We start from the raw sequence: 112,293 nt of genomic DNA on the forward strand, positions 1-112,293 counted from the left end.
TGATGAAGATTGTTGGACGCTGTTGAAAGATCCAGAAAAAGTTAGTAAGTGAACTTTAATTTGAGATAATTTTGCCAAACAATCCAGAAAAAGGTTTCTTAGTTACATCAAATCAATCACAATCATCAACCATTTAATTTGGAATATAATTGGAAATATATTTGTCAAAAAAAAAAAAAAAAAACACGTCCTCTCCTCTAAAGTGAGTGAAAGAGGGACAAAAAGCCTCAACTTGCTCGTTATCAACAGCAGATGGAGCTCGAGATCTCAGATGGGGAACAGCAGGCTGCTGTTGTCATGGTTTCAGGTATCCTGGAGACACAATACTGGATGCTAATTGGTAGAACGAAAAGGAGGGAGAGAGGTAGAGGTTGTTGCTGCCTCTCTTCATTTTCTGTTTATATGTGCATCTCTATATTTAGTCCGACATGTAGAAGAATTGCCACCATTTACTGCACAAATGCAAACGACACGGGTGGAAAGAGTCGGACATACTCTGATAATAACAATGAAACTTTAAAATATGAACATGAGATATGACACTGGAAGGTATAGAAGTGCAGCATGTGCCCTATAATGTAATATTAGGTTTCCCCTGCCTTTTTCTGTGTTGATTTCTGTGTCTAATGTCATATAATATTTTAAAAGTTTTTTGTTTTTTTTTATCAATGCCTGTAAAATACATTCATATTAGAATGAACTGCTATACTGAGCAGGCACTCTGTATGTAGCCCAAACTAATACTAAACTGTCATCTGCGTCTTTATATCTGTGCGTGTCTGTCTGCTTGTCATGCAGAGCGTAATCGTCACACGCCTTGCCGAGGCACCGCTAATCTAATTTCACGTACGCCTGATAAACTACGTCGTAAGTCGTTGTGATTGTTTCGGAGGATGCATATTGTCTTCCTGTCCCACCGTCTGTCTCCGTCTGTCACATCAAACACAAACACGTATCTGTGATGGCGTTGTTTACGGGAGGGTTCGGACATCCCGATAGCCTGGCACCGGCATCCAACGCGCGGCCTGCATCTGCTCGCCTGGAATTAAAAGGGCATTTATCCAAAACCTCCTTGGCACACGCAGAGTATTTAAATTTAGATGTTGGACGGCAGCAGCAGCAGCAACAGCAGCAGCAGCAGCAGCAGGTACCCTACTGGCTTTTATGGCCAAACGAGAACGAGAACAGAGACCATAAGGCCCTCCTGATGAATTGCAGCCGTTTGATTGGTGTGGCGATAACGGAGTCGTGTATCCTGCTGTATCCTTAATGGCATGTCGGGAGCTCACGCCGGCTCCATCCGAGAGCTGGATTAACCTCTTGTATTGTGTTGCCTTGCCTTTTTGTCTCGTACCTCTCTATGCAGTAGTGGTCAACGTGTCATCGCTTCTATAACGCTTCTATATCTGGCTCTAATATGTCATTGCTCGAGACGTGAACGGGGTTGGTTAAAGCTCAACAACGCAGGCTAAAACGATTGTGAAATCCACCTGTTAAAATATAGTTTTCTTTGATTCAGCTTTTTTTTTTTACGTTTTGCAAAAGTGAGCTGCCATACTGAAGGTGTTGCACTCTGCAAAGGGACTCGTGTGTTTCTATTACTCATTGGGAAGAATCTAAAAAAAAAAAGTCTCAGACTAAATAAACTTGCTGTCTTTGACAGACTTTAAGCTAAAAAAAAAAAAAAAAAAAACTCCCAAAGAGATGAACTGAATACAGACAGACTGCTCACATCGGGAGGGGGGGGGGGGGGGACGAGCCACCCCGGTGGGCCAGGTTGGACGCATGCCCAAGTTCGCTGGCCGCAACAATCAAACAGCCAGGATTAGCCTGTTGAGAAATTGATCGATGAAATGTTAATGTGGAAAACAACGATCCACAGAACGCTTGTCATGATCTAAAATAGGCTGCAGGGTCACAGACATGAGACTTGATCATGTGGAGGCTTTTCGCGAGTTAAGTGGATGTTGAAATATCATTATACAAACATGATTAAAGATGCATGTTTTTGTGAGGGTGATCTGAAATTCAAGTCTTGTACTGTTTATCTTCATCCAGAAGGAGTTGCTGGTTAGGTTTTTTTTTTTTTAATTATTATTATTATTTCAAGAATGCAGCTGAAGCCTTTTGTCTCCTTTCCTTGCAAAGCAGAAAATGTAAAAAAAAAAAATTGTATTATTATTATTATTGTGCACTTGCAAGCAGATTTCCAATTTTAAGGAGCGCGCTCTCGAAGCAGCAGTGTTCGGTTCTGCTCGGCAAATTTTAATCTGCTTTTTAATAAAGGACTTCTTGAGAGATGCGGCATTTACGGCACACAGCCATCCTCTGCGGTACTGTACAAAAAGAACTGATTTCTTTCTCTGAAATAAAACAACCCCAAAAAAATGTCCACTTTGATTTTAGAGGGATATATTCCCCCTCGCTGATGCTGACGAGTGGGTACGATGATTACGACTGTAATCTCTAGGGGAAATTGTAATTGCAACTAAACCTTTTTTTGAATGTATTTTCGATTTATTGACCTGATGTTTGATGTTTAAAATGATCATAAAAGCACTTTTTTTTTTGGTGTGTGTGTGTGAGCGGCAGAGCTTTTCATCGCCTTCCACAAAGGAACCTAACAGCTTTAATTTAAGATACAATGATTGTTAATTGACGCGACGCTTGTCAGCGGACGGCCCTGAAAGATGGAGCCGATTGAGCCTTTGATGGCCGTTATTGTTTGACGCGTGGGTTTGCATTTTGAACGGTTGGTGCCAAACTGACCACAGCAGGGTCCGTGCCGAGATTTCAGTCGCACAACATGTAACACGCTGACACAAAGACTCAGGTTAATACTGCAATGTTGCCACGGAGAGGAGGCTGTCAGACCAGAAACCCAACAGATCTTTATAGAAAAGGCAAAACACAATGATGCGATCGTGCGGATAGCCGATCGCAGGTGAACGTGTCCCGAAGCTCCTTACTGGACCGCTGAGGCTGAAAGGGATAAATCGACACGTCGTGACGTAACTGGTGAAAGATCAATAACTGACGAGGGCGCACATGACATGACAACGGACCTGCAGTTGCAGAGTCTGTGTGTTGTTGTTGTTGTTGTTTTTTTCTTCTCTTTTCGCCCTCACACTGTAAAATGTGCAAATTACTGCAAGAGCTCATGGACTTTTGGAGAAAAAAAAAAAACCCAAAAAAGCTGCAGTGACAGTTTGACATTTTGGGACAACAGTGAGTGAGATGAGAAGATCAATACCTCTTTTATATCTGTTAGATATGAAAATAGCCACAGCCTGTTGGCTAACCATGAAGTCCAGAAACAGCTGCTGGCCCAGCTCTGTTCTTAGCACCCCTACAGCTCACAAATTAACACAATCTTTTTTTTTTTTTTTTTTTTTTGTTCCTCACCACCAGCAGTCGCCAGAGATATCTTAGTAGGTTGTCCGTCTGCCCTATTCTGGTGAACGCGATATCTCAAGAACGCCTCGATGGAATTCCTTCAAATTTGGCACAAACGTTCGCTTGGTCCCGAAGAGTGAACGGAATAAATCCAAGGTCAAAAGTCAAGGTCGCGGTGACTTTACACGCTCCGGTCCTCAGCGACGCTAAATCTCAGTAAGACCTCGAAGGGGATTTCGTGAAAAAATCGGTCCATGTGTTTTACTAAGGTGGACAAAGATTTTGGTAGTCAAAAGGTCAAAGGTCAACTGACACCTCGCGTCTAACCGACGAACCGTGAGCTACGTACTTCAGAGACACACTGAGGAAACTTCTTCAAATGTGGCACAAATGTTTACTTCGGTTCAGACTTTCTTGGCCAATTGCATCTACTTCCTGAAGTTGTGTACCTCACTTCCCCACCCCACCCCCACCGGCGAGGCTACCCGTTTCCCCACTGACTCCATGCCACATATCATCTGTGATCGGAAACACGTAAAAGCAGCGCACAGGTGTATTTAGACCGCAGCTCACTGAGATAGAGGGCAAAACATTTTCTTCAAAGAACATGCTGCAGCTGCGATATCGCCTCCGCCGTGTACTGTTCGGCGTACATTACGGATTGTTAAGACAAGAGAAACGGATTGGGGCAGTATTTTGAACTCCTTCTGAGGAGTTTGACAGAAACACAAGGTTATTACAGAATCAAAATCTGAGGTTTGAGTAAATGTCTTGCACTGTAAAAAAATAAAGGAAAACTGCTCACAAAGCATTACGTGTTCTCTAAAGCTCTGTTAAATATTTGACAAGGCTGTTCTGCACGGAGCATCCACGTGAAGTTATATTAGTTTGTTATGATGTCAATTTAACTGGGTTTTAAAGATGTTATCTATACAGTAAAATCTCTTGAAATGCAAGGCTGTTTCATATTTGAAGAAACACCCACTTTGGAGATTTGGCACTATGGGCTACCTTAGTAGGATCATTTACTAATTTTGGTTATAGCCTGGAAAAATGATAAAAAACCCTGTTAAGTGGTGACTGGTTTAACTATATCCATAACAGAATGGCTGAAATATATGAAGACAAAGATGGCCTTTAATGTTGTTTCCTCAATGTGGCCTTCATGTAAAACACTGACGTCATGGCCACACCATAAAATTCACAACATGCTTCCAGGGTGTGATGATGTGTTCTCACTAGTGTGTGTGTGTGTGTGTGTGTTGGTAACTTCTCTATTAAACGGTGGGCCAATAAAACCGCAGAGGAAGCAGCACAGTGAGCCAATGACCGAGCTGCCGTCATCGGTCTCCGGTTGTTATTTGACTCAGCCGGCGCTCCGCTGCGCAGCCAAGCTAGACACACTGAACCAGTGGGACCGGAAGTTAGGTGACTCCGACAGACAGGCAATTTTTCAACCACAAAAACAACCTCCGGTGTGGCTGCTATAAACGTCTCCTTACATTAAAAAAAAAAAAAATGAAATATAATACTTTTTATTATTTCTTTCTAATTAAAGGAAACAATCCCTTTACAAACATAATTCATCTAATCAAGGTTTTATAGCATGTTTTATCATTTGGTACACTGAGATAACCTTTTTTTTTTTGTTTGTTTTACAGATATTCAAAATATCTGCTGAACAATGACAGTTCCTCACGATCATAAACTTGATGTAGCCGAGACTGAAAATTCAGTGCCAATATTCACCAATCATATTTGGGAAAAGCTAAAGAGAGATAGAAACATACATTTCTACAGCAATGGATCCCTTGACACGCCAACATTTTAACAAGGGTTACCATTGAAGGCACAGAGGTCAACTTCAGGGATTTTGTGTGGTTATATTTTTAAAAACCTATTCCCACGTACAAATTGTCATTGAAGGAAAATGGTTACAGGTACCATATATTAGCATTAATTTAACCATTAATTTGAGGTGTCTTTCTTTGCTTTCCATACACTTCTTTACATTAAATAGACTCTTAGACACGTTTAACAAATGTGCGAAATAGAGCCAAAATAGAAAGAAATGATACAACCAGGCCAAATTAAAAAAAAAAAAATCCATTAAAGCAAACAAATACAAAACTAAACATAGAGTACTAAATAAACCCTTGTGTTTACATTCGCACAAGATTTAAAAAAAAAAAAAAAGGTTTATCACTTAATTAGATTTAGACTTTATTAACGGGGTGGAAATTTCTGGGGAAATTTAATCATCACAGCAGCATAGAAACATAAATTTTTTTTTTTTTTTTTTTTTTTTTACAATTTGTTTTGGTGTCTCTCGTCAGCGTTCATGCTTTTATTTCGAAGGTCACAACCGGATGTGCTTGTGACAAGAAGTCCTTTCCGGGGCGGCTCGCCGACTGACGTCTCTCCCTCCTTCAGCTTCGAGCATAGCGATCCGGCAGCCGGAGGAACAAGCGTCTGTTCAACGAGAGAGCAGCTCGTCTGTCAACTCCGGCGGGTGGGGGAGAAAAAAAAGAGAGAGACCGGGAAACAAAGAGACTCCTGAAACAAACAAAAAAACAGCTAAACGTGTCGGCAAAGCTACAACAGCGGCGACCCCACCCTCCCCTCCTCCTCCCCCTCCAAAAACAAACAAACAAACAAACAACCGCCATGGACGAAAAGGCGTTTACGAAAGAGCTGGACCTGTGGATCGAGCAGCTCAACGAGTGCAAGCAGCTGTCTGAGGGACAAGTGAAATCGCTCTGCGAAAAGGTGAGACATTTTTTTTTTTTTTTTTTTAAACTTTCAACTGCCTTCTTCTCCACCCACCACCACCACCACCTCCTCCTCCTCCTCCTCCACCACCGCCGCCGCCGCCGCCTTTCCAGACATTCTTAAAATGGCGTCCGTAGTGTACATTTTCATTTGCGCGGTGCGCGTATTTGACAAGTCAGCCACTTCTTCCCAAACACAGATGAGCGACTGCTTGTTGTCTTAAAAAAAAAATGTCGGCAAACAAGTGAATTACAGACACTTGTTTGAGTTTTTTGTTGTTGTTTTTTTTAAAGCAGCCGGGCGGGAGGACGAAAACCATTTTTACTGGGAATTCAGCGGGGCTGCAGCGTCTCTCCGTCGGGAGTCGGCTCCATCGCTTCAGCCGCATTATGCCTCGTTATACTCGAGGGGAAAATACGGGTGAAAATTTGGGAACACTTTTGGGAAGATAACCTCGAAGCTATTGAATGCGCCAAATCCTCCTGCAACAACAACAAAAAAATCCTCCTCCCTTCACGAAAAAAGTTTCAAGTCGAGTTTTTTGTTCTTCAAAAAGTGTTGAGTCAACTCTGTGGTCATTTCCGGAGGCCAGAAGTTTGTGTAACTGTACTGCGTTAATGCTGACTGGTGTTTCTATTATTTTGTCCTTTTTATATATATATAAATAAGGGGGTAGGCTGAACGACACGACAGAAGAAATGGCTGCAATAAATTGTTCCTTTTCATTTTTGACCCAATTAATCAATTAGGTTGTTGGTCTTTTTTTTTTAAATGTCTGAAAGTGGTGAAAAATGGCAGCCAGTGCTGTCAAAAAGCGTTTTGTTTTGTCCCAATCAAGTCCAAAACCAAAAGTTTAGTTGTTTTTTTTTTATCAAGGAAGATTAAAAAAAAAAAAAAAAAACAGAAAATATTCACATCTAAGAAGCTGAAATCAGAATTTTCAGCATTTTTTTTTTTTCCATTTTTTTTTCAAAAGGATTAATCGATTGCCAGAATAGTTGTTCCGATGAATTGTTGTATAATCCACGACGGTTCAACAGCAACATGCGCCACAGCTTCCAAAAAAAACAACAACAACCATCAACACTTTTCTAAGACACTCACCAGAAAAAAAAAAACCTCTCCATTAAGGGAGGATTTATTTCAGGACTGTTAGACTTAACATATTTCAGCGTGCTAATAAACCGCCAGCTCAGCCTACGTTGCAGATTAATCTTCGCAGGTAGTCCGGAGAGTTGCAATTTATCGGCGACCTCTGACCCTCATCTAGCTTCTCATTTACCCCTGAGGTCAATAAGTAGTGAGGGCGACCCGTTTACCGGGCAGCTTGAGTGGTCCGTTTTCAAACTACGACATGACTTAGCGGGTGTGAAATGCATCGTGCGAGTGGCGCATCGCACTTCTAGTCGCTCATTAGTCATCTGCTCTAAGTTTCTTGTCGACTTCTTCGGGACATTAAGTGGACGTCGCGTCACTTTTGCACCCGTCCGGGGAAATGTCGGCGGCCACGGTGCGAGCGAATAACACGGAGACCGAAAATGAACTGAAGGGTTGTTTGGTGTTAATTTCCTCCCCCTGACGCTGCCGTTGCGGTGGCCACAGACATGTTGTCAGCACAAGTGTAACTTTGACCGTTTCAGTCGGTTAACTGCTATAATTATCGTACGTCCCGCTGAGTGCGCAACGTGGACATTTACTTCTGCTGCGGCTGACAACGGGCCAGCTGATTGTCAACACGTCGGTGGTCTGAGCTGCAGCTTAACCTCAATCCTCTCCCCGACATCCTCTGTGCGGATTTCCAGCTCTAGATGTCTGGGGCTGAAAGGACCATTTCACCCTCAGACTTCAAAACAGTTTTGATTTTTTTTTTATCTAATTGAGAATTCAAGTTTTCCAGGAAGTTCACCAACCCTCACCCCAAAGCGTCTGTTGCCGTCGCCCTGCGGCCCGCTCCGTTTTCATGCCCGCCCAGTTGGAGAATTGACATCTCTGTTTCTGATTGCAGGGTGTTATTAGTGTCTGAAATCCTTACTGAAACCAAAACTTCACACCAGATTATGGTACTTTTAGTTTTCTGGTATTCTTTTTTTTTTTTTTTCTTCTTCTTTTAAAATTCAGATTTGCTGTTTGGCTCAGCCCTCATAATGGAGGCTAAATTTGGACAGATGTTCTTCATTGCCATTTAGCGGATCTGAGCAGCTGTATCCCTCTCAGCTCTTTAAAAGGACAGAAACGCGCTCCTCTCCACCATGTTTGGAGAGCTGTGTGGACTGAAGGTTAAGGGGCGCAATATTCTCCGGTGGCTTGTTGGCATTTGTTTTCCTTTTTGTTCGGCTCTGATGCGGTCAGTCCCAGTAGTTGTAAATGCATTATTTATCCGAGGTACACAGCGGGTCAAGATCCTAACATGGGACTGGATGTTCTCTGTAGGAGTGTGGGGTGGTGGTGGTCCATAATGCATAAGGATGACCTTTTTTGTTGTTTTTGTTTTCCTTTGGAGTTGAACTTACATTTCTGACCTCTTCAGCTACTATGCTTTTGACAAATCGCTGCAGTGGTGACCCTTTGAACTTTTTTTTTTTTTTTTTTTTATAGACATCTGTTCAAGGAACTTGTAGAAGAAACAAGAACTTCACAAATAAAGTTGTGTTTCTATTTCCCGTTTCCTCACTGACGCTGCAAGGACGCCATAAGAGTAGCCGAGGGGGGGGGGGGGAAGGAAAACTCCAGTCCCCGGTACTATTGACACAGCTGCTCCACCCATCCACCCACCCACCCATCCATCCATCCATCCATCCCCCCTGTTTCTGTTAATATCCTCAGCAGAATGCACCCACACAACACCCTCCCCCATGTAAAAATAGCACAGGATATGACTGCTCGCGAGGTTGCATCACTACCACTATGAAAGCCTTTGTTGCTAAGAGTGTGTGACTCAGGATAAAAGTGTTCGCTGTGACTCAGAGGGCGGCCATCTCTGTTTGGGGATGGTATGGGGGGTGCGGAGGAATGAGATGTGCAGCGTAATCGGTCCTCTTGTCTTTTCGCGTCTGCTTTCCAGCGCTCTCCGAGAGAGGCTGAACACAGCGCAGGTTCTCTCCGGCGTCAAGTGGGCAGGGAGGAGGCAGCCGGCAGCGCTTCGTCTTGTTTATCACAATCAGTGCCGATTTTTCACTTTCCAGCACTGCAGTTGTCTCCATTTTTTTTTTGTTTTTTTTTTGTTCGAGGCCTCGGTTGCGTTTTCCAAATACCGTTGACGGGATCGCGACTTCGTCCCTGAGCTTTTAATGTCGTTTAAATGAAGCGACTCCAGACGACGTCAGGTTGACTGGAAATGAGCTTCATGTTCCTGTCAATTACAGAGAAAATGTAATTAAGTGTGTAACGTGCTTCAGGCAGAGACTCATCCCTTTCGTGACCTTTTTTTAAAAAAAATTATTATCCCCCCCCCCCCCTGTTCAAAAATAAACCTATTGTGCGTTACATAACCCTTCAGACATGGTTTTTGCCTTGAAGGTTATTTCCCCGTGATGTTTACACCTTATCTTTCCCTGACGAGGCCCGGTACGTAGACAATTCGGACTTCTTGGTTCCCCGTCAAACACTCATTTCACATGACGCCACCTTAAAATGCGTCAGAATGGTGTAATAATTTTCATCATGTGGTGACTTTAGCGTGACCTTTTTTTTTGTTTGTCTGGAACCAGTTTGATGCAGCGAGGCAGGGCAGCAAGTGGAGCTTTGTTTGCCAGCTGAGGTCACAGTTTCAGTCAGGAGATCTGCTCCGAAGGGCGGTTTTGTTTTCCTCCTATTGTGAATTCATTACGTAACGGGTCCAATATTAAACTCGCGTCCGAGCGACCGATCCTGCGCAACAGGTTGTCAAAACGCGTCTCGGGCAATTCGGAGTCCGCCGCGGACGAAACGCTGACAAAAATCCGACGCGGTCTGCCGTCGCCCGGCCGGTGTCGATTTCCACAGCGGTTATTATTGTGCTGATGTCGGCAGAATGACGCGCGGTTGTAAAGTTTTGCCCAGGCGTCTGCGGGGGGAACCTTTTGGCCGCGTTTAACTCCCTTTAATGGGATTATATTGCGGCAGCTGAGAAAACGCTGACTACCTTTCTCGACACCCGGGCGGAGCTGCAACCGGGAGGCCGAGGTTCCCCCCGCCGGAGCCTCCCCCGAGGCACGCGGGCGCGGTCCGGACTTCGGGCCGAGGTGATTACGGAGGCTCTGATGTCATCCTTTACAACTCGCAGCAGCCGGGACCGGCGTCCTCGGCGTGCGCCGCTCCCCGCCGTCTCCGGGACAAACGGCTCCCTCGCACACTACCGTTTGGTGCTTCTCGCTAAATCCGAGCTTAAATAGCGAGTTCTGAAAAAAAAAAAAAAAAGCTATCTTGGTGCCGGGAGCAGCAGGTCACATCGTTGTTGGTTCACTTCCAACAGTTTTATGTAATATTTGATCAAGAGAGAACCTAATCCCGCGGGGTGTTTATTGCTTTCTGCCGCATTTTTGTTGTTGTTGTTGTTACGTGGCACCGATTACATCAGCATAAAATGACATCTTGTAAAGGATATAGACTTTCTTTTTCCTTTTTTTTTCTGGAGGATGAGGTGATGCCGACGGTGAATGTTTTGTCGGGTATCAAGGACAACAACGAAGGTCCACCTCGAAGAGGTTTCACTGAAGATTGAACGTTTGAAGCGAGAGAAATAAAATCGGACGTTCGGTGCGACGCCGAACAGAAAACGCAAGCGCTGCCTGTCACGCCGATCTCGCACAAAGTGCACGTTAAGTTCATCGGGGGTGTTCCTTCAGCAGGTTTCGGGAGGCGGAGGTGATATCCGATGCATCGCCGAACATCATATTACTCATACGGCGTAGCGTACGGTTACAGAGCTGAAGGCCGTAGATTGATTCACCCGTGGAGAATGTCCTGCTGAATTGCGGGTAAAAGGAAAAGCACTTAAAGATATTGTCTTTTAGATGAATTAGGTTGTCGTCTTATGTTTGAACCCGGTGTCCGGTATCTTTTTTTTTCCCCCTCTTATGGTCTAAATATAAGATAAAAGTAGGTTAGGACTTTTCCAGCAGGAGCATTAGAGGTTTTGTTTGGAACAGGGCAGGAACCGAATCGTCCCGTTTTGTCAGTGGAAGGGCCGTAACAAACGTTTCTACTATTTCAAATGTATTATCTACCCTATTATTACATTTGTTATCATTCAAAGTACTGTAAAGTGGCAGTAAGTACCTTTTACTACCATTTTATTTTTGTCTTCTTTTCCATCATTGCCATATCCGTTTTCCAGATAACGATCAGTCATTTTAGTTATTTCGAATTTATAAAGTGTATTAAATGGATGGTGCATTTAAGGACACTGGTACTGTAGCTAAAGGGAAAGAAAAGGTTGAGAGGATCCCAGACAGATGGACCCGACCCTCTTAAAGCGCACCTTTTTTTGTTGTTGTTGTTTTTTTTACCGACTCATCTCGCCGTTGTTTACTTTCTATTTCTTTTCATCTCAAAGTAATGGGACTCGGCAGAAACGGGGGAGGGAAATCGACTGCGCTGCGGCTCCACTTTCGATAAAGGCATCGAGAATATTCTCCCCGGCCGAGCGGACTCGGTTGCTTTGGCGGCAGAAGCCCCGGTCAATCAATCTGTCGCGCAGTGACCGAAAGGCCTCCCGCCACATGGCAGCGTGGGCACGTGGCGGGGGTGCATAATATAGGTCAGCGTTGTGCAGCGCTGCAGGCCCCGTCCCGGTCGCAGCCGGGCCCGTCTCTCTCTCTCTCTCTGCCTCTCTCTCTCTCTCTGCGTCCCCCCCATCTGCTGGTGACGGGCCAGCTCCACCTCCAGCCACACTTTTTTTTTCTCCCTGGGGGGCCCCGTTGTTAAAAGGGAACAGCACACGGTGGGCTGCTCGAAACGGGCCGCCGACAAAATCCCAGGCGTTTTTCGACGGGAGGAGGCGTGCGCGAAACCGACGGAACGCAACGACTCCGGGTCTTCAGCCTTCGGTCATGGATGATATTCTAACTCGTACACGTGGTTGTTTACACCCTCGCCTCAATCGCTCCCTTTATTTATTTTTGCTTTCATAACCCTTCTTCCATGTCTGGTGGTCATCTGGCTCAAAACATAGGGCTCGGATTTGTTTGCTCCAAAGCTTCTTAAAAGCGCTCACCCAGCCAACCGACCCCCGGATCAGACCGGCCAGACTGGCTCCAGGAATAGACCTTGTTGTGGGTCTCTGGATTTAGTCTTCGTACTGTGTCAAGCCTAAACTACTACTAAAGGCTGCGTATATATATATTATATATATATATAAATAATAAGGCACCTGCTGAGTGCAATTTATTGAAAGATTGTTCACTTAAAAAGATGCTCCTCTTGAAGCCGACCACACAGTTAAAACTCCCCTAAACGTATAACGCACGCGTAAAATGAGAGCATCGCACCGTGCGACTTCCCCCGGTTTGCGTTGAATGAGACGGCAGTAACCCAAGCGGTTCCTCTGGAAGCACCAGCTGCGGGCCACACACACCGAGTCACACTGCCTCACCGGGAATTCTGGGTAAAATAATGAGCCGCGTCCAAAAGGAAAAACGGTTCTCCCGGTTCTACTTTTGAGCGGAGCGGCCGACCGACTGTCGTGTTGCCACGGCGGCGACAGTTTTGTCCAAAAAAAAAAAAAAAAACCCCCCCAAAAAACCACGAGGCACCACTCTGCGATCTGTTTTTGGCTTCGGGAGCGTCACGCTAATAGGTTTTTGGGAAATCAGAGCTGCCCTCCCCGACCAGACCCACAGGAAACTGAAGACGCACACACACACACACACACACACACACACACACACACACACACACACACACACACACACGGGGTCGAGGCTCATATCTTTGGATAGGTTAGGGTGTTGGGGTTGGGGGGGGGGGTGTTAAGCCCATTTTGGTTCGTCTCACCTCCAGTTTTGGTATTTCTCACTTTACACATTTTGAAGCCCTTAAACAGCAGCTAAATTACCATTATTATTATTATTTTTTTTTTTTTTTTAAATTTTGTTTCTCTCCAGGCGAAGGAGATCCTGACGAAGGAGTCCAACGTTCAGGAGGTGAGATGTCCGGTGACGGTGTGCGGCGACGTGCACGGCCAGTTCCACGACCTCATGGAGCTGTTCAAGATCGGAGGGAAATCTCCAGACACAAACTACTTGTTCATGGGGGACTACGTGGACAGAGGCTACTACTCCGTAGAGACCGTCAGTTTACTAGTTGCACTTAAGGTGAGTCACGATTTACAAAGTCTTTTGTGTCTTTTAAATCGTTTTTTTTTTTTTTTTTTAAAAAGCGTGATTTTAACCCTCGTTTTGAGAAGGGGTGAAAAAAACAACAACAACAACCGAAATGAACACACCGATACGTTTCTCTGCTGGTGTTTCAGGTACGCTTCCGGGAGCGCATCACAATCCTCCGAGGGAACCACGAGAGCAGGCAGATCACGCAAGTGTACGGCTTCTACGACGAGTGCCTAAGGAAGTACGGAAACGCCAACGTCTGGAAGTATTTCACCGACCTGTTCGATTACCTCCCCCTCACCGCCCTGGTGGACTCTCAGGTGAGAACGGTGCACCCCCCCCCCCCCCCCCCGCGAAATGAAACGAAGAACATTTATCAGGAAAGGAAATCTTGTTTTGGTGTGAACGATTCAGAAGCTGTGGTACCGTACTCAGATTTCCCTCTCTCTCTCTCTCTCTCTCTCTCTCCACCCCCCCCCCCCCCCGCCCCCTCCCTCCCCCCCAGATTTTCTGCCTTCACGGAGGCCTGTCACCGTCCATAGACACATTGGATCACATTCGGGCTCTGGACCGTTTGCAGGAAGTGCCGCACGAGGTAAGGGCGGCGTTTCGACGCGCCTGTCGTCCTTCGGAAAGCAAAGTTACTCGCGGCCCCGTGGTCGGGAACAACAACTTTGGCACATCGGGGGGGGGGGGAACCGAACGTTTGAAAAAATAACCGTCGGCGGGAGTAACTTGATCGCGACTTTTAAACACCCGGACGTTTCTCCGCCACCGAGCGCACTCGCAGCTGAAACGTGCCGGCGGCCGTTCACCGATTTTGACCTCCTCTTCGCCCCCTCTCCCTCCCTCCCTCCCTCCCTCCCTTAACCCCCCCTCCTCCCGCAGGGTCCCATGTGCGACCTGCTGTGGTCCGACCCCGACGACCGCGGCGGCTGGGGCATCTCTCCCCGAGGAGCCGGCTACACGTTCGGTCAGGACATCTCCGAGACGTTCAACCACGCCAACCGCCTGACGCTGGTGTCTCGCGCCCACCAGCTGGTTATGGAGGTGCGTGTGTGTGTGTGTGTGTGTGCGTGTGTGCGCGTGTGTTTATCTACGCAGGCGACCTAATCTGCACGCATAATTGTACGTCTGCTGCCGAGGGAGGTTTTAAGCCCGGAAAGAAAACTCGGGTGTACGTCAGTCGGCCACAACTGCAGATTACACAATCCGCAAGTTAAATACAGCAAAAGCGGCTCTGAACGATTGCTGGTTCAGGACCAACTGTTGCATCACCAGCACTTTCATTCTGAGTTCAAGAGGAGGTTACGTTTTTAGATTTTCAGTGCGGTAGCACATTTATTTATTTAAAATTTTTTTTTTTTGTGTGTGTTTGTTTTTGTTTCATGAATTATACATGTGCAGTGAATAATGCGTCTGCTTTTTCCCCTGCAGGGTTACAACTGGTGCCACGAGAGGAACGTGGTGACAATATTTAGCGCTCCCAACTACTGCTACCGCTGCGGCAACCAGGCGGCCATCATGGAACTGGACGACACCCTCAAATACTCCTTGTAAGCACGCAAAATGGGCTCCGCTCCCAAATTATGCGCAGAATATTTGCTTAACCGGGATGAGCATTTATGACTTCTTCTTTTCTTTTTCTTTTCCTACTCTTTTTCTTTGCCAGCTTGCAGTTCGACCCGGCGCCTCGCAGAGGGGAGCCTCACGTCACCCGCCGCACCCCCGACTACTTCCTGTAAACTCTGACCTTTGACCCCTTGTACAGTCAAGTCCAGCATTGCCATGATATACGACCTTCAACTGACATGAGAGAGGAACGGGAGGGTGGGAGGCTGTGGTGGGGGGGCGGGGGGGGGGGCGCTACACAGCAGTGCACATTGTATATCCACACAAGACCTATTTAAAGCATTTAACAAAAAAAACAACAACGTCTGTGTCTATGAATGGACCAAAAAAAGAAAAAGAAAAAGGTGTGTGCCATAATCATTACAATATTCATTGCTGAGGACTTGTATTGAGAATCTCCCCCTCTATATAAAAAAACAACAGTGCTGTTTCAATTCCTTATCCTTGTACCCGTGTAGCTGGACTGACGGCAACAAAAGGCCCAAGACTGAATTTTTTTGCCATTTCAAAACGCGGCTGTTCGAGTCCCACATGCCATGGCTTAACATCCACGAGATCCCAACGCGATCTCTTTGCACTTTTGTAAATTTAAAGAAATGTAACATATGTCAAAAGATGAAAAAGATTTCACACTACAGATGGTTTGGGGTTGTTCTTTTTTCTTTCTTTCTTTTTTTTTTGTTGTTGATTTTTCAGATTTTTTTTTTTTTTTTTTAAGTTACACATAAAGCCCCCATCAGGCAAGTTTTACACAAAGTTTCTTTGTTCTGTGTAACTTTTGAGGAAAACCCTTCTTTATGCAGTCACCCTGCTTGGTTGTATATGATGGGACAGATGATGGTGTTCATCCACGTCAACTCACTGACTCCCTCTGAACTACAGAGTCTGTATTAACCAAATAATTTGAATAATAAAGATGACGGTGGCTTATTGATTCGAATGTGCCGTTTTCCTTCTTTCGGGTTTCTGCTGCCGGAGGTTTCGCCTCGACGGATGACAGGAAGTGTCAAGTGTAAGTTTTGTGTTCCTCACCAAGCAGTGTCAACGTTTGCTTTGAAGTGATACCAGAAGTTCTGTAAACGATGAGGGACACAAATGGGGAAAAAAAAACAACAACAACCCTAAAGAATAAAAGATGTGTTGGTGGTTTGTTTGCACAAAACTCTCACAGGATTATGGCACAATTGATATCACAGGGAGTTTACTGAAGACTTAATTAATAGTCCTTTTGTGTTTTTCCAGCTGGAATTAACAGATTCTCCAAAAGTATTGTAAAACATTTGAGGAATGTTACCAGAAAATATCCGTCTATTGCTTTAAAGCAAAAAAAATACTAACATTCAAAGAAGTTCTACTTAAAACATTTTTAAGAGTCATGATCTGAAAAACATTTAAAAGAATGGAAACGCAAAACATTTTTAAAACGTTTGTCGAGAACGCTGTTCTACGTCTGAGAAGAACGTTACGGGAACAGCGACAACAAAAATTCCTACTGAAAACGTCACGAGAGATTTTAGAACAATGATATCAGTTATTGGTCACAAACAAAGACATGCAAAATTTGAAGTCATTACGCGTGTGCCTACTATTCTGTAAACATCCTAAAGCAATTTGCTGCTTCACATCTAAACAAACATTTTGGAACATTTATTTGTGACAAAAAAACAAAAAAACAAAAAAGCATGAAGCAATACTTAGAAATGAATGAAGTGTATATATATTCAATCAAGGCTTATAATAAGGAGCACGTCAACGTACCGAAGAAACAGTTTATAAAAGGGAAGACAGCGCCGCTCAGTGGCAACTTAGATTACTACATTAGAGAGTTCCGTTTCAGACGTACTTTAAACACCATAAAAATAACAAGACAAAGTTAAGGTAGGTAGGTAGGTAGGTAGGTATTTACTTTATTAATCCCCGAAGGGAATTTTTTTTTCGCTACAGCAGCATACAGAAGCAATAAGATAATAATAGAAATAATAGAATAAAATAATAGAATAGAATAGAATAGAATAATAGAAAAGCAATAAAATAGCAGTAAAAAAATACAAATATAAAATATAAAATGCACAGTATATACAGTACATTATATATCTATATATATTATATACAAACAAACCAAGAAACACAGTCAACATATATATATATATATATATATACAGTACAGTATATATCTATATATATTATATACAACAGTGTTATTTGTACTGTGATGGATTTTGCCAGAGGTGAGTTATTGTACAGTCTTATTGCAGTGGGCAGGAATGATCTCCTGTATCTGTCCTTAAGACAAAGTTCATAGAAATGATCCGAAATGCCTTTTTTTTTTTTTTTTTTTTTTTTGCACAAGAACTCACTTAATAAAAAAATAAAAAAAAAAAAAAAAATAAATTTTTTTTTTTTTTTTACATAATATAAATGATTGTGGCGAAAATAATGAATACTATTTAAAAAAAAAAAAAATTTAATTAAAAAAAAAAAAACATTTAAAATTTTATTGAATAACCCCGCCCCAAAAATTGAGACGCTGATATTAAAAAAAATAAAAAAAATAAAATAAAAAATAATTTTTTTTTTTTTTACATAATATAAATGATTGTGGCGAAAATAATGAATACTATTTTTTTTTAAAAAAATTTAATTTAAAAAAAAACAAAACATTTAAAATTTTATTGAATAACCCCGCCCCAAAAATTGAGACGCTGATATTAAAAAAAATAAAAAAAATAAAATAAAAAATAATATTTTTTTTTTTAACATAATATAAATGATTGTGGCGAAAATAATGAATACTATTTTTTAAAAAAAAAATTTAATTTAAAAAAAAACAAAACATTTAAAATTTTATTGAATAACCCCGCCCCAAAAATTGAGACGCTGATATTAAAAAAAATAAAAAAAATAAAATAAAAAATAATTTTTTTTTTTTTACATAATATAAATGATTGTGGCGAAAATAATGAATACTATTTTTTTAAAAAAAAATTTAATTTAAAAAAAAACAAAACATTTAAAATTTTATTGAATAACCCCGCCCCAAAAATTGAGACGCTGATATTAAAATAAATAAATAAAATAAAATAAAAAAATAAAAAAATAAAATAAATGGAGACCGGGGTTAGATAAACAGAGCCTCCCACCCTCCTCCTCCTCCTCCTCCTCCCCCCACCTACGTCACCCTCCTACGTCACCCTCCTACGTCAGCCGCCTCGTCCACAGACTTCCAGCCGCCGTCGGACCCTCCGCGTCTTGTCGAGGCCTGCAGAGGAAACTCAACCTCTGGATCCGCGTTTAAACAAACAACAACAAAAAAACAAACACAATTGACGGTGCGTAGCCTTCCGAAAGCAGTTTTTATTATTTCTTTATATATTTATATTTAGATCCTGTGCTGAAGAATTTAAAAGCTTTTTCTCATTTAGTATCCATGTTGTTTGTTTTTTTTTGTTTCTCGATGTCGGTTGCTAAGAGGCCTCGCTGCTAAAGCTAAGCTAAGATGCTAGCATTGTGCACGGTAATGCTAGCCGTCTGCTTTTAGCATCCTATGTAAATAAACACACACAAGCCATCTTTTTTTTTTTATTATATATAATGCGTTTTATGTATTCAAACCCCCTCCTCCGCCCTCCTCCACCCTCCTCCGCCCTTTTGTCAGTTATCAACGGTATTTAACGGCGAGCCAGCTAGCGCGGTTAGCATCGGGGTTGCTAACGTTAGCTCCGGGGTTGCTAACGTTAGCTCCGGGAGTTGTACAAGAAAAATAAATAAAACAACAACGTGAATTGAAGTTTTACATTTTACAAACTCGCCGTTTCTTCCCGACTATTATTATTATTATTATTATTATTTATTGTTCTTATTATCATCGCGTTTGTGCGGTTTTAGCTGCTCGTCTGCTCTCTGACGTAGAACGAGAAGCGCTAAAGTTCGCTAACCGGGAGGTTTTAATCCAACAACTCGCGACGTTTTGTTCATAATCTGTGTTTCCTCCTCCTCCACCTCCTCCTCCACCTCCTCCTCCTCCACAGATAATGCCGACGATAAAACTACAGAGCTCCGATGGGGAAATCTTCGAGGTGGATGTTGAGATCGCCAAACAGTCTGTCACCATCAAGACCATGTTGGAGGGTAACAACTCCTTCAAACCATCACCAACCTGTTCAACCACATCTTTATATTCATATATATATTCATATTATTGGTTTTATGGCCGACAGGGCTTTTTTGTTTTGTTTTATACACCTCGTTATATATATATAGTTCAAAATGTGGAAAAAAAAAAAAAAAAAAAAACTACCACACACACACACACACAAAGACACACACAAAGACACACACACACACACACACACACACACACACACACACTGCAGACTGATCTGCTATCGGTTGATTCCTCCCACAGATTTGGGAATGGACGATGAAGGAGACGACGACCCGGTTCCCCTCCCGAATGTGAATGCTGCTATCCTCAAGAAGGTACACAAGACACACACACACACACACACACACACACACACACACACACACACACACACACACACACACCTGCGATGGTTTTGTTGGAAAGAAAAAGATTTTGTGAGTGTGGCGTAGAAGACTCGCATTTTATTTTTTTTTTAATCTATTTTATTTGTAATAGTCCCGAAGTCGGAGCCCAAAAACAACAACTGGATTGTATTTCTTGGTTTGTGTCTGTATTGTAAGATTTTTACAAGTTTCATGCTCGTGCTACACCCCCACCTCCCCCACCTCCCCCCCCAACAGTTATTAAAAACAAGATCTCGTCTGCTCCGGGGACTCGGTCGGAAACCTTGAACCTAAAATCCACTTTTTTTTTTTTTCTTTTTAAGAGTTTTATAAAAACGGGTTGCAGGGCAGCCATTTTAATAAGGCGCTTAAACCTCAGAGCACATTCAAGTCACCCTCGGTTGACCTCAGGTGTCCTCCCCCTCTCTCTCTCTCTCTCGCTCTCTCTCCCCGTCAGGTGATTCAGTGGTGCACTCATCACAAAGACGACCCCCCTCCCCCCGAGGACGACGAGAACAAGGAGAAGAGGACGGACGACATTCCCGTGTGGGACCAGGAGTTCCTCAAAGTGGACCAAGGCACCTTGTTTGAACTCATCCTGGTAAATACCGTCTGCGCCGACGTCTCGTTTCACTTTCGGCTCTCGCCTCGATTGCTTCCTTAAAAGGTCGACGCTCATCTTAAATAAACCGTTTCGACATCAAACCCCCCCCCCCCCCCCCCCCCCCCCCGCTCCCCTTCAACTTCAACCACGACCGTATATTGTAAACGGTTCACGTTTAGATACGCGAGGCTTTTTTATTTACTTCTTTCTAGAATGGAACACACACACACACACACACACACACACACACACACACACACACACACACACACACATAAAGACGCTCCTCCTTTCATTTTGAGCGCGTCCTTTTTTAAAACCGGCTCTCGTAGATGTTATTTTCCAGATGTTCATTTCTTCTGCAGCCCGAATTGTGTTTTTTTTTTTTTTTTTTGGCGGCCGAACCGAAACCCCTCGCGCGCTCCCTCTCCGTCTCTCTCCGGATGCCGATCCGAAGTCAAACCCGTCGGCGCGTACCCACGAGGAGTCGCCGGCTCGGGTCGCAGACGCCGAAAACGGTTTTGGCGTCCCACAGTTAAGATTTGTTGACGCTCGCTCGCTCGCTCGCTCGGGACTCTTCTGTCGCCCTCATCGGCCGCGAATGTTTCCCCCGCCGGCCCTCCCCGTCCCGCCGTCTTTGTTTTTCTTTCACCGAGCGGCTCGATTGGGTTCGACTGAGAAACACGTGTTGCTTAGCAACAGCCGGGAGACTGGGTGAGAGGCTCTGGAACCGCTGCTGTAAAAAAAACAAAAACAAAAAAACCCCCAAAAAACTGGGACCGTTTTAGTTTTAACTGTTCAAAATCAGGCTGTTTGTTTGTATTTACTGCGAAGCGCCCTCTAACATCGCCGCGTCGTCTTTCCTCCGTTCAGGCCGCCAACTACTTGGACATCAAAGGCCTGCTAGACGTCACCTGCAAGACGGTGGCCAACATGATCAAGGGCAAAACCCCGGAGGAGATCAGGAAGACTTTCAACATCAAAAACGATTTCACAGAGGAGGAGGAAGCCCAGGTAAGAGACTCCGTCCGCGTCAAGTTTTTTTTTTTTGAACGTTTAAAACAACAACAACAACAACAACAACGATGTCGCGTCGTCCGCAGGTACGCAAAGAGAACCAGTGGTGCGAAGAGAAGTGAAGAGGAGGATCCCGCCAACACTACACCACCGACAAGGATCGTCCCCGGCTAACTGGTTGCACTGGCGTTGTTCATACTTGTTAATATTTACATTTAGTATATTTAAAGCCACGTTTCCCCCCGCCCCCCTCACCCCCCCCCCCCCCACCTTTCTGTATACCAGTAATAGCATGCCCACGTTAACCCGCCTGTGTGGTGTCCTTAATTTAAAGCTAAGTAGCTTTTTTTTTTTTTTTTTTTCTCCAGTTTCCACACACTCATGTTGTGTATTGACATAAAGATAAATAATCCTGGTTTCATGGCTTTGTACCCTTTTTAAAGATTCAAAGACAGTCCTTTTGGATTTATTCTCCCCTCTCCTTCCCCCCCCCCCCCCCCCCCCCCCCTCACCAATCGCTCTGGTTGTCTTTTTTACTGGACCCGTTTTCTTTTAGTTCAATTGATGAAATAAAAAAATGGCTTTTTGACAATGGAAATACAAGGTTGAATATTTTATTTTTTTTTTTTTTGCTCTGTAAATGCGTCCGTTTTGTGAAACCGTGTTTTAAGAGGAGTTGTTTAAAAGGAAGAAGAAGAAGAAGAAAGAGCCCAGGTTTGAGGTGCAAAGATGTTTTCTGCATATAACGGCCTCTGGACTGGAAGAGCGCGCGTCGTCGCGCCGCGTCGGGTAACTCGTTCCTCATTCATGTTGTATTGAATTGGAACCTCTTCTCGTGAGCTCCGATGCTGGTTTTTAGGATGGTCAAAAATTTGAAGGAGTAAATAAATCATTAAATGGATGGCGTCTCTGTCATTTTTTTTTTGTCTTGACACTGCCAGCTGCTGAGGACAACTGATTTTTTTTTTTTTTTTTAATGAGGCAAATTGATCCATTTTAATCTTTTTTTTTTTTTAACAACTTTTGTCACAATTCTTGAAATCCCGTGTTCACTTTACAGCCACAGCAGGCACGGACAAGATATTCAAAACACTTTATTACATCAAAACAAAAACAAAAGAACACGATTCATACATCAGAGGCGGGTTTTTTTTTTTTTTTTTTTTTTTCATTTTTTTTTTTTTTTTAAAATACAAAAGACATCTTTCGAGGTGTTTTCCGCTACTGACCTGAACATCCTCGGGGGGGGGGGGGGGTTAAAACGAGCTATTTCTAGCACAACAGCGCTCTCTGCTGGAGGAAACCGGTTTTGCTGTACAAAAAGCTCGGCCTTGCAGTTTGGCCACAAAGAGTCGTAAGCTGCGAGCAGAACAGTAAAAAATAAAATTAAAGCTTTATTTATTTTCTTGACTGAAAAAAAAAAGAAAAAAAAAAGTCTTCTCGTTACGTTAAAATTGGAACATGCACAGATTGAGAATACAAGATAGAGCCTGAAGGCTGCTGCAGTAACACGACCCAAAACAAAACAAAAAGTAAAACTCTTCACAAACACAAAATGTATTGCTTTAAGACATGGTAGAAACTAAAAGAATCTTTTCTTTTTTTTTTAGTTATGCAACTTTTTTTTTTCTTTCTTTTTTTTTTTTACATAAAAACATATAAAAGTTTAATTATAATATAAAACTTTACAACACAATGCAATATAATAGTACCCATTTGGTCTCAGATTAGTTTGCGGAGCTGCAAAAAATGTTCAGTCAAAAAGGAAAAACAGCCAAGAGACTTATTAATTAAAAAAAAAAAAGGAAACAACACTTTTTGTGACGGTTTTGCCACCAGCAAAACATCTGACCTTAAAAATCACACGAGATTTCATACAAAAATAACAAAACTTAGGAGAAAACACAACAACAACAAAAAAATATATATATAACGGTTGATGAAGCCAGAGTCTGACAGCCTGAAAGTGCCTAAAAGAAGTCGTGTAACTTGAAGTTGGGAATTCTCTTTTTTTACCTGCTGCAAAATATATATCTTTTTATGTCAAAGGAGCTTCACGGGTAGGAATAAAAACGATTAAAAATTCAGTGGAACAGAAGTCGGGACTGTTTGTAAAATGACGGCTTAAAAAAAAAAAAAAAAAAAAAAGTGAAATCTGAGGTTGTGCTGCTTCGGCCCGGTGGTCGTCACGGCGACGGCTGTGATGGCGACGCGTCAGCGGTGTGTCTCTACGGGACGATTAAAAGCTGGACGAAAGTGTCTGGAAGTCAGATCTGTGCCTCGGTTTTATTTTTTTTGTTTGTTTTAGGTCTGCTTTTAGGTTCATTTGATGATTGTCGTAAAGGTCGAAACAACAGGTCAGTTTTTGGGAGAGAAAGGGGAGAAGGGGAGGGAGGGGGGGGGAGAAAAAAACAACAACAACAACAACAAACAAACAAAACAACCACCACACGGCTCCAGAGTTATTTATGTAAAAAAAAAAAAAAGAGATTCTCAGAGGTCAAACTAATTGCTTTGGTCGAGTTTAACCCGCAGCAGACGGGGAGACAAAGAATTTTGTTTTCTCGGCTGCGCGTGGATTTCCACGCGTCCCGTTGTTTTGGCGTAGAAATGCGGACTCTCGGGAGAATCCCGCCTCTCGCCCGGGTGCCGTTGTGCGACGAAGGTGGTCTCCGCGGCTCCGGAGGAAGCTGGGATGGGGGAGAAAGGGGGGAGGAGGTGGGGTTGGGGAGCGGGAGAGGGGAGGGGAGGGGGAGTCGAATCACTGAGTCTCTGTTAGCACTTTGAGAGAAAGTCCCGCCGCCTTGGCGGCCGACAGCGCCGCGGAGCTGTGCGTCTGCTTGCCGGACAGTCCCGGGTGTGTGGTGGTGGTGGTGGTGGCGGTGGTGGTGGGGGTGGGGGTGCGTGTTTGGTCGGCTGGCGGAGGTCGCCGCGTCTGCCGCAGCCGCCGCCGCCGCCTGCGCGCGAGGGGAGGCGGGCGGCGGGGGAGGCGGGCGGCGGGGAGCAGCCCGGGGAGGCGGGGCGCCGGTGCTGGTAGAGGCGGTGGTGGAGGGCGGGGGACGGGGAGGGGGGCGAGTCTATGGCACTTAAATCTGAAGAAGCTGGGCTGGGGCAGCCTCCTCCTTGAAGGTAGCGAATGCACTTCTTTTTCCTCCTAGGAACAGTCAGAGAGAGTTATCTGTGAATAGAGTGTGGATGGTAAACGTCAGCAGGCGTCAAGTGAAGATGCATCATTCACACCGAGCTCCACGGACGGGACAGGACAGGCAGGGGACGGGGATGGTGGTGGTGGTGGTGGTGGTGAGTGAGGGGGGGTGGGGGGGGGAGTATTAGTGTCCCGGGTGAGGTCATTTTCCACCACGGATCCGTCCACGCGCCTGCGCGCGAAGGCTTTTTTTTTTTTTTTTTTAGTTTGAGGGCACTTTTTTCTGAGTCGGAAAAAAAAAAAAAAAAAAAAAAAAAGGAAAATTGAAAGTTGCTTTCTTTTATGCGGTAATCGGGGGTGTCGCCGAAATCAAATAAATCAATAAATACAAATATTAGATCGCTTTTCGAAAGAAAACGCGTTTGCGAAAAATCGGGAAAGACGGAAAAACGGTCGAACGCGTTCGGCTCATTGTTTGAACCCGCCTGCAGTCCAGACGCTAAGCTCAGCTGAACTAAACTCCTGGTTCTGGTTCTACAGCTCAAACAGAGACTTAGGTTTTTTTTTTTTTTTTTTTTTTCCCCCCTAAAAATGTGAAACTCTTCCATTAATATAAAGACATTTTGATATATATATATATATATATTTCCCTTTTAACGCACATTGACATCGATAAGGAATTGAACGTTTGAGAGAGATTTCTGGAGGGGCCGACCGGTGAAGCTCGCGAAGCGTTGTGCGCGTCTCCGCGCTGCATCAAAGCGGCGAACGGGATCCCGCGATCATCACCAGAATCACGATATGAGTCACCAGGTGTAACCGCGGAGGGAAAGGCGCTCGGGCCATATTTAGAGAGGGAGCGAGGGGGCGGGGGGGTGGTGGAGGGGGGGGGGGGGGGGGGGGAGGGAGGAGGAGAGCGCGATAGAAAGTGATTTCGAAATGTCAGAGTTCACCATCAAAAGGCGCCGGTTACCACATCGCATGAATGGAGAAAGTTGAAAGCAGATGGGCATGAGAACGCCGTCAAAATGCAACGCTGCAGGGAGTTTGAGTGTGTGTGTGTGTGTGTGTGTGTGTGTGTGGAGCTGTGGTGATAAGGATTTGCTCTAACCACATTCAGCCCCCTTTGTTCTCTCAAACCGAAACACACACACACACACACACACACACACACACACACACACACACACACACACACACACACACACGGTCAGATTTCCATGACGTGACGGTGGGGGAAGACGACGGGGTTGCAGCTTGCTGCAGGAAGAAGAAGAAGAAGAAGCTTCTTCTTTTTTTTTTTTTTTGGTGTCTTTTCTGCAGAACCGCACGGATCCCTGACGCCTGCAGTGACGCCGTCGACGGGGCGTCTGCCGTAAATCCCCGCCGCTTCTCACGGTTTACATCGCACCGTCGGCCGCCGCTGACGGGGCGGGTGGAGGAGGAGGGGGGGGGGGGGAACGGAGACTGTCGTAATGACTGTTTGCGATTTTTATGAAAAGGTCATTAAAAGAAAAAAAAAAAACCCAAACAGAAGCCATTCGGGGTCGTTGCAGCAGCTTTGCAGCGGTAAAATGAGCCGTAGGTGTTGGAAGTTCAATCAGACTTTAAAAAAAAAAAAAAAAAAACGAGTTGGAGTACTTTTTGTCGGAAGTTTTACGAACCGGTTGCAGAAAAAAAATAATAAATAAATAAATAATACCCTCCAAAAAAGTTGCACAAACTTCTGGTGAAATCTCTCTTCGAGTCTTCAGGTTTGCGCGGTATTGATTTAAAATTCTTCGACTTAAGAAAAAAAAAAAAAAAAAACAAGATCGGTAGGTTTACCAGCTCACCGCTCTGCACCGGCCGAGCGTGTTTTTTTTTAAATTTTATTTTATTTTATTGAGTGGGTTCTCCCTCTGACGTATTGACTGCTTTACGAAGTGCAGAAGAAACGCGGCGCTGAACCGAAACCACCTCCGAGCTCTGGAGGTGGAAAAGAAAAAAAAAGAAAAAAAAGAAAAAGATGACGACGCGGCGGAACTGTAGTTTTTAAGTGAGATAGCTCAAAATACAGTTTTGGACCTTTTGACCTTTGACCTCGGAGGAGGAAGCCCTTTCATAATCGACCGGCTGCAGGCCGTGCGGCAGATGTAGTATGTTTTCAAATTCCTTTTTTTTTTTTCTTTTCCCCCTCGCCGATGAAAATGCGCCTCTTGAATTTTATTCGGACCGACGTGACCGAATACGCTTCCGTCCGCAGGAGGTCCGGTTTTGACGCCGGCAGAACGGGTCGCTTCGACTTCCCTCTCTTCGCGTATCGAGAGCGCATTTTCCCTCCTCGGATTCGCGGTTGCGTTTCGTTTTTGTTTTTTGCTGTGAAAACAAGCATTTCTGGCGACGAAGCAGCAGGTTAGTGACAGACAGCGTGCGGAGCCCAGGCCGGATTACCCAACACTCCCGGGAGGCGGAGCTCGTCTCGGGGCGGGGGGCGGGGCGTTAGCGGGACCGCCTCCGAGGAATGAAGCGATGGGACAGAAGTGATGCGACAAGAGGGGTTAAAATGGGATGCGGGGGGGTGGGGGGGGGGGGGGTAGGAGGATGCGGGGCGAGTCGGCTGGACAGGGGCGGAGCGGCGCCGTGGGGGTGGGGGGGGGTGGGGGGTGGGAGGCGGGAGGCGGGAGGCGGACGTTGGTTCGGTACACACCTGCAAGGGCCGCACCAGTCCGTTTGTTGGTTGAGGCCGAAGCGAGCCCGGCATTTCTTAGGAGAGCCCGGGTCTGAGCAACGAGGCGCGGCATGCACAACGACAGGAGGAGGGAGGAAAAGCCCCCCCCCCACAAAAAAAAAAAGAAAGAAAGAAAATAAGAGAGGAGCAGAAGGAGGAGGACAAAAAAAGGGTTAGAAGGGTGAGGAGGACACGCGCGAGAAGACATGAAGACAAGAAGAAGAAGAAGAAGAAGAAGAAGAAGAAGAAGAAGAAGAAGAAGAAGAAGAAGAGATTATGAGAGGAAGAAAAAGAAAAAGCGCCGGTCGGAGCTTCAGAGAGGAGCCGTCAAGTAAAACTGTTAGTAGACGTTTTACAGCACAACAATGCAACATCAGCGAACCGGCGGGAGGAACCGGCCCGACACGGGAGGTGGGTTGGGGAGGAGGAGGGTTGGGGAGAAGCAGCCGTGCCGTGACACCCTTTGTTAGTACGGGATTTAAAAACAAAAAAAGCTCTTCAAAGCTCCCCGCTTCCACGTCGAGAGACGTCAGCGCTCCACGGACGCACGCTTTCACGGCTTCCCCGCCGGAGGCCGACGCTCCAGATCAACATCCAGTTACCGCATTCTTTTGTTTGTTTGTTTGTTTGTTTGTTTGTTTTTAACTCGGGCTGTTCACTTTTGAAATGAATTACGGCGTTTTGTCCGGGTCAAGCCGAAGCAGCTTTTTTTTTTTAAAGTCATATTTCTCCGTCGCGCGCTCCTTAATCTGAAAAAAAAAAAGAAAGACTCCAGACGTCCACGTTCCTCTTTAAAATGCGCATAATAATAAGATTCAAAACTGTTACGGCTTCTCGTTTTTCTACCTCGACGCAGCGATCCCGGCCCGATCGTCACTTGGAACGGGTCGAGAGTCGGTTCGACTCGTTTTCGTTTTCCCCCTTTCAGTAACGGCGCAGGAAAAGACGGAGAGGAAAAAAACAAAAAAAAAAACACCCAAAACAAAACAACAACAACAACAACAAAAAAAAAAACCACCCGCGGCGTCTGACGGGGAGTTTTTTTTTTTTTTTTTTTAATCTCGGAAGAGCTTTGATGAGAACACGCAAAAGTGATGCGCGCCGGGATTAAAAAAAAAAAACCCAAAAACGCTCTCATCGGTCGGGTCGGGTGGAAACCAGAGTGGGCGGGTTGGGGTTTGACGTTTTTTTTTTTTTAGAGACACATCCTGCCGTCGGAGACGAGCGCCGACGCAAGTTCGAGCTCGGCTCGACGCCTCTGGGACACACGGGAGGAGTCGACGCCGGCCGTTCGGTTTCTCACTCCGAGGGGGGACGGGGGACGGGACGGGGGGGGACGGGGGAAAGAACAAAAAAAAAAGAGGTGCGTGTGTTTACCTGTGTTGGAGTCCTGCTGCTTCTCCCTTTTTCTTCTCTTCTTTTTGCCCTGTGGGAGAACACAAACAAACAACCCCCCAATGAAATGAGACAACCGTTGAGATGACTGACGGACTGAATATTCATCAATCGGGGGGGGGGGAGGGAGGGAGGGGCTGGAGGTGAGCGGCAGCAGCAGGTCTCTCCCCCCCCTCCCTCCCTCCCTCCCTCCCTCCCTCCCCAAGTTAATTTGTTTTGTCTTAAAAGCAGATTACACACCCAGATTAGCTATATCGTCGTGAGACGTCGATCGTAATGAAACGAGAGTCCCCAAAATAAAAAAAAAAATAAAAAAAAAAATCTTGAGATGTTGCAAAAAATAATAATAATAAAAAAAATAACAATAAAATAAAAATAAAAAAATAAAAAAATCAGTTTTAAAAGATTTCTTGTACGTTTATTTTTGGCTGCGTCTCCAGGCGGATCGCGATGTGTGCGACTGTTGAGGTGAACATCAGAGTTGTTCACGCAGATCCGGTGATGGTGAAGTGAGGCCTCATATTTGGGCGAGATGAAGGATGTGGGTACAGAGATCTACCGCCTACGCTTCAGTGTCTGCCCTCCTCGGCTCGCTGTCAGCATTGTCTATGTGGTTTCACAAACTCCTCAACAACAACTGCAGCTTTGTGAAGCTTTGTCTTTTTCTGTGGCCGTGTATATATATATATATATATGCATATATACGCATGTGTGTGTGTGTGTGTGTGTATATTTTGTGACTCGGGAGGAGAAACCCTCCACAGGTGCGGGGGCGATACGTGGAGCTTCTCTTCCTGTTTCGCGAGCAGGTCCAGTTGTATTTTTTTTTTTTTAAGGCGAGGAGAGAGAGCGAGGAGGGCGACGGGGAGGGAGGGGGGTGGGGTGTGTGCGTGTTACAGACGAGACAGTATTCGAAGCCGCGAATGCGTGCACACGTCGGCATCAGAGGAGTCGTCGTCGTCTCTTCACGCTCCCGCGTTTGAGGCGGTGGACGTCGGTGTCAGAGTTCATCGAACGGCTGCAGAACGACCGACGGGTTTAAGCGCAACGCGTCGCGTGGCGTCAATTAAAACAAAAACAAAAAAAAGAAAGAAAGAAAGAAAGAAAGAAAAAAATGGAAAAAAAAAAAAAAAAAAAATGGGACTGTGTTATGACTTGGGTGACATGCTTTAATAAAGTTACCTGCCCAATACCGCTCGAGTTTAATCACAGAGCTCAAGAGTCATCATCGCGCGTGTCCACACGAACCGAACACAGTGCTCAACGCCTTCCTGAGCTGCTTGGAAAAAGGCTCGAAGCCCCATGCAGGCAGCTCCTACTACACCCATGATCACAGTTCAGCAGAGATCTGGTTTATAACACGTTCAGGAGGTCACCGACTCGCAAATGAGACTTTTATTTTGAAACGTCGGCTCGTTATCCGGCACGGTCGGTAAGACAAATGAGGGGACGACATTTGGAGGCGAGTCAGCGTGCACGTTTGCGATACGAATCGCCCGTTTTGAAGGTGTTATAAACCACAGTCCCAGTAAAGTGTCACCATAAACTGCTTTTGCCATGCCTGTCCTACATGTCCTACAGAGCTCAGTCACATATAGAGAAGCAAGACAGCGCAGCAGAGAGAAGCGTAAACGTGTTACCGCTCAAACGTGTGTCTAACGGGGCGGGCTAAAACAGCAGCTTCTATTACAACCATTAAAAAAAAAAAAAAAAAAAACTTATTAGGGGGGGCAGCTCTCCTGAACATTTTTCTCACACTCATTTATTTTGGACATATTAAGGATTTGTTTTTAGAGAGTGCTCGTGTCAAAAGGTTGGTTTCAGTGTCTCCTCCGCATTAGGGGGGAGGGGGGGGGTCACAGTTGTCTAATGTGAAAATGAAGGTGCTGCGTTTTAACAGGGATGTCCAGTAAATGAATAGATAAGTAAACTAAGGCAGCGAGGCCAGCCATGCGGCCCTGCTCTCTGTTAGTGGAGCAAAACAGGCTGATTTATACCTCTGTGTGATTCAGTTTACAGGTTAACAGACGGCTGGTTATATAGCTGTGGGAAAGTGCAAGACTTTTTGTGCTGTTGGTTTGTGAAGCTGGTGTGGGTGGGTGGGTGGGTGGGTGGGTGGGTGTCTGTGTGTGCGCGAGTTGTTAAGATTTTTGGAAGGCGCATGCAGACTCTGCACAGGAATACCCACAACCCTTTTCATGCAGCTACTTTTTTTTTTTTTTTTTTTTTTTTTTTTTTTTTAAGGTTCCACCACAGAGGTATAAATCCACCGTAAGACGTGTCCCTACCCAATCAGCTTTACTCTTTTCCCCTGCGACCCCGCTAAGGCCCGCCTCCTGCAAGAGTTCAACAGCAAACTGAGAGGTCAGAGGCACACAGCAGCCCAGATCCAGCACATCCCCAAAACATTCAACTAAACACGCATGCACCACACTCCTTTCATTTTCTCCTCTATCTTTTATGAGTTCTGACTGACTGACTGACTGACTGACTGACTGACAGGCCTGCGAGTCTATAATCAGGCTGCTTTTTGACGTGGTAGCCTCTGAGGTGAGGAAGACAAATATTAGCGAACTCTGATTCACCCAGTTCTGGTTTATTAAATTAGTCCTGTTCTGTTTTTTTTTTTTTTTTTTGTAATCTTTCTTTTATTTACAGGGAATCACACCAAGAGAACAAAGAGGTCAAGTTGGTTGGAACAGTTGTTGATGTTTAATGTTCTGTACTTTTTTTTGTTTGTTTTTGACATGTTGTCAAATACGTCTGAGAAGCTGATTAAATCAAACTCGGCACTATTAATGTAATAAATAGTGGATCATTCGATCACTTGTCAAAGCATAAATAGCTCTCGTTTATTTCTCAATCTTATGTTAATACACCTGCTGGTGTTGTGTTTCAATCGACTGAAAAACTACAAAAAAATAAGGTCTGACAAATCTGTAAAAGATGACTCCGAGTAAACATTTGATTTGAGAAAATACTATTTGCAGCACAAACACTGGAGTTCAAAATCTTATTGTGTGTTCTTCATTCTTATTTTATTTTGACATTTTCTTTCAAATGTTCTTCTTCAGACACTTTAATTTGAAAGATTTTTGGAGTTGTGCTCCACCTGGTTTACTGTAAACTGTGGTGAATCAGTATAAAAAAAAAAAAAAAAAAAAAAATTAAAAAAAAAAAAGTTCTTTAAGCAAAGTGCAACATCCCCTGACATATAATTCAATAACAATAAAGAAAATTAATTCTAAGTTGTTTTTTTTGTAAAGTAACAATAACGTAACACATCATCAATGGATCCACACAAATGTTAAAAATGTGTATTTTTTTTTTTTTTTAAACTATCTTATCCTGCTTTACTACATTTCTCTTTGCTGCAAGCTCAATGTAACCATAGCAACCAAATGACTCCTTCCTTTACTCTAGAGATCGTTCCCACAACAGCCCGGATATAATATGTATGACTTTTCCACAATTTTGCATAACAAAAGTTGGAAAGATTTTTTTTTTTTTTAAACATTTTTTCTGGTCATGTTTTTGTTAATCATCATCAGGAATACCCTCATGGGGGTTTCATTACAAATTGTGGGGGGGGGGGGCAGTCAGTGTGGAGGAAGAGGAGCAAACAGGGGGAGGAAGAAGGGAATGTGCTTACGTAGTTGTCCCTAGCAGACCAGGTCGGGTAGAGCTGCATGTGCAGTTGTCTTTCCTTCCGGGCCAACTCATAGTACTTGGCCTGTTCCTCCCGGGTCAGTGCGTGCCACTGGACGGACACACACACACACACACACACACACACACACACACACACACACACACACACACACAAGAAACTGTAAGTATTTGTATTTATCTGCTTGAAACAGTCTCTGGTGGGTCAAGTTATCAAGTTAACAAAAGTTTTCTTCAATGTTGGGAGAAAAAAAAAATACGAGAACATCAAAGTAAAAGATAAATTATTAACACTTAGAGAAGAAACTTTCCTCTCGACTTTACATGGCGAGGGCTCTAATTACGATAATATCAATAAAACATATATAGTCACTTTATTTGTGAGACCAAAATAAAGTATTTGTGATTGTATCAAAGTAATACCAAATAAATGAAAATGATAATAAACAAAACGATATTTCCAGGAGATATGAAACCTCACAAGTCATTTCAAATAGTCCCTCTGGCTGATGTTTAAAAGAAAACGCTGAAGATGAGCTAGTTTGAGTACGATCAGAGGTGAGCAGCAGTATATGAGAGGAACAGAGTTCACGTTACCACAATCCTCTCATGTTTCTCATGTGTGAAATTACAGACTGACCTGGAAACAGGATTAGTCTGAGCTTCATTGTGTGTGTGTGTGTGTGTGTGTGTGTGTGTGTGTGTGTGTGTGTGTGCGCATCCCTCACCCTCCGTCCCAGAATCTGATTGATGGCGGCGCTCTCCTTTAACGTGCACTCGGCGATGACCTTCGCCCTCATCTCCTTCATGTAAAGCATGAAAGCGTTCAGGGGTTTCTTGATGACCGGTTTCTTGGGCTCCTTCTCCCGCTTGGCCTCCACGTGCTGCTTCCTGAGGAAGGAGGAAGAAGAAGAAGAGGAGGGGGTCGGGGTGAAGATGGCTGAAGGGATTTGAGAATCTATTTTTGTGTTTGTCTTTTGATTTTTGTCAACAAGGAATTCGACTTGGTTTATTGCTCTCACAAGGCAGCAAATATCTGTTACGCAATTTCACCCTGCTAAGGGATAATCTGACCTTTAGCCCTCTGTAGCACCACAACCTGTTTTTTTTTTATAGTCTGCTGTTCCTTACACATTAAACAAACGGGATATATTGCGTTGATTAATAAGATTGGATTTTTCGACGCTGCGGTTGGAGTCAGGTTTCGCCGTTTCCCCCGTTTTCAGTCTTTATGCTGAGCTTAACGAGCTTTCTTCTGCATCAATATTCACATTGAACTCTCGACAAGAAAATGAATACGTACTTTTCACAAAATGTCAAAATTATTAAAGGGGAAGTAAAAGTGGGAAAACTGGATGTTTGGGTAAATCAACATTCTGAACATACCCGTCGATGTTGTAAAAGTTCCTGAATTCATGTCAAATCTTTTAGATGTCCTTTGGGTCAAAATCATTTCCATTTTTAAATTAAAAAATATCGGACAAAGGACTTAAGACTGAATCAGCATGAAAATATTAATATTTAAACGGATCAAATATTTATATTAAATAAAAATCATGGTCCCTGAGTTTGAATGAAGGAAGGGAAACTTGTAAAGCGTGGACAATACTTACACGTACATGCCCCTGTCATACTGATCGTGTTCCTGTTTGCCTGAAGGGGGCACTATGGCTGGGTGGGGGATCCCTGTGGGATGCATGCTCGACGGTCCGAGCATCAGAGAGTGAGGGAACCTGGTAAAGGGAGTGGAGGGGGGGTGGGTGGAGGGAGAGGAGGGTGGAGAACGGTCAGCGAGACGCAGCGAGTCGGAGGCTGAGAGGACGGCGAGCGTCGAAGCACAAGCAAGAGTTGAGGGGAAGCAACGGGCCGACAAGCGCGGAAAGCCTCTCTTGGTGGATCATCTCAGGGCTGAAAGGTTTGTGTGGTATCGTCTTAAAACTTCCAACAGCGGTTTGACTGAGGAAATACAGGCTGTATAGACCGATAAGAAGCTCTTTAAAAGCGTAAAATCTTAAAAAGTTGGTGTTCATAGCAATCACTGAGGTCAAACTGTGCGAGTTGCTTCTATATTTTTTTTGGGACGCAGCAGTGATGTTAATATCTGTCACCACTAGAGGGCGTTCAAGCATTACTGAGACAGGGGCTGGGAGATGATGCGGAAGAGGAGGAAGATACCTTTTTCCATCTCAGACCTTGACTTGTTTGAAGCCTTTTATTCAGTTAGAGCACTAATGAGCGCGTCTTAATTGTCCAAAAGTAATTTCACCAACCACCACATGTTCCAAGTCTATTAATTCGAGGACAGTGAGAGTATTTTGCTTCATTTTTCCAGAAGTTTCTCACATTAAGCAAAAAAAAAAACAGATGCTTTATGTTTTGGCACTTTTACAGAAGGAAAAAAAAAATTAAGCAGCAATAAGCATCAGCTGCTGGTAGCTTGAAGCAGCTAAGTGTGTGTTCGGGTAAAAAAAATAAAATAAATCAAAATGTATTCGTATTGTCTGTTTTTAACCTTCATCTTTCAGGAGCTATTAAGTGGGGTTTACTGCACCTGACAAGTTCAGGTACTGGCAACATTGTGGGTTCTTAAACAACCAGTGGCATTAGACCATCATGGTGAAGAAACCCCACCTGTCTGCAATAACACAGGTCTCCAACAAACAACATAAAAGGTTGGTTTACTCTGCGTGGCCGTGGCCTCGTGTTCGTGGCCAAGCGAAGACGCAGCATCTGTGTGCTGCAAGCAGAGACTTTCATTTTGTGTGCGAGATCCTAAACAATCATTCAAAAGAGTCACATTTGCCTTGTAAAGCATGCTGAGAAAAAAAACCCCCAAAAACACTGCAACTCAAACTGAGAGCGGAGTCACACTCGTATTATTAATGTTCTTAATGTTAAATTTAGTTATATTTCTAAGTGTGATAGATCAGGCGCACACAAATAACAAAAAGCAGAAAAGAGCTTAAAAGTAGCGATAAAGGAAGCAGTTGTCCTAATGGTGGAGTGTGTTTCTATGTGTGTGTGTGTGTGTGTGTGTGTGCGTGTGGCCTTTCTGAACCAGCAGCAGCGATTAGCTTGGCTCGGCTCAGTTTGCCTGGACTCAGCGTGTTTTGGCGAAACGTTGAACTGGTCCTGTTTACAGCACACTGGTTCCACTGACTTTTTACAGCAGCCGTCCAATGAAATGTGACGAAAGGGCCCGGACACGAGTTTGCCATGATGAATGGAAAACTCCTGCTCAGGCATTTTAAATGTGCTATAAACGGGAGTTGATGATGCAGAGCATTGCCTTTATGTTTTTTTTTTTTTTTGTTTTTCCGGCCGGGCTCGGCTCTGTCGGGCCGGCCGGCCGGCCGGCTACGGTACCTGCAGTAGGGCGAGGCGCTGGGGAGATTGGAGGAGTAGGACGGCCTGAATCCACAGGGGGACAGGCCAGGATAGACTGGCTGGCTCTGCCTGCCACGGCACAGCAGAGGGGAGAGACGGTAGCAGTTGGTGCCATTTAGCTTTACAGGTACAAGGTTTTTGTTTGTTGTTTTTTAGCCCTTTAAATCTACCAATATCTTAAACCAAAAGCAATTTCATGATTAAATTTGATGAAATTTGGAATCAAGACAAATGACTCTATTGTAATACAGAAACTTTGGAAAACATCCTGCACAAACACTTTCCAGCTCCGGTGTTGATGATTAGGCAGCTGGAATGAGAAATAATAGTAAATTTTCTGAAGATGATTTATTACCCGTGAGCTGCTTTTTACAGCCCTCATTACTTAATATTAACATAAACTGTCTATCATTCTTTTAGCAACATATTCAGAAATGTTTTCAACAAACCTTCAGTTTTCAAACTCTGCCTTTGTTTTGTTTTTTTCTATTTGTACTCTTGTGCGTTGAGGCTTAAATATGTTAAATGTATGTATGTGTATTAATGTGCAAACATTACAAACAAAGTAATATATAAACTTCAGGACCTGTGTGTCACTTGATCATTCTTATATAAAGTTAATTCACGAGGCTTAATGCCTCTCGTGATGCTCTGATGCACGACAATCCCCCGTGGAAAGACTGCATCAGCACTGTTGACAGCTGTGTGTCAATAGTTGGCTCACTGGGAGCACAAACACTCACGCACACTTACACTCACTCACACTCACACACACACACACACACACACACACACACACCGTGGGAGGTCGAGGGTGGGGATGGGGTGCAGGGAAGAGCCTTTGATATGTAGAAAAACCACACTTCAACCTCCTGAGAGCCAATACAACCATCCCCCCCTTTCCACTGATTCATGCCTGTGTTTCAACATATGCGCGCGCGCACGCACACACACACACACACGCACACACACACACACACACACACACACACACACACACACACACACACACACACACTCTCCAATCCACATCCACCATTTAAACCACCTTTACAATCATCATCCATCACATGAGCTGATCTCCTTCTTCTTCTTAACTGTATCTATTCTTTAGCCCCAGAAGGCAGCGCTGCACGTACAGTAAAGCCCAGCAGCAGAGGCCCCGAGCTGGGAAGAGATCCAGAGATTACTGGGCTCAGCTCCTGGAGGACCGCTCGCGCTGTAATCCTGTTTTAACCGAGGTCACGCACTCCAACTCGGGTCAGGTGTTGTTCAGAGAGAGGCAGCTCAAACTAAATGGCCACGCACACACACCGAAATCTCACAAGCTAATAAACAAACAATCCATCAATCAGTATTGTTTATTTTTTCGCTCCGTGGTTTCAACATCGATCCTCACGCAGACCTTCTGCACACACAGACACACACACACACACACGCACGCACGCACACACACACACAAGAGACTCGGTGCAAACAGCAGCTCCTGAGTGACGGCACAAAAATACCTCGTGTGAAAGGCATGGCTGGACAGAGGTATGCTGGGAATGAAATGACAAGCTACACAACCTGCACCGCTGTGCCGCTTAGCGCCATGTTGTCGCTCGTAGTCAAAACGTGGGACCGAGAAGACTGCTAAGTGATAGCTGCAGTCAAAAAGGGCAGAGTTTGAAAATGTCAGCAAAAAAGGAAAAAGCTTTTCGATGGATCCAACAAGACCTCTCACTGATAAAAGGAGCAGTAGTCCGTACAATGTTACTTCCTTAAAGTAAACAGCGAGCATAAAATGGGAATTGGGGCTTTTATTTTCCGACTCAAACTCCCCAAACTTCAACCACGCCGCACTTTGGATATTGAAGATTAAAAAGATATTTCGGCAACACAGGCGGAACATTTTGCTCCTTAAATCTCCAATTCCTGCAGTAAATTGCCTTTTTAAATGCAATCTTTTTGCCGAGTTCCATGTTATAATGGCCAAAGTTGAAAAATGTGTCACTTCAAGCTATGATCTTTGGTCCATAGGAGATAAAGAGGCTTCTGTAACACACCGTATTTAATACTGCGAGGAATCCACGCAACCACAGCGGTCGCCCCCTGCTAAACTGCATCACTACAAAACAACAGAACACATCTCAGATAATTCCTGACACCCTCCTGGTCTGAGGTTACTGACCAAGAGGGGGAGGGCGTGGGAGGAGGGGGGGGGGGTGTGGAGGTGGTCAGGGAGGGACAGGAGTCGAGACCAGGCTAAAAACACATCCCAACAACAAAAAACAACAGTTTGACATTTTATCCGCTCATTCTCCGTGCTCTCCCCTCCTCCTCTTCCTCCTCCTCTTCCTCCTCTTCAACAAAGAAGCCCACTACGAGGGGCCAAAACAAGCAGATAATCTGGGTTAAAGGAGATTAGCTGTTAATAACACTTGTGAAATTCCATCGTGAAGTGCTCTCGTCCGAAAAAGATAATACGCCTGTAAATCACAGACTTGGGAGAAATGTCTGGGGGACGGACAGCTCGTCTTACAGAAACATGAAAAACTGACATAAACACACACATGTAAGCAAACGCACACGCAAACTTTTTCCAGCTTTCATCCCAAATCTCCATGACATTTGATGTAAGCCTTTAACTATTCCTGCAGGGGATTTGCGCAGGCACAGATACTGTAGGTTGTAATAAATGGATTTGTGCTGATCCATAAATCAATGGGAGCCTGACATTATAAGTTCACAATCAGCCAGCGTGACATCGAGAGCTCACAATCAGCTCTCGAATTGACGGAAACCTGAAATGAAACGACATCAATGTGGAACAGATGTGGCCTGTTTCAGGCGTCCCATCCGGCACAGCTTTCTACACCGCCGCCGCCGCCGCGACCCTCCACCAGACTATTATGAAAATCAAATCACAGCGTCGGGGATGAAAGCCAAAAAACACACGCACACATTTTGATTTATAGTTCGGGGGTCTTTGAGCGCTTATTAGAGGCTGGGATCAACATGAAAGTGCCAACATTTCCCAGAATCCTCCACATCCTGAGACACACAGCTGAGCTGCATATTTAGATGTGAAGGTACTATTGTGCTCACTGCTGCATCTTTTTTTTTTTTTTTTTCCCCCTCCGAGATGTCATCTTGGCAACATCGTCCAATTTTAAATCACATCAAGTCTCTTTATTGAAAATCTGATTTCGGTCAGGGAACAAAACAAAACAAACACGCCCTCTGAGGACTCTCTTGTGACCGCACGGATGTAGTCGCAGAGTTTTGTGTCCATGTCACAACAGCACCACTGCGGTTGACATTTCAGTGCGATTTTTTTTTTTTGTGCAGTCGTCCGCATTCCTTCTGTTTTGACCAGAAGCCACCAGAGGAGTTAATAATCCAAAACAAACGGGATCAAAGAAAGGGGTTTCCATGACAACGTGACCTTGGGTTAGCTACTCTTGACACCAGGTGAGCCGGTGATGTATGTACCATTGGCCGAGGTCAGAGGGCGTATGTGTAAGCAATGCTGTGAAATGATGATGATGATGATGATGATGGAGTTTGAGAAGACGAGCTGATAACTTTTCTTTAATCAATTTGAAAAGTGAGTATTTGTGGGTTAGCATTAGTTACAGGTTACCTCGGATACAGAAAAAAAACGTTCGGACTAAAGAGCAGAAGCATATTTGTCCGGCCGTGACGAGCAATACATTTAATTGTCAATTATTTTTGCAGGCAAAATGTTTCAAGAAGTATTAAAAACAGTGAAAAATGTCCTTCGCAATTCCCTAAAATTAAATGACATTCATATTCCTTGTTTGTTCTGACTGACAGTCCCAAAAAAAAAAAAAAAAAAGAAGATATTCATTCACTAATGTGAAAAATATTCACATTTTAGAAGCTGCAACGAGTGAGTACATCCACAGCGCAGCGCTCAGTTCTCAGAGCGTTTTTTATTGCCCCTCTTATGTCCTCATGTTTAACATTTTGTTACTCAGTTATTAACACCAAAAACACATAGAATCGGTTTAGGGTTGTAATTAATGTTTTATTTTCAATACTGGTTAATCTGTGAATGATTTTTAGATAATTGTTTGGTCTCTAAAATGTCATAAAAAGTGAAAAAAGTCAGAAGTTACTCGTTCAAAGGGCTCGTCGGGTCTGATCAACAAAACCAGAGTCGAGTCAGCGATTTTGCTTAAAAAAAAAAAAAAAAAAAATGACGCAAATGATTCATGTGTTTGTGTGTGTTTGTGTGTGTTTGTGAGAGAAACCCACCAGCTCATGGAAGGAGTGATCTGTCCGACGCCGCCTGGAGGGAGGGAGTAATACCCTGAGAGGTCCTGGGACTGGTGCCTGTGAACGCCTGGACACACACACACACACACACACACACACACACACACACACACACACACACACACACACACAATTTTAATCACAGTTTCTTTTTTTACTTTACGTCATAAGACAGCACAACCTTAATAAATGTTGTGACTTGCTCTGTGTTTGTGTTTAGAGACACACAGTTGTTAGGTGAGGTCAGCGGCCCCTGGCCTCAGTCTGACGGGCTATTAGTGCTATTAGCAGCCTGGGAACCTGGAATTAAATGCAGGGATGGCCTTAACACAGGTCACACGCTCCAGCCTTGCCACACTGTGTGTCTGTGTGTGTGTGTGTGTGTGTGTGTGTGTGTGTGTGCGTGTGCGTGTGAGCGTGGGACTCTCCACCGGGAACCGACGCTGCCATTTGGCGTCACCGGTTTATTCAACACGAGTCCGGGGCTGCGGTCAAAGTGCCCACATTTTCAAACACGCAGACAAACAAGACAGTTTCACAACTCTACTTTCAGCACGAAAAAAAATGAAAAATATGTTTCCGACAAAAGCAACACAGACATGTCGACTCTCTGCCCTCGCACACTAGATATCCAGCCTCCCCCCTCTGACTGTCTCCCTCTTTGTGCCCTTTCAAAGGAAGTAATTTGTCAACAGGCAGCACCTAGCACTTAGCGCGGCCCGGCTGCTAACCTGTGTTTGCAGCAGAGGAATGCTCTAGATGACTGTAATTTGGCCGCGGCTCCGGGCCTGTTTCAGGACCCTGAGCTGCCATAAATCTGGATGACAGGAATGCGACTGAGTCAGTCGACCTGTCTCACCACTCCGATCCGACCTCCCATCCCTCCGTCTGTCCCGCCACACCCTTCCTCCCCGTCTCCTCCCCTCGTCCCTTTTTCTTGCTGCCCTCCACCCGTCCGCTGGCCAGACTCTCCTCGTTCCTGCCCTCCGTCTCACCCCTCCTTTACCTTTTGCCTCTCTTTTCCCTCCCCTTGCTACAACCCTCAGCTTCTCTCCCTCCTTCATTACAGACCTCGGCTCTTTTCTTTCCTCTCTCATCCTTTTCTTTGTCCGTTCCCACAATTCATCCGTCCTTAACGTCCCACCTTCATCTGTTCCGCTTGTTTCCATTTTTGTGCATTTATCATCAGAAGTTTTCAGAAGATTATGTTTCCAAAAAAAAAATTACTGTTTCAATTATGCAGGTTGTGTGAACAAATAAGCTTCACGTTTCAGTCCTCTGAAAAACCTCAAGTTGAAGCTTTGGAAGACTTCATTTTTAAATGAAACACTCGTCACGTAGCGAGCTAACTGAGCCAAACAATTAACATCTAAAATGTTTTTTTTGCGAGCACATGAATCAAACTTGTTTACAGCAATACAAGCGACTTAACAAGCGTTTAAATAGTTAAGATGTGATCTAAGCCAAAGTCACCGACAGCATATGGATCAGACAGACACAAGCAGCTGAAGGCGCCGGTGAGTTACACTACAGACGTGTGGTACAAGTATTGTAAGAAGGGATAACAAACTATTAAAACAGGTAGAATGGACTTTCATCATCATCATCATTAGATACTCAAAGTTCAACATATTAAAAAGGTGTTTATCAGGGTGAATTCCATTTATTGGAAGCACACAAAAACAACAACCAAACAAATGGACATCCGATTACAACGACGCACAGCCAGGCGCTAGAACATTTGGCGAGTTGTGTCTGCAGAGTTGCAAAGTGGAACATTTATTTTTAATATTGTGTGATTCATGTTTGGGGGCCCCCAGTATAGTTCGGACGGACATGAAGCTGTCCTGGTTGAATCCTCAACACAAAAGATCGACGACCGTGTCAGAAAATACGAAGGTCAAGGTACGAGTCTGCGTACATACAGACTTTGATCCTTTACTAACATTCCCAACGTGCATTTCGGCACAAAATATCCAACCATCGAGCCGTAAACCCGCGCTAGGAGTGCCGCTAAACAACTATGCTGCAAAGAGAAGAATTTACTTTTAGATTCTGGTTCGATTTGAGATGAATTCCGCATTTCCGGCGCCGCTTTTTAGTCTGAAGAGCAGCTGCAAAGGCTTTCGAACTCTCTGCCTCTCCGAGGCCAACAGTGGCCGAGGCGAACGGGTGTTGGGAGTGGCAAGCTGACAAACGAAAGAATTCTCAGAAATGCATCCGAAATAATTACATCTGTTGGACACGACGGACATTATCCAGGACGTATTTAGTCTCTCCTCCAGACACTTTGTAGCGTGCAGGATTGTGGAGCTTTAGTTTAACTAAAGGTGAAAAAATTTTCATTTTGAGAACGCAAGTTTGTTGTACGGTCCTGTCTCAGAGATGAAATATAAAAAGCTGTTTACATCTTCCTTTAACCTGAGCTTCATCTTCTCACCGGCATCACCAACACGGGCAATTTTGTTTTTTGCCAGAGGGCGAATGTCAGCCTGAATGTGCCCGTAGGCAAATATCAATACTGCATAAGGTTAGAAGAGAACTGTAACATTTCTTGGAATCAAATCTGATGGACAGAAGAGACTGCCATATTAAAACTACCCATGACACATATTAACTGCTAAAGAGTACTGATAAATATTAGCATTAATAACAAGGAATACTTCTCGAGATATTGAGATGGTTAACTCCACATCCGTTTTCGAAATTACCCATGTTCCCTAAAATGACTGTATGGCAAACATCAAAACAAAAGTCCTAAACGCAATGCACACAAGTTTCGTTTCTGCGGTTAATCGTCATGGAAACATAATGCCAGGTTTCTGTAAGTCACGTTTTCGCCTCGGCTTCGACGCTGTCCGCCCTGTCGGCTGTTGGGAAACCTGAAGGGGAAAATTAGCAGCAGTAATGGGGCAGTTTTCTTTGGAATGCCCCTTTTAAAGCAGCCGCCTAATAACAACGACGGCAACTATCTCACGGTCTCCATGTCAGCGTCGGGAAACACTTCAAAGGGAAAGCATTTGAGTCAAACTGTCTCGGCGCGGACTCGGTATCAGAATGTGTGCGTATTGAACCGAGAGTCGTGGAGATGAAAATAGTATTCCTGCACTGATAACGTGCTGTGGTGGTGCTAACCACTGAGAGTGAAAGCACTGCAGCATCTGAGCCTTTAAATGACTTGACAATCAGCCTGTGTGGTGTACATAAAAGGGCCAAAGACCAGCAGAAACTCGGTAGTGTTTTGTTACAGTAAGAGAGGCGACAAATTTAACTCAAGTACTGGAACAATTCTTTTTTTTTTTTTTTTAAGATCAAACGTCGAGTAATAGTAAAAAATTTTTTTTTTTTTTTATAATGTAAAACTGCACGTGATAAAAGTCATATCTCGTGACTGTTTTTATTTGTCGTATTATTCATCACATCTCATTTCCAATACAGTTCCCTTTTCTCATGTTGCCTGAGTGACTCACTCAGGCTGTCAACTCAAAAATGAAAATGTAAAAAGTTAACACGAGCACAAACAGACAGTCAGGACCCAATCTGTAATATTTTACAATGTTAGATCTCTAATTTAGATAAGATAACTTATCCGTTTTAACTTGTGTATGCCAATATTAATTTTTGCCTTTATATTTTGTATTCATGTGTGTTTTAGAACATTTACAGTAATTTCCCTTTAGATCAAATAGAATATCATCCTAAACGTCGTGTAAACAAATATTTTTTTCACTCAAATACTTCGAAAGCAAAAAAATTACTTTCATAGATATGTTCTCCAGTAACGGCAAGAAATTTTGTCATAAGCACCGAAAGGATTTAAAATAAAACTGTAAAAACTGAAACTTTTAAAACTAAACTTATGTAAGAGAAATAAAATAAGATAAGCTCATAAAAATCTGGACAAATAAAAAATAAAACAGTTAGTATTGTTAATTATTATTAGTATTGTTAATCTGACAAAGCTTTTAGCTATTTTTTTTTTTTTTTTAAATGTCGGAACATTTCTTGAAATAAGCGGGTACTTTAAGTATTTACTTAAAGAGTAATATTTATTACTCTTAACGAGAATAAAAAATGTTGGGGACTATTTTCATCTTCGGATTAATACACATGGCGCCGTAGCAGCGCGTCCGGAGAGCAGCAGGACGGTGTGTGTGGAATTAACTCAAAATTGTAGCTCATTTATTTGTTTTTCATTTTTTTTGAACATCGGTGGAGCTCTACGGCACAGAGAAATTGGAAATATCAGCCTTCGGCTGCATAAAAAAAAAAATACTTGTCAGAAGGATCAATTTATTGGATTATCGTTTTTGGTAAATTCGTGGGCTTTATTGATAAGAGAAATATAGTACGTCCCTGAAGCGGCAGTAGAATAGCACCCTAAACTAAAGCATGCTACATGCAACGAGTCAGTCACACTCCTGTTCGTGTGTACAGTAAAACCATGAGTCATCCAACACTGTACAGTCAGTGTCGATCCTGCACATGACGGCGTGGCCGTGTGCAGACACGTTTCACTTCTGCTTATCCACCTTCATATTTTATAATCTGTTGACCGAGCCAACAGTCATATCTGACAGAAACATTCAGAGCAAATGTGACGGCGCTCCGATCGACTGGGCACGAGTCCGCTTCTCGACCACGTGTGGCGTCACGGCTGAATAAAGAAGCGACTGAACTGACCAGCGCAACGTCAAACGCAAGCAGACAGAAGGGTGCACTGCAGCCTCAGACGCGCCTGCATTCGCCATCATTAAATTGTCTGCTATTTCTTTTTCTAATATGGATTATTATAATTTGTGATCAGTCAAATCTGCGTGACAACCCGCCATTAATTGATGGAAAACATAAAACGTAGTGCGGCAAAGAATTACGAGTGTTTTAAACAACTTTTGTCTGAGAAAATGTCTAAATAAAACAACACAACATAGTCTGCAAATAGATGTATATTTCCTGGTGAATATGTAATGAGAAAATAAGATGCCGTTCACTTTTGTTTCACCAAAACCTTGAAATTATGATTCTTTCATCTGTCAGACAAATTGACAATGTCTTATATAATTACAAGACAGTTTATCACTCAGCCGAGGTCCAACTATTTTGTGTCCATGGGAACAGAAAAAAAAACAGGAGTTTAAAAAACAACAACGAAGTTTTGCCAACAGGCTCTTTGGTTACCTCGGAAACTGGTACCTTCGCATTCCTGTCATTGTCACTACACGTCTGTAATTTTAAGACTCCGGCTGCATTGGTGCGAGGGGGATGACATAAAGCGGGGTTTAGGTGTGACAGCGTCTGCAACTCCGCTGCCACGTTAACGCGAAACTGCACCGCAGCTAAATTTAGACCTGGGATTAGGAAGATCTTTATGTCACCATAAATGTCTGCAGATACTTTATATTCTAAGAGGGCTGGACCGTTCTGCTGCTCCTGATGCCAGAGAGCTTTAACCCCCTCGAGCCGCTGCAGTCTGCTGCGCACTTCAAGAGCCAATTTTAAGTGAATGAAGATACTTTTAGTGTCTGAGAGGGGGAATGATGCAACATACAGACAAGAGTGCACATCGGTGAAGTTGAAATCTTACTAGATTTAAAATTGCGTTTTTAGGCGGCGGGTGAAGAGAGATGGTGGGTAGGTTGATGGAAACAACACAGGAAGTAAAACATGCAGTGAGAATAAGTGAGAGCTGTGAGATGAATATACAATAAAGGTAAAGGGAGGAAGAGTGTCAACTTCAAGCAGCAATATGACTCCCACTGTTCACAAACCCTCTCCCCCCCCCCCCAAAAAGAAAAAGCAACATTATAATAGCACCACTGTTACAGTGGATGATAAATGTAAAGGGAGAAGTTTATCATCAGAGAGTACGATGGCAGCTCCCACTTTTATATTCGAGGTAAAGTTGTTCATGCTGGTGTTATTTGTCTCCACCAGCTATGAATGTGAAATATTGGAGTAATCGGATAGTAACACCGCTGAGTGAGCTGACGTGGGTTAGGAATAAAGGTCTAGAGACTTTCTGCTGTTTTAACGCAGGTGAAACAATTCGGATGGATGACGCTGAGCGGACGGGCCGAAGCCCGATTAATGCTCCTTGTAACGACAAACACGGCGGAGGAGTGTTAGTGGTCAACAGCCGGATTCAGAAGCATCGACAATGAAAACCTGCGTACAAATAATGCGCACAAAAAACACAGAACAAACTGATAACACAGACTTTGGTGACCCTGAACTATTCCCTGGTGTTACATATCGACATTTGATGTGTTGCACGGCGATTTTTACACTCTAAAAGAAATGAAGCAGTGACATGTACCTGACCAAGACTGATCACAGGTGAAGAAAAACCGCCGAGACTAGAAAGAAATTAAGTTTTGCACACCGGCAGTGTCAAACAATGAAAAAGAAGTGTTTTTATTGAAGTAAATGAAATGTTTGGCCTGTTCTCAGACTCGATCCCTTCTCGTCACCTTACACGCTCTTTCACAGGAAAATTCAAGCACAACTCTGTATCTAGCAAGGAAAATCCCTCTTTTGGTTAAGCTGGTCACGACAGGTAGACACATGCAGTGGATGTGTCATGAAGTGGGGAGTTTGGGAACTGGTGATCTAAACTTGCAAAATCATGAAATATTTCTATGAAACCTGTTTTTGGGTCGTGTAATTTCAGCTCTTTTACAGCTTTTGATTGCGTCACTGAACAGTGAATTCATCGAAACGCCTCAGATCGTCTCTCAGTACTTAAGAGTTAATCTTCGAAATTTCTGTCAACGAGTTCCGGAAATATTTTGATCCACGTTAATCCACTGACAGGAAAACGTAGGTGTGGCGAATGATGACATCGCTGATGAGGTAACCCGTACCTGTGACCAGCTGATGAACGATAGGAGTGAGGCCAGGCGTGTGTGTGTGTGTGTGTGTGTGTGTGTGCGTGTGTGTGTGCGTGTGTATGTAAAGGTAGTTATATATTCAGGTGAAATGGTCTGAGAGAGGTTGTATGCAGCAGCCAGGTGTTGGCGGTGTGTGTGTTTGAAGCAGGTGGCTCAGTCTGTCATTAAGGGCTGAGTCACACAGTCATGGAGAGACACACAACACAACACAACACGACACGACACGACACACACACACACACACACACACTAGACCAGACAAGGAGAGTGTGTTTGTAGAGAAAAAGGGGGATTTCCAGAATGAGCAAGCAAGAGATTGCCTGAGGTCACACTCTGTCTAATATCTAATCAGTGGTGCTAAAAAGACTTTTGTTCCATCTCTTGTTTCTGTTTTGTTTTTTCTTCTTCTTCTTCTCTTTTCTCCCGTTTCTATTTCTGGACCCACTGTGTTGTCGTCATCGCCGTCAAAATCCTTCAGTTATCTCATCCGGACTCTGAAACTTCAGAGAGTTTTTAAACGCGGTCGATTTCATGCTCAGCTCTATTTGAACTTCGACCTTTGTGACATAACAGGATAACCCAACTGCCGACCTCTGCATGCACTCTCATATATTTTGAATATTTAACGGTTTTTTTTCTTATGAAGAAAGTTGTTGCGAGTTGAATTAAATCCTCATCATCATTAGGTACGCTCCATAATCTGAGTTTATAATTATTTTGTTCACTGAGGAGCAACGTTTGATTATAAATCCATCAACAGATTTGGTCTGTGAGGCTGCAGGGAGCATTTCTCTACACTTTACAAGCACAACACAAAAACAATTAACAGTTTCCTATAGCCTTTCACACACGCGCGCACACACACACACACACACGTGTTGAACCCATTCATATCAGGCTCTTGTTGTTACTGTTAACAGAAACTCAAGTCTGCAGTTTAGGTTATACACTTTATATACAGAAACCACAAAATTACATCAACTAATTAATAAATAAAAGTTATCTTAGTTTAGTTTCTATGCAAGACACACACATGCACGCACGCACGCACACACACACACACACACACACACACACACACACACACACCCTCAATCACTCGCTTGCTGCTATGGGTTCACTTTCCATTTCTCATTTCTCTTGTGCTCTCTTTGTCTCTTGTTCCCTGCCTCTCTTGTGTTCTTTGTCTTATTTTCATTTTATATATATATATATATATATATATATATATATATATTTCTGCATGATATGATTCTCCTTTGCTCTCACCTTGACATACTTCCACACACACTCGTGTTGTGAAGCTCATACTGTGACAGATCCCTGCTCTTTAAATAAAACAAGGCGCCCACTCACACCTGACTGTGATTGAAAACACTTGACTTTAATTTAACCTCTAAATGAAGTGCCCATCCTTGAGGTTTACATACTCTTTCCGTCCATACAACCGTAATATGGGATCCTTTTCCAAAATAATTAAATGACCAAGTGTAATATTTTTGTCTTGTTTGAATAATTGGGTTCTCTTTATCTAGTTTTAGGAGTTGTGTGCAAATCTGATGATGTCTTAGGTCATATTCATGCAGAAATATAGCAAATATCAATATCTTAAGGGTACAAAAACTTTCAAGCACCACACTATCAAACCCTTTTAGCCTTTGGGCATCATGAATACATTCAAAAGTGAAATGGCCAATAGCTGAGATGTCTTGAGGACCAAACAACCCTGCCACCGTTTAGGCTCCGCCTCCAACAGGGCAAAAAAACCCTCCTACAGTGTTTAAATGTCAGGGTGTGTTTGTTTGTGACTTCCAAACAGAGTTCAATGTTTGTATGTGCAGCGCTTGCTAAGGAGAACCTTGTGTGTGCTGCTGCGATGGTTTGTGCGATTGTCACCCTAATTGTTTCCATCTTTTTGTGTGTGTGTGTGTGTGTGTGTGTGTGTGTGTGTGTGTGTGTGTGTGTGTGTCTGTATGTGTGTGTGTGTGGCTGGCGGTCCCTTCAGAGGAGTAGGCCACTTCAGAGCAGCCGTGGGACCGCCACAGGCTGATGGAGCCGGTGCTGCCACTTCACACACTGTGTGCGTGCCTGACTGTGTGTGTGTGTGTGTGTGTGTGTGTGTGTGTGTGTGTGTGTGTGTGTGTGTGTGTGTGTGTGTGTGCGCGTCTCCATGTGTGAGGGGAGAGGAAGAGAGATCAACAAATATTGCATGTGTGTATATGAAAGAGAGAGGGGACAAGAGTATGAATATATTCCATTTGTTATATTTCTTGTGTGTGTGTGTGTGTGTGTGTGTGTGTGTGTGTGTGTGTGTGTGTGTGTGTGTGTTTCTGGTAAATTGACACAACACTCGTGTGTGTCTGTGCTGCATCTGTGTAGCCGTGATGAATGATGTGTCGACAGCACAAACGGATCACACTGTGTCTGGATGAGGATTTCAGCAACAATTCAGCAGCTGTCTGGATTATGTCTGAGTTTGTTAGTGCATGTAGATGTGCGTGTGTGTATGTGTGTGCGTCTGTGTCACCTCTTAAATCTGTCCACCTCGTTTAAAAAAAAAAAGAAAAAAGAATTTAGCATCAGGAACGACAGCTTGTGTGTCTCCATGTGCATGCCTACAGTGCCTGTGTGTACGCAAAGTCTCTTGTGTGTAGTCAGGTATATAGTGTGTGTGTGTGTGTGTGTGTGTGTGTGTGTGTGTGTGTGTGTGTGTGTGTGTGCGCGCGCGTGTGTTCCCACCTGTCTTCTGGCTCATGTCTGTGGGCAGGTGTGGAGGACTCGGGCTGAAGTGGTCGTTGCCGTAGGGCAGGAGGGACGTCAGCGGGTGCATCCCGTGAGACTGCTGTACCACCGAGACTTTGTTGGACTGTTGGCAAAACACAACGACACAAAAAGAATGACTTTAAACAGGAATGATTTTGTTTGATTGTCCGAATTAATACGGAATTAGTGAGACACAGGGGTGGCTTGAGGTGAAGCCCAAACATGAGCAGAAAGTCCTCGGTTTAAACATGAAATGCAGCTTCAGGCGGCACCTTCGTGTTTGTTTTTTTTTTTTTTTTTACACCCGCTCGTTACCGTCACGTGTTGCAGTGTAGAAACGACAATCCAAAATACGGGTTCAATTTGAACACCCAAGCGGCGACCAACAGTGATGTCACCCGTCGGTTTGTGAACTGCCGTTATGAAGCTTCGAGATCAAATAAGCTTCAAAAAGCCATGTTTTTGGGAGGGGGTGGGGGGTGTCTGTTTGATTGACAGGCCTGTGGTCCAGTCAGGTGTCTGTTCTTCATCCAACTCACTGATAGCAGAAAAATGACTACGACAGGCCTGTCAATCAAAAACACAGCTTTTGGAAGCTTATTTTTGAATTCATGACGGGATTATTTTCAGATGGACTGCCAGAAAACTAATAAGAAGTAGGGACCTTCTAGTGGCACTCGGTGGTATTGCAGTTTAAAGCACTTCTGCATTGGCACAATTTTTCAGACCCGGAAGCTACGTCCACTTTTAAATATCATTTTGAAGTTCACCTTCAGAGGAACCCATTTCTTAGCAACTATGAAAAAAGAAAGAAAGAAAACAAAAAAAGAGTAGAAATAATGGTTAAAACTCTGAAAATATGACCCAGGTTGAGATAATCCAGTATGCTGAACTGAAACTTTTGTATTCGTATCATTTTTGTCTTATTACATTGTAAGGAGACTATTCAGGATGCCAGTCTTATTGTCATAAGTTGTGCAGCAAGGCTGTATCATTGTAATTATGAATAATATTTGGCAACTACATGTCACAATTTCAAGATTCAGCATCAGACGGCTGAACACGATCAAAGAACATCACAATTATGCGTGTTTTCCTTTTCATTCATCTGCTAACAAGAAATTACAAGATGCATCCAACCAGGCACAGATATGAAAAGACACACACACACACACACACACACACACACACAAAAATCTCTTTTCTGTTCTTAATAGCTGAAGATTACACAGATGCACAAAAGGTGCACAAGTTTGCATTTACGTACACACTTATGGGGACATTTGCATTTGCTTGCTGATACAAAACCTCACCAGAACACACACACACACACACACACACACACACACACACACACACACTGAAAGAAAGCTGGACATTTTGAACACGGTTTGGAACAAAACAGATGGGCTGTACTTTCCTCCCATTGGTTTGCAGTGGAGCAGGGAGGAGAGGATGAGGATGAGGAGGAGGAGGAGGAGGGCCATTTGATCGATAAGCCTTTGATGATCAAGTGAGGCTGCGTGCGAGCTTGTTTGCTTTCATGTTTCTGTTTACAAATGGCTTTCAATAACTTACGTGAAATCCAGTTATTGCTAATGCTCTCAGCATGCTGGCTGACATACGATATGTCACAGTGGTCTGTGGAGTTGGATTCAGCTAAGCAGGCCGTCTTGGACAGAGCTACACTGCATATGTTTGAAGCAGGCCAGGAGTGTGTGTGTGTGTGTGTGTGTGTGTGTGTGTGTGTGCGCGTGTGTGTGTGTGTGGACTGGGCGCTGTAACTGCTTTTGCAGGAGTATGAATATGCGTCTTTCTGTGCGAGTGTGAATGTGTGGTTCGTGAGCGGGTGGGTGCGTGTGAATGGATACATCTTTGTGTGTGTGTGTGTGTGTGTGTGTGTGTGTGTGTGTGTGTGTGTGTGTGTGTGTGCACGTGTGCGAAGTCTCTGAAAGATTTGACGAGACGTTGATTTTCAGGTTTCAAAATAATTTTTTGAAAAGTTTTTAGGGAGGTTTTATTTCGTACATTTTGTGTGTGTGTGTGTGTGTGTGTGCGTGTGTGCGTGCGTGTGTGAAGTGTGTAATATCAACGCTGCAGACGGGCAGATCTGGTCCTACATGCCGGGGCCTCCCGCTGCGTTACAAAGTGAATACCTTATCACTTAGAGGCAGAGCTTCCACCGTGCTACACTCCACATTAACACGCGCACGTACACACACTTTCAACAGCTCCTTTCCTATCCATCAGCATCTTGAAATCTCTCTTCTCACTGACCAAACAGGCGCCCACACGGAGGGGGAGAAGAAAAAAAGAAAGAAAAAAAAAAACGGACCCTCGTGTATGCTACATGAACGGCGGCGGAGCTCAGATCAAACTGCTAACCCGCCTTTTAATGTCGAAACGCACTAAAACAAAACGCAGCGCCTCTGTACTGAAGAGCAGGAGGGTGGGAGGTGCGAGGGCGGGGGGAGGAGGAGGAGGAGGAGGAGGAGGGGTGTGTGTGTGTGTGTGTGAGATTTTGACGAGGTGGTCTGCGTTGGCAATGATCTGAAGAATCGGCGAGAGATGGAGGAGAAGCCTCGCGGTTTGAGAGGAGATGCAAAGGTCATTTCCTCGTTGGAATGAGAACAGGCGCAACGAAATGTCTTCGGTTCGACGCGTGTCGTCACGGCGACGCCTTCTGAAACGCCGAGCGGGTTTTGAGGCGACGCCTTGTGCGACAAACTTTTACTTTACCCGAGACAACAGGTGCAGGAGTCGCACCTGGTCCGTCGGGGTGTTTCCGTCGTCGCGATTAAGACGACAAAACAATCTTCACTTCGAAAATGATCACGATGTTTGCATGAAAAATGACAGAATGCATGTGGGTCTTACGAGAGTTATATATAATACCACCAGTGTAAATCAATTCAAATAAAGGCATCCATGTTTGTTTAGTTTTACAGCAGCAGGTTGGATGCTTTGGAAGTTTCTCTATAAAGCGGGGAATGGATGTTAAACGGTATTCGACAGGTACCCCAGACATGACGTGTACAGGTACGGTCGCAGAAAATAAGCTTGAAATGATGCACAACATTGAAGGTTTTTAAAAAAAAAAAAATGATGCCTTCTATTGAAAATGTTACGTTAATTTGACCGATGTTTACAAAAAGGTACAAATCTCCTTCGACGTCTCATCAATTAATGCCAAAAATCACTAACTGGCCAATCTGCCACTTTTCTATGCTGCGGTACACCTCACCGGCGTCACATTTTGCCGACCGGCAAACCACTGCTGCTTTTACAGCATTTCAACTTTTCATTAGATCTCCCTAGTCATCTTCATCACCACCAGATTTAAATACAAATCATATGAAAAAAAAAAAAAACCTCGTTTTAAACACGAGAGTCAAAACCGCAATCAAAGCAAAGGACGGTCACGTGCAAACGAGAGTCGAGAAATATCCAAAATGAATCGTCGAGATACATAAAAAAAGACTGATCGGAGGAAAAAAAAAAAAAAATGGAGCTTCAAAAACATTCGCGTCCAAGTGTGAATTTTACACACAAATCACACTCGTATACATACAGTTCATGTACACACACTTTCTGCTTCTCGACATATTCTGCACATATGGACGCAAACACACACACACACACACACACACACACACACACACACACACACGCATACATCTGCGCAGGGCTGCTCGGAGCCTTCAGAAGTAGCTGTGGCTCCGTTTCACGTGCTGAGGTTGATTTAGCCATTTTGCTGTAACATTATAGCCGCAAAATCGTCCATTTATGTTTCCTCTCTTCCTCGGGGTAATTAGCCCGCCTTGAAGTGGCTTTCGCTGCGCCTTCCTTTTTTTACACACACTCAGGGAGGCTGACTGAGAGCACTCATTTAACCCATAATTATCAACCCCTCTGTGTTTAAAAAAAAAAAAAAAAAAAATCCCCCCCCCACCCGCACACACACACACACACACACATAATTACCTGTGCTGAAACAGACGAGTGTGTACATGCACCCGTGGGACACACACAGACACACAAAATATTGAATGACACTTAGGACATCTTTGAATTGAAAACCTACAGCTATGCTTTCGGTGAAAAAGAAACACATATGTTTAGGTACACACACACACACACACACACACACACACACACACACACACACACATACACACACGCGAGCAGATGAGGGAAAAATTCACTCGCCCTTTAATTTACAGGAGTGGAGTTACCCACTCTTGCAGGCTGACATAAATCGTATTAATTCATGGTACGAATCAATAGTTAACTTTGGCCAACTGAGCCTTGGACTTTCTTTTCTTTAGTAGGCAAATAACGTGCATGAGGTCCCACCGTCCTTTTGGGAAACACTGGGTGAAGCTCAAAAAGGGTAAGAATGTCTTTTCAGATGCTCAGACAAACAATCTGAGTCGCCAGACAATAGCGCTCTCGGGCCACGCCCACTTTCTGAGAAGGTTAGTCTAAGTGGCGACGCCTGTAAAAGGGCGGGGCTTCAGGCCCTGCGGTCCTCTACAGTCCTGCCTCTGCCGTATTCATTGTTGATGCAGTTTACTCGGTTACACTTCAATGTTTCTAAAGTCTCACTTTCAAATCATTTTCACTTTTAGTCAAACTAGTAGAGGTGTGAAAGGACAAAGGGGCTTTCTAACCAATCATTTGTGTAAACAGACGAAAGCACGGTGGACGTTATCGTTGATGTACTTGCCGATGTACTTTGAGTCAAATATAGTTCAAGTCTAAGACGCTCAAAGTGCAAGAGTCAAAACAAGAAGCGTCCCGTTATGCGAATTTTGGTTCAAGGACCAGAAATATCAATGTATCATGGCGCGCCACGATGTCTTCGGTGCCACTCGGGAGGGATTACAATACGTTCATGAAACGCTCTTAAGTTATCGCTGCAGTGATGCTTTGGTTGAACCGACGGACGATTTTGGACGAGGTCGCCCGATTTCCACGCGCACCAATCGTGCTGTCGGCCACGCACATGAAGAAACCTGCATTTGTTGATTACATCAAAGATGCAATTACTTCAAAGAGGCGATTACTTTAAAAATGACAATTAGACATCAACACCGTTTTAAGTGCGTCAGGAAATCGTAAATGTAGCCCTCCGTGTCTCTGTAGTCTCCTTTCACTTGAAAGGCCTTTGATTTATCAGCATATTGTTGCCTCCTTTTATCTTCACTCTATTTGAAACGAAATCTGCGGCTGAATACAAGAGTTAATGGGATCTCAGACATCACTTGTTTGTAATGACAGCCCTCCAACATGACCCTTGTGCACGCACACGCGCACACACACACACACACACACACAGGCACGCACACGTATGCATTTCACATACACGTGCGTGCAAAGAAACGTTGTTCCCTGCTTATGAGTGCGCGCACGCGCACACACACACACACACACACACACACACACACACACACGTTCAGAGGACCTTATGCTTATAAAACACCACTAATGTATTCTTTAGTTTGCAGATGACACACGAAGTAGATCCGTCTCTTTTTATATTTCAAGCGGAAATTAAAGCGTCCACTCTCTTGCCCCCTCCCCACACACACACACACACACACACACACACACACACACACACACACACACACACACCTTCAGACTGCCTTTGAGTCTAATGTCTTTAATCTCACATTTCACGGAGATGGCACATTAAAAACACTCATTCACTGTTTCTTTCATGACCATCCTCGCCCCTGGCATGGCAAGAAAAACAACAAAAACCAGTAAGGACAGTCGCAGGGAATTAATGGTTGATTCACCTTGGCTCTCTGCAGTCCTTTTAAGTGGCTGCAATCAAACTGTTTTGCAGGGAAGAGCTTTCTCACAAAGAGATCTGAGCACGCTGGTGTCATCAAATGAATCCAGATTGAACTTAATAAAGCTTCCGTCAAAGACAAATGGAAACTGCCATTTACAAATCGTGTATCAGTGGGTAAATGAAACCACATCTCTGAATCAACCATAATAAAAGGTGCCAGTTGAGAAAGAAGAAACTTCACAGTCTTCACATTGAGTTATTTGTGTATTTCAATAAAACAAAAAAAGAATTGTCACCGGAAAAGGCCTCATGTTCTCAATTTCCTTGTGGATTGCAATAAATTATAAAAGCGAAAGCAAATAGTGACTCAGAAGACCCTTTAGAGATGTAATTGTAATGAGATCAGTGTGCAGTTGAGATGTGACAAATGTTCTCAGTAAATACATGATTGTACAACGGGTTTGTCACCAGAGTGACAAAGTTCGATGAGCTGATTCTACCTATTTTTAACGCGTCATGCCGTAACGTAAGAACAAATTAAGACGAGAAGTTTGGATTTCTTTCGATCGAAAACCTCTAACCGAGTCCAGTCGATGCCGTTTTTAGAGAAGCAGCACTCCTCTGCGCCACAACGTTGGATGCCAGTTGGTATTCGGTGGAGAGAAGTGTCTGATTATTTCACACCACGCAGGTGGATTCTCTTTTGTCAAAATAGTGAGTAACAAATGTCAAGGTGGTTGGAGGTGGATTCTGTTTGCGCCTCCTCGGTGAATTCATGAAGACATAAACGCTTTGCTGGATCGGGTCAGCTTCTCGAATGCTGAAACACCGCACGCACACACACACACACACACACACACACACACACACACACACACACACACACACACACACACACACACACACACACACACATTATATGAAAAGGTCTTTGGGTTTGCGGGTGAACAGGCGAGAAAAAGTGCGGGAAAATTCCCCACACCTGCATGCAGAGAGAAAGTGCAAAAGACTAAACGAAAGACAAGAGAAAGTGAAAGAAGAAAATGTGAGCTAGAGGGGCACATGAGGTGGCTACAGCTCCTCACTAGAGACCTGACAATTTGTGTTTGTTTGATTCCACAGAAAGTCCTTCCCCGGATCGCTCCTATAGCGGATTAGATTGTATAAGATTCCACTTTATTTGATTTTATCGACTCCCAAAAGGCAGGTTTGTGCACATACAGTAAAAAAACACACGGCCGCATGAACTACCTGAACTGCTTGACGTCGGGTGGAACAATTTTGAAACTGTCTTGTATGACTAAGAAAAGGTTGTTATGATTAATATGATTTTTGTAAAGAAAAGGTTTCCGTCTATGCTGAGAGGAAAAGGCTGAAAAGAGTTTTTCAAATTTGCCAAAGAAAATGTCTTTGAGAGACAGCTCAAACACAGTTTTATGGAAAAGCTACAAAAAAAAAAAAAAAAAAAAAAAAAAAAAAATAGAGATTTTTTTTAAATTTTCCATCATCTTACATCGGAAACATTTCAAATCTGCTATTTACCTGCATATTTTCCTTTCGGTTATTGTCAAATATTTCCACATGTTTAAGAGAACCTTTATATGTTTTCTAATCTTGTCCTCCAGTGCTGCTTATTTAAAGTTTCCTTTTAATAAACAATATATACAATCATTTCTGCTGTGACAAAAGTCTAGCAGAAATTGTTGGACCTGTATTCGTGTCTTTAAACATTACAGTCACGTAAAACTAGTCTGCATTAGTAGAGATGTTTTGTAAGAAATGCATCGCAAATTGAACACATCTGCAAACTGTTCGCTGCCAACAAGTTCGAGGAGCCCAAACCAAACATCACATGCAGACCCAGGTCTCTGGTGTCCATGCTGTGGCCTCCATAGATTCACATTTACGCTTTTCCAACACACCCGCCACTGTTGCACTCACACTGTCACCTTGTGTACCTTCGGGGTGGGGGGTGCCCTGCTCTGCCCCTCGTGACGTGACCCCCCCCGCCCCTCCAACCCCAACCCACCACCACCACCAGTCTCAGCCCTCAGTAGCAAGAAGGTCCCCCAATCTGGAAGTCATTGCCTTCTCCAGAGTCAGGAGCCGAAAATGAGAGCCTCTCTTAGTTGGAGGTTTGGGCAACATCAAAGCCCCGGCAACCATAACAACGCAGCTATGTTTAAAAAAGGACCAAACACCCCCCCCAACAAGCCCGCCCACTCCCCAATTACACACACACACACACACGCACACGCACACGCACACACACGCACACACACACACACACAAGTGCTCATATACATGCATTCATGCATGTATGCAAGGACACGCCCAGTGGTGTGCACACACGCAAGTACGCAAGTACACACACACACACACACACACACACACACACACACACACACACAAACACTTGCGCACATTACACACCACCGTCCACTGCTGCCACACACCACTGGAACATCTGGGCCGAGGCCATGATGAATCAGTAACCACGGCTTGTAACCAACACACAGAAATGCTTTGCGCGTGTGTGTGCGCGTGCGCGCGTGTGTGTGTGTGTGTGTGTGTGTGTGTGTGTGTGTGTGCGCATAAGTATTACTATGCATGCTGCACCGAAATGCGATGTTCACAGAAAATGCTGATTCCAGTTTTTTGTTTTTTTTTTACTCAGAAGGACCAAACGGGAAGAAGAGCTCGAGCTTTCTTAAGTGCTTTTTTTTGTTTTGTTTTGATGGAGAACATGTTTTAAATTGAATAGAGGTGCAGGTCAAACTGTTCTCCACTGACAACCAACGCTTTCATTATTCTCGAGACACTTTTTCTTCTTAAACCTTTCCTCAGATTTCGGCTTCCATTGCGGCCACCGTTTCTGTGCAACTTCGAGCTCGTTCACCCTCCACAGTTATTAAGAATGTTTTGTGCCGTCGGCCGTACCGAAACCTTGGACTTCAATACTAGTTCCTGAACAATCTTCTTTTTTTTTTAAACCAAATTCAATAAAATCAACTTCAACAAATACAAAGTAGGAATCTTCAGTTCAGAGGGGTGTAACCAAGGTCGCTTCTGGTAGCTACAATAAACAGACGTCCACCAAACGCCTCACAGGCAAGTTATCGCTAAATACAAAAATTGACCGGCGTTTCCCCGAAATGCCTAAAACACAAAGAGAAGCTTCCCGTTATTGCAGCGCACGCACCTCGAGACACGTGCGCGAGCAATGATTTGGTTGAGTAAAGTTAAATAAGGCGAGTTTCCTTTAATTTGAAACCGAGTAACTTTATCTAAGCGGGTGCGCCGACCCGAGTGGAGACGAAAAGTAAACGCTGTGGCGGAGTGACGCCGATGAGATTGACGTGGAGAAGTCCTGACGAAGACGCGTACGCGCGGGCGTAGCCTCAGGATGAACAAACTGTCTGCGAGCTCGGATCAACTCTTTTTGCTTGCACGTGCGGGACCATCGAGTTCCCTCTCGAGCGCGGTGAAAGGAACTCTTGGGAGTTCTTCTTGAACGCTTTTCAGGCGTCGGCCTTGAAATCTCTGGGAGTTGAAACCCGACTCCCACGAAGAGTCAAATTTGACTTTAACCTTGAGTTGTTTGAACGTGAACCTCTTTCACGACGTTAACGGTCAACACTTTAAAAGCGTGAATTATTGAACAACGACGGAGTTCAAATTTGACACCGACGACATGATAACGACATGTTCATCACAAATTTGTATTTAACAAAATATATGCAGTGTGATCATAAGCAGTGCGCAACATGAACAAACTAACCAGTGATTTACTGTGACTGTGATTGGTATATATATATAGAGGCGATGACCTCTATCGCCTGACCTGCAGCCGGCCCCCGGTGGATCTCAGCGGTACTGCACTTTAAGGCACTTCTTACTTACAGTCGACGTGACGCCGCCCTCTAGTGGCCGGACGGTGAGTTACTCCTTGATTCTCCTGCAGGTGGAGCTACTCCAACTTCCTGCTTTTAAAACTCTTGAGTTTACGCTAATATATATATATTAGATTTAATTTGGTCGCTTTATTCTCGAACGTTACCAAGAAATAACTCGGGCGTGCTGGGAAATGCTAATACGGCGACAAAGCTGCGCAGTAAACAGCGTGTTGAACGATGCTCCTCAAAACTCAGCAAATGAACCCCAGAATATCTCTCCGTCAGAGAGTCACACCGAACACCGGGTGGAGAAACTCCCCAAAATCCTTAAACTCTTTTGTTTAACTTCCAGGATATTCCCCTCCAGAAATCTGACCTGTACGTGTCGTACCAGGTAACGACATTTTCTTTCTCAACAGTCGATCGTTCAGGAGCGGTTTGAGGACATCTTTGGAAACGGATGTTTGAATCTTTACGTCGTTCAGAATTTATTTTCCGGTGCGCCGGTGCAGTCGCAGCCGGTACCGGGAGAAGGAAAAAAAAAATGATGGCGGCGGTAGCAGAGGGAGCCGAAGATGTGACCAAAGTTGACAAAGAGCGCAGAGAAAGTCACTTTTCATGCTTAATCTGACATCACGGCTCAGAGTCGGCGTGGTGAGAGAGAGAGAAAAAAAAAAAGAAGCTCCGAGCTCCTCATTAGAGACGACGCTGTGCTGAGATCCGCCGCCGCCGCCGCCGCTGGCTCCGGGCCGCGGATGTGACAACTCTAACCGGCACGCTGGCATTTAGAGATGAGTTATCACCCTCCTAATGAGTGGACGGAGACAGACTGGCAGGCAACTTTCTCTCCTCGACTGCGGTGGCAGTTTCGCTCTGCAGAAAATGACTTCTAATGATTGGTCCTACAGAGAGCTAATTAATGGTGTACTTGTTTATTTCTATCGGAGCGCTCCGCAATTAACAACTTGTTTGTGACATCCGGGGCAATCGTTCGCAAACAAAAAAATATTGACGCATTGGGAGTCGTCGGGAAATGAGGCGACCGCGCCGGGGCATAAATCCTCAGCGAGGCTCGCTTCCTCCGGGGTTCGGTTTTGCGCGAGAACAATGGATGCGACGACGACTCCGGGCCGCAGCCGTATTGGTCGGTCTTGTGGGAGCAAATAAAAAAAAAAAAAAAAAAAAATGTCATGGTTCGATAACGGCATTGTCAGCGGGGAGGGGGGGGGGGGGGGCACACCGAGGGCTCGCCGTGGCAGAGAAAGGCGTCTGCGTTTATTCTCAGACAGATTGTTTCCAGGGCAAGATGTCAGACTGTGTTTATCTGACCTGATTTATCTGCTGGCTGCGGTCGGGGATGAAAACTTTAACCAATCATTACCATGTAAAAAAAAAAAACAACAACAGAAAAAAACCCATCAATTCAACTTTATTTATATAGCGCCAAATCACGACATAGGTTATTTTGTGGCACTTAACACATTAAAGTCCTTGCAGCAAGACTTTACAATATTATACACAGAAACCCAACAATTCAACAATTCCCACATAAGCTAGGAGGGAGGGGAAAAAAAAAAAGTGACCTTTTGGTAAATCTTCTTCTACCTACTGTTACTGTATGTGGGGAGGCAACGCCAGGCCTTAAGAGCTTACTGGTTTTTTTTTTATTCTCAAAGATCCCCAGTGTGATTGCGATCCAGTCCGCAGGTTATGTGGTCTCGCTCGCCCCCCCCCCCACCGAGATGACTGAGCTCGTCTGTCACTCACTCATTGTGAAACCTTTCCATGGCTGCCGAGGACAGCTTTCACTCACCAGCTCAGCCTAAATACCAAACCGTGTGCCGAAACGGGAAATACCGTCACACATGAAAAACACAAAAAAAAAAACCCTGAAGTGACGCGTTTCCTGTGTGCCAGTATCTATTTATTACACAAATATGGCAACCGAATACCACAAGAAAAGAAACAGGCAGGTCACAGTGAAAGTACTTTTTTTTTTTTCTTCTCTTCTTTTGAAATGAACGCATATATATTAGAGACTCTTAAAGCGGTTTATTGTGCATCCACTTGTAATACAGAAAATCCAAACATAAACGCATTTATGTAAATCAAATTGTCCATCACAAGGATACAAATGCACTGAAATACAAATTTAAACGTGGGCGTTAAACCCTGCGAACTCTGAATTTTCTGATGCCAAATGTAGATTCCAGTTTCAAAAAAATGGGAGAATTTGCTTGCCTTTGTGTTTTTAAATATAATTTTCACTCGAGTTATACTTTAGATTACCGTTACGTCCACAAATCTTCACGAAGAGCTAAGGTCTGTCACACCCCTCTCTGAGTATTTGCATCACCCAGGCCTGAACTCCATTGGATCGTCAGTGCAGCTGAACATCAGCCGGCTCAGAACCAGTCGGCTGCTTTAGGCCATTGTTGAGATTAAAGCTGTTTTCGCTCACTCACTGTCAAAACAAGACATTTTGAAAATAAAAAATGTCAGGCTCCCAGAGTTTGTGCTGGACATTTTTGATCTTTTTGTAGACTTTTCAAATGTTTAGCAACTGATCTTTCAATCTAAAAAAAAAGAAGAGATTTTATCAGATCAATAATAAAAGGTTAGTTGCAGCTCTAAAACTATTTGCCAGAAACAAAATAAGAAAAGATGAGATCAGTTACGTTTCAGCGCTTCGGTGCACGTGAACGTTCACCGCAACGGTTTTGGTGTCTGCTGACAACGAGGCGAAATCAGTTCGAACAAAGTAAATGAAACGTAAAAGTAACATGGTGGATGTGTGTGGTTTTTTTTTTTAGTATGATTTTTATCTCTTTATGCGTTCGTGTAGATTTGCTCTTAAATTTTTACTCCACCAAGCAAACGCCCGCGTGCTTCTGGCAATCAGGGCGTCGGCGAGTCCGTCGTACACGGCCGACTCCGCAGGCTAACTGGATTTGAGTCAAGTTTTATTGAAGCAGACAACTCAATCAGCTTCTATGCTTTCTGCCCTCTGGGTCACCGGTTCACTTCACGTGCACGGTGCTTTCTGTCTGATCGGCTTCTTTGATGTTTGTATCCAAATAATCTCATCCCTGGGTGTTTGTGTTCACCGAAGTATTGAAGGCCATGCAAAAGCAATAACTCGGGGGCAGAGTGTGCTGAATGGCCTTAACATCCCCAAACAGAAATACTTCTGGATATTTTCTATTTGCATGCACACATACTGTATGCTCTTTGGTGCTCTAATAAATATGAAAGGATATGTGCTTTAAAAAAAAAAAAGTAAGATGGTTTTGCACAAATTTACATTCAATTTGTATAAATTCCAACAAACTGGAAGTGTTCTCTCAAACTTTAAAATATTTTCATGTTGCATCTTTTCTTAAGAAAAATGAAAATCGAAGTTGTAAAACTGGGACATCTAATAAAAAAAACAACAAAAAAAAGCCTTCAGAATTCCCTGCAGGTTATGAGATTAAAAAGTTCCACACTGTTTTCAGTGGTACTTGCAAATAGAGGTGTAAAATTGGAATAAAAGTTGTGCTTGTGAAGATAATCTATTTCTTTTTGAATACAGTTCAGGTGCAAAAAAAAACCAACCCAAAAATATTCCATTTCCAATGATATAAAATGGAGAAAAGCAGCAAATTCTCATGTTCAAAAGTTCAAATCAGAAAATAACAATCAATCAAAAGAAGTACAGATTGATTTTTTTTCCGCTGTTGGGTTTGATTACTTGTTGCAGTTGCAGGCTCTACAGCTCTTTACAATTTACAAAAGAAAATATGTCATGTGACTGAAGCTACGAGACAATTTAAGAGGAAAGGAAGGAGGGAAAGACGCTGAACTCAAACCCAGCCAGAAAACACACAAACCAACACATTGCGACTGAGGCGACTCACAAACAGATGACATCAGGGGCGAACCGGAGCCCCGAGGCCGCTGTCCAATCAGCGCACTCCTTTCATCGTCTCTCAGAGAGATCAAGCAGTCTGACCGAGAACCATTTAAAGAACCATCTCTCACCAAAGATTACAGTCATTGCCACAAACACTTCTGACTAACCGACTATTTATGAGCGCCAGTGACCGGCGTCGGCACTGAAGGCCGATACTAAACACTTGAAAAAGATATTCTCACAAGGCTCAATGGCAATGTATTCCTCAACTTAAAAGGGCAGGAAAGAGCCAAAGTGGAAACCTTTGACCTGTGAAGACTTCAAACTGGCTAAAGACCAAAATAAAGGAAAAGCAAAACCGAGTGTTTTCTGGTTTGATAAAGTTTTTTTTTTTATATAGTGTATTGAGAGCGGTAAACACGTCATTCTATTTTCATTCGTTGTTTACAAAACAGTGACTATTGTTCTCAAAATGACTGAAAATGTTACTAAAGTAGGAAATCAAGTTTTGGTGATTGAAGTTCCATTGAAAAAAAAAAGTGGCAGCCTCCACGATCAGTAGAAGTCTTTCACTGATTAATACATTTTTCAAGAATTTTTTTTTCAGCTGTGACTGCTGGTTCTTTAAAAACACCGTGCTGTTTTTTTTTTTTTTTTTTTACTTTTGCGAATAAAATAAAGATTCTTCCTGCCAAAGAAGCACATTTCGATCTTCAGTGGAGGAGTGGATCGCTAGAAATAGTAGATGTAGATGCAAAAGACACAAAAGAAAGGAAAGAATGACAGAAGCTGAAGAAAAATACTGTCAATTTATGTTATTGTCAGAAGTTTGGTTGATAACTTTCGGTTTGTTCTTGATTGTTTCAGTTCTACACTGAAGAACAATATGAGACGAGAAGAAGACGTAGATAGATGGAGAGATGGATGCAGAAAAAAAACCGGTGTGTGTATATATATGAGAAAGTATGGAGTGATAGGTAGATGGATAGAAGTGCAGAGGAAGGGGTGGATACTGCTCTGTCTCTTCCCCTCTCTCCTTTCATGTTCTAATTTATTCTGTCTGATTAATTCCTGTTACCCCAGCGGCTGGAGTGATTCCTCTGGATATGCAGTGGAGTCCCACCTCCCAGCAAACCTCTCTCTCCCTCTCTCTCCCCGTCTCTCCCCCCCCCGTACCTCTCTTCCCCTGCTCGGGGGCCCACCTGCTGGGCTGGTCCCCCACCAGGCCGTGGTGTTGAGCGGCGAAGAAACGGAAGAGGCATGCCGTTACCGTGGCAACCCTTAACACCGCTTCAACCGCGGGCCGCAGACAAAGTCCCAGCCAGCGCTTAATCTGTTGCTCCACTTATTTCATTTGTGCGGACGCCGTCATTAAAGGGTCAGTTAACCAAAAAAAAAAGTAAAAGTGGTAACTTCCACTTTTACCCATTTAGATAGTTTGGATTTGTCAATCTCAAGATGTAGCAAAGGGGAAATTACCCTTTAAAACAGCCCTCTCCATGCCTTTGAGATAAAGATATTAATCTATGAATCTGGGGAACAACCTTCAGAATTAGATGTCTCTTTGTTACCGTCAGCTAAGGATTCAAACGCGACACTCAAACCATTGAAAATGCGATTCTAACTGACTGAATCAGAAGGCGAGAGCTCTCTGACCACGTGACCTCGTGTCCGTGAAGCCCATGCAGAATCTACTCATGCAAGAGAAAGTGAATTCACAGTCGATTCAATAGAAATGTACTGTGGCCCACAGTATTGCCTCATTGAGTGCCATCATGTTACGAGAAAAACACAAATTTTATGTGACATGCCTCTTTTCACAAGAAGCGAACGGCTTCAGCCAAAGAACATCAGATGGACTTGAAAAACATTTCTCTGGAGTTTCGCCCAAACACCTGGAAAAACAGCTTCGGTTTTCCTCTCGACTCTCATTTATCGTTATAGGTTGTTGTCACCACAAGTGGTTTTGGCTCGGTCTCAGGGGGGATATGATGCTTCTCTCTGTGATGGAGAGCGCCTGCAGTCAGTTACTGTTACACAGCTGCAGCAGTGTCCTTGTACAAGACAAGAAAAGAAGAGGAAGATCTCCTTCTTATATGCGCTTTAAAGTCACGAGGTTGTCCTCTCGATGATGTCAAAGACTGCAATTATGTGCTCTTTGACTGCTGGAACATTTTATTGTGAATTGGTAAAGACAGGGAATCTCTTTTTTTTTTTTTTTTTTTTTTTTTTTTATGAGGAAACATATTAAACTGTGAGGTTTCACTTCATTTCATTCTCAAAAGTGTCTTTAACTTGTTCTTTATAAATTTGATTCCATGGATAATATCCTCCCTGTTCTAGGATTTCGGTGTATTTTTTTTTTTAGAAAAACTAATTTCAATCTCTCAGTTAAATTCTGGGATATTCTTTGTATCGAGTCCAATCCACGATGGTAAAACACAGTCCTTTTCTTCCTCTCTCTCTCTCTCTCTCTCTTTCTGTGCAATGCCGAGCGATGCACTTTGTGTGTTTGGCAAACATCCCTCCGCTGTAGTTTGAATGGCTTGAATTATAGATAGGAGACGCGAGCCACCCGCTGCTTGTTTGTTTGTTCAAGACTTCGAGTAAGCAGAGGGAACGCAAAAATAATATAAAAAAAAAAAAAAGGGATCGAGGGGGGGAAGAGATGAAATGGTACAGAAAGCGGAGAGGGAGACGGAGGGGAGGACGGATAAATTGGAGAAGAAAGACGGAGAGAAGCTGCGCGCGAGACAGAAAACGATGACAAAGGGATGAAGGAAAGACGGACAAGAACAAGACGGCAACGGAAACGAATCTGTGAGAGCTTGTTGTCAAGGTTGGGAGTTCGAATTCTGTTGAGGCCATCAGTATCAACACCGAGGAAACATTTTGACATTGAGCACAATACAAAACAACAAGCAGTAAACAAAACAAAAATCCTTTGCTGCACCACTTGGAGGGATATTTGTTTGATGTCAGCACAAAACAGATTTCCAGTGTGATACGAAGACGTTTTCATTATTTTGGAAAGATTCAGAGGCTGTTGTTGACCTCTAACTCCTGAACACCGTCGTCTCTTACGTGCTATTTGGGGGAACGGCGCTCCCAAATGAAGGAGCAAAGATTAAGAAAGGTAAAATGGGGCATAATGGGAGAATTAGAAAACGGTTAAACAGGGAAAGATGAAACGCGGTGACACACACGTCGCCATCGCAGCGGAAAACAGCCCATTAAAAGCGGCCGTGCCCGCAGCCATAATTGTTTGTCACCGGGTGCCATCTTAGATCATCGACCGCTCCGTCCCAACGCTGCACCTCGGCGGCGGTTCTTCTGAATCCAAAAGGGGGTGGAGGGGGGAGAGACCCTCCCTGTGCCTGTCCAGATCACATTACACATGGCTCAGGGGCTGTGATGTGGCTTCAGATAGAGAGCGAACAAACCCCGGCCCGCAACCACACGGACGAGCTCAGCGCAAGGCCCCGTCCTGTGGTCTCCTCCTCGCTATGAAAGAATATTTCTGAATGCCGTGTATATTCCCTAACTGAATCCCCCCCCCCCCACCCCACCCACATGCTGCTCCCATTTAGATGGGTTTTTTTTGTTTTAAATCGAGGGGGTTGGGGTGAGGCAAAGTATGCCAGTGGTTGTGACAAGTTGCTCAGAAGGGATGCACACAGCGTTTCATCGGTTTTTACTTTTGGACAGAAAGTTCTGGTAAGTTCTGGTCGGAGCAGGAAAGAACAGAGGATCACTAATCAATGTCAGGGCTGAGGGTTGCTGGCACAGAACCGCTGCCTCCTTGTTTTCGGACCGCGAGCCAACTCAAGAGGCAACAAAACTCGACAAAGAAGACCTTGTGGCGTAAACATTCCTACAAAATGACACCCAGGGCTGGACGATATGGATAAAAATCAGATGCTTCAAGATTTTGGACCGAGTAGCAACACTGCGATGATGTCGTAGGATACAGTGACCAAGTGGCTGAAAGCAAATAATAGATCAGCTAAAACATCTGCGAAGTTCAGAAAACTACCAGACTTTACCGTAATACGGCCTTTAAAAATACGCATACCATATCAAGATGTTATAAAATTCAAAATCTAGACGGATATCTGTTCTCAAGTCACAATATCGATATAATATCAATATATTAGCCTTCTCTAATGACACCTTCATTGTCATATGTCAACAGACTATCGGCCGCAAATCAACAAATAGTTTTCACTCAAAATATTGTGGCACGAATGCTAAAAAAAAAGTTTTGGCAACTACCGATTTCACGAATGATAACTCATTTGTCAATATTTTTCTCAGTTAATAAATTAATTTTTTTTTTCTTCTAATAATAATAATAATTTCCCTGAATCCCAGGATATGTACTCTCATTGTTTTCTTTATCCAACTATCATCGGTAATCGATTGTTGCGGCAGCTCTGAAGAAATATTTCATTTTACAAATGAACTGATACAAAAATCGCATTATTATAAGAGATCCCAAAGCAATTAATGACAGTAAACCACATTAGCGTAGCACTGGAGCTGAAATATCTAAAGGAAATGACCGTTTTCCCTCTGAAAAAGTAAATAAGAAAATAAATCTGAATCTCCTTCATATTGCGTGCAGTAAAGTCAGTGGTGAATATTCACAGACCTACAAGTGTCTAAATATCACTTGAGGGGTGATGATGCTGTTCAGCAGAGTCGTGCTTGATGCCTTTTTAAAATGGATCAAACGGAGAATTTGAAAAGCAGATAAACAGGATAATAAAAGCAAAGGAAGGCCACAGAGTAGAAAAAAAACCAAAACTAAAATCTACAAAAGGGAGCTGGAGTATGTGTGAACAGAGAGCATGTAAATATTAATATACAGATGCACAGGTTAGGATTATCCTGAATGTATGTCTGAAATAGATGGTTAAACAACTGAGATGTTATACATTGTTCGCATAGACTACTAATGGATAAATACAAATAAATAACGGATTATAAAAGGAACTTCGACACACACACACACACACACACACACACACACACACACACACACACACACACACACACACACACACACACACACACACACACCCCATCACAACATCGACAGCTCCCACCTTTTCATCCATCTCCCTTCTACACATCAATTAAATCTCTTTTCCATTGGCCAGGTCTTGTACTATATTAGCGCCCTACCTTCCCTCGCCGCCTCTGAGTGAGTTTCTCTTTAATCTTCAGGAGACGTTACCATTGATGGGCCTATTGATTTGATGTTGCGCCAGCTGCTTTTATCTCCAGAAACTCAAAGAGGTGCTGGAGAGACACACTCCCCTACCAGGTCTAACCGTGCAGAATCTGTTTTGTTCCATAAGAACGTCTGTCTCCAGCGCGGGGTGGTCAGAGACGGGTTGATAGATCATTTACTGACTTTGGAAATCCTTCAAACTATCATATTTATTAGTATATCTGCAGCTCGTTACAAAGCTTTTTTTTTTTTTCCTTACAGAATTGCAGCTACAACTTTTGGCCAGTTTTAAATGCCATTAAATGAAAGTAGTTGTTCCGTATGTTTTTGTGTGACCGTGTCAACGATGATTGCGACACTCTCCGATTTCTGCTTCATTTTCTGTTTAGTGATGTCTCGAAACTATACTGAAATCACTTACCCTGTCTGAACACTGTATGGGCATTATATCTGACAAATTCCAAAATGTCACAGACTGATGCCAAATGTCGAAGTCAGAAACGCGACATCTCCAAAGTCACATCAAAGCAGCAAGACCATTGTTTTTCCCCCACAAAGTTACCAGTGGAGCTCCGTTGCGACGTCTCTTAAAATGAGATAAAACGAGTGACACCTCGGAGCCACTCGGCAACCCTCTGTGACCACAAACTGGTTCTTCCATTTGAATATAATGTTTTGAACTGTCAGGCGAAACAAGAGAAAAGTTTTCTCTCGGTTTGTGGCCAAAAGAACAGTGTTGCGGATTTCAACATATAGCCCCGCTCCAAGGGAGTCATCTGGGTTTGTCGGGAGACCGAAGCGAGGGCGCTACCATCCAGCTGACCGCACGTGGAGCTTGTCCAAAACCCTGCGAGAGCCAGCGCTGGTACGTTTCACCGCAGAGCTGCATGCACAGGCCTAGGGGGCCTCGCTGTGCAGCAGCATCACAGAGACCGCCTGTCACCACTCGCCATCTCTGGGGCGCAGTGTTCTCTCTGCCGTGTTTTTTGTGTGCAATGTGTCCGTGCATTTATGTGTTTGTGCCATATGTGCATCCATTTTTTTTTATTTTTTTTTTGGACTTTCATGTTTCGGTATGTGTGCTCCCATCATTTTAAAAGGAAAGTCAGCATGTGTGTGTGTGTTTGTGTGCATTTTGGTCTACGTGTGTGTGTGTGTGTGTGTGTGTGTGTGTGTGTGTGTGAGGGTCCCCGCGAGGGCATGGCTGGCCTGTGTTTTACAGAGCGCCTGCCAAGCTGCCCGGTTGGCTAACAGGGCCGGGGTTGATATTGTGCTATCGATCATCTGTACAAATAACATGTTGCCGTACACCACAGCGTGTAATTATCACCCCAAAATAAAGTGACTGGCTCTACTTCAGGACCTCTGCCTTCAAACCAGCTCCGGTCATCTGTTCACTCCTGCACGGTTTTCTTTTTCCCTCCTCTTCCCGTGCTCCTCGTTGTAAGGGTTCATTCGACACACCTTACAGTGGAAACCCTCGGGACAGTTCTCCCCGCGGGCGTCATGTGGGATCTGAGGTCACGGGACGCTCCTGCCGTTTTCCCGCCTCGGGACCTTGCGAGATTTCTCCGAGGCTTCTTCCGCAGATGTGGTGGCAACAAAATCGGCAGCGGTACGTGGGTAAAGTGCACAAAATACTGTTACGTACGTAAGACATCGTTTGAGCCAAACTTCCCACGATGCCCGTCTGATCTATCTGCAACCGCGCTTTTTTGTTTTTTTTCTTTACAGAAGACGAATGACTGACAAAAACCATCCTACCTAGATGACTCATGTCATCTAAGTAGCTTGTTCCATGTGTGAAAAGCTCCTTTTCCTTTTTACCATCTATATCTATCCAACCACCTGTAAATCCAGCTAAAGGACCATGACAGTGTTATTTTTTTTTTTTTGCATGATTTAGCCCATTTTAAACCACAGCGAACTCAATTCAAAAAACCATACTGCGGGATTTCTAGATATTTTGATGTATCTCGTATGCTACAAACAGCCATTGGTCGCCACCTATTTTACTAACCCACCACGGGGAACACTACATTTTCATTACACCGCACCGCGCTGCAACGATAACGACAAAACCTAACGGATTAGTCGATTACTTGACGGACAGAGAGTGAGTCTGCGACAATCTTTGTAAACTGATAGAAGCTTCAGATTCTGCCAATTGATTTTCACATCGTAGAAAAATGAATGGAGACGATATCAAAACCGTGTCGTCTGCGTTCAGAAACGCTAAACGTGCTAAAACACTGGCGTAATCCTTTAATGGTCAGCTACTTTATTCTTGTCACTCGTCCGTCCGTGAACCCCTCCCTTCTTGTTTTTGTGCCCTCGTCACCGCATTCTTCCGCCCATCCCTCCATCGCTCTTATCCATCCGTGCTGTCTATGAAAACGTCTGATGTTTGCGTCTGTGGTCGGCTGAATTGTTTAGTCGTGATTTGTAATGTAAATATGTGGTTGCGTATGAGAGCATCGCTCCCTCCCGACGCCCCCTTGAACACACACACACACACGCACACACACGCACACACGCACACACACGCACACACACGCACACAGTGCACATTCAGAGAGCAACCAACAGCTGCCTGGCTCAGCTCCGTTACTCCTACTAAGCCATAATTGTTCCCGGGCCTCTCCTCTCTCAGCGCCGGTCCGCCCGAGCCAAGCGGCTAACCATCAGCAGCCCTCATGGCTCGCTTCGCCTCCGGGCCTTCAACCGCCCTACGATGGAGCCGATAGTCTCCGCACAACACACGGCGCACGGCACGGACGACTCTCAGCGAGCTCCACTCTTCCGTGATTTAATCACATGTGGACCCGGAGACGTCGGTGGGAAAACGGCGGCGGTCCTATTTTGGGGGCAAAAGCGATCGCCAGAAGTTGACGACATTTCTTAAAATGTACAAAAATAAGGTCAGCTGACCATCCAGAGTGCGGAGAACCCAACGGGGATCACGATTCCTGCGAGGCTTCTTCCGCAGCTGCCGTGGGAAAGCTTGCCTCGTGATTTGATACGGCTGAAAGGCCGTGAGGGCAGCTGCACCTCCGTGGGCCTCAAGGTGGGATCGTTGAGAACGTCCACCCTGTGCTACTCGAGACGATTGGAGGAGCTACCGAGCTGTCTTTGTTAAAAGGTGCAATAAGTCAACAAGCTGCTTTCTTTCTGTTCGAGGCCAATAAACTTATTTCAAAGTGCAGGACGCATGAACCTAAACTTCAGAGTCAATTACCAATAAGTAAGCAAATTGGTCTACACGACAAGTGTGCATTATTGATCAAGTACAGGTACAACGTTACCAATAAAAGGAGCTCTGTCTGCATCTCATCACTACATCTTTAGTCCTGTGATCTCCATCTCTATGTATGTATCTGTTTTTCAGTCTTAGAGTCCCTTCCTATCTCCCTCACTTGTTTAATCTCAGGCCAAAAGAAACATGGTGGGAAACCCTAAAAAAGAAAAAAAAAGAAAAAGAAAAAAAAAAGAAAAAGAAAAGAAAAACCCAGCAGCTCGACTGAGGCCAAACCAGAGATCGCTGCTCCCATCCTGGACTCCTTCCCTCCTCTCCTCCCTCCAGCTACTGCATGTGATGCTGCTGCGAAGCACGAACAGGCTTTCAACCAATTACTTCCACTGATCAAACTCTGCGATTTTTCCACGACCGGTTCATGACGGAGCACCTCGTCCTGAGCCAACATGTTTTAGGATAATTTCATGTCGTGCAAAGAGGGGTTGTTTGGTTTTTTTTTCACGTCTGAGGCTTCTTGCTATGCTCAAACGCTAATCTGTTCTTTCACGCAACTCTTTTAACACCTGGGAAACGCGACCTTTTTATGCGCTATCTTTCCATGACGACAGGTGACGATTGCACTCATTTGGGATATTTTGAGTTTCTTCCACCTTTGTTGCCTGATTTGTGAGTTCAGGAGAGCGCTACATAATAATTATGCATCTTCAATTCCACGTTCCCCCCCGCCCCCACGTAAAAGGGTTTGTTAATGCTGGTGGAAGCTTGAATGGTAGTTTTTCTACTGATATATTTAAACCACATCGCTTTATACAACTGTATTGTTTGTTCTTATCTTTTTTTCTGTTATAAATGATTTTCCATTGTAGGCTCAGATGCTTTTGTAGATCCTCTCCTTTTTAAGTGGCAATAGGAAAAAAGGAGATGCAGTTGAGCAAGTGAACCTATAAAATTTTCCACCACCAAGAGCAGCACGCAGTTAGGGAGGAGCTCTGTGTGTGTGTGTGCGTGTGCGTGTGCATGTGTGTGTGTGTGTGTGTGTGTGTGTGTTGTTCAGGTGACAATGAGAGTTGAGGCCTTTATTTTCCATGGTAAACCACAACAGGCTTAACCTCGCTTAACTGTACACAACAAACATAGGCAGGCACACACACACACACACACACACACACACACACACACACACACACACACAGCGAGCTGCACTTGCACACACAGAGTGAGACCGACGTGCACATCAGACATCAGCCTTGTATTGCCAAAACGTTGCCCTCACTGCTGTTTGATTGCAGCTGTAAATTTGAAGTTCTGCTCTTTAAATGAAACTTAAATGCACTCTTTAGCTCTACCGACTCACAAAAAAAAAAAAAGAAAAAAAAAAAAGATTGTTATATGCAAGTTATACGTTATACAGTATCAACAGTATCTCGCCTGCATTCGGCCCGCCTGCCTGAAGGGGGTTCGTCCTAAAAAGCTACAGATCACTACGGAAAACAAGACATTCAAAGCCAACAGATTAAAGGACATGACCATCATTTTTTTTTTTAATTGTACGGTAAAACAACCGTTATTGGGGCGGATATAATCACTACAAAATAACTGCCTGAGCTCCTTAGATGCTGGGTAACCTTGAGTCTGCACAAAGTGTGGGGAGGATGGGGAGTGATGGGTTTCTCAGTTTAATATAATAACACTTCTTTATTTAACTGCAGATGTGTATGTAAATATGCATATACCTCTTCACTCGTATGTGAATCTATGCTCATGTGTTATAGTTTTACAATACTATTCTTTAATTGGACTTCATTCGTTCATTCATGTATTTGCAATAGTCTTTCGTCTGTCCATCAGGTTTTTAAAGCAACAACCGAGTTTCCAGTTGTAACATTGGAAAACAGAATAATCCATCCTCCTATAAGTGGCACAATTCTGTTTTAATGACCTTCAAATGGTCAACAAAGTTATTATTTCTCACACTAATAAACAAACTAAGTGGTAGCCAAGTTTCTCTAAGGGGCCTGAGGGACTTTCTCTCCCTTCATAAAAGAAAAAAAACAGAAACGTCGAAAAATTAAATCAACAGTCCTCGTCTTTGCTTCCTCTAATCAAAACAACATACCACTGACTTGATGCTTTGCTAATGGATGCTTAATTGAAACCAGTATTCCCTGAACTGGCATGGGATTAATGGGACTCTGCGGGGGATCAGCTGGAGCCTGGACGGCACTCAAGCGGCGCTGTTCGTTTGAGACAGTGTCAGAGTTATGGCTGTCTTAAATTGGCAGCATTAAGACCGCAGGACCCTTTTTAAAAAAAAAAAAAGAAACCAAAAGAAGAACAGAGGAGAAATCAAGGAGAGAGAGAGAGCGAGAGAGAGAGAGATGAAGAGCAGAAGAACGAATGCGAGACGGAGAATCGGGAAGGGACGAGGGTCGCCTCGCTCCGCAGCTCCGTCGGGGAGCCAACGAGCCCCTCTGGGGTCCTGACAATGGGCTGACTGTGCCTGTGCCTGCTGTAAATCTGCTTCTGTCTGGTGGATGATTCGGCGAGGGGGCCATAAAAACATCACGGATGGAGACGGTCGGTCTGACTGACTCCATGTCTGTCTGTCTGTCGAAATAGACAGTTTCCAACAAAACGAATCGTTGGTGACTATTCGAAACAGAATGACAGCGTCATGATGGATGTGTGGTTTCATCAAAACAAGTCATTTTCCATCCAAGCGTCATATTTATTGTTTGTTTCTTCATCAATAACTTAATTTTGACTACTTTAGAGATTTGTGCGTCAGAGTTCTTTTGGCCAAATACAATAAACAAGAGCTGGAAGACTGGATTTACTTTCCAAAATCTGACGCCTTTCCAAACTCAGATTTTAATATCTGGATTGATTTTTTTTGCATGGTTCTTGATTATAAACTACTATTTATTGTTTTATCATACTGTACTTTCCCCCAATTTTTCTAAAAACCCAGAGGGACAACAGGAAACGGTGTACAACTCTTCCTCTATATAGAATCAACAACTTTAGATTTGATCAACATGGGTGTTGTAGATATTTCTTTCAAATTGAAACTGAATGTCAAAACGGACATTATGCACACCCACACCCACACACGCACGCACGCACGCACGCGCACACACACACACACACACACACCCCCCACACACACACAGCTTGATGGTATTTTAGTATATTTCATCGTGCAAAACACACACTAAACTTGCTTGTCCAAGAACTAAAACCAGAGCACAGCAATTATGATTTCAGCCTCACGAGGACACTTTTGAAACACTTAAAATGTATGTTTCATCAAAGTAGAAAAAGTAAGAACCACAAATCGACTCTATCGGGCGCAGAGGAATCTAATTTAGGCTCTGAAAGGGAGTCAGAAGTCATCATTTTGGTGTTTGAAACCAACAGTGAAAAGGATTGTTGAACATTTCAGCTGTGAACACACTCTGCTGCTCGCTTTTGTTTCTTCAAACTCCTCCACTTCCTATTGTTTAACTTGGCTTTCAAGACTCAGAGGAGCCTGGATTTGTGTTCCTTTTCCTTGAGTGCGGTGGTGAAACAGTTAAAGGTGTTCTTAAGGTGTCAGAGTCTGTTTCAACTGGGGCTGCGGTTTTGTTTTTACCAGGTGCACAGCGCGGTTACCAGCTTCTCATTGTTTACTGCTAACTCCCTTCCGCTACTGCAGCTATCTTCCTCCTTCATTGTACACTCTCTCACTCGCTCTCGCTCACTCGCTCTCACTCGCCCTCACTCGCCCTCACTCGCCCCCCTTTTCCACTCCTCTCGAGACTCCTCAGCAACCCCTCTCTCCTCTTTCTCCATCCTCACTCTGGCCGACCCGATCTGTAGTCATCTGATAAATCAGATGATGTGTTTCTTTTGTTGTTCACTTCCTGCCCACCCACCTCTTCCCTTTCATCTATCCCTGGTGTGCTTACAGTGTTTCCCACATACATGTCCTGTACTATGTGCAACACCTACACCGTCACGCACGCCCACACATCGTCTCTCTCTCTCTCTCACACACACACACACACACACACACACACAAACGCTGCGTCGACCACAGCGCAGTGCATATCACAGTTGCTCTACTTTTTGTTTGGCCGTGAAAAAAGTTCACACAAGACGATTTACTGCAACACCTACATGCACTCACAACACTGAATAAAAATGCTTTATGAGCTCCGTCACTTCCTGAAACTTACTAATCTGTCAGTGACATCAACTTTGTTGTCATGACAGCTTCTTTGTTTTCATTTTTGTTGCCCTCTTTTTCGCATTTCACTTCTCCCCGTGCCTCCTTTTCTCCTCCTTTCAGCCCATCCTTTCCTCTTGAAACATCTCCTCGTTTCCTCCAGACTGCCTCCCGTTCCTCCTCCCTTTTTCACATCGACTCTGAGATCATGACGCGATTATTAGAAGCCCAATAGACACTCTCTACATTTCATTTCCCCCCCCCCCCCCCCCCCCCCACACACACACACAAGAGGAAGGCCTGTGGGAAAATGATGTCCTCATAGCGTGTCAATCTGTGTATGTGCGTCAGTGTTGCATCTCTTAAAAAGGCCTGATGGGTTTTCTCTCTGAAGACCAACAGAACAAGGTTGCCATGACCACAAAATGTGGGGATGGGTGTCTCTCCATATTTTGCAAAACAGGGCGAAAACAAAGGTAGGAAATCATTTTGACGCAAGGCTGCGCTCCTTTTGAGGAAACCTGTTGAAGAGGGAATTCCTCCCTTTTCGGGCCTAAAAAAAAAAAAAAAAAAAAATGACTTCACCAGATGGACTCTGCATCAGAACATTTGAGCTCACACAGACGGAAGAGATTTGATATTTTGCTCCTACTCGTTAACAACGAGGTCATTTTTACCATGATTGTAACTACTTCAAACTATTCATGACGTGCCCGACATAGACAAGCTTCTCCCGACTGCTTGTACGTTGGAGGGGGTGGCTTTCAGAGAAGTAGGAAACAAAACCCAGACAGACAATTGGCACCAAGACAAGCGGGAATATTTGTAAAAACTGGGGAAGAAGGAGGGGGCGATATGTTTTTATATTTAGGTAGCACGAGAGCTAACAATATCCGCTTCAGCCAGGCGTTACAAACCGAGATAACTATGTCTGGGTATCGTTCAAAGGTTTTTGATATCGGTTCCTAAATAATTCTTTTGAAAACAAAATTACATCACGCACACTACGGTACAAATCTTTAGTTTTTTTTTTGCCGTTTAGAGGGCTCAAAACGTAACCCAGGTTGTTGTCTGTAGAATAGGCTGCGTGCAACTTATCGCCGGACGCTACGATTTACACGTGTTCCCCAAACACCTCACAACGCTATCAGTGGATGCTAGTTTGGCAGCTTAGGCAAAGAGAAGCCTCCAGTTACTGCAGCAACACGCAAATCATGTACGTGGTTTGAGTTGGACGGAGGGTTCAAGACCGGTTCGAAATCTATTAGCTTGGGCAGCACGGGCTGACGGTTTGTGGCGTTGGTTTTCCCTTGAATCTGAGAGAGAGAGAAAAAACAAAAAATGGATCCCGGTGACTTTACATCTCATTTACATTTCAGCTGCGAGCTAGCAGCGGGCAGCTGGTAGGTTTTGTTTCTTTAGTCGTTGATAGCTAAAATGGGGCTAGACGTGACGACAGGGCTAATTGCCAAGCTCGCTGCTGAATGACGGTGGCGACGCCGACTTTGTGTTAATGCGGCGAGCGGACCGGAGAGGCAAGAAGAAACAAAACAGCATTTCTTGCCCCCGCCCGGTAAATAGTCGGCTCTCGTTTTCAAAACAACACGCTGTGGTGTTTTCAACTGCTGCGGCGCTGTGTGTCTGCGTGATGTAAGTTAGTGTGTCAGCGCAGATAAGGAAGAAGGAAGTGAAGATAACAGTCTAAACTACGAGGAGCTCTTAAACTGCACACGAGTACGTTTCTCCGCGTTGTAAATGTGTGCTCACCCGGTATTAGTGGTGGGGTGGATTTTAGTGCGCGTGTGTGTGTGTGTGTGTGTGCGCGTGTGTGCGCGCGTGTGTGTGTGTCTATACATATACATAAGAATAGCATATGAAGGTGGTGGCTGCTTCCTTTCCACAGCAGACGGGGTATCGTATGAGGGAGGATTAGACTCTTGCTTCTGTGTGTGCATATGTGTGTGCGTGTGTGTGCGTGTGCGTGTGTGTGCGTGCGTGTGTGTGTGCGTGTGCGTGTGTGTGCGTGCGTGTGTGTGTGTTTTTGAGATCACAGCCATGTGTGCTGGGCCGCTTCATGCGGCCGTGGAGGCTCCAGCTGGTCTGGGCAGAGCCACGGGCACGGGCTGGAGAGGGGCGGAGGAGGAGGATGGGGTTTGAGTTTCATTTCGTCGACTATTTTTAACCAACACTATTTTTAATAAAGTGCACATTAAAAGTGGCGATAAAGGTCAGCCGCGGAGGCTGGGAGGTTTGGAGGGCGAAACGAGTGGAGGAGGGAAAAGCCATTATGGGACATTATCAATTACTAACATCAACACAACGCCGGCGGACGTTGACGCACCGAGAAAAGCCCCGACTGTCGAAACTCGATCTATTGATTAATTCGTGCGTCCGTTTGCGTGTCGGCGATCAAGATAATAACACCCGTCGCCGAAATCGCTGACGATGTTGAGACGTAAAGAGTCAGCCTGCATCGTGAGCTGGGGTTCTCATTCAGAAGGCGAACACGTGCGCTATTCCTTTAATTACCGTGAGGCTGATCAATTCAAAATGTTGGACTTTGATTGATCGGCTTAACGGATTCAGACAAAAAAATTTTTTTTTTAAATACCCAGGCAAACTTTGATACTTTAGTTTTTGACTCTAAAAAATGTCATTTGCAAAAAAAAAAACATTTAAACATCAACATATCAAACTAAAACTTCGGCCACGACCCCTCCTGAACGTTAAGAGGCCCAATGTGGTGCCCCCAACCCAATATTGACAAACTGTACTTCACAGTATGCTTTACTTCCACTTCAATAAGAGTACTTTTTTAAGTAGATTAGGAAGTAAGAATATTTGCGGAGCTGCAACCATTACTCCATTAATCAATTCACCGATCAGCAGAACATGATTTGTAATTATATTGATAGATTACTTATTCAGTCATTATTTCTACTGGTTGCAGTTTCTGAAATGAGAGTTTTTGCTGCTTTCTTTTAGACTCAAAAGTGTATCTTTATATTTTAAACTGGTGGTGTGAATGTAGCAACTCGGGTTCTGGGAAACAGCGAATCTCTTTGTTCTCCCAGACATTAAAAGCGAGTCAGAGTGAGGAAATAAAACTGGTTAGAAATTCTTAGTGTACTCTCGACCTCCTAAAGAGAAGACACCGGGAAGGAGGTGAGTAATCGGTGCAGGAATGATCAAGAAACGAGAAGAAATACCCACAAACTGAAACAACACACATGCAGATGGAAGAATCAAAGCGGCCTGAACCAGATCCACACTCGAAGCAAGATGTGATGTTTGTTTCCCTCATTCTGGAAAAACACACACACACACACACACACACACACACACACACACACACACACACACCCCCCCCCCCCCCCCACACACACACACACACACCCGCCCCCACACCCACACCCACACACCTCCATCTCTCAGTAAGGGAGCGTCAACAGGTTGTAAATTTCCTTATAGGGGACAGATGAAAGAGGGAGAGCACATGGCAAATTGTCATGTATGATCCCATATGGTCGTCACGCCGACTCTGCAAAACGGTGGAGGCGGCGGCACCGAGGCGAACACGCCGCGTGTGGCCGAGGCAGCGGGATTGTAAAATCTTCAAGTCAACATGAGTGCAGGAAACTGACTACCACCTACACTACATATGTTCTGCTTTTGTTTCAGGAGGCAAATATTTTCTGGTTTGATCAAGACAACTCTGAAAGGGAATTTCTAGCTGAAGTTTCTTTAATCCTTTCTTAACTTTTCTCTGTGCAGCTTTGTATAATGCAAGTCAGATGTATTTGCTGGATGTACAAGCAGGGACGTGGCCCCCCTGACCAAAGTTTTATAGTTTATCCTGGCTGTTTATCCTGGCTATTTAAAGTAATTTCACAAACTTAACTTTTATTTTTTTTTATGTCAGTGTAGATTTGTGGATTTTGTAGTGCATATTTAAATTATGCCTCTTTCTATGTGTGTGTGTGTGCGTGAGCCTGCTACTCCTTTGGGATTTTAACACTAATCTAGAGATGACTGCTTTGTGAAACTGACGGATTATTGATAGTAATAAAGAGGAAATGAAACAAGACTAAAGCCGAGGTCATGTGATTTAAAAAAAAAAAAGTATCTCTGACACACAGTGAAACTCAGAGTGAAGTGTTAATTGCCTGAATATCACTTGTTTTCCTACTACTACAACAACAACAACAACAACAACAACCACAACTACTACTTGGGGAAACAGCTTTGGGAATCACTGGTCAACATGTTTCATCATTCTCTGACATTTTAAAGACCAAACGGCTAATTGATTCATCCAGCAACCAACCGACTGAATAAATGATAATACAAATAATTGTTATCTGCAGCCCTAAAATAAACATCCATTTAGTCTTCCTGGTACGTCCCGGCACAGTCGACACGCCAGCTCTGACCGCGGACCGACCTTTCTCCCGACTTGAGCAGATGATGAAAATGACATGAAGCGAACCCACAATCTCCCCATTATCCCCACTTTAGGTGTCGTCCAGCGTGCTGTACACAGGCTGAAAGGCAGTTAGCTGCTTGTGTTTGTTTCGACGATGTACTTTGAAACTCCTCACTCACCGAGGACGGAGGAGGGATTCAGCCCGTTGACTGGTCGCGAGCGGAGCCCGCTAACCCTCAAGCTTTGTGATGTGGGTCTGCGTGTACTTGAGCCCTTTTAAAATGGCCCCGCTAAACGAAACGAAGACGGGCTCGTCGCGGAGAGGTGCGAAACATTTAAAACATTAAAAAAACCACCAAAAAAAACAATGACGGACTACTAATCACTTACTACCGACGGATGTGTAGCAATTAGGTTTCCCTGATTGTGATCACCAACGTCATGTTATCGGGATCGAAACCAAACTTTACTGAAATTTAAATCTTCCCTTTTTAAACAGTCATGTACTGAATTTTGTAATTCTTTAACAAAGTTGTCTTTATGTGTTTTATTGAACGCTGCTTAAGCAAATCAAATCAAATTGTATCCGCCTTCAGTTTGCTTGGTATAGATGTGCAAACTCTACATTCAATAACCTTTATTCTTTGCTGGACACAGTCAAATTAGTCGATCGTGAGCCATTACAACTATAACTTTGTCCAGTGAGTACATTTCTTTTCGACACTACTACCCTTTGCAAAGCTTAATTACACTTTTTTTTTTTTTTTTTTTGAAGAAGAAGAACTAACTAATTCCAATACAGAACTCGAAGGTACCGGAGGGATTTAATGGAGCTCCAGATGTTTTCACATTTTTAAATGACCAACAAACCGCGAATGCAGCATGAATGACTGGATGTGTGGGACTATTTTTGATGTCTGCTGGTGTTTCAGAGATATCGCGCTGTCATTGATTAACTACAGGCTGAGAACACACATCTGGGAGGTCTGGACAGCTCACTCTGCAAACGACGGCGCAGGAGAAACTTTGGATGGTTTCGCTCCACGGGCCAATGACTCACCTGGGTGCAACATCACACACACACACACACACACACACACACCATGAAGACCTCCCAGACAAACAGCGGGCCTGAACAAAGAGCTGCCTTTCGAAACGTAACCGCCCGTCACGTGTCTTTGTTTTCTGTCTCTCTTGCTAAAATGTGGCCATATTTCTTCTTTACTCAACTGAACCTGCCTGTTGCTCAGATCAAGAGTAGAAAGGAAGATTTGAAATTCGTTCCAGTGCTTAACTGTAATCTCTCTTCCCTTCGTTATCACGCTCACACTTTCAAACAACCAACAGACTTGACATGGGAAAGGGTGACTCAACACGTCACTTGTCCTCTCTCTGCAGCATCGTTGATCCCAGCAGAAGATAACTCGTACGCACGCCTACCAGCAACAACAGACACCTGACAAACTCAGGACTGGAAGCCACCACACACATCCTCCTCATGTTGTGACGTAAAGCAACAAATCCTTTTTGTTTGAGAAATGGAAAATTAGTTAAAAAAAAATAATAATAAAATGATATTGATGATGAAGGAATTATTTGAAACTCAAAGTCTGAATTTTGCTCCGAAACACCAGACCCGAGTTCGTCCGCCGTGCTGCTTCACGGCACAGGCAGAGATTATTTTACAGCACCAAATGAATCTGAAGCTTTTACAGTTTGTTCCAGTGGCTGACGACGGCAGCAGTGAAAGCCATGCTTCTTCAACATGTTTGACCTCTGGCATCCTCCTGGGTGACAGGAAGCGTGGGAGGAATTATGTGAAATGTGGTCTTAATTTAGAGACACACTACAACTGACAACACCACATGAGGTTACTAACTATAAAGGCCTTTTGTTCTCATTTATGTTTCATACGAACTGCAGCAACGTGTCAGAGTTAATTCAAATGGTTTATGTAAATAATTGAGAGAGAGAAACAATCGAGGTGTTTTCCCGCATTAACGAGTCCCAATGTATAAAAAGAGGAAAATAATAATCAAACAAACCCACACTTCCTCTGCCAACACCTGTCTTTTACTGCTCTACCATTTCAGCCGCCCCACCTTCCCTCTGCGCCGGAAAAGAAATAAGTGGATGAATAATTACAGGTATAAACACCTTGGGGCCATCCAACGGGGCTTTTTTTTCTTCTTCTGATATTCTTTTCAACATTTCCGCCTCTTGAAATAGTCTTCTGAACAGTTTCTCTTCAGGTGCCTTCACAGCCCGCTACTTCAAAGCCAGCAGGCCGATGAGGAGGCTCTTATGGTCATTTGTATTTTAATCTCCCCCCCACCCCCACCCCCTCTATAATGCTCTCTTTGCCTCCCTAACCCTCCCTCTTTAAAAATCTAGTTATCCGTCTTCATCCACATCTATTTTGATCTTTTACTCATATTTCCAGTCTTCGACGCAGCGAGGGGGTTCGCTGCAGGATAAAGTCCACAGTTAAGACTCATCTCCTCTAGAAATAGAATGTATTGACTTTGCATTGGTTTTTCATGTCTTATGTCACTGACACAAGATTGTTGGTTGGGAGTTGACATCAGGAGTCTCATTTTTCAAGCAGGAATGTATCTGATGTTTGAAAATTCGCTGCCCTTGATGGTTTCTAGGACATGGTTCCCCTGCATCGTGATGGTCATTTTAAATGTTTACCTTATTTGCCAAACAGATTGTCAATTTATCAAGAAAATGTACCGGTGAATTGAATATGACAATTATAATGAATTGCATCCCCAATCCTAAACTCATCAAGTCAGAAAACCCCTGAACCCTCATCACTTCAAAAGATAGAAAGAGATGTTTTTTCTTACTTTTGCAGCACATTTTCAAGGTTTAAAAGTCCTCTGGCTGCTAATATCTGGTTATTGTTTTTTGCTGTTATATACAGTGATGCAAAAACTGTCATGATATCAACACACAAAACAGGGATTTTTGCATGTTTGGCTGCAGCAGAAATGAAGATTTGCTGTCGTATCATCACCCTCATTTCCCTCAATAATCTCAGATTTTACATAATCGTAATCTCTCACTTACATGCATCATAACAATGGCAAATTAAGACTCTGCCAGTTCCTCCATCCCATAGTGCTCTTTCTTATTGACAACTATTACATTAGTGGCTTTAATAAAAACTTGGGACAACGTGGATGGAAAGTAACATGGACTTCATTCTTAAGTGTTGATTTATATTGCAGGAGAAAAAGATCCTTAAAAAAAAAACTAAAAAAACTAAAAAAGACAAGATGCTCGCTTTCCATCCGAGCCTCAGCTTTTGCTGCCTTCAAGTGAAAGCTGCTTTTCTTTTAGGCCTCTTAAATCCGAGTGCGCGGGGTCCTTATCGTAGCCAGTCAGAGGCAGGGAGGCCCCAGCACCGCTCATCCCAGCCGCTGGGTCTGTGTGAAGCAGGGGGAGTGGAGGGGTGGGGGGGGGGATTAGAGAGGCCTCAGCCTGTGTTGCTGCCATTGTTTACCAAGGGACTAGGGGAAGGCTGAACAACCCCCCTGTCAACACCGCAATACAATGGGAAACAAGGAAGTGGCAAGATCCTAGAGACTTGCACACACACATGCCATCCCCTTGATCTTGGAGGATCGACCTCGTATTATTTGGGAGATACAAGGAGGAGGAAAAGGGGGATGGGGAGGAGAGCTCGTTAGCAACAGCAGCTGATTTCTGAATGGATACAAGGAAGAGGAGGAGGCTTATGAAAAATGTTGAAGGCTAAAGACATAAAAACTGCAATTTGTCTTCAGAGAAGGCACCAAAAAAAAAAAAAAAAACCAAAAGAACAAGAGGGTAAATGTAAATCTGGCTGATTTGGAGAGAAAGCCGTGAAGGGACATTTTGACGGCTGCAATTTACAAAACACACACACTTCAGTCGAGTGTTTACAGCCTTAGAAATGACGACGTGTCACCCCCTAGCCTTCCCTAACATGTACTCTTCCTGTCAATTTTCAATTTTGGTCTGTGAAATGAAATGTCGAAAGAGCGGGAAATTCCCCCAAATGAGACGCCAGCACCGCACGCTGAGCTGTTAAAACACGGGGCTGTAAATTCCACTGACTTGACTACATACCGTCAAAAGCGGCATCTTAATCAAACATTTACTGTCATCCCAAATAAACTGGTTGATACAGTGAGCCGTTTACAGTCAGTGTCCAGGCACACCGAGCGGGAAAGTGTTTTAGAAGCGGCGTGTTGTCTTCGGAGCCTGCTGACGTCTTTGTGTGACCACAGTTTCCACATCACAGGGAGTCTCACAGCCTCTCTGACAGTGAATTAAACTGAATATCAGGTTTTTGGTTTAACTGCTTCCCAATTTTCAGATAATAACCTGCAAACACAACAAGCCGACCGACTCTCTCTTCATCACTTTAAATCGCATTAAGAGGCTTAACTGTCTTTTGTCAGACTTTCAGAGGAAATTTTTTTTTTTTTTTTTATTATTATTGAAATTTTTTAAAGCTTCTCTTCATGTAAACCTTCTTCCTAAAAAGTGTGCTTCTTTGAAACTGAACAATCAACACACTGAACTCCTTAAAAAAAAAAAAAACATTTGAAAGGTTATTGATTCAAATCTAGTGTAAATACTTGGCTTATTAAAATATAACCACTAACCACCAATCACTTTTTATGTAGGAGTCATTGGCCACTTCAGAAAATGTACATCCCCTGTTTTTGTTTTAGTGGGCAGGTCACAGACAAAATGTCAACCAAAACATCCATCAACAATCAGGCAGCGTGACGTCTTCTGCTGCTTTATTTCTGCTGTTACTTCCCTCGAACAAAAAGAAGCCTCACGGTTTCCTGATCTGTTGTTTTGCACTTGTCGTGCTATCGGAGCTCAAGTCCACGGCAGCAGAGGAGTTATTAATGTGGTGCTTCACATTAAAAGCCATCAGTCGGAAGAACATTGACAAGCTTTTATTTTGAAGCAGCTGCAGGAAGTGCAGCACGAGTCACGAAAGTAAAGTGACAACTGTTGACTTAGTGATTACCTGTGGTCTACGCAAAGATACAGACAAGTTTTCGGCACTTTTTTTTTTTAGAGACTAACCACTTTGACATAGTCGGTCGGTTGCAGGTGACGAAAATCACAAAATTGCATTGTTGTTTAAAATTTGGTCTTTTAGAAAACCCCACAACCTTTGTGCCTCCTCCTACATGCCTATATGCACTAATATCAGAAATTTAAGGGGAAACACTGCTCTTAGTCATCGGTGTGAGCACAAAGATATTTATTAAAAAAAAATGGTCATGAGACTTATGGAAAATAAGATGATGTTAGTGCAAACAAAACACAACATTACATTTACATTACATTTCATTTAGCTGACGCTTTTATCCAAAGCGACTTTCAAAGTGCATTTCAACCATGAGGGTACAAAACCCAGAACAACAGGAATCAAGAAAATACAATTTCTTCAAGAAAGCCAAACTACAAAGTGCTATCAGTAAGTGCCATTTTAAGTGCGACTAAAGTTTCCAGCTACCAAAAAACAGACAAGCTTTAGCAGTCAAGATAGCGTAAAACAGCAGATGCAATAGTAAACTTTAGCTGAGAAGCGTATTTAAAGATTATACTTTGCCTTAGTTCAAGTGATCCGGCTGTATGCAGTCCACCAAAAGTCAAAAATGCACACTTGCACAAACATAGCAATAGCCCTTAAAAAAAAATAATGAAATCTTGCATCCTGCAGAGCTTTTGTTCTTTGGCCTAACTTTTTCTCAGCTCTTCTCTATTTCTTTTTCTATTAATCCACACAAGCTCTGGTCAACATCAGCTACCAACACTGCGATAACCAAACAACCGCACAAACCCTGTCGCTGTTCTGAGATTCAGCGACAACAAAAACGCTGCAGCAGGTTGGCGGCTTTCCGACAACAAGGTCCTATAGGTGAAATGTTGATGTATTTTCTACGCGTCAGCTTGCCCTGAGCTTCGTCATTTCTGTCCTTTTCACAGCTTCAAGTACAATAAAGTCATCTCGCAAAATAAGACAAACACACAAAGAAAGCCGAGTTGGAGCTGACAGATGACTAAAAACCGGCTCGGATGATGAACACAAGGGAGCACAGGGACAGGAAAACAGATGGGAAAAGTGGAAAAGGCAAACAGCAAAGGTAGTTGGGAGAAAGATGGATGGATGCAGTAGAGCAAAAAAAAACAAAACACTGTTATTTGTATTGACTCCTCTCCGCTGAGGTTTCACTGCCTGAGACGACAAAGACTCATGATCCCTTCAGAAACACTGTCTGCTGGTAATCCACAGCATTATGCACACAGCGAGCTGAAGGTCTGACACACATGCCGCATCCACACAGTCTACTGCTACACACACACACACCCATACGGCAAACATTAGCACACAAAACACACCATGAACCCTTGATACAAACACGAGCCGGAGGCAACAAAGTTGTGGAGAAAACATGCAGATGAAGACGCGCGCGCACGCACAAATTACATGCCAGACCCTCAGATACATACCAAATGACTTAGTGTAATGAACTTAAATCAGCACGCATGCACACGCGCAAACACAACACACACAAGCCTTACACACTCCAGATAAAGCTTTATCCAAAGACAACAAGCGGAGGGAGTTTAGTCACATCTCCGAATCCCACAAATCTCCTTCTTTGGCCACTTTCCCCTGAAAAGGGCCACTGGTATCTCCATTAATGTAACAACAGTGAAATGTCCCATGAAATGCTGTAATAGGAGCATTAGCGCTGAATGGGATAAGAAGGGGATACACGCTGCAGCAGCTTCTCCAGTGTGCAGCCGCTTTGTAAAAAAAAAAAAAAAAGACTTCTCAAAAGAGATTAGAAGCCTCTTTTTTTTTTCTTCTTTTTTTTCCTACACGAGATGTTAACATTAATACCAAAATAATGTGATTTATCTGTTCTTTTTGTCCATTTCAGATATTCTGGTTCAGCTAAACAGGGAAATATTATGTAAATCTTTCAGAACAACAACAGCTCTGGGAATTTTTTCTTCCTCCTTCTTGTTCTGTGAAATGCAATGTGACCCATGACTGTTCCGAGTTGTACATTATTGGACAGGTTTTCACTCAAACTTCCTTTCCGTGAAGTCAGAAGCCATGAATAAGCACATATAAATACTGCACTACTTTACCCAGGGGAGGGGAGGGAAGGAGGGACACAGACAAGACAAATATCATAATTAATTTATGACTCTCAGTCACTCAGCTGATGCTCTCACAATGACTTTAAAGCTCATTTATGGGAACAAACAAAGGTTTTGAGAAGTTGTTGTCTGCTCAACTTTGCTGGTAAACGCTGACAACACAAATGAAGATGGCATCACTGTCTGGATGCAGAAATAGCACATAAAGACATATTAAGAGAATTGGGGCTGCAACTAACACTTTTTTTTTTTTTTTTTTATTCATCTACAAATTCTGTTTTTGCTGAATAGTCGTTGGGTCTATAAAATATCACCTGCCATGCAGGTAGAGAGCTGTGAGTTGATCCAGAGGGCCCCACGAAGCTAACTATTGACGGAAGCCCTTTGGATAAATCTGCTTTCATCTCCTTGAATACGAGAATTTGCTACTTTTTACATCCTGGTTACGTTGAGTATCTTTGGAGGTTCGTGCTGCTCATCAGACACAAAAACTTGAGGCGTCACAATTGTCGGACATTTTTAAAAAAAAACTAAATAATTACTCAAAATAAATTGGACTGACGACTTCACCTAATTAAATTGCAAACACGATGGCCGAGTTCACACCGTCAGTCCAGATCTGACGGTTGGATCTCCCTAACTGACCGTCTGCATTTCATATTGCAAGAGATTGGATCGGATCTCCGTTTTATAAAAAAAACCCCAATGAAACCGCGTCAGTGACGGTGGAGGCTTCCCTGCTCTGCTCTATTTCATGCAGCCGTCACCGCCGGTACGACCGTCCAGCGAGGAGCGTGGTCCAGACAGGCCAGCTGTGACACCAAACTAGCGCGCGTCCTGTTCGCGCGTTGTACATAAAGCAGTCAGAGCTAAACAGATTTGCAAAAAAAAAAAAAAAAAAAAAAGGTGTTCTCAAACTTGCTACGTGTGGTCAGATTGCAATCGGTCGTGCACATGAATCCGATTTTGATAGGCAGTGTGAACATAGCCTGCCAGAAACTCTTTCAGAGTGAAGACATGGTGGCCGGAACAGCAGTCGAGACGTGGACACACACGGAGACGAGAGTTGTAACATGTGTCACCACAACACCAGCAAAATGCCAAACAGACCTTTTTTTTTTTTTTTCTTTCTCCTGTCAGTCACCCAGACCTATAGTTTATGATCCATCTCTTCCATCCGTAATCATCATCACCCCCCCCCCCTTCAACCCCCCCTTCCAAAAAAAAACCCCACCCCCCTACCCCTTTCAAGTGGCAGGTAGACGGGGCCTGATGGGCCGCTACCGCCTCACAACCAGCGGGCTAATTACAAGGGAAGCAGCAACAAGTGAGCATTGTGTGGAGTCTCGAAGACACACAGGGAAAGAAAGTGCTCTTTATATCGCCACCACCACCACCACCACCACCAATACACCCCCACAACCCCCCCCCCCCCCCCCCACACACACACACACACTCCCATCCCCCCACTCCAATCCCACCCTCAACGAGAAAAATCTGAGAGGACTTTGCGGTTGGCACCGGAGGAGTGGAGGAAGAGGAGAGGAGAGGGAGAGGAAGAGGAAGAGGAGAGGAGACAGAGAGGAGAGGAAGAGGAGAGGAGACACGTACCATCACACTTGCTCACCATGTTTGCCGAACACAACGCCGGATGTGCTGTGTTACGCAGCGGCGAGAATAAAGATGTTTAAGGAAGCAACGAGCACGCTCTCGTAGTACTCCATTCAATTACAGGTCTCTATCACACTGTAGGTTTCCGAGAGAGAAAATGGGATTTCCTGGGAGATGCTGTTGTACGTACACGTGCTTCTCTCACAAACAAATGCACTTTTTTTCCCCCCGTGCAAAACCACAAAAACAAATGGAGCTACTGTTTTCTTGGATTTTCTCTCCAAGAAAAAAAAAACAGACAAAAAAAGCTACTCTTAAAGCTTTAAGTCAAAGTGATGGGTGAACAAATGAGTCACTGAAGTGAAAAAGCAATAAAAAGCCAAACCAAACATATGAACAGAAAACTCTATTTTTGGTTTAAAAGCTGCATCTTATAACATTGTATTTAACTTTATTCTACGGTGGAGCAAAGAAACAACTTTCACAATGTCATTTCTTAAACACTAACGCTTGACAATTTAATAAAGAAAAGAAAAGAAAAGAAAGGAAAAAAAAAGAAAACGAGCAGGAAGATGAAGGTATTGTAAAGGAATTGTTTCACAGGGATATTTAACAACTTTCTTGACCCCTCAACAACCCGGTTTAAATGTCCCATGACCGGCTCTCGCTGGGTCCTGACCCAGACGCTGACAGTGTTGTAAAACACTCCCAGAAACTTCAAGGTGTCATGACAAAAAAATAAAAAATAATCACATTTTCCGGCCATAAAGCAGATTCTGTGATACAGCAGATTCCTACATTCACTGCGCCTCATATTAAATCAGCCCACGGCACATGTGATCTCACAAGCAGGCATCTGTGCTGTTTAGCAACGTCTTGTCTGCTGGAGCAGGGGGTTAATTCAGGCAACAGGATTACACAGCACGTGAAAAATGAATTGGGCACAACTGCTCACGTTTGGTGCAATTAGTCAGCCTATCCATGGATATTGGTTATTATGGGTGACTTGAAGGGATTTTCTGATGATTTTTTTCTGGGCTGTCTGGCTGGATGAGCGATACTGCATACTTGAAATCCTTCCACGAGTCTTTCTGATGTTTGTTTTAGCGGTTGAACCCTCAGAACTGCCATTAAGGCTGTGACAAACCTCTTGTCATCCACGCTGGGTACAAACAGGTTGGGGAGACGTCACGTGAAACGCTTCGCGATGACGACATCAATCATGTTCCAACTTCAGAAAAGGCGTAAACAAAAACAAGGTCTCTTCCTGCTTCGCCTCACGATGGCTGCATGCACTTTGATTTCATTTCGCTCTGTTTTAAATGCAGCTTTATTTTATAAGGCAGTGAGAGAGAGTGTGTGTGTGTGTGTGTGTGTGTGTGTGTGTGTGTGTGTGTGTGTGTGTGTGTGTGTGTGTGTGTGTGTGTTCAAAGCCAAATCAGAACACATGTAAAGTTTGGGACTGATTTGCAGTGACACGACAGTCATTTTAGTCTGACAGAGCCTCTTTTCGCCTCTTCTGAGCTCACATCTTTCTTCACATCACCACTAGAGTCAGCCACTGCACTAAAATAAACTGCTTCTACTTTGATTTTAAAAGGTTGAAAGACGTATTTCTTGGGTTTAATGGACAGATGCGTACGTCATGTAATCATTACAGATCTGATATAGCTAAAGAAGCCCTTACTAAAATCTATATTTGAAATGTGCTGTTATTTCACACCACTCGAAATGAAAGCAGAGCCATTAAGAATTCTGTATAATGTCAGGAAAATGTTTCAGAGATTATAGTTGAGGCCATAGAGCGCTGATTGCATCTACAAGGGAAAAAACATTACTGATGTTAAAGCTGATGCGAGTGCAGCATGCACCAGAAAAATGATCAGAAGTTGAGAAAAATAGAGAAATAACAAGAAGACTTTATTCTGCCTTTCTCCAGAAAATAGAAGAAAAATCACCAGCACTTCATACTCATGTCCTCATTTGCTGCTATTGAATTCTGGCCACTGATTATGTATTTGTTTCAGCCAAAAAAATAGTGGCCACCAGACTCAAAACCTTTCCAACCATGTGAGTGGGTTTCTCTTATCCTTCCTACTTTCTGAGCAATACTACCACCAACACTAAAACGCCGCTAAAAGGCCATCAAATAAAACTCGTGTTAACCCTCCTGAAGCTCAACAACACGTGCTCAGAGTTTGGACTGCAAACAGTAGCTAATAACTTGCGCTTAGGCAAAACATGGGGCAGATGAGGAGCTGAGAGAAGCTGTCCTCAGCTCCTGACACAAGAAAACATTTGGTGAGAAGAGCAGTGAGCGGCGCACTGTACAACCGACAAACAGAGGTGGACTTACAGATGGAGAAACGGAGCTGTTGGGGAGATAGGGGTCCGGCAGCATCAGGAACGGATAGCCTGGATACGTCGGCGACTTGTACATGCCTCCATCTTGTTGCTTCGACACTGAAGTCAGACATAAAAAATAAAAACAAGAGTTAGAAACCCAATAACTTCCAAACTATTCAAATGTGACTATTTCTAATACCAGTTTGTACAAGAGACAACTTTGGTTGCTTAATTTTCTAACTGCACTATATAAAAGTAAAAGTTGCTCAGGGGATAACAACATTTATGGATGAAACTTTGTTAAGTGAGGATTAAAATAAAATCTAATACTTACTCCCACAATGCTGTGGAAAAAAAAAAAGTTTTAGCTCAAAACACAAAAGAAAAACCAGACATCCAAACTAAAATGTGCAAGCAAAGCAGGTCAACTAATGAAAAAAAAGTACTCTGGTTATGTCATGTCCTTGTATGAGCACAGACTACAATACTTGAGACAAAAAGCTTTTCAACCGTCACCTAGCCTGAGAGGCGTGAACTCCTATAGCCTATGTGATAACTTATTTCTTACCACCACCCATATTAAGCAGCAGAGGCCACTCTGTGGCTGAGCTATAACAAGGTTATACCTGCTCAGTATCAAAGACAAACGCTCGCCTCGCTTGTCACTGATGAGCTTTGCTGAAGCTAAAAAAAACTTCTAACGTGGCCAGGACATGAAATAATGTAATATGAAATTACTGAGGCGACACACTCTTGACCTCTGAAGGTTTCACTTTGTCTTCCAGACCCTCAAATAATACATCAACTCTGAATACACATTTAATGAGGATTTTTTTTTTTTTTTTTTTTTTTTTTGCTTTGGGCAACTATGTGAGAAGTTTTTTTTTTTTTTTTTTTTTCCCTTTTAGAAACAACTGGAAGGAGTTACACAACTGAGTGCAGCCGACAATGATGCCTATAATTAAAGCTGCCATGTATACATTCCCCAAATGTGCCTTCGTGTAGGGAATGAAATGTCTCTGTTCTTCTGGTAGGGTGGTAAAGATTTTTTAGAAAAGAAAGGCAGAATATGGCCCTGGTTGACCCCCCCCCCCCTCTCTTTTGGCAAAAACCTACACTACAAAAAAAAAAAAAAGTACTCAGAAGAAAAGCCTGTAAAAGTCAAAATGTACTTGAACAGGGCAGATTTCCCAACCGGATCAAGACAATACCGTGAAACGATTTCATACAAGTTGATTTGCATTACATAAGAGCATTTATTTAGCACTAATTGCTGTTTTTAAGGCCAAAAAAAAAAAAAAAAAAAGAAGGCTTCCAGCTTTCCCTCGGGGTCGTGTTATTTGCAGCTTTTAAAGCCCATCTCTTCTTGAATCCGCGTTGAGCTATAAATTTGGTGATGCGTCTGAGCGACAGAGCGGAGAGCTGTCGGACATCTTTTTGCAGCGTACACCTGAAAAACAACTCTTTGAAGTTGGGTCTTAGTGCTGCAGCACGTGTCCCCGTGACCAAAATACTTCTTACTTTGGCTCGGTGGGTGGTTTTTTTTTTTTTTTTTTTTTTTTTTGTAGCCTGAGTTATTGCGAGAGCGGGTGCGTGAGTATTTTCTTAGCAATTTTTCTCTCTCTCTCCCCCCCCCCCCTCCTTCTTACCGCCGTCGAGATGCTCCCGGTGTTTGTCTGGGAAGCCCCTCTGCTCGCCCTGCTGTCCCCGTCTGACCGCCTGGAAGGGACCGACAACACACACACGGAGTCACGATTACACTCCCGATAAAGTCAAGAAAATAAATAAATAAATAAAAATAACAGCGTTTTTTTTTTTTTTTTTTTGTTGCATCTCGCGCGCGCGCGACAGCGAGTTTTATATCGACTTTATCGAAGCTACTTTACGGTGTGTTTTAAGTTCTCACGCGGCCATCCCCCCCCCCCCCCCCCCTCCTCCGTCCCGTCCCGTCCCGTCCCGGCAGTTTTTGTAAGCCCTGCAGGCAACAACAACAAAAAAAATTCACTGCGCGTTTGGGTTTCATTCAACGCTTGTCAGCAGCGTGTAAAAATAAAACGAGCTTCCACACACACACACACACACACACACACTCTCTTTCCTTCTCTCACACACACACACACACACACACTCCGTGGCACCTACCGCCGCGTTCGGACTTTGATTTATTTCCGACTCGTTCACCAGGGAGGACTTGAGGTCGGCCAGGTCTCTCTCCGTGAACGCGTTCTCCTGGATTTTCTCCTCTTGCTCCCCTTCGTCTTTGAACGATATCATCTCATCATTCGCTCCCAGGTCGTCCCCGCCGCCGCTGCTGAGCTGAGGCATGTCTACTTTCCACCCCTTTAACGATGTTACACACTTTTTTTTTTTTCTTTCTTTTTTTTTTTTTTTTAAAGACAAAGTAATAACGTAAAAAAATGTATAAATAAAAGAGGGAGAAACAAGGGACGTCTCTGTTTAAAAAAAAAAAAAAAAAAAAAAAAAAAAACTACACACAACTCCTCAGTCTGGGGCGCCTCCAAAGTGCAGAAACCTCCACCACATACAGTAAAAAAAAAAAGTTGAGATGTGGCGTCCCCCGGCTGCCTGCTTGGTAGAAGACTAATGTTTCCCTACAACAGCAAACAGCTCATTTGAGCCCAAGACAAGGCGAGGAGTTCCGACTTCAAAGGGCGCCGACCGGATGATTGACAGGTCCGATGACTTGTTGGGGGGGGTTGTACGATTGTTTCGGCAGAGGGCTGAGCTTCTTAAAGAGACATTACCTCCCCGAGCTCGGCTCAACGAGCATTATTCATGACTTACAGGGGCGTGTTCCCTCCATCCACGGTCCCCCGGCTGACACCGAAAAACTTCAAGGTTGAGGTCAGGACTGTTGATTAAAATGATGTGTTTTTAAAGAAAGAGAGAATAATCTTATTCCACACCTGCACTCTTTTGTTCATTATTTCCAGCGGTGGAATGAAACTAGTTTGAACAAGCACTGAGGGAAACGGTGACTGTGTATCCATTTGATATCACGTTGTACTTTTAATCTGCTACATTTAACTGATATTGTAGCACTATAGTTAATAACTTTTTTTAAACATCAAAAAAAAAAAATATAATGATCTCATAAAATATGATGCATTGGTAACAAGTAGGCTTAAATAACATTTGAAACTAGCTCCACTTTAACCGACGACACCACACAAAAATTTTAAAATATATATATATATATATATACAGATAATAGTTTTGCATCAAATGCTTTTACTTTTATAACCTACTTTATGGACAATTATAGGATGGTACTTATGGAGTGATAGGAGTGCCATAAAATATAATAAATCTGGGGGGAAAAAAAGGAAATAAATGTTGAAGTATAAAGGTAAATAAATTAAGGAATAATATAATATAAAGACAAATAAGGTAAAGAAGAGTATTTTCTTTGTTTTTCCATGTTGCTTTTGCTTTACCCCTATTATTCCTAAAAAATAAAAAGAAAAGATGCTGTTATTGCTAGCATATAGCAACAAACCAGAAACTGGTATGACTGCTAGAAATCCTAAGTCTGTGGAAAGCATGCCCAAAGCCAGTTGATTGACAGTTCAGCCTTTCAACTAAAAGTAAAGGCAATAGGGCAAAAGCAAACACATTAAAACCAATTTTCTTTTATACTTTGTTATTTGTCTTGATATTTCCACATTTATTTACAGATTTATTCTATTTTATGGCACTTCTATCTATCCATAGATAGTTCCTATCATAAAAGGTTTAGATAAAGCATTTCTACTTGTAATGGAGTATATTTACACAATTATATACTTTTAGTTAAGTAAAGGTACTGAATACTTTCTTCATAATTGATTATATCTCAAAGCAGCTTCAGCTAGATGTGTTCTTTTGCGCATTTCATTTTACTGAGATTTTATTTCCTGTTTACAATATTGAAATGTTAATCACTAACTCATTAATTTGGAGCTCAGCTGTGATCCTGAAGCAACGCTTGCACAGAATCTGCACCCTTTTTTTTTTTTTGTCATCAACCGGTTTAAAATCAAATTATATCCAAAAGACAGTGGTCCACTTTGAGGAGCTTAAACTTAGTTTTATATTCAAAGGTGATAAAAAAAAAAAGGGACTTTCTCCTCTAATGTGGAGCCAGTTTATTGTTTACTATGTTGTTCTCCTCCAGAGATGGTCTACTTGAAGTTTCTTTGTATGCTTCTTCACAGAAACTGTTGCTTTGGTCACATTTAGCAGGATTTTAAGAATAATACTTTTTCTTTTTTTTTTATCAACTATGTTCACGCTGGATACATTCTCATTTGCTGAGGTTCATTTACACTATAAATGCTGCGGTATGTTTGGTATTAAAGATAAAGTTGAAAAACTTTTTTGACATGTTGCCCCCGAGTACTTTTATTTTGAAATTGTGCTTTGTCTTTAAAATATTCAAAGCATGCATAGCTTACATTAAATATTAAATACATCAATCAAAAACCACAAAAAGTTTGGGCAATAATCTTGAAATCTAGGCTGGCTGCTTGCACTTATGTACTTGCATCATATGTTTTCAGCTGTTGACAACATAAAACCTCATTAAAACTGGTGCTGATATGCAAACAACACAAAATGCACCCAAAAAGAACCTTTTGTGTGTTTGTTTTTCTTTCACCAATGAGACAAATGCCTTCAATTGCTTTGTTTGTGGAAACAGGAGCTGCTATTAGATGCCAGCTGCGCCTGAAAACCTGCCTTCTCTTTCTTGTGATTGGGTCACGTAAACAAGCACCTTATCGAGAGCACTCCACTGAAAACTCGACCTTTTATCACTTAGTACACATATTTTCATAGTGACAATACATCATGTGCTCCTGTTCAAAATGTCTAAGATGCAACTATGAAATGTTAGTGTACTTCAGGGCTATCATCCAAATCAAGCTCATCAATGACTTTGGTTATTGTTCATTGTGAGTTTTACTCCGATCTCAGCAGTCCTTTTGTGGCAGCTGTTCTCGCCCTGTTCAGCTGGTAGTTTTCACATTTTAGAACAAAACTCCTCATTTGCATCGACAGAAAAGTGGCAGCTCAGGCAAGAAACAGCAAAATGTAGGACATTCTGTGAAAAACATCAGAAGGCACGGCATGCTCATCAATAACGGAGGCACAGCATGTTTTTGGCTGGTCCTTACATCCCCCAGATTTTGTAACAGTCTCCAAAACAGCAAAAAAAAAGTGCTAGCTATTGCAACTGCTTGATTGGAGGAGGGAAAGAAGAAAAAGAAAAAACATAGTTCAAAGATGTAGACTGGAAGTTCTGATGTTTTATCAAACTCGTAACTTGCCACCCCTTATTTTCCTCCCAATGCCAATGCATTTTTAATGCTGATACAGTAGCATAGCTGGTCTTCAGAGTTTTTTAATTGAGAAATATGTATACACTCCCATGCTGTGACTTAATATTTGACTTAATCTGAGTCGGTTGCCTTGAATGAAAATGATGATCCACAGCTGGGAAACAGAATTAAATACAAACAGAAAATGGGCCCGATATTTGCATAAAACTGCATATTTATACAATATCGTTGATGCATATTAATAAAAAGATTAAAATGAGCAGTTTTAATGTATGCAAATCTAAATTATAAATGAGTTGTTTAAACTCCTTGTTTATTCGCCTTGATTAAATATAGACAGCTGTTTTTCCAGAGAGACAGCACCTCTCCTGCGTGGGCCATACTGCTTCGTGAGCTCGCCGAGCTCTGATCTTAACACAGCTCCCATGAATATTTGCGCTCATAGTTACGCACATTCATCACATGGGTTCACAGGTTCACCTAAGGCTAGAAGCAACACTCAGCCTGCCCGATACAAAACAGAGATTATCACACTCATTCTATGCGAGTCATCTCTCTCGAAATACTTTGAGGGGCTATGACCTACTAACACCTTCTGTCCTTTTATATCTCTCTCTCTCATACGCACACAAAGCGTCTCTTTTATTTCACTGTCAGCAGTTTAATTATTTTTTTCGGATCACAGTCATATTTTAAGTTCACACCATCTTGCCTCATCAGTCCAGAGGTTTGTGACTCTCACACACACACACACACACACACCATCTTGCCTCATCAGTCCAGAGGTTTGTGACTCACACACACACACACACACACACACACACACAACCCCGTGCATCCTTTCACATCATCTTTCATCTCTGACTCTAATGACGGTCGTCTGTGACATCAGACAATAACTGTTGGCAGGAAAGGCCAAAAAAGGAAAAATGAGCAGATAGAAACGATAAGCAGCCCACACAGAAAACAAAACGCTGCTGTGACCCCACGAGGCGAGCTTTTCATATCCAGGCACAGATACAGTGCGAGATCTATATCTGAACCAGACGACGACTGTGGCTTCTCTGATAAAATAAATGTTTGTTATGTTTATAATTAGTCAAAGCTGGTGGAAAACATACCTGACTTTGAGCAGAAATACAAAAAGTTGAAAACATAGATGATGTCAGAAAATATCTGGAGTATTCTTAGTATTCATATACATTCTGTTTAAAAACTGAATTTATACACAGTGTGATGTATGTAGTTATATCATTTTAAGATTGCATTTGGAAAATGACTGTATTTGATCAATATTTTGCTGTATTTCACCAGTTGTTCCCAACCTGGGGATGAGGACAAATGCAAGAGGTCAGAGTATAAAAACAAACTATTTCTCCACCTTTTTTCTTCCGCACAAAAAAATGGTGTCTCATTTAATGTCTCCTAAATGTTATGAAAATAAAATAAAAAGTGGTGACAACAGGTAGACATATGCATCAAGTGATGAGGGAGCCCAGGTAGATTTTGTTTTACTTTAAGTCAAAGAGGTTGGAAAAAGGAAAACAGAAAAAGGGAACCAGGATATCATCTCTGAGATGACACCGCGTTTTAAATGGAGCTGAACTGTGGTAATGCTGCTCACAAACTCCACTGTCATCGCGTGAAGGACTCATTTCATACGAGATGATCATTTCAAATCACCCCTTTCCATTGCTTGATCATTGGTGGTGGAAAATGTTCTTTCTTTAACGTGTTTTATTTTTTTTTTCTTTCTTCAAAGATGAATCACAGTTGGTTGAAAAAAAGATTATACACTGTGCTTTCTAAAGAAACATCAGGCGCATTAAAGCTACAGAGTAATTAAATCATGTCCTTTCATTGGGGTTAAGCCACATCCAAGCGAACAGCTCTTAACTGGAACCACTTGTGTGCTTTTTATTGGTAGTTTTCCTACAATCAAAACCATGTCCTTCAAGGCAGCATCCAGCCAGCAATATGGAACCTCAACAAATCTTTTCAGCAGTTTCAATTTCCTGTCCAAGTTTAGGCAAAGAAACAGCAAACAAATCTAGTCAAATACCAGATATTACAGACAATAATGTGGTTTCAGTGATATCAAAGATTATGACTGATTTCTGTTGAATTATTTTTAAATAATGGGTTTAACAAGATAACCACCAAACACGCAAAAAGACCATGTTGAGGTTTTATGCAACAGAATGGGGGATATTCAATTTAAAGTCCCGTCAACCACACGTCTACTTCACCCTCTATTTTGTCCTACTTAAATGCACTTTGTCTGTTGTTGAAATGTAGAAACCGCTCCAGGCTGTGTTTCTTATTTGAACAAGCAAGTTGTTTTACAATCACAGGATGAATATCGCTCATGTAATGGTGAGTTTACCATCTGTAGGAGGCTGACTGGCCTTATTTTGAAAGTTGCAGCAAAAATAAAGGTTACAGAAGCCATCTTTAAATGAAGGTGATCAGTTTGAAAGTGAAGGAGAAAACGAAGAGTCAAAGATCTGTTTTTTTCAATTTCCATTAAGATGTCCTCGACCTGAAGTCAACTATTCGCCGGCCGACAATCACGGACTGGTTTCAGCTCCCATGTTGTGTGAATGTGCTGAAAAGGGAGGATACCGGCTCAGCAAAATCAGCCCAAATGAAAAACGGGGAGAGAGCTTGATATGCTGCGGAAGATAATGAGGTTTGTTCAAGCTCTAGTTTGCTGAGTGTTTGCTGATTTGAATGTATCTATCTCTTTTGATTTAGCAGAATGCAGTCCCTTTACCTCTTCGTTAACTCCTTATCAAACATTTATGAGTTGATATCACAGATCTGCGTGGGGCTTTGGGGGTGAAATCAACACAAACATAAACAGTGCAGGAAAAGAGCTTTGAAAACACATCGCTGGTCTTCAGTGGAGGATCAGTGGATGAAGACGCAAACAGTTTTTTTTTTTTTTGTGTGACTTTGAGTCCAACGCGAGATCTAAAAATGTAATGAATGTGCATTTGATCTCATTCAGAGCATCTGAAAACAAGTCAAATCAGCAAAAGCTAGTAGATAAATGAAGTTTTTGTTTTGATGATCGAGATCAAGTAACAAAATAAAAGCTTCATTCCCTATTAATTTATTACAAAGAAATGACAATGCGTCTTTTAAGGAACAATGTGATCTTAAGAATTAACCAGAGTGAAAATTCAAACTGAAAAAAATAGGCAAAACTTTTGACTATTCAAACTGTAAAAACAGGTTTTCTTCGAGCAACTGAAGACTCAATTGCTACGTTTCTTTCACAGACAGTCTTCTGAACCATCACTGTGTTTTCATTTTGCGCCATCCGACAGTGTGTAACCTGTATTTTATTTTGAACCCTCTCGATCTCTGTTTGGAACAAAACCCTTCGAATGCCTGCATGCAGCCGTCTCTCTTCTCCTCGAGTGTTCAGAGGAAAGAACGAGCGAGCTGTGGTTGGAACAGCTCCATCTTCTCTCAGGCCCGCGTCAGTTCATGAACTTTTTAAAAGACGTGCATTAACAAATCGTGCCCCGTAAAAACAGGCCTGATAGTGACTGGAAACAGCAGCAAAGGAGCTTCTGCTTCACAACGTGTCACCTCGAGGTTTGTCTCGGCGTGGTGAGGGAAGGTTGGGGCATCAGGGTTTGAAGTCAGGTTGGAAGATTGCTTTTGTGTTTCACAACATTGCTGCTCGTGACTTGCTTTAATTCGTCCTAACTGCTTCAGCTCTTCAAGTTTTTGAGGAATAACGATTTTTTATTTTTTTTTTAGCTTAATTTTTAAAGCATGCGAGATAATATTTGAAGAGTTCGTCCAACATGTTTCAACAATTATTTTCTAGGTGTTACTGTATACGCAATTTCTCACCTAAAATGAACCGAATGACAAACTGTTTTATCCAACATATCCTCATACCGAAAACAAAATAGGTTTATTTCAACTAACTCCTAAAATTGAATTTATGAGCCTTTTTAAGCGCCCTCTAGAGGACTAACGGGTCCTGACACCTAAACGACAGAAAACTGTTGGCGAGTGCCAGCGACAGGCGCTCACCTTAAACGACATGTCAGCAATAACTACATGGTTAAATGTAAAACGGTCACAGTTTGGTTCGGTTTCGGCACTAAAACTACTTGGTTAGGTTCAGGAAAAGATCTTAGCGTGGGTTAAAATGACTGCTTTGATTATGTTATGTAAAATAAATCAGTGATGACTTTGGGTCAAACAGCGCTATCCTGGGTGAAAGTCATGTGTTACGCGAGTTACGTTATGTACAAGACGTAACATACGTGGTTATTTTACGCGAAATATGTGGCATGTGGTAAATGAATTAGCTTTGAGCTAGATCCCAATGCAGACACTCTTTATATTCCATCACCGGACTTCCGTCAGTGCTCCTGATACAATTACAACGACCACTGGAGGCCACCATAAATGTGAATAGCTCATTTTAACAACCTCCGACAATCGACCCTTGTTGTTGTTTTTGGTATGAGGACGGCTTGGTTTTTTCTAATTTATCCCAATAAAAGCCAGGATTCAGTACAAGAACGGTCCTAACCATGGTTTCATCATTAGCCAATCAGTGCTCTTTAACAAAAATTGAATCAATGTTTTTTTTTCTCCTGTTTTGTTATTTTGTACATTTACTATTTTAAACTGACTTTTTAAATGCTGTAATAGTTATTGACAAACCATCGGTTATACTTTTAATAGCTTAATTACAGCAATATGTGGATAATTGGTGGGCTATGAAAAACCTAACACACACACACAAAAAAAAAATAAAAAAATCATAAAATAGTTTAATAAGTGTATTTAAAACATGACAATAGTGCGGCAAAAAATGAGCCTAATTCTTCAAACTGACTGAAAAACTGCAGTTGCCTTGGATCAGCTTGGTTTTGATTACATTAGATGGAGAAAATGAGGAGGAGGATCAGACCTTGGCCTTTGGTCTACAGGTTACTGTGCCCTCTACACGCTCTCACATACATAGACCTGTGCGCACGCACCCACGCACACACACACATACGCATGCACACACACGCACACGCACGCACACACACACACACACACACACACACACACTGGCAGCACAGGCAGAGACGTGCTGTAATCTGGGAGGCAGGAAACAAAGGGCCTCGTTAATGCAGAGACTTGCAGGGGCCTTTGATGTGGAGCCAAGCCATTCACTCCTCACTCACACACTCTCACATACACACACACACTCACACTCACACACACCGAATGACAGAAACATGCATATGTGTGCACATGCAGACATGCACATGAGCTTTTTACCACAGGACGAAAAAGAAAACGCTAAAGTGAGTGTAACCTGCCTGAGTTGAGGCAACTTGCCTGCTATTTAAAGCTCCATTTATTAGATTGAAATCAGCCGACGTTAAACACACACTCACACACTGATGAACCACGAAGCTGCAGCTTGGCTCAATGGCAACAAACGTATTTTTCTCCCCCATTGCACATTCCCCCCCCCTGTGTGTTGCGATACGAGTTCCCACCATTGTAGTTTTATTTCAGCAATTACAATAGAAGCCAGGCGTTTTGAGTCTTCGGGGGGGGGGGACACTTTAGTAAGGGTGCAGTGGCGGTGGTAGTAGTACAAGAGACAGCGCTTGCAAACAGGAAATTATTCTAGTAGGAACCAGGCTTGATGAGGTTTGATGCATGCGCACAGATATACGCAACACCACACAGGTTTCACAGGTCAGTGGCAGTTGTTCGATTTTACGAAAGTAGTTGTAGCTCAGGTAGCAGTGGTGGAGAAATGTAAAAAAAAAAAGGCTGGGGGAAGTAATCTGCAGCTGTGGCTCAGATGATGTCATACGTTTGTAGGTTTATATCCCAGTTCCTCCCGTCCACATGTCCTTGGGCAAGAAACTGAACCCCAAATCTCTCCTGATGGCAGGCGACTGGTGTGTGAATGTGTGCATGAAAAAAAACAAAATTGCAAAGTGTTTTTGTAGACCTCTCAAGTAAAAAAGGTGCCATATGAGTGCAGATCATCTACCATTTAATGCGTGCAGGTGACCCAATTTAGGACTCACTACTGGAGCTGTGGGTATGCTGTGGAAAAAATCTACATGAAAAAAATAAGTTTATTAGTTGGTCCGTGACTTTAAGTTTATCTACTGACTTTTACTTTATTACTTTGTGGTTGACCTTAACTTTTTTGTGACTACCTTGGCAACCTCTGAATGGATTGCAGTGAAATATGCAACATATTTGTTAAGGTCTCTTGAAGACAAAAGTATTAAATAATTCTCTCCTTTGACTTCTCATTTAACGGTGCAATCAGGTCAGAACTTCAACTTCCCCAATACCTCGTCACCACTACACTGATCGGATTTCAATTAGCCTCAGGTGAATTTGTATTAAATTCTGATTCGCAAATATTAGCATGCTAAGAGGCAAAATTAAGATGGCGAACATTATGAATACTACCTGCTGAACATCAGCATAGTGAGGTTACAATAGTTTACACCGGCATAGGCGTTGTAAGGATGTCAGCATCTTCATGTTAGCGTTCAGCTCGAACCACTGCAGCCTCACACAGCTGCTCGTGTGTACTTATCCTTTACTCCACCGTAAAACTCAAAGAAATTCCATTGTAATCCATCTCTTGTGCTTGTCAGCTATTGTTTACGGTGTACTCGATTTCCACGTCAGCAGCTGTGGCTGTATCAATATATTGACCTCAGTGTAATTGTGATAACGTCGTGTACTATTGTCGTAGAGCGCTGTTGTCGTTCTGCTCGTCGAGTGGCTAATTCCTCTTGGAGCGTATTGTGATGCAGAAAGCTGCAGCTGTCTGGTTAGTGCGGCCGTGCTGTTGTTCTCCTCTGCCGAACCAACCTGATATTAGTGGTTAGTGTGTTCACCGCAGCCTCAGAGGAACCGACCCGCTCTGATGAAGGCTCGACCCAGAGCCTCATCGCAGTCCCGAGCACTGCGTGAAGCAGGACATCGTTAGTCTCATTAAAGGCTCGTGTTCAACGTCTGAGCTTCTCTTCTGTTCTCTGGTCTCGCTCATATTTGATGTCAGAGAGTTTTGATTTCAATATGTGTATCTGCAGAATTTTGCCTGGTTGATTCTGGTCTCTAATGTCTCTAATGTAGGAAAAAAAAAAAAAAAGAGAAGCAAAGCACACAATCATCTGCTTTCAATGGGAGGACCGCATTCAAATGTACAAACTTTTTGATGCTGGTGCCACAGCGTAGAGTATAATTGCTCATTTCTTCTTTTTGCAGTAACAGAGCAACTGTGAGCTGTTTTCTTTAGCGTAATAAAAAAAAAAAAAAAAAAAAAAAAAAAGTGACTTCTTTGATAAGTCAAAATTGTATTTCTGGGTAAGTTTGTGGCTTTGTGAACTTTCTTTCATCCATTTTTATTGACATTTATACACCTTGGAAGAGCTGTGAAGTTACTACATATCTAAAATTCTTTCAGTGTAAACTCCCTTGCAGGCCTCACACTCATTCCTTGTTCGTAGCCTCCCATGAAAACCATGTTGTTTGAAACTGTCACCGAACCAAATCTCAACATTTATCTTAGCCGCGTCCACCTTTACATGCTGGTCGACTTCACTGCCAAGAGGCTGGAAAATGGTCATGTAAAAAAACAAAAAAAACAACAAAAAAAAACACTTTGTAACCGGCACAGGGAGGAACTAGTGGTGATGCTAATGTTTTAGCCATCCCGAGTCCTTCAGATGGTCCATTATGTGGACTTTGATATAAATCGTAGAGCAGGGCAGAGAGTGTGGGTGGCCGTGATCATACTGAAGCAGTGGGCAGCTCAAGGGTAGTCGTGGTTACACACACGCATACATATACACACATAATGGTTCCATTAAATCCCCATGTAATATTTTACAATAACTAAGGATTTGTTTTACTTGTCTTTATCATATCAAAACAAATTTCTTCCCAATTACATGAGTTTGTTTGTTTTTTCTGCATTTAGTCAACAGCGAGGTGGTTTATTTAAAAATTTTTTTTTATTAAATGCTAGATGGTGGCGTCTCCATTTAAAACATAACTCACTAAAAGTGTGCCAGCAGCCGGTCGTAATGGCTGCGTGTGCTCGGCGGAAAGAGCAGAGACCTACACGAAAGCGCGTGCGCACGCACACACGCACGCGCGCACGCACACACGCACGCACGCACACACACACACACACACACACGCACGCACACACACACACACACACACACACACACACACACACACACTGCAAATGAGCAAAAAACCTCGATGACAGCTGCGACATGCCAGACAATTCACCTTCAATGACAAGGAACAAAACTAAAACTAAAATCACAATTACAGCTTCAACAAATCCACCATTGTGTTTGCTCCCCTTGGGGTTTTTCTTGAAAAGAAAAAAAAAGAAAAGAAAGAAGGAGCGTCACAAATCCGAGGAGAGATCAGAGCGCTCTCAAACTAAGCCACCATTTACTCTGATGGCAGGCTTATTAAATGCGTGCGTCCACAGTGGTCGCTTTCTAGTGGTGAGTGGGCGGCTCAGAGTCCTGCAGTTGACAGTTAGCAGCCGATTCTGGGATCAGTTTTTCCGCAGCAAAGGGACTGATGTGGCCCAGAGGAGGATGTGGATTCCTATGATGGATCATTGTTTAGGTTTGGGGAGTGGGTGTGTGAGCTTGTGTGTGTGTGTGTGTGTGAGTGCGTGAGTGTGTGTGTTTCCATGCCAGTCTATGCAGTAGGAGATCAAGGACTCAGGACACACGCACACGCACACACACACACACACAGTACGTTCATGCATGTATGCAAACAAACATCTGCATGGAGGCAGTAAACATGTATACTTGTGTGCACACTACACACATATGTGCATGTATGTCACACATGACTGAGACACAGAGTTGACATAGCAATTGGTGGAAAGGAATTCAATTTCCAGATCCTCAGTCTAAACACCACCTGGTAAAAAAATATTATTGTCATTTCTGTACATCTGATGTCCCGTCCAATTAAGGCAAGGCTGGTATTAATATTTCAGTTGATGCCTGCTTTTTATTTACTATGATCTGTTATGGTACCATATACTGAGGGTCTAATGGAAAGCACAGGAACATCTGTATTTGTATCTGGATTCAGATTTGCGTTGAAAATAAGCGGGAAATAAAGTTTGCCCTAAGTATCGAATAACAAATGAGAAAACAATGGACAAAACACATGCTAACATATCCCATTGAGCCATATTACATATAGATGGAAATGGAAGCTCATTCAGCAGGAGCAGGTCAAGATGAAAATAAGTTGTTTTTAAGTGTCTGGGAAAAATAAAAATCAGAAAAACGTTTTCACCTGTTTTACCTGCACAGTGTCGTTCATTTCTGCACATAAATCTTTGATCATAAAGTAAAAATAACACCTGTGTAAACATCTGTAAACAACAAATGTGGATTATGAGACAAGAGCAAAACTGTGTGGTTATGCATATTCTTGATTTTGAGGATAAACATGATTGGATTTATGACTGTGAGAGAACTAAGAGGTGCTTTATCTGTTCACAATAGAAATATAAATCACATTTGGTAACATCCCTGGTACATGTTATTATTTAAAGTTAAAAGAAAAAAGGATGATAATGAGGGTCAGACCTTTGCCTTTCATTACAGCATTATGACAGATAACTTGTGGATTGCAGAAAATAATGTTTAAAAATAATATTTAATGAGTCAGCCTGTTGATGAAACAATACTTTGAGGGAAAATCAGTGCGCTCGTCCCTTTTATTAAGAAACTAACATTTGTAGATGAAATGGATTCTGAAGGACTGCGATATTAAATCTTTTACTAGACTTATCAAACGACAATCCAACGGTTGCTCCTGTTGCGGAGAGCCAGGAGACGAACCTGCTACTGTTTTCACTGGTTTGTACCGATTCTGTCGTTTCGCAAGAGACTTCAAACTGTGAAGTAGAGGAGGAAGAGGATGGATGTTGGTGAGGTTCAGGCTAATAATAATAATAATGATAATAATATGAAAGGTGAGTATCCTGGGTTAAGTTATGCGCTCTCTGCTTTGCAGGTTTGATTAAACACTGTGTGTTTTCTGATGAAGTAAAATACTCTACGCCTTGATCGTAAAAATCATTTTTCAGGAAATGTAGCAGCTGAATAAAAATGCCATCTTATTTCCTGCTGCATTTAAAAGACAGACAAAGAGGATCAATACTGGAGTTTTCTGGCCTCCAAATTGGAGCTACATTTACTATACAGAATAAAAAGAAAAGGAGTTACAGCAGTGCAACTGACAGACAGACTCACAGTTTAAAAAAAAAAAGAAAAGAAGAGGCAAATCCCCTGGCTCTCTGGGAAGTTGTTAAATTTCCTAAACGTCTCAGGGAGCCCAAACAGCCTCATCCAAATCCAAGGTCATACGCAGGGAGTGTCGCACAGGACAAAGAAAACATCCTGGCATTTTCTCTCCCTCCAGCAAAATGCCAGCAGCCATGGAAACGGACGGGAGACTCAAAAGGAAGACTTCTGCTAACTGGGTTTGTCTTACGAAGAGCAACAAAAGCTTGCAGAGTCCATCTTTCGAGTCTCTTTTGAATTTCAGAAATGACTTCTCACGTGCTCGTGTGCATTTTCAGCCGTCACGTGGGTTCATCAACGGAAATAGTTCCCTTCAAGGTAATTCAGACGAACCTGTGATCTTTGATTGAGGGAATCACATTTCATTATTTCATTTAAATGAAAGAATTTAACCACATTTCCCAGAATACCTGCTGACAGAATGGGCCTGAAGCTTAGATGAAGCACAACCCCAGCACAGAGAAGCAGCAGATTTGTAGATACAAAAAAACAAGCAGCTTTCATCCCAAACTGTCACATGTCTTTTGGCTGCACTGCTTTCAGGTCTTTCAAAAGATGCTGTGGGTGGAAACCTTTTTGTCTCTGGCACTTTGATGGATTTCTCCCTCTGCATTTGACAGTGGAGAAAAAAAAGATTGCTTTTTTTTTTACACATTTTGTCGGGTTGATTCCAAAACATGTTTTGACTATTGATGTTTTAGATTGCTTGAAAATATTTTGTTATCAAACTGAATTCAAACTGCCCAGAAGATGTGTATTGTAAACATTGATATTTCCTTCAATTATCGTGAATACAAAAATGCATCGTTGAAAGAAATGTACTGTTGATTTATTGTGTATTTAACCACATCAAAAATGGTTAACTTCCCTGCTGAAATGTCCTTTTTAACAAGACCTCAAATGTCTTAAAGTCACAGTTCAACTGGGTGATGGAAGGGAAAAAATTATTCATACTTTCATATTGTACCGCAGGGAAGAGCTACAGTATTTCCAAAGATGTCGCTTTCCGTTTCTTCACCTTGTCATGCGTACTGAGATTTTTATTCGTGTAACAAACAATTTCAGGTTTCTGCTTTGCTTCTTTTGAAAACTGTCTCTCTCTTAAGATTCACTGCTGGTCATCAGTTGAGGTGGCCTGCTGCTGCTGCTGCTGCTGCTGCTGGCACGGGGAGCTAGACTGACCTCTTGAGGTACATAATGGGAATTAATAGGAATGAAGGCTCTGTAAAAGAAAAGGAGGGGAGGTTTGCTTCTCATTTTGTGTCTCAGTAAAGCAGCAGAAACTCTGTCTTTATTGTTTTTTTTTTTTTTTACTGTTCAACTGTGCCTCTAATAAAACACTTTATTTGTTTTCAGCATTGTCAGAACTCCAAAATGTAAAAAAAAAAAAAAAAAAAAAAAAAAAAAAATTACATAAGAGATGAGGAAAATAGGGACCTGGATAGACACAAATTATTATTATTTATCCAAAGATAACTTTAAGGTGTTGTTTCTTGTTTCTTAAAAGAAAAAAAAATGTTTTATCTGAGCTTCCTTGTGTGAATAAATTGGTCAAATGGCCAAACCATAACTTGCATCTCTAAGCATGAAGAAAAAAACCTCTCATTATTTTTATCGATGCAAAATCAGAAAGCAGATTATTTATTGTACCAGACTTTGAAAAATGATTTGGTCCCATCTGGGTTTGATCGCCAAATCCTCACAATACTTTTCAGATTTGTTTTTTCTTCCAGAGATGCAGCATATGAAACAGAAAACCCTCAGGATTTATGGGACATTTTACAATGCCTGGAACACTAATGTATTACATACTTACACAGATTTTTTTTTTTACTATGACTTCTGTCACAAGAAAAAATTATTGATGCGAGAAGAGTTATGACACTGGGCTGCTTTGAGAGGATGATGAGTTGGTTTGTGAAGACTCCGAATGAGGTTTTATACATTTTAGTATTGACTGAGTAAGTTTTATCATCCGAATCGAAGACCTTGCAGGGGTTTCTTGTTTTTCACAACAGTTTGATATTTAGAGATTTAAGAGTTTCACACGACTCAACGCTGCACGATGAACTGGTTTATGGTGCAACGCTGGGTTGTTGTCTTCACACGAGTTCCTCAGAGATATGTGGAACTCGTACATAATATCTTTGTATGTTGTATTTACACAGAGAAGTAAATCATCCTAGGTTGAGACATGTGGGTTAAATATCTCTAAAGATAATTTTCAGTTCATTTTAAACTTGACAGCAGCAGCTTCAGAGCTTTAGAGCTATAAGAACAGACAAATCTCATCATAATTAGAGTTAAAAAATTCCCATTAAGCGTCACAAACAAAACAACAACAATGGAAGTAAGTGTGTACGTTTACGAGCGACTCCAGACTGGCTGAGAAGCACACACATCGCACAAGCATTCCTCATTGTTAGGCTGCAATGTATGTTTTTTTTTTTTTTTTTTTTACTGCATATACTGTGAAGTGTTTGCCGATGTGCTCGTGAGAACTGTCGGAGGGCGAGTTACATGTCATGCTAAAGCAAAATGTAATCCCACTGATAGGAAATCTGTGAACCACTGTGCCGGGTCGGCCGGGCTGCATGTATGAGAAGCAGAGGCCTCGTAATCTTTTCACTGTGACTCGCGTCTTCTGTGAGACACCGGGAAGGGGTTGAGGGGGGGCTAATTACATTAATCCAAAACAAATAAATGTTTGGCAGCCCTTGAAAGGCTGTGGGAAATGGTTGGAGATGGAACCGACTTTTGAGTCCCCAAACCTCAAGCTTTGATGGTTTTTACTTGACTTGGAGACTGAGAGCACAGCTTGAATATCCAACTGGAGCTGAACTGGTCGTCTCTGGTTCCCTCTCAGTGTGCGCCTTCCTCTCAGTATTCATCTCCCCTCTCTTCTTCACACTCTTGCTTTCTTTCTTTCTTTTTTTTTTTTTTTGCTCTATACTACTTCCTATTGCTTTTTTCTCTTTCATTTTTTAGCTCCCTCTGATCTCAGTCTTGCAAAACAAGGTGAGGAATTTTTTTTATTTTTTTAAAGTGCCAGTTGAATGACAATGAATTCTCTTTTTGTTGCAGTTCATCTGCTTAATAAAATGTACTTTTGTATTTGACTGCAGTTATTAAAACAAGGCACGACTCTGATCTGGACATTATGGCGTCTTATCTGTACAATAAATCACCTCGGGCAAAATCCATCACAGAACAATAACACTGTTGGTTGTCTGTTTTCTTGTTTGTTTAAATCCTTGCACTATTGTTTAATTAGTTTTAATGTAATTATTCTATTTTATTGTATATACTGTGCATTTTTATATTTAATATTTTTTACTGTTGTTTTATTGATTCCTGTACCTATAATGCTGCTGTAGCGAAAAATAATTTCCCCTTGTGGGATTAATAAACTATCTATCTATCTATCTATCTATCTATCTATCTATCTATCTATCTATCTATCTATCTATCTATCTATCTATCTATCTATCTTATTTGGCTGAATTTGGCTGATCTAATGATGATTAATATAACTTTGCTGTAAATTGACCAGAAAATCTTTCTCTACCTCATTACCATATAATTTCTTTTGTTAGTCTGTTTATTAGCAACCTTAAAACAACTGCACAGGAAGATATCTGCCTCAGTTTTGTTCACAATGAAATGTATCAAGTTTTATTATATGGATTTCCATTAACAGACATTAATGTTCTTTTTAAAAAAAAATTTTTTAAACGTGACGACATTCAGAGTCCCCAAAGAATGAATCTTGAGAAATAAAAAAAAAATTCGGACTTTTTCCTGTGGTGCAGATTACATTTTTCACTTATTCAGCCAATAAACAGACAAAAAAAACCCCCTCAAAAAACCACAACAAAACAAAAAAACCCAAACCAAACCAAACCAAGCTATCTGGACATCTATAATAATAATAATTTCTACCCACATTCATGGTCCCAGGAGGATAAATCCTAATAATGCTAGTGATGGTCTTGGTGACCCAAACCCTATCACATTTGGAATTTTTAACTGAACTGTCACAACAACAGCCTGATAAACTGACACGAAGCAAACATTCAAGTTCCCCTAAAAAATTAACTTCCCCGAGGGCCATCAACACTTTGACCAAATAGCTGCAAAACTATCAACGTTCATTCATCAGCCTCAGCAGTAATTTATGTTTAGTGCCGGTGGTGAAGATGAGCGGCTGCTATAAACTCTTTATCCCGTTCCACTTCTGAGAAAGTTTCATAAACCAAAAAAAGCACAATATAGTTTCGTTTACGTGCCTCTCATTGTCAGGACTTTGTTTTTACGGTTTTAGTTTTTTTTTTAATCTCCATTCATTCACACATTCACAGTAAACAATTACAGCGACTCGCCCGGTGCTTGTTCACAGCCAGCAAAGCCTGTAATGAAAAAGGAGGAGGGCCAAACCCAAACCCTGCAGATCCTGTAACCTATGGTTGGGAAATCCTTTCACTCCACCGTACAATGAGTGTGTGAGAAATCCATGAATGAGACTCTTCTCACAGTATATCACCCAATACTTATAAACCGATGTTGGGAACAAACATTATTCTCCCAGGCCCTGTTGTTTTATGGTGTTCTTGTGCATGTTCGGGGGCCATGACGATGATTTATAGTGATGGCACACTGGAAGCGCTGCACAACCTAATTTGTTCTGGTTTCCCTGATTGCGAAGATTATAGAGCCCTCATTGCGATGGCGACAAATGTGTCACCACACATATCTCCACATCGCCTCTGTCTCCCGGTGGTTATAAACACAGTGGGAAAACAATCAGAAACATTTCCTGGTTTCCGTTCAAATGGCACCAGCGTGAATGTTGTGGGTGATATAGCTGTTTAGGGTTTTAACATCTGTGTCAAACAAACCTTTCTTTGGGGGTTTGGTGTGTAGCTGCCCTGTTTGGTGATTGACAAAATATACATGTCTGGGAAGAGTAACTGAGGTTTGAGGCCGTATCATCAGATATGAAGTCAGTCGGAAGTCGAGGAAAAGCCGGGCTGGTCTTTTCTCATTCACTGAGCTGGAAGATAATAATGTACTACGGCTAAGCTAACGAAGCCTGACTGAATGGAGACGTGACTTTGACTGTATGAATTACATTTGTCATAACATGTAATTAAAGTAACATTTTACTGTGATATATAAACCGG

The 112,293-nt window shown here is 42.9% G+C and overlaps 3 protein-coding genes across 12 annotated transcripts; 2 read left to right on the plus strand and 1 right to left on the minus strand.

Moving 5' to 3' along the window:
• The first annotated feature begins 5,817 nt into the window (after positions 1-5,817).
• ppp2cab (protein phosphatase 2 catalytic subunit alpha b) lies at positions 5,818-15,320 on the plus strand. Its single transcript, XM_069174865.1, has 7 exons — positions 5,818-6,165; positions 13,251-13,460; positions 13,619-13,792; positions 13,978-14,067; positions 14,361-14,522; positions 14,910-15,028; positions 15,145-15,320. The coding sequence occupies exons 1-7, from the start codon at positions 6,064-6,066 to the stop codon at positions 15,215-15,217; spliced, it is 930 nt and encodes a 309-aa protein (XP_069030966.1). The 5' UTR covers positions 5,818-6,063; the 3' UTR covers positions 15,218-15,320.
• Positions 15,321-18,305: 2,985 nt separating this feature from the next.
• On the plus strand, positions 18,306-21,626 carry skp1 (S-phase kinase-associated protein 1). Its single transcript, XM_069174882.1, has 6 exons — positions 18,306-18,433; positions 19,133-19,232; positions 19,510-19,583; positions 20,092-20,235; positions 21,112-21,252; positions 21,342-21,626. Exons 2-6 carry the CDS (start codon positions 19,136-19,138, stop codon positions 21,375-21,377), a joined length of 492 nt encoding a protein of 163 aa, XP_069030983.1. The 5' UTR covers positions 18,306-18,433; positions 19,133-19,135; the 3' UTR covers positions 21,378-21,626.
• Positions 21,627-21,768: 142 nt separating this feature from the next.
• Positions 21,769-93,822, minus strand: tcf7 (transcription factor 7). 10 transcript variants are annotated; one of them, XM_069174884.1, is made up of 13 exons: positions 93,529-93,822; positions 93,036-93,105; positions 91,397-91,503; positions 49,478-49,604; positions 39,828-39,915; positions 35,541-35,630; positions 33,788-33,907; positions 32,903-33,065; positions 32,158-32,265; positions 30,794-30,841; positions 28,488-28,536; positions 27,090-27,162; positions 23,853-24,409 (listed from the first exon to the last, which is right to left on the minus strand). In XM_069174884.1, the coding sequence occupies exons 1-13, from the start codon at positions 93,709-93,711 to the stop codon at positions 24,031-24,033; spliced, it is 1,605 nt and encodes a 534-aa protein (XP_069030985.1). In that variant the 5' UTR covers positions 93,712-93,822; the 3' UTR covers positions 23,853-24,030. The 10 variants fall into 10 exon arrangements, with proteins under 10 accessions (XP_069030989.1, XP_069030991.1, XP_069030985.1 ...); XM_069174888.1 differs by lacking the exon at positions 27,090-27,162 and having other exon boundaries at positions 21,769-23,945; XM_069174885.1 differs by lacking the exon at positions 35,541-35,630.
• Positions 93,823-112,293: the final 18,471 nt, after the last annotated feature.

Source organism: Embiotoca jacksoni, unplaced genomic scaffold, assembly GCF_022577435.1.
Source record: "Embiotoca jacksoni isolate LCO1_2020_lvr unplaced genomic scaffold, fEmbJac1.0.p SCAF_62, whole genome shotgun sequence".
Classification (NCBI taxonomy): Eukaryota; Metazoa; Chordata; class Actinopteri; family Embiotocidae; genus Embiotoca; species Embiotoca jacksoni.

Excerpts from the sequence above, each read along its gene's own strand:
- tcf7 (XM_069174884.1), bottom strand. The coding sequence starts at position 93,711 with ATGCCTCAGCTCAGCAGCGGCGGCGGGGACGACCTGGGAGCGAATGAT. Across the intron at positions 93,106-93,528 it reads ATCAAAGTCCGAACGCGGCG|GCGGTCAGACGGGGACAGCA; the intron begins GTAGGTGCCACG and ends GGTCCCTTCCAG. Across the intron at positions 49,605-91,396 it reads ACAGCTCCGTTTCTCCATCT|TCCAACAAAGTCTCGGTGGT; the intron begins GTAAGTCCACCT and ends TTTTGCCAACAG.
- ppp2cab (XM_069174865.1), top strand. The coding sequence starts at position 6,064 with ATGGACGAAAAGGCGTTTACGAAAGAGCTGGACCTGTGGATCGAGCAG. Across the intron at positions 6,166-13,250 it reads TGAAATCGCTCTGCGAAAAG|GCGAAGGAGATCCTGACGAA; the intron begins GTGAGACATTTT and ends GTTTCTCTCCAG. Across the intron at positions 14,068-14,360 it reads TGCAGGAAGTGCCGCACGAG|GGTCCCATGTGCGACCTGCT; the intron begins GTAAGGGCGGCG and ends CTCCTCCCGCAG.
- skp1 (XM_069174882.1), top strand. The coding sequence starts at position 19,136 with ATGCCGACGATAAAACTACAGAGCTCCGATGGGGAAATCTTCGAGGTG. Across the intron at positions 19,233-19,509 it reads CATCAAGACCATGTTGGAGG|ATTTGGGAATGGACGATGAA; the intron begins GTAACAACTCCT and ends TTCCTCCCACAG. Across the intron at positions 19,584-20,091 it reads ATGCTGCTATCCTCAAGAAG|GTGATTCAGTGGTGCACTCA; the intron begins GTACACAAGACA and ends TCTCCCCGTCAG.